This window comes from Amblyraja radiata, chromosome 13, assembly GCF_010909765.2.
Source record: "Amblyraja radiata isolate CabotCenter1 chromosome 13, sAmbRad1.1.pri, whole genome shotgun sequence".
NCBI classification, from domain to species: Eukaryota; Metazoa; Chordata; class Chondrichthyes; order Rajiformes; family Rajidae; genus Amblyraja; species Amblyraja radiata.
In genome coordinates, this window is record NC_045968.1 from 58,351,621 (window position 1) to 58,475,009 (window position 123,389).

The 123,389-nt window shown below is 41.9% G+C and overlaps 2 protein-coding genes across 3 annotated transcripts; one reads left to right on the forward strand and one right to left on the reverse strand.

Moving 5' to 3' along the window:
• Window positions 1-4,918: 4,918 nt before the first annotated feature.
• dcun1d1 (defective in cullin neddylation 1 domain containing 1) lies at window positions 4,919-69,047 on the reverse strand. Of its 2 annotated transcripts, none has more exons than XM_033032165.1 (7): window positions 68,669-69,039; window positions 57,574-57,790; window positions 27,414-27,582; window positions 17,289-17,419; window positions 13,529-13,611; window positions 10,578-10,674; window positions 4,919-9,751 (listed from the first exon to the last, which is right to left on the reverse strand). In XM_033032165.1, exons 1-7 carry the CDS (start codon window positions 68,669-68,671, stop codon window positions 9,672-9,674), a joined length of 780 nt encoding a protein of 259 aa, XP_032888056.1. In that variant the 5' UTR covers window positions 68,672-69,039; the 3' UTR covers window positions 4,919-9,671. The 2 variants fall into 2 exon arrangements, 1 of the variants encoding a protein (XP_032888056.1); XR_004413854.1 differs by lacking the exon at window positions 4,919-9,751 and adding an exon at window positions 15,973-16,112 and having other exon boundaries at window positions 10,622-10,674; window positions 68,669-69,047.
• A 7,104-nt stretch (window positions 69,048-76,151) lies between these two features.
• On the forward strand, window positions 76,152-110,885 carry LOC116980073. The gene is made up of 8 exons (XM_033032166.1): window positions 76,152-76,444; window positions 77,385-77,543; window positions 84,982-85,107; window positions 89,020-89,160; window positions 92,329-92,456; window positions 105,349-105,481; window positions 106,265-106,418; window positions 107,806-110,885. The coding sequence occupies exons 1-8, from the start codon at window positions 76,231-76,233 to the stop codon at window positions 110,216-110,218; spliced, it is 3,468 nt and encodes a 1,155-aa protein (XP_032888057.1). The 5' UTR covers window positions 76,152-76,230; the 3' UTR covers window positions 110,219-110,885.
• The last annotated feature ends 12,504 nt before the right edge of the window (window positions 110,886-123,389 follow it).

The window sequence follows — 123,389 nt, forward strand, 5'->3', positions numbered from 1 at the left end:
CGGCTGGTGGGCTGGTAGTTGATTCACGGCTAATCCTTGAAATTCTATTTCAAGCAGAGTATAAGGCCATCAAATTCAAGTGCAGTTTCATACCACTTCTAGCAGGGTATAAGGCCACCAAATTCAAGTGCAGTTTCATACCATTTGAAGCAGGGTGCAAAGCCACTAAAGACAGCGAGTCGTGACCTCTCCCTCCTCCATCTTGCAGAGACTGAGCCACACCCACATTTCCGGGTTTTATAACCCCTACCCCCCCCCCCCCCCCCCCCCCCCCCCCCACCGGAAAAGGTGTGGCTTTCATGGAGAGATTGACAGGAGAGAGATTCTCAACCTTTTTTTAAAAACTAATAACACTTTTATTTTTCACTGATGGGAAGAATTCTCTGCACCTGCTCAGCGGAGGGGGACTGAGTAAGATGGCCAAAAATCACAGCCGTAAGTGGTAGCGTTTTATCTAAAATCAATATACAATGCAAACAGGAAGTAAGTGCATTTGCAGTAGTGCCTTTCAACTTCAAGCCAAAGCACCCAAGCCACCATTTGCAGTAAGTGGTGCCTTTCAACTTCATGCCACCATTTGCAGTAAGTGGTGCCTTTCAACTTCAAGCCAATGCACCCAAGCCACCATTTGCAGTAAGTAATGCCTTTTAACTTCAAGCCATTGCATCCAAGCCACCATTTGCAGTAAGTAATGCCTTTTAACTTCAAGCCAATGCATCCAAACCACCATTTGCAGTAGGTAATGCCTTTTAACTTCAAACCACACCCAAGCCACCATTAGCAGTAAGAGGTGCCTTTTAACTTCAAACCACACCCAAGCCACCATTAGCAGTAAGAGGTGCCTTTCAACTTCAAGTCAAAGCTCCCAAGCCACCATTTGCAGTAAGTAGTGCCTTTCAACTTCATGCCACCATTTGCAGTGCCTTTCAACTTGATGCCAAAGCACCCAAGCTACAATTTGCAGTAAGTAGTGCCTTTCAACTTAATGCCAAAGCACCGAAGCCACCATTTGCAGTAAATAGTGCCTTTCAACTTCAAGCCACAATTTGCAGTAGTAGTGCCTTTCAACTTCAAGCCAAAGCAACCAAGCCACCATTTGCAGGAATAATGCCTTTCAACTTCATGCCACCATTTGCAGTAAGTGGTGTCTTTCAACTCCAAGCCACACCCAAGCCATCATTTGCAGTAAGTGGTGTATTTCAACTTCAAGCCACACCCAAGCCACCATTTGCAGTAAGTAGTGCCTTTCAACTTCAAACCAAAGCTCCCAAGCCACCATTTGCAGTAAGTAGTGTCTTTCAACTTCATGCCACCATTTGCAGTAAGTAATGCCTTTCAACTTCAAGCCAATGCACCCACGCCCCCCATTTGCAGTAAGTAGTGCCTTTCAACTTCAAGCCAAACCCAAGCCATCATTTGCAGGAAGTAGTGTCTTTCAACTTCAAGTCAAAGCTCCCAAGCCACCATTTGCAGTAAGTAGTGCCTTTCAACTTCAAGCCAAAGCAACCAAGCCACCATTTGCAGTAATAGTGCCTTTCAACTTCAAGCCAAAGCTCCCAAGCCACCATTTGCAGTAAGTAGTGCCTTTCAACTTCAAGCCAAAGCAACCAATCCACCATTTGCAGTAAGTAGTGCATTTCAACTTCATGCCACCATTTGCAGTAAGTAGTGCCTTTCAACTTCAAGCCAAAGCAACCAAGCCACCATTTGCAGTAATAGTGCCTTTCAACTTCAAGCCAATGCACCCACGCCCCCCATTTGCAGTAAGTAGTGCCTTTCAACTTCAAGCCACACCCAAGCCATCATTTGCAGGAAGTAGTGCCTTTCAACTTCAAGCCACAATTTGCAGTAAGTAGTGCCTTTCAACTTCAAGTCAAAGCTCCCAAACCACCATTTGCAGTAATAGTGCCTTTCAACTTCAAGCCAAAGCAACCAATCCACCATTTGCAGTAAGTAGTGCCTTTCAACTGCAAGCCAAAGCAACCAAGCCACCATTTGCAGTAATAGTGCCTTTCAACTTCAAGCCAAAGCTCCCAAGCCACCATTTGCAGTAAGTAGTGCCTTTCAACTTCATGCCACCATTTGCAGTAAGTAGTGCCTTTCAATTTTAAGACACACCCAAGCCAGGCCAACCGGGGGGGGGGGCGCTTTCTGGAGCGCCTGTATGAACCATTTTAGAACCAATATACATTGTTTTTGCAAGCTTTAGAACCAATAGAGACACTTTTTGCAAACTTTAGAACCAATAGACTTCCTCTTAGCAGGCAAAGCAGACCACTTCCAAAAGACGTGGTCTACGTTTTTGGAACTATTACAAGCATAAGGTGCAATAGTAATTTAAAAAACAAATAAATAAATAAATAAATAAAAGGTGCCAGGATCTGGCAACGGGGGGAAAAAAACAAAAAAAACAACAAAAACAGACTTGGTTGGTAGTCCCCTTTCTGCGGAGTTTAATGTTATAATAGAGCGATTGTTTCTCCTTTCTTTTTCCTTCTTTTCTAGGGTCTACTTTCTTTCTTTACTTCCTTCTCTAACTTCTTTTCTAAGGGGCTTTCTTTTCTCAACACTCTCCTGCACCTTCACGACTTGCGCACTTTCTTTACTTCTATCTTTTTCTTAAAGCTCAAAAAATGAAGCAGTACAAAAAATGTATTAAGACATATGTGTTGTGTAGTATTGTAACTTACCGTACTTCTAATAAAAAATAAATAAAAAATAAAATAAAAACAAAAATTAAAAAAAGAACCAATAGATATTTTTTGCAAGCTTTAGAACCAATAGACATATATTTGCAAGCTATAGAACCAATAGACATTTTTTGCAAGCTTTAGAACCAATAGACACTTTTTGCAAGCTTTAGAACCAATAGACATTTTTTTGCAAGCCTTAGAACCAATAGACATTTTTTTGCAAGCTTTAGAACCAATAGACACTTTTTTGCACGTTTAGAACCAATAGACACATTCTGCAAGCATTTTAGAACCACTAAGGGCACTTACATTTGAGTAGACATGTGTTCAGTGTTATTCACAGCTCAGAGAAACGTGACCCTCTGCCTTCCTCCATCTTGAAGAGACTGTGTGGCACACCACTTCCTGGTTTTATAGTCCCTCCCCCCTGCCGCCAGCGGGGGCAGCAGAGAGAATGGGGAATTTTGTAAAAACATTAATATCTCTGTCATTTTTAATCGACGGGAAATTTCCTCGGCACACATGCGGCGGAGGGGGGCTCTGAGCAAGGTGGCCAAAAATGACGGCCGTAGGTGGCGGCGTTCTCTCGGAAATCGCAGCACAGATGGCCAAAACCGGTCAAGAACAGACTTTTAGTAATATAGATATCATTGTCTTAAAAGGATAAAGGCAAATGAATGCCCAACATCAGAAATAAGATCTTTGGTGAAATGGAAACATTTAGCATGCGGTCTTTAGTTTAAAAAAACTGAGGCGATTCAAGGCGTTTCAAATTACAGAGGAATTAATAAAACTGCTTCAGGGTACTAATTAATGAAGATGTTTTCAAAAATCAAAAAGGTACATGGAGCAAAGCCGATCAACTGAACTACTCCATTTAAAGCACGATAGAGCAATCTGGAAAAAGCTACCATAGCAATTCACTGAAGCATCCGAAGAACAAGTTTATTGGAGATGGTTTTTAATTTTTGGTAAGTACAAGGGTGGCATTGATTTAAAATAAAACAAAGTAGCCAGCTTTTGAAATAAGACTAATGGAGAAACCGTGGAACATGAAGTCGGGATGTGAAAGCAAACGAGAAAAACTCAGTCTGAAGAAGGGTCTCGACCTGAAACATCAGTCATTCCTTCAATCCTGAGATGCTGATTCTCCTGCTGAGGTACTCCAGCATTTTGTGCCCATCTTCGGAGAAAAACTATCCATGTAGATGGGATGGTTAGGAAGTTTGCAGACGACACTGAAATTGGCGGAGTTGTAGACTGGGAGGAAAGCTATCAAAGATACAGAGAGATTTAGGTCCATTAAGGAATGGTCAGACAAATGGCAGAGAGAGATTGATTTGAGAAAGTGTGCTGCATTGCGCTTTGGGGGGGGTTGAATGTTAGGGGAAATTATGTAGTCAATGGTAAGACCCTTAACAGCATTGATGTAAAGAGGAATCTTAGAGTCCAAGTCCATAACTCTTGAAAGTAGCAACACCAGTAGTGTATGGTGTGCTTGCCATCATCAGTCTTGAGAACGAGTCATGTTGCAGCTTTATTAATCTTTGGTTAGAACACATTTGGGGTATTGTGTGTAGTTATGGTTGCCCAATTACAGGAAGTATGTGGAGGCTTTGGAAAGGGTCAGAAGTTTATCATAATGCTGTCTCAATTACAAGATATTAGCTATAAAGAGAGGTTGGGCAAATGTGGATTATTTTCTCTAGAATGTTGGAGGTAGAGGGGAAACGTGATGTAGAAGCATGTAATATTATGAGGGGCATAGACAGGCAAGAATCAGGGTACAATTGTCAAAGACTAGAGGCATAGGTCTAAGATCGGAGGGAAAAAGTTTAAAGGAAATTTGCAGGGATTTTTTTTTCCCCACAAACAATGGTGCGTGCCTGGAATGTGTTGCCAGGGCCCATGTTGGTGATAGATATGATAGTGGTGTTTAAGAGTCTTTTAGATAGGCAGATGGATATGCAGGGAATGGAGGGATGCGAGGAGATTAATTTAACTTGGCATCATGTTCAACACAGACATTTTGCCAAAGGGCCTGTTTCTGTGCTGTACTGTTTCATGTCCCATGTAGGCAATCTTCGGGTAAGGTAATTAGCCACACGTGCTTATTGGGGTCCTTGAGGTCAACAATTTCCATCTTCTGATCAACATTTATGATACAATACTTCAGAATGTTTCTAGATTCATAGTAAACAGGCAACTGGATACTTATAAATTGATTTTTGTTTAAAACCCTTTTATTGGCATTTCTCAGTGGACCCTGTAGATTTTCATCTTGTGTTTAATTTACAATACATTTGCCCATAATGAGATAATTTTACATAATTTACATGACATCCATGACAAGCTCTTCCTAAACACGCCTCTCAATATGCTAAAATATGCTACCTACAAGTGTACAGAATTGCAATACGTACAAAGCACTAGTTATTAGGCCTGAATTACAATACTGTTTCCCTGTCCCATAACCAAGGTTGGAGACTTCACAGTTAACAATTGTTCAACTTGAACAAGTGTTTCATTCTCTATATTCCTTAAAATACTACAAAAGGAACAGATGAGCCATTATCAGGCCTTAACATATTCAAGGATGTGGCCAAACAGGACAAAAATACACCAAACCATGTTGGTTCGTTCAATGCCAAGCAACGAAAGACAAATGGTTTTGGCACACAACATAAACACTGCAGATGATTCTTTAATGGGTCAACAGGTACATGTTTTTCTTTAAATAAGATTGCCACTTATATTATTTGTGCACCTGTAGAGAGATAGTTTAATCATCCATTGAGAGAATTAATGCAAAGTTGTTTTGATTTTTTTTATATATGTCCTGTCATCGGATCTCTTCATCTTGAAACAATACATTAAACGAATAAGCAAATCAGTAGGAACATTAATTCCGTCATCCAATCAGAATCAGTTCTACGGTAGTTTAAAGTCGCCTTTAATACTACAATGTGCATATCAGTAACTTAAATGAAGCGCTATTTCAATTTACAGAAGGGAAGGCGTGATGTTTTTGGAAGATAAATCCAAAATTTGTAGTACAAATGTTCTGCCAGTTAACAATTTTGGTGCAATCTTAAATCACTACAAATAGCTCAGTGCAATAGTTACTTACACCATGTCTGTTTATGAATGCAGAAATAGTACTAATGTACATGTTTAAACTGCCAGCTTAATGGGCATCTGGGGGAACACAGCATATTAGAATGGAGTGGTGCAAAATATGCTCCCACAGATTCTAACATAGCTCATATTGTGCATAGTTGCTAAAGAATTTGTAGATGAGGAAGAATAAAACGGTTAAGCTATGTTAACCTGTTAATGGGAAGTATAACAACCTGAAGATCTAGGAGATCCACTGCCTACTCTCTGCTGGGTATTGATGTTGCTTGGGAGAATGAAATAAAAGGTCAACCAAATAGAAAATAAAAAAACCTATTAGAAATATGACTTCCTAAGACTATTAACTAATTTAAAAAAAAAGTAGTTATGCCACAGTAATTTAAAAAGGTTCCATTCTATCGTTTCAAGGATCAAATTCAAATATGTTTATGTTTTTCTTAGAACACACCAAAAAGGCATAAGTGCATTTTCTCCATCAATCAAGGCCTGGCATGCAAGAATGCGATTATGTATGTACAAGTACTTTCTTCATTTATTTGAAAGATATTCCCAAAGATCTTGCACACAATATTCCCACATGGCAAGCGAGAACCTTTAAACTACAAAAATGTTTCCACATTGAATTTGTAGCTGGAGAATCAATTAAAAAGGCATAACAAAGAAACATTCAGCCATGCATATGATTAGCACTTTTTAGGGCAACCAGCTCATCCTGAAAGCAGAACTAAATCCTGTTTAAAATTGCACAATTAGTTACTCACCGACAATTCACCAAGCTACTTGCTCACCTCCATGCACTTTGCTTTGCTTTGAACTTTGGACCAAAATTAAAAGAAAAATTGATATTGCTTCCTCATCAGTTTGGTATTTCTGAAGGATGCAACTTAACTCACCATACGTCCCGGGTAATTCATATGTAAAAAATGCTCACAATCTATAAAAGGGAATTATTTGCATGTACTGCAAAATTAAATCCTCAACATAATCTTGGCTGTTAACTGCCATTGTGATGAAGATTGCAATTGTGATTTTATGAAGTCTCACAACCAAAACACTAATAATAATAATAATGTGGCCATTAATTATGATACTAGGACAATTTCCAGTTTTCTGCATATGCAAAACATTTGAGCGTTATTTGAATACTTATTTTATGTAAATCAATTATATCAGTAAACTGAATTTCTCTAAAACCGGTGCATGCTAAAAGCAGGCAAGTAGACTCCAATGGTGAGTAAGGAATCAAATCTACTACTTTAAATAGTGATTTATTTTTAATATCTTGATTTAAAAGACTATATTGGCATTAGAAGTACCTAAATTCGAGCCATAACCAAAAAAAAAAATCAATGCTTAACATTCAAAATGTACTTAGTTTACATTGTTTTTACAACCTCCTTTTAACTGCTTAGCCATTTTATGAATCATCTGATATCATGTGCAAATGACAGTGGAGTTCTAACTCACTCCATAGTTTATACAGTACTCAAGTACATCATGTTTGCACAATATAAACAGCAAATTAGAGAAACCTGCACAACAAATCTGTGTTTTCTATATTTCATGTACATATTTTGATACGGGTTGGTTCCATCGGTGTACTTAGTGTCACTACAATAAAAACAGTAGAACTGCACTTTAAAATGTACCATGCAACTTCAAAAGAAAATTATTGAAATTATAATTTCCAAATTAAAATGAAATGGAGTTTCTAAAGTGACCAGCTTTCAATAATCATTTACATGCCATTGCATTATGGTTCAGTGAAAGAAAAGTAAATGAGTTTTTGAAAATACGATTCTCTGGTCAATCAGTACCGAGGTAAAGTAATGTTAAAGAAACAGTTGTTTCAAAACACATCCCCAGAGATCTACTAAATGGACCAAAGTTTAACATACTGCTCAAATAAAAACTGCATGTAGGCATTCTAGGATTTGAATCAAAATGGACAACAACAAAATCCCACCATTTAAGCCCATTTAGTCATCAAAACCGATAGATAAATCTAACTTGGGTTAATAAAATGTTGACGTCAAACACTTAATTGGGAAGGCAACAAATTTGCATTGATTGTAATGTCATAAATGAAAGAAAGCCATGTAATATGAGGTATGTGAAAACTGAATTTAAATCAACTGCATCAGATGGCAGTTTAACATCAGAAAACCTATAAATTAAAGTTAATTAAATAATTTTATAACTCTATTGAATTTGGCATAGGACATGTTTCTTTTCCTTTAAAGGCCCTATAATGAAATTCTGATTTAAATATTGTGATAACATCTGCAGCTTGAAGCTTTTACCCGAATAATGTAACCAGAGCCATTTACGAAAACCAAATTTTGATAACTACACAAATGGTCAATCTATATTTCAACCACATGTGAAAAAAATAATAAAAAGGCTCATCTTAGACCTGCATTGAATGTAGAAATTAGTTTTCCTTCATGATCCTCTATTTTACGGCTTAGTCACGTGCAAGGAGGAAACAATTGTCCTGGTAACCTGTGAACTTAAGGAAACTACCAGTAAAACAAGCTTAGCATGCAAGCATCAAAACCCATCTCACACAACTGATTTTAAATTCGCCTCTCTCCTTCTCTGAATAGTTGTCAAGTTAAATTGAACATGTTAAAAAATAATTTTGCATTTATATGAAATGAGCTGGGATGCGGGTTCAAAACAGGTGTAAAATAATTGCCTTTAATACATTCTTTAAAGTATAGATCATTTTCAACTTGACTTTAAAAAAGTAAATGGCTCCAAACACCAACGAAAAGACGGAGGTATTTCTAGTCGCTTTTCCATTAATTTTATTGAATATAAAAAATAAGGTCAACCAGTCTTTTCCTTTAGACATTGTAATGGCCTGCCCGAGCTGGAAAAAGCAGAGCAATTTTAGTTTTTCTCAGTCAACAGCTTAGTCTTTTAATCATAACCTAATTCAGCATTCTTAGTTTGAGCATTTTGCAGCAGGAAAGGAAACTGGAAATACCTTTCAGGGCACTGTACAGGGCAAACATCTGAAGGCAAGATTCAAGATTGAAAATCCAGTATCAGAATGGTAACAAGATGTTTCTTGGATTAAAGGTTTTGCAATGTGTCAAATGGAAGCGGAAGGGATGCAGTGAAAGGGGGATGGAAGAGTAACTTTTTGATAAAAATAAAGAAAAACAAACAGCAATTACCACAGATCTCAGTTGTACAAGTGCACCATTCTAAAGCCATGTTCTTTATGGAGCAGGACCCAATTTGGTGCATAGGCATAGTAATGATCCAGTCTTCATAGAAAAATAAGACTTTATGACACGTATTCTGTCATAGAACACAAAATGGCTAAAAGATTAGCTAAAGCAAGTTTCTGTGATGGTCTAACTGCCTGTTTACATAATTTAAAAAGTACTAAGATCGAATCGATTCCATTTGAAATACAGATTTCCTGTGTCCAAGAATGCTGTTCAGCTCCAAGTGAAGGCAGCAATGTGCTTGATGTCAAATAGCACAATTAAATGATCCTTTCAGAAAAGTCCTCCAAACGGATAAAAGATGAACGGTACAGGATCCCAAAGAGTATACAGACGGAACTCACACTCAGTGTTGATGAATTTACATAGAGGTCCTGACTAAGACAGAAGCCCAAACCACCATTAAATGAATACGATATGATTGAAGAAAAGTCCTTTTTGGTGTTAACAACCCTCCAGCTAGGATGAAAGGATTGATCTTCACTTCAATCCGTTGATCTGCATTTTATTAACTAATTGTGAAATGACTGTGCATTATTTGCTGTATTTTTCATTCTGTACACATCATGTACATTCTGCAACAAGGTTCCCAATGCTACACAGTTGTACTTCTGGTCCCAGTGATTTGTGGTCGTGCAAATTCCACAAAGTCATCAATAAGCACTGGCCATGCTCCTGAAACACATCAAATAAATTGTATGTAATTATTTTGTATCCTTTGAAAATAACCTTTTTTTAAACTTAATTTAATATCGCTACTTAACAGAAACATCTACCGAAACACATATTCTAAGTATAATGATTTGTGCATTGATCAGGAGATAGGAGAATGCATCGAGAAAGTGGTTGTTTAACCAGTCTTTAAAAAAAGCACTCTCAATCAGATTCTGCACAAGTTAAATTCAGGGTACAACTCAACGCATTGCGCCCCAGTTAAGTAGCCCTCCATCACTGCATAAAACAACAGTCATGTTTTCCAAAATTACTTCCCATCTCAAGATAAATGCTGGTCACTTTCAGGTGGCTCTGTTCAAAATTTGGTCGGAAAATATTCAGATAAACCAGATTGGTTTCTGTTAAATGGAAGAGCAACGATGCCATTGAATCCAGTATGGCCTTGAAGGATTAAACTCATACAGAAAATGGATACATCCAACGTAATGTAAAATAATTCATTCATATGATGCAATTCTAAAATTTGGCAACTTTATTAATAACATAAATGAAATTCAGCTTAAATTTGTGTCGTACAATTTGCTTGAACATCTATCCATGATATTTAAATTCTGAGAATTAGTCTTAATATGGGAAATGTTCTCTCAAGCAATTCAGTGCAGAAATCACAAGCCATGAAAATAATTATTACTGGTTTTTGTACCACCTAACCCCTAAACAGAGCCCCCCCCCCCCCCCCCCCCACATGAGTCGTAAGCACAAAGTTCAAATCTCTAAGAAATACCACGTGTGTTCTTTCCCCCCCCATATTGGCATATTGGCATACCTTCTTCATCATAATTGGACATGTCATCAGCAATCATACAGCTAAAGTCTAACAGAAGGTTCCAAGTGTCTTTAGGTATTGACCTTTTATGATGTTCCTGCAGGCAAATAAAACATGTTTTAAGATATAAGAAAATCACAGTGACAATGGAATGACAAACACAATCAGCTTAAAAGTACAAAAATAAAAATGTCTGCAATTTATCAAACCAATGCAATCCAAATATCTGAAAATAAATAATAAAAATATGGAGGTCTTATAAATCCACCCAAAGTAGATGGGTGCTTGGTGGTCAATGGGATACAATAAGAAAGAGGGCTTTCATTGTAGAATTTTATGTGAGAGAGCTATCACCCATTATTCAATCTAAAATCCAAAGATCCACAATCACACATCTTAATTAAAATGTAAAATTCATAGTGACATTTAAATCAGGCTATATTTGATGTGAAGTTATCTGCAATGTATGATTCTATCCAAAAAGTGTATTTGAAAAGGTTAATTTAATGAAAATAAATCAGGCAGCAATCACTAACTGGAATAAACAGTCCCCAGAGATATCTAGATATCTCCATGGTGGGAAGCCACCTTTTCCAACACCTGCTGCTGTCAGACGACTTCAAGAGATCCCTGAACTCAGTCAAGAAATCAGGAGGCTATTTGTAATTGAAGTCTGGAATATCATATAACAGTAGCTGAAGTAAACGATGATTAAAGATCAGTTTAAATCCATTTTAAAATAAGTACAAAAATTTAACTATTAGCACCAGATTGCTTCAGTGGTTAATGCACCATTAACAGTCACTTAAATTTCCTTTAAGCGCATGGTTTCCCTGACATTAGTGTATTTAAACTGTGAATTTGCATCAATGAATTTAGTTTGATTGTGCCGAGGAAACTCCACACAAGACAATCTGTAAAGATGTACTAAATCAATGACAGAATCTCAGAACTTTGTAGCTGTGAAACGTTGCCGGAGGAAATCCCAAGACTGGTAGAATAATGCATCAGGGACATGGAGAAAATGCAGTGAACAGTGTTTTTCTGTTCCAAAATGCAGACCACCATTTCTGCGACTGCAAATATGATAGATACGTGTAAAGTTTCTCCATTAGCTCAGTGATGTACATTTCTCAAAATGTTTGCTTAAAAACAGAATCATAATCGCATTGCAGGACCCAACCTCCACCAGGAAATCAGAACTTAAACAGAATTTAATTTATGGTCCGGTCATTAACAAGTCAAACTGCTTATACTAGAAGCTAGACACAAAATGCTGGAGTAACTCTGCAGGACAGGCAGCATCTCTGGAGAGAAGGAACGGGTGACATTCTATAATAAGCTTTGAATCGATAAAATGAGGCATAAATAACTGGACAGCTCTTGAAAGGGAAACTAGTGCCGTGCACAAAGACAGTGTAATTCAACTTAATGTCAAGCAATTTTCTATTTAATTGATGTGAAGATATGGTAGTTGCATCAGAGGACAGAATAATTGTAAAAATCTATACCCCCGAGAACAAACGGGTAAAAAATAAATGGAATAAAACTGGCCTTACATGATGACATGCAATTTTCATTAAATGCAAGATATAAAGGAACTGCAACAGGATGGATATAGATGTGTCTAAGAATGCTAGCATTAATATAAAAATTGATTGTGATGAATTTATAAATATTTGAGGAAGTTAAAAGTATTTTAATTCGAATAAGGCGAAAAATTCCACATGTAGTTCCTTCCTGCACATCCAAAAAACAAAAACGTACCATCAGGTCCAGTGCGTACAAAGCAACTGCAGATGCTGGTTTACTCTGAAGATGGACACAAAATGCTGGAGTAACTCAGCAGGACAGGCAGCATCTCTGGAGAGAAGGAGTGGGTGACGTTTCAGGTAGAGACCCTTCATCAGACTAAGCAACAAAATGTGTAGGAAAGGACTGCAGATGCTGGCTTACACTGAAGATAGACACAAAATTCTGGAGTAACTCAGCAGGTTAGGAAGCATCTCTGGAGAAAAGAAATAGGTGACGTTTTGGGTCGAGACCCTTCTTCAGTGTCTACTGGACGATGGGTAGGCAGGGCTTAAGAAATCGGGCTAAGAAATCATAAACAGTGATATCACTTTGGAAAAAGAACAATTGTAAGGAGAAAAGCACAGCAATTTCAAAGCACCACTATCCAAAGGAAATTCATGAGCAAAGGGTGAGGATAGGCAATATTCGATTTGCACAGGGCAAATTTAGGACATTGTGGCACCATCTTGTGGCCGAGCCACTTTGGCCTCGAATCTTCGTTCGTCAAGCTTGAGCTCTCGCGCGAACTGGCGTGATCTGGGCCGACCAATCAACGTCGATCTGGGTGGTCAGGTGACGGGGTGCAGCAGATGACGGAGCTAGGCTTCACTTGGCAGTCAACGCTTCTGTACTAATATTAAACTGAGTATTTAAATATTAAATGAGTGTTTATACTTCCGAAGTTATCCACATAGAATATAGAACAAAGAACTGCAGATGCTGGTTTACACAAAATGACAGAGTGCTGGAATAACTCAAGTAAAATCTCCAGAGAATGTGGATACGTGATGTTTCAGGTCGGGGGTTCCTTCATCCGCCCGATCCGTTCAGTTACTCCAGCACTTTATATCCTTTTAGGACATAGAATAGCCTATTGGTGAAAACAGAATCTATAAATGCTTTCGAAGGGAAGTGAATGAATATTTAAAAAAGGAAGAATTTTACCACATAGCACAAGGCAATTGTCACGGGTAGAAAGCTCTTCGACAGGCAGGAAAAGCATTAATGAGCCAAATGGCCTCTGGTATCTTGATTGTAGACTGGTGGTTGGTTGCATTCACTACATTTAACTTCTTTAGTGTTTGCCCATAATAAACAGTAACTTTCAAAAACAAACAAATCAGAACCAGGTTGGAAGCATCAATTCTTATACTTACCAATAAAAATTTATTCCATAGATCTAAGAATTTGAATCGTCCAGCAAGTACTAAATTCCAGTAAGCAATTGCCATTTCTAAATCTGGAAAATAAAATATTAAGTATATCTTCAGTAGTTACCGGAAAATGTAAATACTCAGTGAAAATTGAATGTAATACAATCTTGTAGCATTTGTTTTTAGGTTTTCCTCCACTTTAGTATGTTTGTTGTACTTATCGTTTAACCAGAGATGATTAAAACAATCTGCAACAGTCTAGTCTCAACATCTGATCAGCTGAAGAATCCCTGCAGAAACATTAGTAAGTTTAAAACTAATTAAGGTGGTGAACTCCCAACAGGTGTTTTTTAACATTATAGTTGATTAAACCCATATATCTGGAGAAAAACTGAACGCAACTTAATGCTCCATTGATCTCAAATAAGGGGAGATGTTTTACTTAATGTTTTGCTTCAGTTAAAACTAAAACAATTCTGTATAGTTAACACTTTAATGGCTACACCACCCAAACCAAGCAGGCATAGTTGAGTGAATATATACGAGCCAAGTTTCAAACTACGTCAAATGTAAATGTAAAAAAATAATACATATTAACAATTAAACTGTACATTAGCAGGAAGAGGGAAAATAATAGTAAATGCAGAGACTTTCGATGCAATGTGTACTTGAAAATTCAATTTGTACAATCTCACTATTATGTGTTGCTTCATTAACAATTAAGAGAACCAATTTTGTTTTCCAAGTCATAACTGTACACCCGTATATGCATAATTTTTTGAGATGGAGGGACCTCAGTACAAGTGCGTTTTCAATCTTTTTCACTAATTGGTGGCTTCAAGCATTGACAGATCATTTAAATGCAGGCACTTACAATTTATAAATTCTGCTAACATATCTACAACATATCTAAATCTTAAACTTAATAGGACATTTCAGGTAATCATTTTTATTATTTGTGTCCTCAGCACCAAATTGCAAATTGTTTTGCACTGAACCATTATGTACCCAGTCTAACTTAATTCTTCAATCATTTAAAAAAATTAGATTACCTTCACACTTTTCTGAAATATTGCAAGTTACCATGAATCAATTTGTTAACTAAAACTTTAACCATGTCATCATACTTTGGTAACAATAGGAAATACACCTTAATATTAATTTAGATCTTGGGCTTCATGTAATGTACAGAATATTCAGTCCTTCATAAAATGCCAGCCACATTAAGTAAAATGTTTTGGTATCTCCAAGGATAGATTTATTTTTCCGTTTAAAATCATTGGAACCCCATCCAAATTTGGACAATGAATTTCCACAATTTACAAAAATTGAGGAAAGGATAACCTAATAATTTACTTTAGCCACCTAGGAGGAGATTATGAAAGCACCATGAAAACATCTGCAGCTACTGTCCTACCCTTTTACTCAAAGGACACCTTCTCCCATGCCGTTTTAGCCCAGTTGGATATAATAAAAAAAATGATTGCATTCTATCAGTCTGGATGCATCAGAATATTAACATAGTACATTAGAGGTGGGTTTACAAAATTATGTTACATAACCACTAGTATCATTGCTAATGTTAACTGATGCTGGTTATAGAAGCATGTGATTTTTCTGTGAAAATGATGGAGCATTTCAATTATGGAAACACCAGCCTCGAGATTCTACGGTGAAATTAAATTTCTTAAGTTCTACTGCTGGTCAACTTTTCATCGAGGTAAACAAAGACATACGCTACATTCAACACCCCAACAGAACAAAATTTGGGCTTTGGTATATCAATCATCTAACTATACAATCAAAATATGACTATTTTGTGCTTCCGAAGTTATGTTCAGAATTTGAAATTAAAAGCAAGTTCAAGCCAACAAAATACTTAACACAGAGCATGGTAAATTGTGGTGTCAAAGCACATTGTTTCGGCAACCATCGAATGATGTTGTCTGGTCCTATATAAACCAATCAATTCCTAATGTCATGTATCAAGGACCTTTCACAAATTCAGACTACAACATTTCAACTTTCCAATTGGTGTCTCAAAAGAAATTTTTGATTTTATAAATCCAGAAATGATTTAAAAAATGGACCCTTAAAGAAATCTTTGATGAATGATATGCAGACATTTAATAATACATTGGCATATGGCAATTTCCAATGCTAATTGTGCAGCTGATGGAAGAATCAATGCATAAATCAAATCTAAAGACCTTTGCAATGCACCTATACTCATCTGAACAATTCTGGCACAAACAATCTCAACAAATTTCTAACCGGCCTTTTCTCCTTATCCAACATTTTCTCTTCCCTCTCAATTTTGTATGCAAAGATGATAAGGATTAGAATAAAAATCTGCAATTAATTTAATGTCACATGGCAATTCTGTAGAGCCATGAATTATAATCACTATTTTCAAACATTTGCTAAAGTTAAGCTATGATTTATACCTTTGAAAAATTAGTTCTGCCCCTCTTGAATTCTGCTGCATGTGAAGGTCCTGCAGGTCTGCCTCCACACTCTTCCCTATTCCTCGTTATCTGGCAGCCTAGGTCTTGTTCCCAAGCTTCCTTTAGATTTTCTGTGTTGTCTGCAGACATGGAGATAAATAGGGCGCAGATATATTTGGGGAGGCTTTGCAGAGTGCGGGCAATTAGTTCAGATGGGTCGATTTGCACTGCCGTTGAGTATCACATGACAACAGAAGTCGTGAAATAGCTGAATAAGATATTGGAATATCACATTTGTGCTGTCTATTTCCAAACGTGCCTTATGACAGTTTCTGCATTGACTCCGTTACTACTTCTGTGTGCTTACCATTATGTCAGCATGGATAAAGGATAAAATGGTACTTCATTAAAAATGCCGTTGAAGTCACTCAAGGTATTTACAGTTTTTTGACAGCCTTCTTTTAGAAACCAGAAGTGAGTTCACCAGGGATTTCTATCCTAATCAATTTAAAAGAAAGGTCATCTTCTAATTGTGTGTCCAAGACTAAGATCTGTATATTACTTGCGGCCTGCCAAACTGCTGTAATACTCAGTTAAGCAGTACCTGGTATTTCAATGTTAATGCATATTTTTCAAGAACTATTTCAAAGAACAAAGTCCTGTATAAAGATGTTTGGGGGGGTGGGGGGGGGGGGGCAGAAATGGGTTGTCGCAATGATCTGTAAATATATTAATCCATGCTGCTTTAAACTTAGATCTTTACTCCTTAAAATGTACTGTAATCTTTGTAAAATTACATTAAAAATCACATCTAAAGTGGCAACTAAACTGTTGTCAGTGTTTTGGAGAAATTTAAGCTTACATACAAGCATACTTTACTTGTTCTACCATAGAACAAAATACCACAAAATTTGATTTTTTGAATAACCGCTTAACCAAATTGTAAATCGTGCCCCAGCCATTGGAAGAAACACAAACGAAACAGTAACTTGTCTCAATTTACTTTCTGATACTGCTATATGTACGGTAATCATAATTACCAAAACACTGGAACTAATTTATGTGATTGCCACATATAATCACGAGTGGTTAGATCCCAGTACATGTCATGTTAGTATCATGTTCCTGGTCATGGTTATCAAGCAGGCTATGCTTAAATACAATATGTGAATGAATTTTGCGATTCGAACATTGCATCAGGAATTCTGTATTCTTTTACACCGCACTACATTTTTTCTTTGCATTCTATCCCCAAAAAGGCTGCATTATTGAGAGTATTTTTTGGAAGGTCAGCAGTTCTTTTAGATTGCACTTACCTAAGCCCTTCTGGCCTGGGTTCTTTGCAAAGTTGAACGTGAACTGGTAAAAATCCTTGAACTTTGCTTGATCTTTTAATTCTAATTCCAATTTAGGCAGCAGAATCTTCAGTTTTTCTATGCTGTCACACCTTAATCAATAAGAGAAACTTCTCTTCAACATAATATATCATAACATTCAATGTCCTCCTTTCTCACTATCATATTAAAATTCTTCCATTCACCCTTCAACACAGAAAATTAATATCTTCAATAGGCTACGATAAAGACCTAATTGAAAATATACTTTTAATTCGTTAATGTAACATGAAAAAAAAACTCAAGAACTGTCTAAACATTTAGGCTTTTCATGTGTTAAAAGAATAAACAGCACCACTTATCCAAAATGTCACCATATTTGGGTGAAAGACGCAAACAATTCAAATTTAAATTCAAATTCTAGAATAATGCAAGATCCCAGGAACCCTTGTTCAGTCCACCTTAAAATTCCAATTGAATTATAGATTTCCCTTAGATACACACAAAAAGCTGGAGTAACTCAGCAGGACAGGCAGCATCACTGGAGGAAAGGAATGGGTGACGTTTCGGGTCGAGACCCTTCTTTTGATTTTGTTTCTTGAAGTGACCACGAGGTTTAAATTTAAGCAATTTAAATTCCTTTCACCGTTAAAGACAAAAAAGAGGCAGAGAGAGAAAAGACAACAGATAAAAGGGAAAGCAAAGTGCTACTCTGTTCTTTATCCTTAATTTGAAATGGTGCCCGATGTATCTGTTATATATGCAGGCTTTAATAAACAAATCTAGCATTTATCTTGAATATAGTCAGATATCTACAAATATTAGTTAATGATCTATCACCTGGATCAAAATCCATATTTTTGATCATTCAATCAAAATTGTCTGCAAAACAATCTGAAGATCACATTTGGACCATACTTGCTTTTCCTGGCAGGTAATTCACTTGATAAATTCTACAATACAGAAGTGAAGAACATAAACTGGTAAAATAGAAGATTTTGTAACATCTCAAACCTGCTCAACAATTCAATACAATCATGCCAGCATCTCAGTCCTAAATGGCCATGCTTTTATTCTGAGACTAGGTCTTTTTGTTTTAGATTTTCCAGGAAGAGGAGAGAGCCATTCACCCTCTACTCTGCCATACATCTCAAGAATTTTGCACATCTTAATGGGATCACTTCTCGTACAAGCAGATTACAGAACTGGGATTTTTGAGGGTCTAATGGCAATCTGCACCTCCAAGGAATGCAACTTGAACGATGTTCCATTTAGTGTTAAAAGCGTTTACTTTATTGACGCTAAAGTCAATACGTGAGAATATAACATTCATACACTTTAAGGAACCACAAATGCTGTTTTCAATGTCCATTTTCAAATTGTGTAGGAAGGAACTGCAGATGCTGGTTTAAACTGAAGATAGACACAAAAAAACTAGAGTAACTCAGCATCTCTGGAGAGAAGGAATGGGTGATGTTTTGGGTCGAGACCCTTCTTCAGACTGGTTATGGATAAGGGAAACAAAAGATGTAGACATTTTCACCCAATAACTGCCTGAACCTACCTGATCTCCCGGTTGCTAAACATTTTAATTCTCCTTTCATTCCCACACAGATCTTTGAGTCCTAGGTCTCCTCCATTGTCAGAGTGAGGCCAAACGCAAATTGGAGGAACAGCACCTCATATTTTGCTTGGGCATTTTACAGCCCAGTGGTATGAATATTGATTTCTCTAACTTCACATAACCCCGGCATTCCCTCTCTCTCCATCACTCCCCCACCCAAGTCTCACCAGCTTCTTGTTTTCACCTAACGAACAGCTAACAATGGCCTGTTTCCTTTATCATCGTTACTTTTTTGCAAACCTTCCATTCGTTGTTCTTCATCTCTCTGCATCTTCTATATCTCTTGTTTCTCTTATCCATAACCAGTCTGAAAAAGACCTGAAACATCACCAATTCCTTCTCTCCAGAGATGCTGTCTGTCCCGCTTTGTTACTCCAGCTTTTCGTGTCTATCTTCCATTTTCAAATTGTCAAGCATCACTCCATGAATCTTCCTTTCCCAAAGTTTCTACAAATCTTTACATGCACGCAACAACAATAATCAGTTATAAGTATCCATAATTTATATTTTGTTAATGCAATAAACGCCCCCAGTGCAAAGTGTTAGCTGGCGATCATTGCTGAATCATTAAAACAAGACCAGCCATGGGCATTTAAATTTTATTGGTGTTATTTCCATGGCCATATCAGTTAAAATGAGGAAATGAAACCAGTCTCCAGTGTTATTCAGCCTTTCCATTAAATAACGGATGATTTGCACTTCATGCCCATTTAACCACCTTCATTTCATTTCCCATCTTTAAATAACACGAATCTCGGTCTTGAAAGTTCTACTTTTCCCTCCATCAAGAGCTTTTAGAAAAGGTTTAATGTTCTATTATCCTTAGTGCCTCCTTATTTTGCTTTTGAATGGCCTAGCTCTACTTTTAAGATATAACCCATAGCTCTAAATTCCAAACCAGAGAAATTAGGCTTTTAAACACTTTGATGAGATCATCTCTCACTCCTTTATATTGATGGGAATATGGACTGTAGGAGCCATTAAGCATGTCAGTATATTATAGCCATGTTTAACATTTTTATTTTAGCCATCTGCCTGTACTTTTGTAGATGGGATTGGATACGTAGTAGGGGCGTGTTCTTTTGTTTGAGTCTCGCGCAGACTCGCAGATTAGAAGTTTTAGTTTTGTGTCGGAGTATGAGGGGAAATAGTTTTCTACCATGATCACGACACATATTATGAGACGACATACTTTTATAAGAAGAAGCTTATGTGATTTATATGACGTGAATGGAACAGCGATTAAGAACGGAAAGTTATGAGTAATTTCTTTGTTTTGTATTATTTCAATAAACAACTAATTAATCAAGAAACGACGTCTGGAAGATTCATCTTTGCTGTCTTATGTGTGTCATGAGTGCGTTAGGCTATACCTTCAAATCATCTCCGATTATTAATGGCTATCGAAATTGGATTTTGAGAACGTTGTAAAAACCTCCATTATATGGACAAATTTAAGGAACTTTTCCTTACACTTTTACACTCTTGGCTCCGATAACCATTCAGTAAATTTGCACAGCCGCCATGACAATACTAATATATCCTGCGAGGCAGAGTGCCCAAAACCGAGTGAAGTACTCAGATCGCATCTGATAAAAGTTATTTGCAAATGAAAATGTCATACCTCTTGTATACCATTGTTTCAAATAAATAGCAATATTTGTTTTTGTTTTTTTTAAATACATTTAATATTTGTCTATTGATTCAAAATTGTCATTAAAACTGTCCAAATAGATTTGCTCCCCTGCAAAGCCCTGTTTCCTAGTAACTTAAGGAATAATCTTCATTTATCTTGGTAGTATCCAAAATGAGATCAGTTGCTCCAGTTAAATTCTACTTAGTCAGTGCCATACAGCTATACAGCATGCAATCAGTTCCTTTGTCCCACCTTGTCCATGCCAACCAAATTTGCATACTGGGCTGGTCCCATTTGTCTGCATTTGGACTAAGGCCCTCTAAACCCTTCCTTTTTATCTATCGGTCCAAATGTCTTGGAAAAGTCATAATTGCATCCTCTTCTACAGCTTCCTCTGGCAGCTCACTCTAGATACAGACGACTCTCAGAGGGAAATAGCTGTCCCCAAGGTCCCTTTTAAAACTCTCCTCTGTCACTTTAAGCCTGTGCCCTCTTGTTTTTGAGTAATTTCTACCGTGAAAAAGACATGTTCATGTCCTTGTACACCTCACCTAGGTCATCCCTCACCTCCGACTGTCCAAAGAACTCCATCCTATCTAAACTCTCTATATAATTCTAGCCTGCAAGCTCAGGTCACATCCTGGTGAATTGCTTTTGCGCCCTATCCAAATTAATGGCATCCTTCACATAGCTGTGGATCTAGATCGGCATGCAACACCCCAAGTGTGGTCTTATCAATGACATACAGCTGCATCATAATGTTTGAACTTTTGTAAATACCCATCCCAATGAAGGCAAGTGTGCCAAGCATATTCTTGCTATACTGTCCACCTGACTTTTAGGGAATCACGTAGCTGCACTCCCAGATATCTCTGTTCTGTTACCCTCCCCAGAGCTCGACTATTTATTGTTTAAGTCCTGGCCTGGTTTGACAATCAAAATGTAACACCCCATAATTGTTAGAGTTAAATTCCATTGTCCATTCCTTGGCTCATCTTCCCAATTGATCTAGATCGCACCTCCCCCCACCCCATCCTTTGACTCCTTCCTCTAAGTCAATTTTGAATCGAGTTAGCGAGTTCACTTTGGATTCCATTTGATCTAATCTTTCAAACCAGCCTACCATGCAGGAAAATCAGTGCTGGAGTAATGCCCCTGTCCCACTTAGGAAACCTGAACGGAAACCTCTGGAGACTTTGCGCCCCACCGCGCAGTTCCCGGAGGTTTTTGTCAGTCTCCCTACCTGCTTCCACTACCTGCAACCTCCGGCAACCACCTGCAACCTCTGGGAACCACACGGAAACCTTGGGTGAGGCGCAAAGTCTCCAGAGGTTTCCGTTCAGGTTTCCTAAGTGGGACAGGGGCATAACTCAGCAGGTCAGGCAGCATTTGTGCACTGAATGAGTAGGTGGCATTTCAGGTCTGGACTCTTTTTCAATCTTGACCTGAATCTGGCTCCACAAATGCTGCCTGACCCTCTGAGTTATTTCAGCACCATGCTTTGGTCAAGATACCAGCATCTGCAGTTCCCTGTGTCTACCTAGTGGGCCCTTGTCAAAGGCCATGCTGAAGTCAATACAGACGATGCTCACAGGCCTGCCCTCGTCAATCCCCCTGGTGATCTCTTTAACAAAGATCGGATTTGTGAGACACTATTTCTCACACATAAAGCCATGCTGACTATCCTTATCTCTCCGTGCCTGTCTAAATGCTGGTATATCCTGTCCCTCCAGCAACTTTCCCACCTCTGACGTCACACGCTCACCAGCCTGTAGTTACCTAGATGGTTTTTGCTGCCCCTCCTAAATAATGGGGCAATGTTAGCCACCCTCTAGTCTTCTGGAAATAATTATTTACCATCATTTTGACCAAACTATTAATTTGAGTTTCCTTCTTTGCAGTCTCCTCTTCATTCAAGACACCAGAACAATAATACACAGTAGCCTTTATGTTTCACTTCATCACACAACAGAATGCTACCTCTTGTTCATTATGGAGGACAATGTTTTATCAAAAATGACAGCAGGAACTTGATCAGTTTGGGCAAGTGGGCTGAGGAATGGAGTATAAATGTCGATAAGTGCAAGGTGTTACATTTTTGGTAGTCAATCCTAGGCAGTGAATACAAGGCACTGGGGAGTGTTGTAGAGTTGTAGGAGTGCAAGTACATAGTTCCTTGAAAGAGGCGTCACAGATAAATAGGCTGGCCGGGAAAGCTCATCAGTCAGAATATTCAGTATAGAAGCCGAGATGTTATGTTACAGTTGTACAAGATGCTGGTGAGGCTGAATTTGGGGTATTGGTGTTCAGTTTTGGTCACCCTGCTATAGCAAGGATGTTGTTAAGATGGAAAAATTGCACAGAAGATTTACGAGGATGTTGCCAGGGTTTAAGGGCCTGAGCTATAAGGGTCAGAGAGGCTGGGCTGGTTTGGCCATTATTTCTTGGAACACAGAAGGCTGAGGAGTAATCTTATAGAAGTGTATAAGCTCATGAGGGAAATAGAAGAGGTGAATGCACAGAGTCTTTTACGCAAAGTGGGAGAATCAAGAAGCAGAGAACATAGATCAGAGGGGAAAGATTTAATAGGAACCTGAAGGGCAACGTTTTTACACAGAGGTTGTTGGGTTTATGGAACGAGCTGCTAGAGGAGGTAGTTGAGGCAGGTACGATTACAACATTTAAAAGACATTTGGACAGGTACATGTATAGGAAAGGGTTAGAGGGATGTGGGCCAAATGCAGGCAGGTGGGACTGGTGTCATATATGGCATCTTGACAGTCAGAGCAAGTTGGGCTGAAGAGCCTGTTTCCGTGCAGTACGGCTGTATATCAACTACAGTATCCAGTAATCAAATGCCCAACTTCACAAACTACATATTATTGAAAGGAAAGGAAAACTCTTTTCGCCCATACGTGCCAACAAGTTGCACTTTCTCAGATCGGAGAAATGTTACATTAAAAAAAAACCCTTGAACACACATTGAACTGAAAACCTACAACCTCTGTTCTCACCAGATTGATTTAAATTACACAGAACTACACAGAATTGTAAGCAAATGATCTTATTACGAGATGCACAATGATCTGAACTTTCCTTAAAACTATGGAAAGAAATTGCATCAATTTCAATTGAATGTTAAAGAAAATTGAGCAAAGTATATAAAACTGCTAGCTGATTCAATTTCACTATTTTTGTAAAAGAAAATAGTTGTCAATATTTCTGGGAATAAGGGAATTATTAAACGTATGACATCTTGATCAAAATCTCTATCAAAATCCATTCCTCTGCAATTTGAACACTGCAGGCATCAATAACTTGTTTGTTGGTCTAAACCCACAATATCCTGCAAACTTTTCCATCACCACATTCTATAGCGGGAGGATCAGACCAGGGTAGGTGATATAACAAGGGAGGATATGGAGATTAATTACAACATGAATTTTGAAGATACTGGAGCTGAGAAACAGAAGGATAGAAAATCTCTGGTTCCATCAGTATTAGAGTTAAATCAAATTGGCTCATTTCACTGTGCCATCTGGCACATGTGACAATTAAATGTATCTTGTATCTTGTAAATTAGGTTGCCTCACCAAGGCAAATACTGGTGGAGAACTATGGAGGATTATTCTGTGGTCTTGTTTTGGAGATAAGAGGAAGGTAAGAACGAACTACAGTTAAGAAATCACCATGTGATCTTAACTGAGGATGTTAGAGTAAAACTGAAGGAAGTAAAATGCTAGTATTAGATAATATTCCCGGAGCCTTTCTCAATCTGCCTTTTAAAATAACACAATACAGTAAACCCTCATTTTAACTGGCCCTTTCACAATGGGTTTCGGCTATACCAGACGGACCTAACCTACCGATATCTGCCGACACCACCCTGGCTTGCAAAGTGATTCAGCGAACCATTCTTCACCAGTTGCTGTTGTTGCGGCTCATGTTGTAGACCCTGGCCGGTTGCAATTCTTCTGGCCACCGCCACTGACACAACACCCTCGGTCATCATGGGGCTCCCTCCCCTCTCACCAGCTGCTGCTTCTTCCTCTTAACCAACTCTCTGTCCGCTTGGCCTCCCCCAAACCCCCCCCCCCCCCTTCCTCCTCTTCTGACCCAGAGTAGCCAATATACTCCACCTAGGAAGATGACGGCAACTGCGGAGGAGAATTCAGAGGAGGCAACGGTGGAGGAGGAAGCAGCAGAGTGGTCCCAGCGATGGGAGGAGGTAGCAGCGGTGAAGGGGGAGGGGGGGGGGGGAAAGAGAAAGGGGCCGAGTGGACAAGGGACAGGGAGGAGGCAGCGGCGGAGAGCAGACAACGCGACAGGAAGAAGCAGCAGCTGGTAAAAGGGAAGGCAGCCCAGTGACCAAACACATCCTGTCGGTGGCAGCAACCTGAAGAAAGTGCTGCCCCAGGGGCTACAACGTGAGCCGCAACTGGCTACAATGTGGCGCTGTAAGTGGCAGCCTCGCCAACAGCCTGTCCCGTCCCTTCCTTCCTTTGTTGTTTTTATTCTGTTTTAATTGCATGTTTTAATGTATCTTTGTATTATATGCGGGGTGGGGGAGGGGGTTGGGGGAAAACTCTTTTTATCTCTTCCCTCGACGGAGATGCGACTTTTTCTGTATCATATCTCAGTCCCTTTGTTAGGGATTGACTTCGAGAGCTCCAACCACAGGAGTTTCAACTGCCCCGATCGCGGGAGCCTCGATCGCCCCGACCACGGATATTTCGATCGCCCCGACCGCGGGAGAAAAGGAGGAAGAAGGTAAAAGTTATTTGCCTTCCATCACAGTGGGGAATGTGAGGTCGCCGAAAAACAAGATGGACGTGCTGCCTGCACTGGTGAGGACTCAGAGGGAGTGCCGTGAATGCAGCGATCTCGGTGTTTGTGGGGACACCGTTAGGACATCCCAGAGTCTAGTGCGAGAGTGGACGGCTTTTGGACTGTTCGGACAGACAGGGACTGCAGAGAGAGTGACAGCGGTCGGTACAACTCTGGTCACATCACAGTGAAGGAGCGTGTGTGTGTGGCCCGGACATTGATCTGATGGCTGTGGGTCTCTGCTTATGCTGGGTGCCCAAGGGATTCTCACACGCCGCTGTGATGGTTGTTTATGTTTAATCTTCATGTAGTTTTGTATCTTGTTGCTTTTTTGGTATGACTGTATGGTAAATCAAATTTCATGGTACCTCAGTACACGTGACAATAAATGACCACTGAACACTGGACCGTGCAGAAGCTGGTGTAGAAGGGTTCGCTGCTGGTGGAGAAGGGTTCGCTGCTGGTGGAGAAGGGTTCGCTGCTGGCGTAGAAGGGTTCGCTGCTGGCGTAGAAGGGTTCGCTGCTGCAGACCTGCAGCATCAGCTCCTAGTTTTAAGGTGAAATGACACAAAGTGCTGGAGTAACTCAACAAACTGAATCAGTCTGAAGAAGGGTCCTGACCTGAAACGTCACATATGTTCTCCAGAGATGCTGCCCAACTCGTTGGAGTTACTCCAGCACTTTGTGCCCTTTTCTGAATTAACTGGCATCTGCAGTTCTTTGCTTCTATCACATACAATGTTAATACCTTGCTTGACAATCGGCAATAATGGACACCTTTCCCTCACCATGGTCTGCTATAATGAGGGTTTATTGTATTCACAAAATAGTTCTTGGGGCAAAATCAGAGATACTGAATGAACGCAAAGTTTTAAATGCACCCACTCAGAAGATTAATATCACAGTAACAGCTTTCGGTGTTGTTAAAAATGTTTGTTTGCATAGAAACAATTTTCCCATAGTTGGCCAAAGCATTCATTAGAAGCAAAACAATTAAATTGTTGGCTACAAGCTCATTTGATAATAACTGAGGAAATGATTGATAATAAATGATTGAGGAACAGTTCTTTATCCCGTTTGCCATACACAAGTAAACAAATGTAAATGTGAATACATTTATTACTGAAGATCTTTGCCAAATGGTTTGAACCATGGGTTCATTTTACACCAACACCATTTTTAATTTTTGTTGTACGGAAATGAAACCAATCTAACCTGAACTTATAAATCAAAGATTACAGAAGCCCGAGGAATAAAACAAAATGTTTCAGAACACACTAATATTAATGAATAACTGTTCTATTAAGTAGTAGATCCTGCTACCAGTTTAATTATAAAAAATATATACACTATATAAGGGAATGATATCTGACTTAAAAGATATAGCAGCTTTCCATTGAAGGAGGATACGAACTAGGGTCCTATCGAGATCATGAATCAAAAGACCAAACATAGCTCGTTTTAGCAAACACTGCGCTCAGTCAGCTAGGGCCTGCTGGATCTCCCGGTTTAACTCTCCTTCCCATTCTGACCTTTTTGGCCTAAGCCTCCTCGTATTGCGCTTAGGTAACTTACAACCCAACAAAATGAACAATGAATTATCCAATTCTAGGTAAGTAACCTATAAACAACCTCCCCATCCACCCATCAGTAGCTTGCTTTGTCCCACCCCCACCTCCCTTCTAGCTTTCTCCCCCCACTACAATCAGTCTGCAGATGGGTCCCAAACCAAAACATTGCCTATCTGTTCTCCAGAGATGCTGCTTGTTCAGCTGAGTTACTCCAGCACTTTGTTTCTTTTGTAAACCAGCAACTGCAGTTCCTTGTCGCCTTGATGTTTCTGCGTTGCTAAATACGAACTGTAAAATTGATTTGAGAATTGGAAATCCAAAATCTTTTTTAAATTGCACTATAAAATCATTATTAAACCCTATTTAAGTTCTGAATAAATCAATAGATAAATGAACTAAATTACCAATTATCAATGCTTATATATATACATATGTGTTATTTTACTTACCCCAAATCTGTCATACCATCTACGAATTCTTGTTTTGAGAATTCACACTGTGTGGCTGCCCGAAATTTCCATGCAATGACCAGTACACTGATGCTGGCTGGATCCAATCCTAAATCATCGCAGAACTGTTGAATACCATCTATTCCTATTTTATTTTCATCTTGCGGATCTGAAGGTAAATGAAAATACAATCTCAGATTGTGTTTATTTTTCCAGAAAGGATATTTAACTAACTTAACCCAGCCGATTGAGGACCCTGGTTTTAGTTGAGCACAATCTAGATTCTCATTTCAGCGTACAAAAGTGGTGCTTCAGTTTACATCTCACTTTAGTTTAGATAAAGTTAAATCTACCTGTCAAAAAATACAAACGCATTACAACTAGACAGCCCCCTGATACCTAGGATTCCAGTCTTTCTAAACTAATGCCTTTACCAAACCTTTGAATAACAATTTGAATAACTGTTCTATTAAGTAGTAGATCCTGCTACCAGTTTAATTATAAAAAAATATATACACTATATAAGGGAATTATATCTGACTTTTATATCTGATCTGACTTTGATATCTGACTGGTAAAAAAAAACCTTTGGTAGAAAAGACTTCAACGATATTCTGTCAGGATACAGAAAGAATTCCAGAGGCTCAGATCTGTTTAGCAGAACACAAACCACCAATGGAAAAGCAATTAAAATCGGGAATGTGCATGGAACTAAAAATGGACAAGGACAGGAATCTGAGGTCTTATTAATGAAGAAGGTTACTGCAATAAATAGCTAATCATCTTACTGCCACGCAAAACAATTACAGCATTTGCAGCATATTAGTGAATGCATTTCAAAAAATATATTCCTTGTAACTTTAAAATGTTAGGAATACAATATTAGAGCAAGTTCTTTATTTCTAGTTGAGTTTTTTCACACCTCCATGTACTTTGGTAAAATGATCAATATATTAAAAAGAGAAGTGCACATAGGAGATTATTCTAATTTTCACATTACTATATACAATACTATATACAATATACAATTATTTTCAGTAGACAATCGTCTTAATATATAGGAAGGCATATTTCACATTAAATTAAAGTGCCTGTTCTAAACTACTTTGAGAAACTACCTACCACAGCAATTAAATATAACAGACTTAATTTATTAGTGATATTGTACATAAAATTAATCTTGTACATAAATTGTACATAAAATTAACTAGAAGGGCCGAGATGGCCTGTTTCCGTGCTGTAATTGTTATATGGTTATAGTATTCAAGTGCAGTGTAGTAAAACTCATGGAAAAAAATAATATGTTGCGAGATTGAAAACGCTGTATTGATGCTCCAAAAAGTAAAGGAAGATCTTGATAAAATTTCTTATTTCAAATATTGTAGACGCATGTGTAGACACATCGTGTGACTATGATGGAGCCAAAACTGCAAAGATACTAGTCTCCATTTCCAGCACGTCAAGTAATAATGTATACATTTGTCAGTTTGAACACATTGAAGTTCCTGTGCAGCTATATACATCTGGTTCCCTGTAGTACGTTTAACTATAACTCGGAATATATTCTCCCTCTTTCTTGCCATGTCTCCTGTGATAATCCATTTATTTCTATTGTTCAGTGACACTTGCAATGCATGCATCTTTGCAATAAATCTTCAACTTATTTTTATTTATTTATTTTTCTTTTTGTATGGCTTTGTAAATATTTGATTAGTGTATAAATGTAAATAATTTGGTGTACGTATAGTGGCTGGTGTACATATGGTGTACATGTAGCTGCTAAATTTGTATAAGATAATTACAAGCAGTTGAATAAGGGTGGGAATTAATAAGCTTTGGCTTCTTCCTGCTCCTTTTCGGACACATACGATTTCATTTATTTATAGATATTGTTTATGACACTTTATAAATATTCTTGTTTTGTTTTTTGTATGCTGTTTCACACTTGCTTTTTATTCTTTTATTCTGTTCGAAATAAATAATAATAAAAATAATAAATAAATAATAAAAATGTTTGAATATAATGCTCATCAGTTTTTCACACCCTATGCAATTCTATATGAACACTAGAATAATAATAATTTTGTAAAAAGTAAAAATATTAATAGTCGTTTCAACATTGATCCCATTTGCACAATGCATACTTTCAACCACCATTTGAATCAACACATGACAAGTTTCAATCTTAGACTACAGATCAAACTCTAAATGGTCCATAGTTCTTTATTATCACGTATGTACTGCACAGTGACATTCATTTTGCATAGATTACACATGCACAAGTTGCCATATTTTGGCGACATTTACAAAAGAAAAACTCCACATGTTAGTTGCACTGGAGCTCCCCCAGATCCAGGCAAACCCCAAGCTGCTGCAGGGGTTCTTCCATCGCCCTCAACCGGCTCGGCATATTACAGAGGGGAGGGGAGGAGGGGCGTTTGCACATAATTAAAAATCTCCAAAACTCAGTAACATAAACTCTTATATAAACGACTAGCAACAGGGATAATCAGAAATAATTCAGTTTGATGCAAAACCAAACCATTTATCTAGGCCATCAAGCCAACTTGTCTGATAAGAACTTAAGAAATATTTTGTTGCGCATATTGCTGAAAGTGTATCCTCACAACAGAGATCTAAAAAAATAGATGAATGTAAAGGCCAAATGGCTATGAAACATAGAAAATAGGTGTAGGCCATTCGGCCCTTTGAGCCAGCAATGCCATTCAATGACCATGGCTGATCATCCAAAACCAGTTCCCCGTTCCTGCTTTTCCCCCCATATCCTTTTATTCCTTTAGCGCTAAGAGCTAAATCTAAATCTCTCTTGAAAACATCCAGTGTATTGTGCTCCACTGCCTTCTGTGGCAGAGAATTCCACAGATGCTTCTGCCCACTCACACAACCTATCCAAGTCACTCTGCAGCCTCATAGCATCCTCCTCGTAACTCACACTGCCATCCGGCTTTGTGTCATCCGAAAACTTGGAGATGTTACATTTAATTTCCTCATCTAAATCGGTAATATATATTGTGAATAACTGGGGTCCCAGCATTGATCCTTGCGGTAGGTACCCCATTAGTCACTACTTTTACTGCGATGTGAAACAAAGCAACAGGGATTACAGAAAAGGAATTTAGATACAGAAAAAGAAAAAAAAATGCAAGATTAGTTTGAGAAAAAAGGAAAAGCAAATAACAATTCCAATGTTAAAAAAACTCCAGATTGCACTTCCAGAATCTCCGTTTGACCCGTTCAGACAGGTTGAGACATCGCAAATGTCATCGCAAAAAGTATAATGATGTTATTAAATATCAACCGACTTGGTAACAAGTTTCATTTGTTCAAGTATCAGATGTCAGTTTTTCAAGGCGGAAATTATAAATATTTCACCAATAATGTTAAACCATTTGTGCCATTTTACCTCCCTCCTACTGCTCACTTATCAAAGGAAAATTGGGGCTTCCAGGAAACCTTCCAAATTCACACAGAGATACAGCACATCTTCTAATGCACATGGCAAAGGTTAATCCCAACATATAGAAACAAGTGAAAATAAAGCATTGGTATCTGACAAACCGGTTTGTATCAATGACCATATCTTGAAGATACCTGGTCATTATTACAGTTATTAATAAGCTATATCATATACAGGTTCACCACCGATTTGCCCGCAACTGATGATCCAGCGCCTCCTTTAATCCAGAGAGCACATTTGAAATCCCCAATCCCCTTCCTGGAAGTACTCCTGGAAATCTGACGCCAAGGCCGGGTGAGGCGGCTGATCCCAGGACTTACGCGGCCGGTCTTCCAATCAGCGGGTTGAATTCGGCCCCTGGGGCTGAGCTCTGGATCTCCGGCCCGGCTGGAGCTGGCGGATCCGTTCCCATAGCCGACTTCTGCAGCCGATCGGGTTTATTACACATGCCGGTGCCGCCATGATTTGGCGCCATTATTCAAAGTTCAAAGTCCGGTCGGCCCGCCCGCACGATGTACTGGAGTAATTCCCACGAACCAACATCCCTCTCCACACCTCGTCCGGCCATCTTTGTGTCCCGGGGACACCTCCTGCAGCCTACTATTAAGGCGCTGTTGGCATTACCCCAGTTCACCCACCTACCGGCCCACTCTCCTCATATCCAACATCTCCAGCTCCCTGTGCCGTCCAACGTACCTTCGAGCGGGTTACCTGCCCTGCTACCAAATTCCACTTGCTGCCTATCAGTCCAGGCCTGGACTGATAAAGCAGCAAGTAACATGATCCTGAAAATTACAGTATCCAACAAGGGAAATTCCAGTTATCACCATCTGACATTCAATGACATTACCATCAGCTGTACAGGTGCAGCCATTGCAAGAGTAAGCCAGAAGCTAAGAATTATCTACAACTCCATCTACAACCATTTACTCAGTCCAGCACCAACCCACAGTAATAGTTTGTACAATCTACAGGATGCACTGCAACAACCCACCATGACCTCTTAAACACCAGTTCCAAAATCCACAACCTTTAGTTGTTAGAAGATGACCTCCAAGCAGAAAGGTCAGTGTGGGAATGGGAAGGGAAAGGGGAATTAAAGTGTTTGGCAACTGGGAGATCAGGTAGGTCCAAGTAGACTGAACATTTTCACACTGACCTTTCCGTCCTAGGCATCCTCCATTGTCAAAGTGAAGCTAATCGCAAACTGGAGGAACATATTTCGCTTGGACAGCTTACAACCCAGTGGTATAATGATTGATTTCTAACTTCAAGTAAACCCTGCATCCTCTCCTTCTCCATCCAACCTCCACCCAAATCCAGCCTTGTTTTCTTTTATCATCATTACTTTTTGCATATCTTTCATTCATTTGTTCTATATCTCTCTACATCACTATCTATATCTCCCGTTTCCCTTTCCAGATCAGTCTCCAGATTAGAAGGTTCTCAAACTGAAACGGCACCCATTCTTACTCTCGAGATGCTGCCTGTCCCACTGTTACTCCAGCATTGTGTCTGTCTTTGATTTAAACCAGCATCTGCAGTTCATTCTGACACATTTCGTCTGTAGTTCTGTTTCTACATTCTCTGTTTTCCAAATTAGCTGGTATTTGCAAACTAGCCTTTTATAATTCATGTACTTGGATATCCCGATCCATGTACATATCAGGATTCTGAAATCGCTCACATATACATACATAGACATATACATATATATACGCATTTAATTTTCCTGCCAGAATTTCATACTTTGCTTGTAAAGGGCCTGTCCCAATTAGACGATTTTTTAGGCGACTGTCATAGTCGTAGCAGGTCGCCGAAAAACCAGCCACTGGACCCCCCTACGGCAATGTCTACAACAACCTACGACGTCAAGCTACCGACAACCGGCGACCAATTAGGACGTCCACCTACGACAACATAGGCGACAACCAAAGTCAACCTACCTTCCCCCGTCGACAAGCTATGATCTTGTCAGCGACAACTGAAGACAATTCAGTCGCCGGTACAAGTAGCTGGTTGACGTAGGTAGTCGCCAATGGAATTCACTGAAGTCAGCACCGGCGACAACCTACATCACTTGGCGACAACCTACGACAGCACCTACGTCAGGAGAAGTCAAGATTGGTGTCAACCCACTGTCGCAGAAATTTTTTGAACATGTAGAAAATGCAGCGGCGACCAGAAAGACGATACGACTCTTTGGGCAACAGGCGACACCCTGGCGACCGTGTGGCGACAGCGTAGTCGCCTAAAAAAAAAATCGCCTAAGTGGGACAGACCCATTTCACTCAAATTGCTAGTACATTGTTCAATCGCTTATAAATAAGATTCAAGAACAAATAAAGTAACTTCAATGAGTTGAGACTTTGGCAAATAAGATTGTGTAAGCACAGTGAGCGAAGCTCCCATCCCTCTTCAGCAGTAGTTTCATTACACTGCATACATTTTGAGCAGAATTTGTTATGTGGTAGGTACTCATCTTTTCAGATTTGCTGTTTATGTTCTCTACAGGGGCACAATCTTGTACAATATAATGCCAACATATAAGCAGATCAGAACAAGGACGTCCCAGGAAATGGCTGAAATAAAGCCATGTCCCAGATTTAACCATATGTCATGCCAAATGCTTCCGAATTACTCTGACATTTGGAAAACATGGTTAAACTAAAAAACTTTATGAATCTTAAAAATTAAAATGCCAGAATTAAAATAATCCAATCACAATACATTAAAGTTCAATTAATTTTCTTGCAGCAATGTATGCTAATAAAAATGAATGCATTTGCAGTTGCAGGGCTTTATCTAAACAAGCACAGGCTCGGCTAGTATATCAAACGCAGGCAGGTGGGAGTAATGTAGATGGGGACATGTTGGCCGCAGCGAGGAAAATACTACCAGAGCTCATCCAACCATTCAAGGCTGCCATAATAATTTAATAATTATATCTAATTTTATAATTAGATGACATATGAGAACAGATCATAGCAAATATGAATAACAATTTAAATAGTAAAACACACAGTTTTGCATGTAAAAGCATGTAAAAAGTTCCAGTCAGTCAGTTGTTAGCTGCTTATGAATTGTCCTCACTACAAAATTGTTATTTCTTTCAATTCTTACAGTAGATGTCAGTGTCATTCTTTAGTACAGACGTCAGATAAAATGGTGCAAGTTGGCAGTGATTAAAAATAAACTTGCATTTATATACCATTCATGTCCTCTGAAGAGCCCAAAACACTTTAAGGCCAAATTAAAACAATTAAATTATATTCAGATACAAGGTATGAACCAAGACGGCCAATCTACATACTGGAAACAAACCTGCCAAATAGCCGGGTAAATTGGCTTTTAGTGACATTAGTTCAGGGGTGAACATTTTGCAGGACAGTCAACAATTCCTTCAAAATTATGCCATGACCTTTCATGTCCATCCGAGACACTGATAGGTCGAGGTTTAACATCTCATTTAGTACCATAACAGCATCAACCTATTTTGAGCTCAGGTTCTAGAGCATTACCCCGAATCCTGATGCTCCTGACTTGAGGAGAGTCCTATCCTTTTAGTTTGAAAATTAAGGGTTGGGAATTAGTAAATTAGTGTAACAGAAATTTGAATGGAAACCACCGAAACTTTTAATGACTTCACAGCTACAGATTATTTAGACTGGTGACTAATCAATTTAGGAAATGGCTAATTGGTCTAATTTATCAATGTCTTCTACTAGAAGAAGAGCATCATCACAAGAGCAGTCATAAGCCTTTAAACATAAGGAACAGCAAAGGGATAAGCAAACAAGTAAATTTATATCATGCTGATAGTGAAGCAGCATAAAAGCCAAGTGTTGTTACAGCAAGCAGAGGGGAGAAGCTGGGCACAAGAGAAACTGTTCGTAGAATATGATTCCAAATTACAACAAAAAACCCCCAACTATGGGCGAGACGGAGGGACAGGGCATAAGTTGGGACAATGGAAATCATAACAGATTGTGTATCCCATACATTCAGTTGCTCCAACTGAAAAATCAGAACTTAGAAGTATACTTAGAACAGATCGAAAAGACAGGTACAGAGTGGCTGCATTTTAGAGAAAACAGTGGCAATAGGTAAAAGTGATGCAGATATTAGTGCGACAGAAATAGAATGTACATGCATTGACTTGAAAAAAAACTAAATTATAATCACAGGAATAGACTTGGGTTGCATAATGGGGGAAGAGAACTGGAAGACAAATTGTACAAAGAATGGGGGTGGAGGGGGAGAATGCGTATAAAACACAGATGTAATGATGTCTCGGTCCGGGCCTGGCAGGGTTGAGCTGAGGTTGCCGCCTCTTCTCCGCGCTGGCTGTGACCGACGACACCAGCGGTCCCAGGTCTACAGTCAGCGCGGAGAAGAAGCGCCAACTCCAGCCCAACCCTGCTCACCGACGGGCCGGGGACCGCCAGCGCCGATGAAAGCCGAGCACCAGCCATACACACAAAGCTCTGCAGCAACTCAGCCTTTTCCCCGCGCCGGCTGCAAGCCCGACCCGGCCCAACACCTCCGGCCGCCCCCGGACAGGGACGAGTCAACCGGGAGAGGACGGGGATGGGGACGGCCCAGCAGCAACTCAACAGACCCGGGCCCGACACCGACAAGCATGATCTCACTCACTCACCAAAGCATATAATAAAAACAACAACATAATCTTAGCTAACAAAAGGAACAATAAATACAACTGTTCCATGGTTTGAAAGCAGTATTTTCTTACCTAGATGAATCAAAGCTGGAAAAACCGGAAGAAATGAAGGTTCACTGCTTTCCAGGCTGTTTATGCATAGTGGCCTTTGACCTGGGCATGCGCAGTCGGAAGCAGTCGGAATGCCGAACTATCTTCATCCCAATTTTAAAATATTTAAATACATGAACTATGACCTTCAATATTTTGGATCAAATAATGGAAGGTGAATATAGATGGGGTAGCTCTTTTTCCGACCGTCCTTAATACAATGCATTTCAGTATTCTACGTTAGAGTTTAAAGGAATCAGAGGAACAGATATATCAGAAAACTAAATTAGAGATATAACCATGTTAAAATATAATAAATTAGATAAACTAATCAAACTTAGGATGAATAGTCCAGTCCAAATGAAATCAAAATAATGGTAGACCACACAGGCCCAAGATTTCTCTATCACTTAACATGATCATGACTGGTCCAGTGCCTCTAGTCCACTGACACCCAATCAACAAAATCTTCCATTTCCATTAATTCGATTAATTTTCAAAAATTTAATTGATTTCAGCCTCGAATATACTCATTGAATTCCACTAATTTACTTCATTAATAATTTCTCATCTCCTAAATGGCTAACTCTTCATCACTATTTAAAAACCTTCAGACTGAGAGTCAGGGTAGAGGGAAACTAGAGATATGGAAGGGTATCAAGTGAATTTAAGGTGTATCAAAAGTATATTTGCCCGAGGAGTGATGTATACCTGTCATAATATAAGTAGTTCTGCCATATTGCGCTAAATGTATTTCTAACACCTTCCGATTCCAACTCTGCAATCAGAGGAAATAGGCCCTCAGTATCTATCTAGCACTTAATCTTAGAAATGTATATACAGGGCTCGAAATTAGCGGTTGCCCGGTTGCCAATGGCAACCCACAGTCCCACCGGGCAACCTAAAAGCCATTCCATTTTGCCCGGCTTGGCAAGCACCCGGGACACCTATCGTTTAATTCTGAGCGGGCCCCGTCTCTCTCTTTCTCTCTCTCACTCTCTGTCACTCTCCGTCTCCGCCCGCTATCCGTATCCATGCCTCGGGTCTCCACCTGCTTCTCATCAGCCGGCACGGCCGGCCGCCTTACACATGCGCACAACCAAGGCCAGCACCAAAGATCCTATAGCGAGGAACTTTGGCCAGCACATCATCGGCCGTGGTTGTGCGCATGTGCCGCCCTGCACATGCGCACTGCCGCTGCAACTGGTCGGCGTCGGCCACTTTCTCCCTCCCTTTGCATGGTGCCATTGCTGTCCACTCGCCGCGACCGCTGAAAACCAACGCAGAATCACTCGCTCGAACTGGAGTAACTCCCTGGAGTAACTCTTGCTTCTTGGCTTCCTGGTCCTCCAAAAATATTCCAAATGGAATTTAAACAGAATTTAAAGACCACCACCAAACCTATAATAGGGTGAAGACGATTCCATGCTTTAATTGTGTGGCGGAACTCCATGGAGCAGCCAACATCAACATTCAATCGATTCAATTCAATTCAATTCAAATTGGGTGACGTTTCGGGTAGAGACCCTTCATTAGATTTCCTCTGGTTTTCGTGTTTTTGTTTAATTTAAAGATACAGCTTGGAAACAGGCCCTTCAGCCCACGCCGATCACCGATCACCCCTACACTAATTCTATCCCACACATTAGCGACGTAAATCAAGGGTCAAGAGTGTTATATTCTCTCATGTCCCAATGCAATCCTTACTTGCAGCAGCACAACAGAAAATGTAAACATAGTACTCTGTAAACAATGTTACAAACGAGAAAACAAAACGGTGTATATTTATATATCACACCCCCCCCCGGGATTAATGAAGTCCCATCGTATAGTATTGAGTGCGTAGGAAAGATGCTGGTTTAAACTGAAGATAGACACAAAAAGCTGGAGTAACTGAACAGGTCAGACAGAATCTCTGGACAAAAAGAAATATAACGTTTTGGGTTGGGTCTGAAAAAGGATTTCTGCAGGCCTTTGGAATGTGGAAGGAAACAAGAGTACCCGGAGAAAACCCATGCAATCAAAGGGAAAAGGAGCAAACTCCATACAGACAGCACCCATATTCAGGATCAATTCCGGGTCTCTGGCAATTTTAGGCAGCAACTTTATGGCCAAAGTACTGCCCCATAGTCTTGAAATGATTTAAAACATACACTAGATAAGTGGCCTAATAGTGGAGCTGGCGGCCTCGGAGCTGCGGCAGTGGCGACCCGACCTCGGAGCGGGCAGCGGCAGTGGCGACCCGACCCCGGAGCGGGCAGCGGCAGTGACGACCCGACCCCGGAGCGGGCAGCGGCAGTGGCGACCCGAACTCGGCGCAGGCAGCGGCTGCGGCGACCCGACCCCGGAGCGGGCAGCGGTAGTGGCGACCCGACCCCGGAGCGGGCAGCGGCAGCGGCAGTGGCGACCCGACCCCGGAGCGGGCAGCGGCAGCGGCAGTGGCGACCCGACCCCGGAGCGGGCTGTGGCAGTGGCGACCCGAGCCCGGAGCGGGCAGCGACTGCGGCAGCAGCCACCAGACCTCGGAGCGGGCAGCGGCAGCGGCAGCAGCGATCCGACCTCGGAGGACCGGCCGCGAGCCCGGTGGACGACATCGTCGGGAGCTCACAGGTTGGTGACCTGTTCTGCGGAGCTCCCGCGACAACAGCTGTGTCCTCTGGACTGGAGGGCCGCAGCTTCGGCGGCTTCGACCACCACGGGCCGCGGAGCTGAACCGGCCCGTTCGCGGAGCTTGGATTCAGCCGCGGGACTGACATTACTTACCATCACCCGGCGGGGTCACAACATCGGAAGCCTGGATCGCCTCGGCGCAGAGGGAGAATAAGAAGGAAAGAGACAAAAACTTAAGACTTTTGCCTTCCATCACAGTGAGGAGTATTCAACTCACTGTGGTGGATGTTAATTTGTGTTTTTTGTGTGTGTTTTTGCCATTTTTTACTATATGTAGGACTGCAAGGCAACAAAATTTCGTTCAGACCGCAAGGTCTGAATGACAATAAAGGCTACTTTACTTTACTTTAAATTTATAGCTGTAAAGGGGGACATAGCATCACTTAAGAGATTTAAGACTGAAAATAGATCGTTTCTTTTTTTTTAGTAACCAAAGTTATCAACGTATAATTTTTTGTGTGTAAGGAAAATAAAATATAGTGGCACAGCTGGTGGACTTGCTGCCTCACACGCTAGGAATCTGTGTTCGATCCTGTCCTCGGGCAATGGCTGTGTTGAATTTGCACATTCTCCCTGCAAGCATGTAGGTTTCCTCCCACATCCCAAAGATGCATTGGCTTTGTAGGTTAACTTGTATCTGTAAAATTGCCCCTAATGTGTAGGGAGTGGGTGAGGAACGTGGGATAACCAAAATTGTGTGAATGGGGAGACAAAAATGCTGGAGAAACTCAGCGGGTGAGGCAGTAAGAAATAGGCGACGTTTTGGGTCGAGACCCTTCTTCAAACTATTGTGAGGGTGCAGGGAGTGGGAAGAAGAAAGGAAGAAGCGGGCACAGTGGTTTGAGGGAGAGCTGGGAAGTGGAGGAGAAAGCAGGGACTACCTGAAATTGGAGGTCAATTTTCATACCGCTGGGGTGTAAACTGCCCAAGTAAAATATAGCAGGTGCTGCTCCTCCAATTTACAGTGGGCCTCACTCTGGCCATGGATGAGGCCCAGGACAGAAAAGTCGGATTCGGAATGGGAAGGGGAGTTGAAGTGCTGAGCCACCGGGAGATCAGGTTGGTTATTGCGAACTGAGTGTAGGTGTTGTGCGAAGCGATCGCCAAGCCTGCACTTGGTCTCACTGAGGTTGATCATACGCTGAATAATCAAACCAGAATTTTGTTTGGAAGTGGAAAGAAATAATAGAAATTGCATTCATTGCAACGTGTAAAAGGAGATGAGATACTGTACTGTAATTTTGCTGCATGTCATTGTGGTATATATCATGTCTTGATTGGTGAATATGTTTAGTTTGTGACTTTATTTGAAGCAGAAATAATACGTGAATGCTTCATTGACCATAATTATGACTGGTAACTACGCACTTCGTCCGAGCACATTATCGCACGTGTCATGCAAGCCGTCTTAAATGACCACCTAAACTGTCATTTGGCAACCTAAAAAGCTACCTAGGTTGCTCGGCTGGCAACAGGGAAAAAAAGTTAAGCGAGAGCCCTGATATAGCTATGTGAGATCACACCTCATTCTACTAAACTCTAGCAAGGAAAGACCCACCATAGCCATTCCCCAATCACAGGCATCACATTTCATGCAGGGTGCAAGGCCACCACATTCAAATGCAGTTTCATACCATTTCATGCAGGGTGCCAGGCCACCACATTCAAATGCAGTTTCATACCATTTCAGGCAGGGTGAAACCTCCATAAAACCACTATAAAACCACACAAAACACCACAAAAAAACCACATAAAAACCACACGCACAGTTCAGTAGACATTCAGTGTGTTCAGTTGATTCACAGCTCACAGTCGTGACCTCTCCCTCCCCCATCTTGCAGAGACTGAGCAACACCCACACTTCCGGGTTTTATAATCCCTCCCCCTTCAACTGAAAGGGGCGTGGCCTTCATGGCGTGATTGACAGGAGAGATTCTCAACATTTTTTTAAACACTAATAACATTTATATTGTTCATTGATGGGAAGAATCCTCTGCACCTCATGAGTAAGATGGCCAAAAATCACAGCCGTAAGTGGTAGCGTTTTATCTAAAATCAACATACAGTGCAAACAGGAAGTTGTCAAGTTTCCACCAACAACCATTTTTGCAGTGCAGCATTTCAAAGCAGTTACCACCACCAACAGCCATTTTTGCAGTGCAGCATTTCAAAGCAGTTACCACCACCAACACCAGCCATTTTTGCAGTGCAGCCTTTCAAAGCAGTTACCACCACCAACAACAGCCATTTTTGCAGTGCAGCCTTTCAAAGCAGTTACCACCACCAACAACAGCCATTTTTGCAGTGCAGCATTTCAAAGCAACCACATTAAAGGCACTCACAGTTGAGTAGACATGTGTTCAGTGTTATTCACAGCTCAGAGAGATGTGACCCTCTCGCTTTCTCCATCTTGCAGAGACTTAGTGAGGCACAACATTTCCAGGTTTTATAGTCCCTCCCCCCTCCCACCAGCAGGGTCAGCAGAGAGAATGTCAACATTTTTTAAACATCAATAACTATTTTTCATCGATGGGAAAAATCTTCTTGTCCTGTGCAGCGGAGGAGGGCTCTGAATAAGATGGCCAAAAATCACAGCCATAAGTGGCAGTGTTTTTTCAAAAATCATGAAACAGAAAACTGGAAGTGGTCAAGATCTTACTTTTAGTAATATAGATTAGGAAAGGGTGTTTGCCTGATGAGTGGTGGAAACGAGTCATAATACAGGTAGTTCTGCTGTGCGATAAATGTATTTCTACTAAAGCCTGCATAATTTAAAAAAAATGCCGTATAAAAATAAATGGGTCAATAGACAATAGGTGTGAGAGTAGGCCATACGGCCCTTCCAGCCAGTACCGCCATTAACTGTGACCATGGCTGAACATCCACAGTCAGTAACCTATTCCTGCCTTCTCTTTTCCATGACTCCGCTATCTTCAAGAGCCTTATCTAGCTCTCTCTTGAAAGTTATCAGAGAACCGGCCTCCACCACCCTCTGAGGCAGAGAATTCCACAGACTCACAGCTCTGTGTGTGAAAAAGTGTTTCCTCTTCTCCGTTCTAAATGGCTTACCCCTTATTCTTAAACTGTGGACCCTGGTTCTGGACTCCCCCAACATCGGGAACATGTTTCCTGCCTCTAGTGTGTCCAAACCCTTAATAATTTTATATGTTTCAATAAGATCTCCTCTCATCTTTCTAAATTCCAGAGTGTACAAGTCCAGCCGCTCCATTCTCTCAACATGTGACAGTCCCACCATCCCGGGAATTAATCAATGGGGCACAGGACTGGGATTGGGGACTGGAGAGTTTCACACTTACAATTACTAAACTGACCTCCACCAAACAGAAATGTTAAACAACAAACTCCCTTTTAATAGCTACTAGACCAAGTGCAGACCCATTGCGTCTGTTCCCGCAACGCGCGGTTGCGAGGGGACGGCCTGACGCGTCACACACACACACAAAACACCCCTCACACACACTAACCACCCCTCTCACACACACTAACCACCCCCATTGATATTATATTAAGAAGGGAGGGAGGAGAGATGTAGAGCCGCCCAGCAGCCGTCGGCCTCAGAGTGAACCTCAGCTCCATGGCCTCGCATCCTCGGCACTTCAGACCCCGAGTACGGGGAGGGGGGGGGGTGGAGTGGGCGCGCAGGCGTGATCCCGAGTGAGCCTGCGGGCCGCCAGCGAGGACGGCGAAAAGCAGCGGGGGAGACTACCCGATCCGTGGCTTCCGCCAGCGTGACAGAGCCGGGCCCGGGAGGGGGGGCGGGGGGGAGTGGAGGCGAGCCGGGCGGCAGCAGCCGTTATCGTCGCGCGGGGCACACGATGAGAAGGTGGCCAGCGGGAGGCAAAAAAAATGACTGAGTGGGGGGGAGGGGTGAAGGATTTTATTTAAAATGTGTACAGAAAAATGACTATATTTAATGAGTGGATTTGCGAATGTAAAAGTAAAATCGCTAGCCAAATGGTAACAATCTCGGTGTTTTTGCGTCTGGTTTTCGCGGAGTAACGAATCAAAGGTAAAATGTCAAAGGCAAAATGACATACACCCACACACAGAGTTTTAAAACTATATAGATGTTTTTTTTATTACAATACCAAAGGCTGTAGGTTACATTATGTACCAGCTTTATCATGCACAAGTGTCAATAAAGTCAATTTCAAAGACCATCCAGGATGAAACGAAACACTGCATGCTTCAGAGACAATGGTGTCTGATTACTGCAAGGGGAGTTATGTGCAAACAGTTTTATTCCTTAAACTATCCCCCCTCCCAAGACTGCTTTTTTTTTTTAAACCTGCTTGGCATTTTTGAAATGGTTCTCATCTTCCTGATCCAAATGGCATTATAAGCAATTTACCCCACCTAATAAAAATTCTGTTTCCTAATTCATCCTGTGCATTATATCCAATGGGATATAACGGGAACACGCACTGCAGCAGAACTACCTCTACCTCTACTTAAGCGAGATAGAATAGTCAGGAATTACAGTCCGCTTACATCTATAGCACGAAATATAATGAATTAATTGCTGAACAGACCATCTCGAACCAATATTAATGAATCGACAGCATAGCCTTCAAAAACAATAGCATTTCCTGATCAACAACTCTGAATTCTTTAAAGATTGTAAATAGAAAAAGTAGACAGCAGGATTGCTATAGACATAATTGAGATTTCCAAAGAGCTTTCCATGGGTTGCTACATAATAGATTAACAACTGCCAGAACATATGAAGAGAAAAAAGATAGCTCAAAGCCTTCCAGACAGACAGCTGACAGTGGTGGTAATTTTAGCAAGTGGAAAGCGAGGTTGCACAGGTTGCAAGGTTGTCCTGAAATCACAGTTGCTCGCAGTATTAAAAATGTACATTCTAGAATCAAAATCACTTTGAAAATGTTTGGATGACATAATGGAGCAGATGCCAATAATAAGTAATGCAAAATGTAAACAGATTGTATCTGTAATTAGTAAAATAGTTTCATCACCCAGATCTTATGTACTGAAGTGCACATCGTAATCAGCAATGAAGACACGCACACACACAGACACGCCCGCATGATCAAATGAGCTACATCACTTGAAAAATAATGGGTAAAATGGGTAACAGAATTAGGCAGATCTGAGTGTATAATTTAACAAATCTATGTCTCACATACAGTTTTTGTAATCACAGTATAACAGGGAGGTATAGATTTTGGAGGGAATGAAATACACACAAGGAATGAAAAGGCTTGTGCTTTTTTAAAAGACTGAGGAGCATGTTAGATATCCTTGAAAACATGCAAGTTTGTAATCTTGTAGATGCAGACATTTCCACTTCTGAGGGAAGAGTAGAGCTCTTAAAGGCCAGCAAGAAGGCATTCATAAAAGGGCACCAAAAGACATGGTATTTGATAGCAAAGGGAGTGGTTGCAACAAATAGTTTAGAACTACTCACAGACAAGCTAGATAAGCCTGAAGGGGAGAGAGTAAGCTGATAAGAGTTAAATATCATATGATGGGGGAAAGGCTTCAGTGGAGCATGAAAAGCTGGCATGAACTGATGTGGCCAAATGTCCCCAAAACATCCAGTAGATTTTGTTTGTCATACTCGTATGGCATGGACACCAGCCCTTTGGCCCAACTCATTCGTGCCGACCAAGATGTCTTTTTGAGGTAGTCCCATTTGCCTGTATTTGGCCCATTCACTCCAAAACTTGCCTATCCACGTACCTGTCCTAATGTATTTTAAAGATAATAGTGCTGGCTCAATAGCTTGCTTCATACACCCACAACCCTCAATACGAAAGATTTTCTCATCAGATCCTCTACATCTTTCCTCTTCTGGAAGCCTGCACTTTACAAGGTGTGCGACTCACAGAATTGTTGTTTCTGATAAGACAGGGGACTGCAAAAGCTCTGTCTCTGTTAAGTTTAGTACAAAGACATTTCGACAATTAGCTGGCTGCACATCAATTTAACCCTGTGCAACTCATCCTGGATATCTGTATTCAAACGGCATCAATTACTCTATGGGGTGGGAGATTGCAACCTTCACGTGGTCCACCCTGTTTCGATGAATGCAATCAACCTGGCGTGCACAAAAACAAGATCAAACAGAACAAGTTGTCTTACAACTTTAGGCTGTGCACACCATACGCAAGAAGAAGAAATACCCTCTGTAGATAAGGAAGCCTGTTTATCAGCAGTGCATTCTGCGCTGTTTTGTAAAAGTGTTAGTCCAGTGTCTTTTGTCTCTCATCATGTTCGGTCTTCAGTCATTTAGTTACAGTTCCTTAGTTTCTTTGTTTTGTTAGTTATGATGTGTTCAGTTTTTAAGTTAAAGTCTGCAGATATTTTAGTGCTTTGATCTGATGTCGTATAGCCGTTGTGCTTGAATAAAAGTTTCAAAACGCTGTTACTGGACTCGCCAAATCATTGAGAATTCAGTGATCCTACCCCTCCCTGCCTTAAACCTAGGCTCTCTAGTTTTAGACTACACAACCCTGAGAAAAAGAGTGCAACCATCCATCTTATCTATGCCCCTCATGAATATACAGTGCCCTCCATAATGTTTGGGACAAAGACCCATCATTTATTTATTTGTCTCTGTACTCCACAATTTGAGATTTGTAATAGAAAAAAAAAATCACATGTGGTTAAAGTGCACATTGTCAGATTTTATTAAAGGGTATTTTTATACATTTTGGTTTCACCATGTAGAAATTACAGCAGTGTTTATACATAGACCTCCATTTCAGGGCCCCATAATGTTTGGCACACAGCAATGTCATGTAAATGAAAGTCTGTGATTCATGGACAGTTGCTGGGTGTCTTCTCTGGTGATGCTCTACCAGGCCTGTATTGCAGCCATCTTTAGCTTATGCTTGTTTTGGGGGCTAGTCCCCTTCACTTTTCTCGTCAGCATATAAAAGGCATGCTCAATTGGGTTCAGATCGGGTGATTGACTTGGCCATTCAAGAATTGACCATTTTTAGCTTTGAAAAACTCCTTTGTTGCTTAAGCAGTATGTTTGGGATCATTGTCTTACTGCAGAATGAACTGCCAGCCAATGAGTTTTGAGGTATTTGAGCAGATAGGATGTGTCTATACACTTCAGAATTAATTATGCTACTACCATCAGCAGTTGTATCATCAATGAAGATAAGTGAGCCAGTACATGCCCTATACATGCTATACATGCCCAGGTCATAACACCCCCACCACCGTGTTTCACAGATGAGGTGGTCTGGTTTGGATCTTGGGCAGTTCCTTCTCTCCTCTATACTTTGCTCTTGCCATCACTCTGATGTAAGTTAATCTTCGTCTCATCTGTCCACAAGACCTTTTTCCAGAACTGTGGTTGCTCTTTTAAGTACTCATTGGCAAACCGTAACCTGGTCATCCTATTTTTGCGGCTAACCAGTGGTTTGCATCTTGCAGTGTAGGCTCTGTATTTCTGTTCATGAAGTCTTCTGCAGACAGTGATCATTGACAAACCCAATTTTTATATGTATGACTGACTTGGCAAATAAAATTCCTCGTATGTTGCAAAACATACTTGATTAATAAAGTACTATTGTATTGAAGAAGGGTCTCAACCCAAAACGTCTCCCATTTGTTCTTGCACATCCTCTTGAATTTCATGCATTGAAGGCATAAAAACCACGTATAATTTGAGCATACATCACATTAAACTCATGCACACTTCTCATCATTCTTATGTGTAGAATTAAAATGGAATGTCCATACCTTTCATTAACTAGAAACATTTGGAAAATAAATTAAAACATTGAAATTTAAGGGATAAAACTACTTCAAATTCTTCAATAAATCACAACAAAAAAGGCCTAACATTCATCCCTCATTCATCATTCATGTACTTTGCAGCAAACGTTAAGGATAAGAATAAGGAATAAGCCATTTAGAACGGAGACGAGGAAACGCTTTTTCTCACAGAGAGTGGTGAGTGTGGAATTCTCTGCCTCAGAGGGCGGTGAAGGCTGGTTCTCTGGATGCTTTCAAGAGAGAACTAGATAGGGCTCTTAAAAATAGCGGACTCAGGTGATATGGGGAGAAGGCAGGAACGGGTACTGCTTGGGGATGATCAGCCATGATCACATTGAACGGCGGTGCTGGCTCGAAGGGCCGAATGCCCTACTCCTGCACCTATTGTCTATTGTTATACTGGTCTTTTTGGGACATCAATAATGACGTGTACAAATTAATGTCCACAATTACATTTTTGACTGTATTTTAACAGCATTTTAGAACTCCAAGAATACAGTCAAATACTAGAGGGATTGGGTTGGCATCCCATCTGAGAAAAACATTTCCTCGTGTTTAGGCAAGTTTTGGAGTTATAGTTGTTTATTTTTCTCCACAATGGATTTCACTTGATTACTTGTTGGAAGAAAGTTTGCATTAGCAATGACCTGGTAATTAATGTAAGAGTTTCCACATTTCTATTCCTGCCACACTCTACAGAACACAAAAAAGGTTCTGCTCAAGAGAAGCAAAACATTGCTGTGATTCTCACACCGTTTGATGAAACAATATACAAACCTGACCACTTAAATGCAGAAAACTTTGATCTAACAAACTGAATGTTTCACATCAGGGAGGTTTATATTCGGAAAGCTATGGTCTAAAAACAATGAAGGTGGAAATTTGTATTTTTCATATGTCCTTGTCATGAAAGAAGTAATCTTTTAGTAAAGTGCAAGTTGCAGTAGGATAGCCCACTCTCTATAGCATGTCTGGGAAGATTATGCATGAGTGTCAACTAACAATTTCAAATTAATTATTGTTTTAAATAGTCTTGCCAAGTTTCAAATCAACAAGTGCGTTTGTATTTTTTCAACGTAACAGTGAATTACATGGATGCTCAAAAAATATTAAAAGCTGTCAATGTCCTTTGTCTATATACCAAATGTGCTCAGCTATACTTTGCTATATGTTGAATTTATTTAAATGCTTAAATCCATTCATTGACTCATGAATCTCCGTCACTAATGCCCTCTGTCCTAAACTTACCCCCCAAAAAAACTTTCCATTTCTCTTACTAGAAAACTGAAGAGTAAGCGAAGCCTTTGGAAGCATTATCAAGGAGTACAAACCCAATATTTCCAAGAGTTCTATCCTATTAATTGCCGAATCAGTTTGCAATGCAGCATTCCAGGAAATAAAAATGTTCCTTCCACATTATATTATGCCATAATTTAATACGGTTCTATCCCCCTCGTGAAAATACCCGCGCAGTTTATTACTACATTGACTCCATATTAAAACCAATCACAGAATTCATTTTCCTGAATTTGTTGACATTGGGCTCAATCCATCTTCTAGATTGTTGCATCTCTGCAGAGAAGGAATGAGTGATGTTTCGGGTTGAAACCCTTCCTCTCGACCCAAAACGTCACCCATTCCTTCTCTCCAGAGATGCTACCTGTCTCGCTGAGTTACTCCAGCATCTTGTGTCTATCTTTGGTGTAAACCAGCATCTGCAGATGGGAAATGAGCATACCGAAGTGGGGAAAGGAAATGGATGACTAGGATGGTGGGAGAAATATGTGCTTACCGGGATGAGAGGAGGGGGCAAACGGGAAGTGCGAAGTGTTACATTTTGGGAAGGCAAGCCAGGGCAAGATTTACACAGTGAATGGCAAGGCTCTGGGAGTATTGTAGAGTAGAGGGAGGGAAGAGTGCAGGTACATAGTACATTGAAAGTGGTGTGACAAGTAGATAGGGTGGTTGAGAAGGCTTTTGGCACATTGACCTTCATCAGTCAATGTATTGAGTATAGAAATTAGGAGGTCATATTACAGTTGTACAAGACATTGGCGAGGCCACATTTAGAACTTTGTGTTTAGTTTTGGTCACCCTGTTATAGGAAAGAGATTGTTAAGCTGGAAAGGCTGCAAAAAAAGGTTTACTAGAATGTTGCCAGGGCTCAAGGGCCTAAGCTATAGGGAGAGGTTGAGCAGACCAGGACTATTCCTTGAACTGCAGGAGGATGAGGGGCGATCTTATAGAGGTGTACAAGATCATGAGAGGAATAGATAAGGTAAATGCAGTCTTTCACCCAGAGTTGGGGAATTGAGAACCAGAGTTGGGGAATTGAGAACACCAAGGTGAAGGGGGAAGATTTAATAGGAACCCGAGGGACAACATTTTTATTTTTTTTTACACAAAGGGTGGTAGGTGTGTGGAACTAGCTGCCAAAGGAGGTAGTTGAGGTACACAATGTTTAAGAAACATTTAGACAGGTACATGGATAGGATAGATGAGATGGGAGATAGATACAAAATGCTGGCGTAGCTCAGCGGGACAGGCAAGGAGAGAAGAAATGGGTGATGTTTAGGGTCGAGACCCTTCTTTTAACCAGCCTCAGCAGTTCACTATAGATTACACTATAGATCTACACAATAGATTTAGATGGCTATGGGCCAATGCAGGCAGATGGGACTAATGTGGATAGGGCAAGTTGGTCAGCATGGGCAAGTTGGGCTGAAGAGCCTTTTTCCACACTGTATGACGATGAAAATATACAATTCCAACTCAATGTGCTGGTTTATGACAGCCATGCCTTTATAACTAGTTTCCTTGCAAGTGATTCCTCGATATGCATGGACTGCTACAAGTCCCCATGGAGTGTTGTGTTTTGAGGTCCCACCAATATTACACTGGGAAATCAGACATAATAATCCTACAGCAGTCAGAGGATGTGTTTGAATTGGGCTTTCAGGCTAGGATATTTGGGTGAAAATGTTCTCATTTAATTGATTCAACTGTTTTAGTTATTCCGTATTGTTGTAAATAATCATGTGTGTTTAAAAGTAATATTTTAAATCAATTTAAAATTGACAGCAGTACAGATGCTCAGATGGTAGAGCCACTGCCTCACAGCGCCAGAGACCCGGGTTCAATCCTGACCTCGAGGTGCTTTGGTTGCCTCACACATCCCAAAGACATGCAGATTTGTAGGTTAATTGACCTCTGCAAATTGCCCTGAGTGCGTAGATGTTGGATGTGAAAATGACAAAACATAGAGCTAGTGTGAATGGATGATCGATAGTCAGTGTAGACTCAGTAGGCTGAAGGGTCTGTTTCCATGTTGTATCTGGGTGTTTCCGTAAATACAGCACTCAGTAGTGAAACTGAAGGTCTCCAGACTTCCAGGTTATTTTCCTATTTTTTATGTAATATTCCCATTGTTTCATATCCTATATTTTAAGTAGTATAGACCATGGTGTACAGCCAAAATAATGAGATGAAGCAAAAATAAATAAATCCGTTTTTACAACAAAAATTAGATATGTCCATGTGTATTTTTGCCTTTTTTTTTGGACATTTTTCAAGCAGGGTTTCATCAAATCCCAATGTTAATTTTACCAGAAAGATTACTTTAATTTTGCAATTAAATAACTTATACAAGCCAAATTCTGATTATGCTTACGATTTTTATCATTAATCACCTGATTTTCTGATGTCCCAAGTTTTTGCAGCAGAACGCGAGTACGTGTGATCACGTGCGAACCGTTTATATATAAACTATATATATATAGATTCTTTTTTTATTGTTTATATTTTGTGTTTAAGCTTTCCATTGAAATACTTAATAATGAATAGAACTTAAAATCAAAGGTACACAAAATTGCTGGGGAAACTCAGCGGGTGCAGCAGCATCTATGGAGCGAAGGAAATAGGCGACGTTTCGGGCCGAAACCCTTCTTCAGACTGATGGGGGTGGGAGAAAGAAGGAAAAGGGGAGGAGGGGGAGGAGCCCGAGGGCGGGCGGATGGAAGGGTGGGAGGAGACAGCTAGAGGGTTAAGGAAGGGGAGGAGACAGCAAGGGCTAGCAAAATTGGGAGAATTCAATGTTAATGCCATACGGACGCAAGGTCCCCAGACGGAATATGAGGTGCTGTTCCTCCAATTTCCGCTGTTGCTCACTCTGGCAATGGAGGAGACCCAGGACAGAGAGGTCGGATTGGGAATGGGAGGGGGAGTTGAAGTGCTGAGCCACCGGGAGTTCAGGGTGAGAACTTAAAATCATCTAGTTTGCTCACCTATTTTAGCAATGTCTCATTCTGTAGTCCTTCCCGTTGTCAACGCTATTTATCGCACTATAACGGGGATTTTTTGCACTCGTCACGATTTTTTAAAATTCAAACAACACGATTATAATGACCCTGGCGTGAACTACAGGCCACAAAGGTTAGGTGCCAACATTTTGTACGGGAGCTTCGAAATCAGTAAGTGTCCCATATGTCATATATGTTCTATAAATATTTTTTTTTTCAAATTTTGAAAGATTGATTAGTAGGACTAGATGTTACAATCCCTAAGATTTCACTACAATTGACATTCCCGGTTATGACCACTAGGTGAATTTGCTAACAATCAGACACATCTTCAGTTGTGTACCTCAATGTCACTGGGTGTTTCGGCCTTTTATCACAAGACACCCTCAGTCGAGGCAGGCCCACCGCAGGTTGATCAGACCTGGGTGTGTGTCTTATTGTTAGCCTCTACAGGGCTCGAAATTAACGGTTGCCCAGGTGCCACTGACCACTCAAAGTGCTGCCGGGCAACCTAAATGGCGAGCCATTTTGCTCGGCTTGGCAACTTGGTTTATACTGAAGATAGACACAAAAAACCGGAGTAACTCCGCAGGTTCGGCAGCATCTCTGGAGACAAGGAACGTGACGTTTTGTGTCGGCGACGGTTGTGGGAAAGTGTGGCGTGACAGAGGGTCGGAGCGAATGACGGGCCCCGCACAGCAGCGACGGCGACGGCTCCATCTCCTCCCCCCCCCCCCACCACCATCTATACATCCTGCACTGATTCATACCCCCCCCACCCTCCCCCCCCCCCCCTCTCCCGACCCTATTGTGCTGGAAATGTCTTCAGAGCTAACATTGACTATGTTTGATAACGGAATGCGATTAAATATGTTTTAATTCCCAATATTTTTATTTGTTTTAATCCATAAAGATGGATTAATTAAATTGTGAACACGTGAAACATTAAAACCACAGTGTTCGATTGTCACTGACACGTTATTACAGAATTCATTTTAATGGCAAATCAATGCTCTTAATATGGAGTATCAGTACTGTAGTTATTTAATGAGCAACATTCACAACTATACGTTGGATTTATCCAGGTTTTACTTCAACAGTCAGTCATGTACATCACAAATTTGGTCAGGAGATATTTCAGTTGAAATTTTAACGTTAATTCTGAAGTGGGACTGATGGAAAAAGCGTTTATCAACAATTTTTTTTTTAAATGGTGCTTACAAACTGGGTATCTTCATTGCCACATACATCTAATCTGAATGTCCGGTAATGTGGCGTCTTGACACCTTTAAATATATTACCAAACATTTGCTGCATTTATGTCCTTTGGCCATCTCTTGTTAGTTAGTGTAATGTTTAACCTGTCAGATGGGTATAGTCAGTTTTAACAGCTATTATCATAAAATGCCTTTAGAAAATTCCTTGCAACCTGTATATTTTGTTGTGGATAAATTATGTGGGAAGCGAGAGTGTTTCTGTACCAATAGCAATAACGACCCATGCTATGGCCATGTCATGATAATTTTCAGTCCTTCACAGAAAACATGCTTGCATCAATCTGTAGTGTGCATGGTTAAGCATATATGTTATCAAGGTCCAGGATTTATTGACACAGGTTGATCATACGCTGAATAATCCAACCACATGTTTGTTTGGAAGTGGAAAGAAATAATAAAAATTGCATTAATTGCAATGTGTAAAAAGAGTTGAGATAACATATTATAATTTTGCTGCATGTCATTGTGGTATATATCATGTCTTGATTGGTGAATATGTTAGTTTGTGACTTTATTTGAGGCAGAAATAATATGTGAATGCTTCAGTGAGCATAATTCCGACTGGTAACTTCGCACTTCGTCCGAGCACGCGTCATGCAAGCCATCTTAAATGACCACCTAAACTGTCATTTGGCAACCTAAAAAGCTGCCAAGGTTGCCCGGCTGGCAACAGGGAAAAAAAGTTAAGCGAGAGCCTTGCTCTAGATGGTCACATGGCAGCCAAGACAGCATCTTTCCTCTTCAGCCACAGCCAGTGACTTCTCCGTTCGGCGGCATTGGCCAGTTCTTTTATTGCCCTCCTTTGTGCCTGCTCTTTGACTCCTACGTCCCTCAGGAGCCTTGCGGTGGAACTGGCTACAAAGCCCCTGCACCCCACCTCCACTGGACACACCCTTACACTCCAACCTCTCTCCTCTGCTGCAAGGTTTGAATATCAAAGCTTTTTCCTTTCATAAGCCTCGTCCACAGCCTCCTCCCATGGGACCGTCAGCTCAATGATGAAAACACGCCAACAGGAGTTGGACCAGAGAACAAGGTCTGGTCGCAGGTTGGTAACTGCGATTTCAACTGGGAACGAAAGCCTCTGGCCTAGGTCAACACGCATTTCCCAGTCCCTGGCTGCGTTCAGTGGGCATGAGTTGAGAGACGAGGGGTTAGTCCTCCGTTTCTCTCCTTCCCGGATGAAGGATGGTATTTGTGGGAATGTTATCTGGGCATTGATAGGCATGGCGTTGGTGGTAACTCTCTGGCACTCGGGTTCAGCTGCCAAACACCTCAGCACCTGGTTGTGTCGCCAGGTGTATCTGCCTTGTGTTAGGCTGGTCTTACAACCGACCAGGACGTGCTTGAGGTTTGCTGGAACTGCACACAGGGGGCAGGCTGTGTCCTCTCCCAGAAAAAGATTTAGGTTTGTGGGAGAGGGAAGGACGTCATATATGGCTCAGATAATGAAGCTCAACAGTATTAGATTTTGGTCCAATTTGGTCGATTTTGATCTCAAATTAGCTCAAAAGGATCATAGGTAGGCCCATTTTTAATCCTGCGTTATTTAATCATGATTTAATAACTTTCAAATTTGGCCACCCATGCCACAGTACTCTTGGTACCCTTATTTACAGAAACACCCATCTCTAAAACTAACTACCCAAAAGTTAAATGTCTCTGAATATAGGATTTATTGCGACAGCTATGCTGCCCAAATATTGATAGTCAATGCATTTCAGGGACGAGTCCTCAACAACATTTAGCATTCATCATTGATACCTCATTTCTCATTCCACTGGGCAGTTCAATTGAGTCCAGGATTTGACCCTTGGAAAAATATAAATTAAAAATAAGAACAGGAAAAGCTAGAAATACTCAGCATAATAGTGTAGGGAGAATCAGCGTTAATCCTCCAGGTTAGCACCCATTCTGGTGAAAAGTCATTGACTTGAAAAATTAATTACATTTTTCTTTACACTTTCTCTCAGCCGGTAAATAGTTCTCGCATTTTGTGTTTTATTTCAGATATCAGTATGTGCAATATTTCCTGTATTGCTTCTAGATAAATAGTCAGGATTGTGGCTAATAACTCCCATGGAGAAGTTACCTTTGATATAAATATGCAATTCAGGTAAAAGCAGGAATCTATCCTGCCATGATCATTTTCACAAATGAATTGCTTGCCATGATTTATAATGCAGAAAATTCATTTGAATTAGGCACATCATCACATCCTAATCAAGAAAATCAGTCAGGGAAAACCAGGGAATCAGGATGGCCAAACGGAGCCGTGAAATGTCCTTGGCAAGCTGCATTGAGAGGGTAGAACCATACAAGAATAAAGAGGGGACATTATGCATGGAGTTAGAGGTTGAATACAAGGTACAAAACTAGTACTTTGTATTGGTATTCACCAAGGAGAAAAATATGAAGGACAGCAGATCATTGTGGGGTATGCTGGGGCACTCTGAGAACACGAGGCTGTTATTCATCGATTACAGCTCGGCATTTAACACAATCATCCCCTCCAAGCTGGTTACCAAACTCGCAGAACTGGGTCTCTGCGCATCCCTCTGCAATTGGATCCTCGACTTCCTCATTCACAGACCACAGTCTGTTCGTATTGGTGGAAATGTGTCAGCCTCGATAACAATCAGCACGGGAGCACCTCAAGGCTGCGTGCTCAGCCCCCTGCTGTACTCACTCTATACTCATGACTGCGTAGCCAGTCACAGTGCAAACTCCATCATCAAGTTCGCTGACGACACCACTGTTGTGGGGCGTATCACTGATGGGGATGAGTCCGAGTATAGAAGAGAGATCGAGCAACAGTCCATATGGTGCCAGCGCAATAACCTGGCCCTCAACACCAGCAAAACCAAGGAACTGATTGTAGACTTTGGAAGGAGTAAGAGGGGGACCCACAGCCCCATTTATATCAATTGGGATGGTTGAAAGGGTCCAGAGCTTCAAATTCCTGGGCGTGACCATCTCTGAAGATCTTTCCTGGTCCGAGAACACTAATGCAATTATCAAGAAAGCTCATCAGTGCCTCTACTTCCTGAGAAGTTTACGGAAAGTCGGTTTGTCAAAGAAGACTCTCTCTAACTTCTACAGGTGCACAGTCGAGAGCATACTGACCGGTTGCATCGTGGCTTGGTTCGGCAATTTGAGCGCCCTGGAGAGGAAAAGACTACAAAAAGTAGTAAACACTGCCCAGTCCATCATCGGCTCTGACCTTCCTTCCATCGAGGGGATTTATCGCAGTCGCTGCCTCATAAATGCTGGCAGTATCATCAAAGACCCACACCATCCTGACCTCACTCATCTCCCTGCTACCTTCAGTTAGAAGGTACAGGAGCCTGAAGACTGCAACAACCAGGTTCAGGAATAGCTACTTCCCCACAGCCATCAGGCTATTAAACCTGGCTCGGACAAAACTCTGATTATTAACAACCCATTTTCTGTTATTTGCACTTTATCAGTTTATTTATTCATGTGTGTATATATTTATATCATGGTATATGGACACACTTGTATGTTTTGTAGTAAATGCCTACTATGTTCTGGGTGCTGAAGCAAAGCAAGAATTTCATTGTCCTATACAGGGACACATGACAATAAACTCACTTGAATTTGAATTTGAACTTGAAGGTGGCAGCATGGGTCCCTTGAAGGTGGATAAGTCCATAGGATCTGATGGGAACTGTTCCAGGGAGAGGCAAGGGAGGAAATTGCTGGGGACTTGATAAAGATCTTTGAATCCTCTCTAGTCACAGACAAGGTCCCAGAGAACGACAGCCAATATTGTTCCTTTGTTTCAGAGAAATGGGGATAATGCAGGGAATCTATAATCTAAAATTCTACAGAGGCTGGATGGAGCCTGATAAAAGTTTATAATAATTATAGGAGGCATAGGTAGGAGACAGTCAAAATATTTTTCCCAGGTTGGAAATGACAAATACTAGAGGGCATAGTTAAAGGTGAGGGGGGGGGGGGGGGGTGAGTTTAACTGAGGTGTGCAGGGCAGGTTTTATTGGAAGCCAGGGCTTTAACGGATGGGGAGACGGTGCTAGCCAGAGGTGGGTCGGCGGATCCGTCCTCTATAACTGAAATCCGTAATAAAGGAGCCCTTTAAAACAAGGGTACACAAAATTGCTGGAGGAACTCAGCGGGTGCAGCAGCATCTATGGAGCGAAGGAAATAGGCGACGTTTCGGGCCGAAACCCTTCTTCAGAGAGACAGTATTTGAACCCTTTAAAACAAGGGTTTACTGTACTCCACATTCACATATGTCAGTTACAATAAAATTGTTAGAGCATTTAGATGCATTCGATGCATGGTAGGATACAGAATAATGTAGATCCTATGGAGGGAGTGCACGTAAGGTCATCAGGTCAAAGGGCGTGACGCACGCAGTACCTCAATCCTTCTGAAGTAGAAGGCAGCTTCCGGCATACACTAGTAACACACGAAACACGTATGTTCTAACCTGTTAAAAATTGCCAAAATGGTCCATTTTTGTGCTGTAAAGAATTGTGGAAATAGGTGTAACCGTGAGTGAAAACCGCCGAAATCACTGCTGCTCTGCCACTGACTTGCAAAAGAGCAGCGTGCCGGTGGATTGAGGGCAAGTCCCGGCCCACGACCACCCGGGGCTGGAGGGTGACTGGCGCTCTGAACCCGAGCACCAAGGTGCAAGCAGCCGAAGGAGCACATCCCTCGGGACAGCCACCACTCTCCCCGGGGTCAGCGCTGTCCGGCCACGGCCGTCCTCCGCCCCGTCTCCCCCTATGCAGCCGCACTGTCACGGGCTGTGGGTCAGCAGCGCCCACACACACGGGGCCAGGTGGAGCTGGGCCGCGACTCCGGGCAGCGGACAAACAGGACCATAACCCCGGCAACGTCCTCGCCAGCTGCAGCAGAGTTGGGGACAGTCTGGTCCCTCCGCCCACCCAGAGTCACTGACCATGCTGCACCGGCACCGGACCCCGACACCGGGGTGATTCACCCCCTCGGACCCCGACCCACACAGGGGGTGATTCACCCGACCCCCACCACCACCCGGGTGATTCACCCCCCCGACCCCGACTCACATACGGGGTGATTCATCCCCCCGACCCTGACACGGGGCGATTCACCCCCCCCCACCCCCACGCAGGGTGATTCACCCACCACCCCCACATGGGGTGATTCACACCCCCGACCCCGACCCACATGTGGGGTGATTCACCCCACCCCACACCAGGTGATTCACCCCCCCCCCCCCACCTTGGGGATAGATGGCCCAGGGTCCGCAGTGCGGTACCGGTCAGAGTAGAGTCCGGATGCTGTGACAGAAGACGGGCCCGCTGCACTGGCAGCCATATAAGTGCTTACCTGACGTTCACCGCTGTACTCCAGAAGGCGTTGCCTGGCAACAGTACGGGTCACGGGTCGTGACCTCGACTGCCATGCAACCTCCCTATAGGCAAAATGAATGTCTAAATGCTATCGTGGCTCTATTATCACTGCTCTGAAGTCATCTATTTTGTAATCTATCATCCATACTGCTGTGAAATCAACCCATGGAATTCATAGACAGCTGTTAAGGTATCTCAGTTGTGCAAATTATAGTCATAGATGAGAAAACTTAAAACGTACATTTACTTTCTTTAACCAAGTGTATATGGTTTAAGTCATTATCAAACGGGTGTCCATACAGCCAGGTCTTCTTTTGGCAAAACAATATCAATATTAGTGTTATAAAGAGGAGCATAAGATTTATTTTTAATAGATCCATAAAGATCTTAAAGAATAAGCATAATACAAAGATGTTGTGAGGCTTTGAAATCAGTTAAGCTATGCATTTTCATAAATTAAATTAATATAATATTAATATAAACAAAAGTTTACTTACCTCTGTATCTATGGTATAGCTGTTCTAATCTTTTTCTATCCAATGAGCCTTTCAGACTTTCACGAACATAAAGTTCTGGATTTTGAAAAAAATTGTCTGTAGCAACATCTAATTTCCAATCGTTCTGTGACAAACAACATACTGCAGTTTTTTCACTGGACTGTGTGAAGACCATAAACTGCCGCACTTTATCCTTCTGTGAGGACTTCAGCTTGTTCTGCAAAAAAAGAAACACTTTGTAATGCCCATTTTACAAATGAATACTTTTTCCAACCTTCACAATTTATTTACATAGACAATCAAGTCTCGTAGCACAACACAGCCAAATAAACTGTTCCACCCGAGCGTTTTATTCTTTGCAAAATCTCAATTATTTTCCTTCAAATTATCCATTCATTGAATGCAGATATCGCTGATGGGTCAGCATTTATTAGCTATCCCCTAAATGTCCTGGAGATTCACCTTCATGAAAATTGACAGCAATTATTTGTGGTGGTCAAAAATGCAAGGATATTTCAAAAAGCTGCTAAATTACAAAGTTATGGTTCTGTTCAAACCTCCTTGTCTAAAGGGCATTAGTGAATCAGATGGGTTACAAAACTTCAGGAATTTCATTACCATCATTACTCATACAAGTCTTTCATACCAGATTTATTGACCAATGCATTTAAATTCCCAAGCGGTAGACTTAACTCGTGTCTCCGTATTATTCGGCCAAGTGGCTGAATTGCAAATTCAGCAACATAACCGCTATATCTTCATAAAAGTGCCACTACAAGTACCCCACGGAATTAATCCACTAAGGTTTAACTTTATTAGTTTCGTTCTTCATTAAATTTAGCATCTAGTGTAACACATTTACATCACATCTGTAAGCTGTAAAGGGCTTGTCCCACTTACACGACTTTTTCGGCGACTGCCGGTACCCGTCATAGTCGCAGCAGGTCACCGAAAATTTTCAACATTTAAAAAATCCAGCAGTGACCAGAAAAAGATACGACTCTTTGGGCGATTACTCACGACCACACAGGCAACAAGTCGCGGGGTGACGCATATGTGGTCATGAGTAGTCAACCAAAGAGTCGTACCTTTTTATGGTCGTCGCTGGATTTTCAACAAGTGGGACAGGCCCTTAAGTATTCAGAACTGCAATCATTAAAATGATACAAACAGTGCCTGGAAATATGCTGGAATCTGGACAAAAAAGAAAACCTGCTGCAATAACTCAGTAAGCAACAAGCAGTTTCTATGGAGGCAAAGGGATAGTTAGTGTACAGTTCAGGTCGAAATCCCACAACAGGATAATGCAGGGTCTCGACCTGAAATAGAGCATCTTTCCGCTTGACCTGTCACTTTTTTTTCGCTAGGAAAAAACATTTCATTTCGTCCTACCTATGCAGAAACAATCAATGTGTTTCCATCACCTCATTTCACGGATGTCAACCAGAAAAGCAAAAGTTGACATGAAACCTTCAACGCCAGATGTAGTAAATGCATTGCTGGAGAAATTGTAATAGTAGTAAGTGAATAACAAAAGGCAACTGTTAAAAACTCAATTCATCTGCTACAAAATATCAGGAGTAGATATCAATTCATCAAGATTAAGTGCCAAAGACACATGCAAACATGCTAAAGAGTGCGGCACAGTGGCAGAGTTGCTGCCTCACAGCGCCGGGGGCCTGGGTTCGATCATGACCTCGGGTGCTGTCTGTACGGAGTTTGTGCGTTCTCCTTGTGACCTGCGTGGGTTTTCTCCGGGTGCTCCGGTTTCCTCCCACACTCCAAAGACATATAGGTTTGTAGGTTAATTGGTTTTAAATTGTCCCGTGTGTGTGTGTAGGATAGTATTAATGTGCGGGGATCGTTGGTCAGCGAGGACTCGGTGGGACGAAGGGCCTGTTTCCACGGTGTATCTCTAAACTAAATTAAATCCATTAGATGAATATAAATGTCAAATGAATTACTGAAATAGGCATGTTAAGATAATGAAAAAAATCTAAACACACCTTTCACCAGTACATCAACTACATTATCTTTACAGATCAAATGTGTAGGAAAGAACTGCAGATGCTGGTTTAAATCGTCAACACACACAAAATGCTGGAGTAACTCAGCAGGACAGGCAGCATCTCTGGAGAGAAGGAATGGGTGACGTTTCAGGTCGAGACCTTTCTTCTGACTGATCTTTAGTCTGAAGAATGCAAGTTCAGATGAACGTTACTCCAGCATTTTGTGTATCTTCACAGATCAGTTTAACTCTGACATCCATGTATCTGCACTGCAACAAACAAGTCAGAAATTAGTTGAAGCCGACACATCTGACTACCTGCTTCACCACTGAACTCAGCACTCAGAATTATACAAACAACATTTGCTTTATAACAAAGATAGTTGACATTAGTCACTGGCCCCATTCATTTGTAAACAACACCTCATCTATTGTATCCAGTGTTCCCAATGTGGCCTCCCGTACATTGGCAAGACCAAGCATAGACTCAGCGACCATTTCACCAAACACTTACTCTTGGTCCACCAAGGCCTGCAGGATCTCCTGGCTCCTAACCATTTTAACTCTTCTTCCCATAATGACCTTTTTGTGAGGCCACACACAAACTGGAGGAATAGCACCTCATATTCCGTTTGTGTAGCTTTCAACCCTATGGTATGAACATTGGATTCATCAATTTTAGGTAACTATTATAAACCTCCCCTTCTCCCTGTTTCCCCTTTATAATCCATTTCCCCCTTTTCCTTTCCCTCTCCTGTGCCCCATCTGGACTTGCATTTATTTCTCCTCTCCACCTCCCCCTCCACCTACATTCCTTCCTCTAGCTTCACAATTCACAACTCTTCAATTATTATACTCATATTTTCTGCCGTACTCCAAAGATGCTGCCTGACCCGCTGTGCATCTGCAGTTCCTCATATCCATAATTCATTTGTTTAATTTAATTTTAACAAAGTTCTGGCGCTTTGTGTTCAGTAATTTTTTTAATTTTTTTTAATTATCTTATTTTGAACTGATTTCAAGCTCTCAGATTAAGAGTTCAAATGCCTTTTGACAGCTGGTCCTCCAGCTTAATTAGTCCCATTATACCACAAAAGGCAGGTCTGGCCACAGGGCAGCAATTTCAATGCAGCAAAATATTCCAATATACTTCTCAGGAGAATTACAAAACTAAATTGATTTTAATCCATGTTAGGAAACATTAGAACTGGCGACAAAAATGTAGTCAAAGACACAAATTGTAAGAACATCTAAGAGGAAAAGGCAAATTCAAGAATTTAAATTTTTAGCAGCCACAAATGGTACAAATAATAATCTTGGTAATACTCAAGAAACCAGAAATAAAAAGCGGGTTTCCTAGAATTAAAGGTTTATGGATTACAACTTTGCATTTGAAAACAAAGATGAAAGAAGAAAATTCTTCAATTTCTTCTCACATCCCAAAGATGTGCAGATTGGCAAGTACATCGGCTAATGTAAATTGTCCGTAGTGTGGAGACGAATCTAAGGGAACTATAGACACAAGTAACTGCAAAAAAAAAAGACACAAAATGCTGGAGTAACCCAGTGGGCCAGGCAGCATCTGTGGAGACAGGCGATGTTTCAGACCAGGACCCTTCTTCAGACTAATAGAGGTGGAGGGTGGGTATGGGAGGGGAAAGCTGGAAGAATGGACAAAGTCTTGCAAGAGATAAATGGGTACAGTGGTGGTTTTTGGGGGGTAAAAAGATGGTTGGATAAAGACCAGTGATGAAAAGACTAAAGGTGTGAGATAATGATGCGAGGTAAAAAATGTGAAAGCAGAGGAAGGGGAGGAAAAGGATGTCGAAGGGGAGGAAAAGAATGAGTGCGAATCTAGGTGTGCAACAGGAAAGAGAGGAGGTAAAAAGGGAAAGGGGGGGGGCGGGGGGGGTTGATAGGTTACCTAAAATTGGAGAATTAAATGTTCTACGCTACCCAAACAGAATACGAGGTGCTGTTGCTCTAGTTTGCGGGTGGCCTTACCCAGGCAGTGGGGGTGGTTCAGGAGAGTGTGGGAATGGGAAGAGCAGTTAGCAAATTGGAGATCCTGCATGTCTTGGCTAACCAAGCACCAATATTCAGTTAAACGGTCTATGCTTGGTCTCGCCGATATAAAGGAGACATCATGAACACCGGGTTTAAAGGAGGCGCATGTGAATGCCCGTCTCTCCTGGAAGGACTGCTGAGGTCCCTGGATGGATGAAGGGGAGGAGGTATAAGGACAGGTGTTACATCTCCTGCAGTTGCAGGGGACAGTGATGTGGAGGTGTGCTTTGAGTAGGAAGGGATGAATGAACCAAGGATCTCTGCAGAAGACGGAAAGGGGTGGGAAGATGTGACTAGTAGTGGGATCACATTGGAGGTGGAGGATAATGTTTTGATGCGGAGGCTGGTGGAGTGAAAGGCCAGGACCAAGGGAACTGTGATGAATGCTGAGCGATCAAGAAAGGGAGAAGAGTCAGAGATAGTCCGTGAATTTAGTGGAAGTTAGTGTTAAAGTTAATGACATCAACGAGTTCTGCACGGGTGCAGGATGCAGCCCCAGTATAGTCGCCGACATAGTAAAGAAAGAGTTGGCCAATGGTGCCAGCGTATATTGGGAACAAGGACTGGTCAACGTAACCAACAAAAGGTCAGGCATAGTTGGGGCCCGTGCGAATACCCATGGCTACACCTTGAACACGCAGAAAGAGAAGGGAGTCTAAAGAGAAGTTGTTGAGGACAAGTTCCGTCAGATGGAGAGGAGTATTAGTAGAGGGAAATTGATTGGGTTTCTCAGTGCCTGATTTAGATGAAGAGAGGCCCTAGGCTATTCCACTTGCGAGGCCCCTCCCAATCCCTCCCATACAAAACGAGTCTGCTTTTTACTATCGTTAACAAAGATGCTACAAATAAGCTTAGTTTCATTAATAACCTGACAGTGGCATCCACAGCACTACACAGTGGGTTTCTAGCAACCATTATCAGCTCTACCCCTAGCATTGCTCCTTGCCAACTTCCTAATTCAAATATCTTTGCACTTTCCTACTTACCCCTGAGTTTTGACTTTAGAAGCCTGCAAGTATCCAAAGATGTTCCCTGCACCCGCCATCGCTGTTTACTGGAGCACGTGTGAAAGTTTGCCGGACCCCAGTGCCACCAGACTGACGCCGATGTGCAGCCGAGCCTGGCCAATGAGATAAGGGGCTGGAAAGCTGCGCTTTTTTAATATTTATTTATTACCAGTGCTAGTGTCGAGTTATCGGCTTAAAACAGTATTTTTCTGAAATGGTGGGCAAGGGAAATTACTGAAGGGCTGTTTAGAGACTACAGCGTGTTGTGACAGCATATCTAGGAAAGGTCTATGACAGTCAAAAATATTATACACCTTGGCCGGAGGCTCCCTAGATTTTGAGGCCCTGGGCTTCAGCCTGCCGTGCCTGTACGTAAATCCGGCACTGGGGATTCTGATCAAGGAAGAACGGGAAGGCTTTTAGACCTTCGTAGTGGAGGATGGTGGTGTAAAGGGACTGGACATCCCTGGTAAGGTAAAGAAATGTTGGATATTTAGTTTACAGCATAGAAACAACCCCATTGGCCATTGGCGCACCCTGTCCACGCCGACCATCAATCGCCTCTCCACGCTAATTCTCTTGTTATCCCCTTTTCTCAGCCACTTCTTACACATTAGGACCAATTTTACACAGACGAATTAACCCAAAGGAAATTTTAGGGAAGTGGAAGGAATCCAGAGCACAATGTGGGATCAACATCGGATTAGTATGGATGGGTGTTTTGACAGTTGGCATGGACTGGGTGGACCCAAGTGCCTGGTCCTGTGCTGCATCTCTCCATGCGAGAATGTTAACATCAAGTCCATTAAGTAATGTGACAACAGTAAAGCAAAAGACTCGAGGAAATAGAGGGCACATAAAATTGTGCAGTTGCTTAAGAAATCCGTTACCTCTGGTCCAACAAGAAGTGATGACTAACAACCTAACAAATAAAAGAGAAACAGCAATTACAGAAACAAACAAACGTGAAATAATTCAGGATCATGGAAGCAACATCCCAATTCAAATAACAAGCCGGACAGATTCAAAGTAAGGGGTCTCAGAAGAGAAAATGCAAAGATTGTAAAATCAAAACAGGTGGACAAATAAAGATAATTTAGCAAAGGACATTATAGCAACAGAGTTTCAAGTCAAAGTGCCGCACACAAGTGAACAGATATAGCATTAATGTTTAAGAAGGAACTGCAGATGCTGGAAAATCAAAGTTGGACAAAATGCTGGAGAAACTCAGCGGGTGAGGCAGCATCTATGGAGCAAAGGAAATAGGCAACGTTTCGGGTCGAAACCCGAAAAGATACAGCATTAAGTTTGGATGAATATCGCTGCCACACTGGACAAGACAAGCCTGAAAAGCCATGGCTTTATTAAGTAGCACGCATACTAGGATGAGGCCAACATCCAGTTCGTAGAACATTCCTTTCTAAACATTAAAATATTATGCTAAATTTAAAGTTTGTTAGTTATCTTTGCCAAGCTTAACATGTTACTTCAGTGAAGGCAAACAAAATATTTTAAAACTTATGATCCACGTCAACTAATACATAATACATGAACAAATCAAATCAGCACCATGCTAACATCTTGCAACAGGCATTCTTCATTAGTTTGTGTCGTCTCCATGAGAAGCTAAAAATAGTATCCTGATGCCAAAAACAGAATTGATCCTGCACATCCCAATGACTACTATATTTATTTCTGTACTGAAACCCAAGATGCAATATATCTAGCATATGCATTTAGATCATTTAAAAGGTCTGGAATTCACGTTTTCTATAATGCAAAATCTTTAACTAAATATTGTAATTTATCACGTATTACATATTCAGATGGCAAGAAACTATAAAAGTGACTTCAGGGGTCAAACAATCAATGACTTAAAACTTGATTACTGAACTGAACTAGCTAGTCAAGTAATATTATGTTTGAATTAGAATTTCTCTACACTGCTCAAGTCAGTGTTAACATTTTTGGCCCGATATTTACCATTCAGCGAATCAACCTTGGAAGACATTTGATTACTAATCTTCAGATATAAATAGAAGTTGCCCTCAGCATTTAAAAAAAATTCAGCCCCAATCATAACTCCTTTAGTCAAATTATTTCCCCCTTGACAATTGAATTCCCTGATGGACTAATTGCTGCTGCTGCTGGATGTCACATATGTAGTGGTCACCAATATCATTTCTAGATAACCATATGAATCACCTGATAACATCTGTCAGCATTCTGTGCAATCACTCGGTACACTATAATTGATTCTAATCTGGGTATGCTTTACCCAATGACCACACGTATGGACTTCCAACTTAAGGGCCTGTCCCATCTGCTATTTTTTAGGCGACTACATGCGACTAGGCTGGTCACCACATGGTTGCCGGGGTGTCGCCTGTATGATCGTGAGTAGTCTGGTCACCACATGGTTGCCGGGGTGTCGCCTGTATGATCGTGAGTAGTCTCCTCAGTCACCCAAAGAGTCGTAGCGTCATTCTGGTCGTCGCTGGATTTTCAATATGTTGAAAATTTTTCAGAGACAGTCGGCGACAGTGAGTTTGACGCCAATGAGCGTAGCTTGACTTCTCCTGACGTAGGTGCTGTCACAGTTGTCGCCAGGTTAACGTAGGTTGTCGCTGGTGCTGACTTCAGTTTTTTTGTTGTTGTTAAAGTAATGATTCTATTTCAAATTTTATGTCGAAGGGGGGGCCAGTCACCGGTTTTACGGCTATCTGCTACTACTCTGACAGTCGACTAAAAATAGCCCAAGTGGGACAGACCCTAAAGGTAGCTGAGCAGCATCTTGGGTTTCAGTACCCAGACACCTTTGCCCTCTCTAACCCCAAAGCTCAAACCAACTGAAGGACCCCAAACTGCAACCTGGCTGAGATCAGCTAACTCAGACCAGGATAAAAACTAGGCCCATCCTAGGAAAGAGACGAACACTAAAAACCAGAGTTAAAGATCAATACTTTCCACAAATATAACACGATCTGGATTTGAATCATTTACCAAGCAGGGAATAACTGCTTCATAAACAAACCACAAACATTTCCTTTATAGGAAAGATATTGTCAAGCTTGAAAGGGTTCAGAAAATATTTACGAGGATGTTGCCAGGACTAGAGGCTGTGAGTTATAGCGAGAGGTTGAGTAGGCTGGGTCTGCATTCCTTGGAGTGCAGGATGAGGGGTGATCTTATAGAAGTGTACAAAATCATGAGGGGAATAGATTGGGTAGATGCACAGAGTCCCTTGCCCAGAGTAGAGGAATTGAGGACCAGAGGACATAGGTTCAAGGTCAAGGGGAAAAGATTGACCAAGAATCCGAGGAGTAACTTTTTCCACACAAAGTGTGGTGGGTGTATGGAACAAGCTGCCAGATGAGGTAGTTGAGGTTGGGACTACCCCATCATTTCAGAAACAGTTAGACAGATACGATAGGGGTTTGGAGGGATATGGACCAAGCGCAGGCAAGTGGGACTAGTGTAGCTGGGACATTGTTGGCCATGTGGGCAAGTTGGGCCGAAGGGCGTTTCCACACTGTATCACTCTATGAATCTCTACGGCATTTGACATATGTTAAAGTTCCAAGATCAGAGGTCAAAATTTGAGGAACAAATTACAAATGTTCCAATTTGTTACTAAATATTAGATCATTTCTAAAAGCCAAAAGCAGGAAACTTAATAGATCAACGTCAAACTGGTAGTTTCGAGGCAACAATAAATCCCTATAACAAAACAACCCAGAGCAACAATGCAATCAGGAAATGTGTTGAAAATCATGTGTGTGTTTTTCAACAAGAAAATCTAAATGGCTTAATATCATATATGTAGGCAAATCTCACTTTTGGGAAGTTTTAACACCGCAATATTACTTTTTAAACTTTTAATGGTCATCATTACCTTAAGTAGTAGCAGGCTGCTGCTGCACTCTTAGTAGTAGAGGCATTCTGAATATAACTAAGGACTTCCATAATTTTCACCCCATGCAGGAGTTAGGAATATCCACCTAAATCAAATTAGCAGGCAAGTGAGAGGCAGTTGGAGGTTACAGTACTCCCACCCACTGTCTCTCTCATTTTGGATGATGGAACATTACAGGCTTGAGACATCTTGTTTGAGAAGTGAGATTACTGGTTTTATGGGCAAAAGTTTGGCATGAGCATAGCGGGCCCAAGGCCTCTTTCTATGCTATACAGCTATAATTCTATGACTTTAAGGTCTTGACAAACTGCTGCAGTGCATCTGCAGACAGGATACAATACCGGCGGGTGCATACGTGAAGATCAAACATATTAATCGCCAAAGTACGTGTCAGTCAAGTTGTCTTTTTTATTCGTAAGAACGTCCCAAAGGGTGTTTCACAGAAGCTCAGTAGCAATAGCTATTATCATATTCCATGTGTAGGAAGAAACAGCAGGTGTGGTTTAAACTGAAGATAGACACAAAAAGCTGGAGTAACTTGGCAGGTCAGACAGCATCCCTGGAGAGAAGGAATAGGTGTCGTATCGGGTCGAGACCCTACTTCAGTCTGAAGAAAGGTCTTGACCCAATACGTCACCTATTCCTTTTCTCCAGAGATGCTGACTGACCCGCTGAGTTATCATATTCCATGTTGTAGAATATGGTAATTCTAATATGGAATATGTCATATTCCATATTACAACATCTTTAACATAGTGATTCAGTAACTAGGTACAAACTCTGAAGTGAGAGCACCTAAATTCAAGTCTAAATTCATCAGTCTGAAGAAGCGTCTCGACCCAAAACGCCACCTATTCCTTCGCTCCATAGATGCTGCCTCACCCGCTGAGTTTCTCCAGCATTTTTGTCTACCTTAAATTCAAGGTACAGTATTTTAATATGCCAACAAGATGAACATACTTTCAAACCACATTAACATAACAATACACTGACACTCAAGAAAGTCATATGCTAAAGAACAAGCAGAAAGGTTCTCGACAAACTACAAGAAAAGTTCAAATCTTGCTCCATCTTACTATTTTTCAGGATGGGGGTTGCTGAGGTCAAGTGATTTTAATACTTTACATTTGATCCTCACGACTCCACACAATTTGAAAACTTTAAATACAAAACTGATTGATTTATGTAGTTATTTTCTTTTTAGGAGAAACAAATTGGCACATATATAAACACAAAAGCTCAAGTAAAATTAGCTACTCTTCTCTCTATGTTTCAACAAAAAAGGGTTGTCATTGTGAACATTCATTCACCATAATCAGGCTTGGCATTATACTAACAAGGTTCACATAACCCTGTCTGATAAATCACAAAAAATAAATGATGGAACAACAAGCTGTTATAACTACAATATGAAAGCGATGAATACAGTCCCTCCAACTCAAAGTAAAATCAAAAATGAGCGATTCCACACTTTTGCTGAAGCTAAAACATCAACAAGAACTATATTTCCGAGCGATGGTTGCAAACGTTGACATGAAGGACAAGATTATATCAATATATATTACAATACTAGCAGGTTATGATCAGAGTAGAGCCCAAGAAACCCTCTGCAGTGACGCAGTTGAGACGAGGAAGGCGAAAATAAAGGAACAGATCGATCAAAAAGGGTGACAAACATGGTACTTTAGCCGGGGAGGGGAACAGTTTATAGAAACAGTGCTTCAATAGGAAGAGTAGCCGGTGAAGCCCACGCTGAGCCAGGGCCACCATTGAGTTTAAAAATAAATGATGGAGACGCAGACAGAGAGTGTAGGCCTCGGATTAAGCCGCGGCCTCGAGTGCGGGCCGGCGCCGGCCGCTCTGTAGCGCACCCGAGGCAGGGGCTCCCCGGGCCTGTCACTGCGAGGGGGAGCAGAGCGGCGCGGAGCCACCACAGCCCGGGGCCCGGCGGCCGCTCCAACTGGGGGGGGGGGGGGGGGGGAGGCGGCAACTGGAGGCCGAGGCTCCGGGCCCTGGGTGGGTAAGTGAGTGAGTGAGTGAGCGGCCGCTCCTCCTGCCCTCCCTCCCACCCACCCGACCCGTCCAAGAAACACTCACCATCTTCAAGCGCTCCGGCCTCTTATAAAAAATTATATATATTAAAAATAAAAGAAGAAAAACGGACAATTAGCAGTCACGGTGGGTGAGACTCATGCGCAGTGCAGCGCACTCCCCCCCCGCACGGTCGCTCGCTCGCTCCCTCGGCACACACACACACACACACACACACAGAGTGAAAGTTGTGAGGCCGCTGCTTCCTTCCTTCCTTCCTTCCCTCCTTCTCTCTCTCGCCTTCCTTCCTTCACTCACTCGCTGCTCCCTCGCCGCCTGCCCGCCCGCCCGCCTGCCTGCAGCCCAGCCCGGGCGGTACGGCCACAGGGCGGGGGCTGAGCCTAACTTCACCTCCACACCAAACTCCTCCTCAACTCCACTCTGCACCAGCACCGTTACACCAACATGCACCAGGCAAGCAAGCAAGCAGCTGGCTGGATGCTTTAACACCAAGCGTTTATTATTACACTTTACCGTGCACTATCTTCACCTATTCTGTGCTGCTGCTACTGCTACTGCAAGTAAGAATTGCATTGTTTGATCTGGGAAATATGACAATAAAACTCTCTTGACTCTACATGCTTCTGAGTGGAAGAGTGCATTTGTCTGTTTTACTTTTTTTCTCTCCCCCCGCCGCAGGTTGCATTTGTAGGAGGGTTGGGTGAAAGTTTATTTTTACGTGCACCACAGCTTCGGACACACACAAAAAACGCGAAAGGAAGATAATAATCTCCAGCGTTCTCCATGCGTCAGAGAATCGTGGGAGGGACTTTCTACGTCGACGATTGTCACAAGCACGGGAAATTTAAAATATTCGAATAAATCTCCAATTTTAGAAAATGTTACCTTGTTTGATGAGTTTCACTTGATGGTTCCTCGTCACCGTGTTACGTCTGTAATACGTCTGCTTTCAGGTTATGAAACTACCACTAAATCTTCAATCTCCTTTATGTCACTCGCTCGAATTTTTGAATGAGAAGATGGATGAGATGCTACCTGACCCGCTGAGTTACTCGAACTGAGTTACTTTGTATGTTCGGTATATACCAGCATCTGCAGTTTCTTTCTGCGCTACTCAGTCTATGTTAAAAGTGTGGCGATTGGTAACATCGTGATACTTTGACTGTTTTTCTTGCTCTTTTCTTAATTAAGCTGTATCATGTCTCTGTAGATCATGACCTCTCTTCATTTTATCATAAACGTTATAGTTATTGTGAATCTCCAAAATTATATGTAAGAGCTACATAATTTGTGCACGTACGTTATCATTATATATTATGATGATGAGGTTTGGAAAATGTTCTTTCCCAGTCTTTGTCTGGGGATAAGATGCAATCATATTTCTCGTGTAAGTAGTTTCTTTCATGTAACTATTACAATGCAATTTAAGAATTGTGCAAAAATCAAATTTGTCTTGTTGTGGTTATTCATGAAGTTGGGTCTGCTATCAACAGAATAATTAATGAAGAGGACAACAGTTACATGTTGCAAAACGCGGTTTAGATAGAACAGATTTAGAACATACACCTGTTGTTAAGAATCAACTACTTCCAGGGCGTTATCTTCGCCCATTAGCACTGACTTGGCGAACGAACGCTTTCAAAACAACAGCTGCATTTCTCAAAGAAGCAACCCAAGACTCCATTGAAGACAGACCCGAAACGTCGCCTATCCATTCCCCACACGGATGCTGCCTTAAACCGCTGAGTTACTCCACTGGACTCGGAAATAGCATTTATGTGAGAGTCAGCTGATAGAATTTCAATGATGTCTCCGAAGTTTTGTCGAAATTTTGCGAAATATTATTAAAATTCCTAATGTCTTCCATGACCTCTACAAATGCCTTTCATGACCTCAGTTAATCTCAGGGAGTTGTGTCGTCATCTATTTAAATTAAATTTGCTCCTGTCTCACACCAATTAATATTCACATTGTTTCGTTTACAAAGAGAAAAAAGTCGTTTGGTTTTTTAAATCAAATTCATGGAACTTTCGGGAGTAATGAAACTGATTATAATCTCCCAAGGGAATTCTAATATGATTTTTATGTCGTTTCCTTGGCACTATGTCAAATGTATCGCCAGATGATTTTACAAGACGCAAAGTTGTTGAAAATATATATGTGTAGGAAGGAACTACAGATGCTGGTTTACACCGAAATTGACACAAAAGGCTAGAGTAACAGCGGGACAGGCAGTATCTCTGGAGAGAAGGAATGGGTGACGTTTCTGGCCCTCCGAAACGCTCTGAAAAGGGATCTCGACCCGCAATCTGATTTGAGGAAGGACATTCTTGCTATTGAAGGAGTGCAGCGTAGGTTTACAAGGTTAATTCCCGGGATGGCGGGACTGTCATGTGCTGAGAGAATGGAGCGGCTGGGCTTGTACACTCTGGAGTTTAGAAGGATGAGAGGGCATCTTATTGAAACATCCAAGATTGTTAAGGGTTTGGACACGCTAGAGGCAGGAAACATGTTCCCGATGTTGGGGAAGTCCAGAACCAGGAGCCACAGTTTAAGAATAAGGGGTAAGCCCTTTAGAACGGAGATGAGGAAACACTTTTTCTCACAGAAAGTTGTGAGTATGGAATTCTCTGCCTCAGAGGGCGGTGGAGGCCGGTTCTCTGGATACTTTCAAGAGAGAGCTAGATAGGGCTCTTAAGGATAGCGGAGTTAGGGGATATGGGGAGAAGGCAGGAACGGGGTACTGGTTGGGGATGATCAGCCATGATCACATTGAATGGTGGTGCTGGCTCGGAGGGCTGAATGGCCCACTCCTGCACCTATTGTCTATTGAAACGTCACCCATTTCTTCCCTCCAAAGATGTTGTAAATGGCCATTTGCAGTTCCTTGTTTCTATCCTTATTGCTGGTTTACTGGATTCCGTCCGTATTTTTAAAACAAAACACCAAAAGTTCTGTAATGTATCGGAATTCACCGGACAAGATCAGGTTTGACATTTCAGGCAATTGTAGCAAAACCATAAATGATCACAATATTTGTGGTGAATTTCCGCGGTGAAAATCCGACCCGCAAATGTTCGCCACAGGAGTATTTATCGTGGTATGTGTAATGATTATGAATAAACTGGAAGATCCTACGGATGACTTGCACACGCCGCTAACAGCAACCGGGTGGCTAAGCACTTCCCTTGGAACATTTGGGGAAACCTGGGTCTGAAAATATAGGCAAATCATAAAAAGTAATCTCACAGTTGCTATGGCATCGTGTGCCGGGAGACAATTGAGCTATAGAATGTTAATTGGCGAAAACTTTGGAACTAGTCGTTCGGTGCGAGTTGATTAAAAAGTGTTTGGAAATTTCAAACTTCAAATCAAATGTCTCTCAAACCTGCTGATTGTATCTGGTTCCACTTTTCGTAGCAAGTTCCACTTTTCGACACAAAATGCTTGAATAACTCAGGCAGGAAGCATCTCTGGAGAACATGGATAGGTGACGTTTCGGTTCCAGCTGGGAAAGAGGAGACAGGATCAAGCGTGGCAGGTGTCGGAAGGAACTGCAGATGCTGCTTTAAATCGAAGATACACAAAATGCTGGAGTAACTCAGCGAGTTACTCCAGCATTTTGATCTCTGGATGGAAGGAATGGGTTTCCCAAACTCACCCATTCCTTAAACCCATTCTTTCTCTCCAGAGATGCTGCCTGTTCCTCTGAGTTACTCCAGCATTCTGTCTATCTCAGATAATAGATGGACACGGGCGAGGGGGCAGATGGTTTGAACAAAGACCCTAGATTAAAGCATAGTCTGTAAAATAGGATTGTGAAGCATGGGGAAGGAATGTTTGGGGGGGGGGGGGGGGGGGTGAGAGGGGTGAGGGGAGGGCTGAAAGAGGTGCGAGTCTAGATGGGCCACAGTGGGGTGGGGTGGGGTGCGGGCGAGGGAAGGGTAAGACATGGGAGGAGAGAGAGGTTGTTAGAGGTTACCTTGTGGCTAGCATCCGTCCATCCATGAGAGATGATGGTGTGGCTTTAGAAACATAGAAAACAGGCGCAGGAGTAGACCATTTGGCCCTCCGAGCCAGCAGCGCTATTCACTATGATCATGGCTGATCATAACTAGGTGTTTCCTGTGTGATTTTCTTTTAAACATTGTAGTTTTAATTTTTCTTAAATTGGAACAAAAATTAACATTGTGTATTTTTCTGTACCCAAAACCAGTACCCCGTCCTGCCTTCTCCCCATCTCCCCTGATTCCGTTAGCCCTGAGAGCGAAATCTAACCTGATAGGAGTAGAATTCGGCCATTCGGCCTATCAAGTCTACGCCATTCAATCATGGCTGATCTATCTCTCCCTCATACCCCATTCTCCTGCCTTCTCCCCATAACCTGTGACACCCGCACTAATCTCTGGGTTAGGCAGCAACTCCACTATTGTGCCGCAGTGCCGTTCCAAAATTTCCTGTCTGCGTGTGTTTTAATATCCCAGCCCAGCTTTAAACCTGGGAATGGGAAGGGTGATTTTACAGAAAATAGAACAATACAGGAGGGGACCAGTAAATGGTGAATTAGGGGAGGGCACCAGTAAATGGTGAATTTGGGGAGCGCACCAGTAAATGGTGAATTTGGGGAGCGCACCAGTAAATGGGGAATTAGAGGAGCGCACCAGTAAATGAGGAATTAGGGGAGAGCACCAGTAAATGGGGAATTGGGGGAGTAAATGGGGAATTAGGGGAGCAGCAGTAAGCAGCAACAGTTAGTATTGCCTGGAAGTAGGTTCGTTCGCTCGTGTGTCAGACGACGCTGTTGGCTTCCGTCGTCGTTGTTCCCGGGGATCGCCACGAGGAGGCTTCTGTCATGATCCCCTAGATGTAGGTAAATCAGAGGGAAAGAAGATGTAAGCGCCAAGGACCCTGTTCAAGTGTTTTCCGTGAACGTCGGAGAGAAGCAGCAACCAGAAGCAGCGAGAGCTAGTATTGGCTGGAACTAGGTGTCAGAGGGAAAGAAGAGCCCCAAAGACCCAGGTTTGAGTGGTTTACTAATTAGCCCTGAAATAGCGGATTAGGTAACAGATAAAGAAGTGCTGCTGTAGAGGAACGGTCTTGTTGAGGTGGTGCCTTGTTGGAGGTAAAGTGTGAGTCTTTGGCTAAAGAATCCTCGGCGAGGAGACTGAGGCAAGGAGCTTACACTTTATCAACATTTGTGATTTTTGTCCACTGAAGAAATGGCAGGCAAGTTGGTGCAGTGTGCTTCTTGCAGGATGTGAGAAGTCAGGGAAACAGCTGGAGTTTCTGGAAATTACACCTGCAGAAATTGTGTCCAGGTGCAATAGACATAGGCTTTGACGGTGTCTTCCTTGGAGAGGGTAATGTTTCATCTGTGGTTGCATTTCTTACTGTGACTGACTAAGCCTACACCCTTGACAGCCATCAACTCCCACCCCGCGTCGCCCACAGGTGGAATTGTCTGGCTGTTGAATTGGGGAGTGCGTTGCACTGACCATTTCGTGATGTCCACGCCTGACTTCATGCCCCACCTGAAATCCTTTGGGTTGTAAATTACCCTAGCGGGATATGGAATCAATAACTCCGTGTAAAAACATTTCCCTTCAAATCCCCTTAAATGCATTTTCTCACCTTAAACCCGTGCCCTCTTGTTCGACACTCTGCCGTATCTGCGCTCCTATTAATTGAATATATAATTGCTCTCTTACATGCTTACGTCTCTGCTTATTGCTTCAAACTATATAATTGTGCAATCAATTCCTTCTTTCAAAATATTAAAATAGATACCAAACGCCACAAATTCATCGCAATGTACATATTCTGTGAAACCGCAAAGATGAATGATAGAAAACTATAGACGAATAGAAAACTATCCCGCAGTTTCTTAATTCTGTATTCAATTGAAACCAAATTCATGGTAATTCCTAAAACATGCCACCTATACCAGATTTCAAAGTTGCTGGCGAACTATTATATAGAAAAGATCCACGAAATCTAGGAATCAGCCTTAATCTCGAATTTCGCAAGAAATTATCTCATTGTTTTATCAGTAATCTGTCATATGAAATGTCCAGGAAAGAACTGCAGATGCTGGATTAAATCGAAGAACGGCACAAGATACTGGTCAACCTTATATCCTCTGATTATGTCTTCAGTCTTAACAGCACATCGTCAAATAATGGACGAGCTTCTGTTATTTGTTTTGACGTCGTCACACTCTTACTTTAATAATTGCAAAATAGATTTTAATTTAGTTATTTTGTAACAAGAAACGACGGTTCTGATTGGGGATGAACAGCCATGATAACATTGAATGGCGTTGCTGGCTCGAAGGGCCGAATGCCCTACTCCTGCACCTATTGTCTATTGTGACTTGACCAGTAGCAGTGTCGCTATTCGTCTTATTGCTAATAGACGATAGTTAATAATGCATGCTACAATAATTATTTTTGTGTCTCTTTTAAAATACGGGGAAGGGAAATATCTCTGCTTCATACCGATTATTACTTCAATACAATTCCCCGAATATGATAGTCATTGATTGTGTTATGTTATGCACGGATATTACACTGGTGTGAACTTGTATAATACGTTGTGCAGAAAAACTGGACCATGAGTTTAAGATCAAAGATTTGCGTGTAAATTCATATGACTGATAGACACAAAATGGACCCTTCTTCAGACTCTCTCCAGAGATGCTGCCTGTCCCACTGAGGTACTCCAGCTTTTTGTGTCAAACTTCGACAGATTGGGTTTGCTGATTTACGAAACACGTCGCGATCCTGAATCCACAATAAGATCCTGAATCTAGATAAGGTTGACATTTTAGAAGCATTGCACTGCAACAAAATGCTGGAGTATTTCAGCGGCTCAGGCAGCATCTCTGGAGAACAACGGATAGAGCTATCCACGTTTTCCAGAGACGAAGCCTGACCCACTGAGTTACTCCAGCACTCATAGTGTGGCTTCCCTGTTTCACGCTTGCAATACGAACTGGCGTCTTTTTATAACCCAGTCGTAAGTTTCAGAAGTCGTTTTAAGTTGCGATCGGAATCAGAGGTAACATTTAATAAAAACTTCCTGCTCTTAGTCTAAAGTTCAAATTGAACCAAATGTTTCGCCCTCACGCGTTGGGGTGTTTGACCTGAGTATTATCCGTTACAATGTCATTCTTCAACCCAATTTACAGCCTTTATTTGTGTACGACGATTCCCTGTGGGTAAGTTGAAACTTTGTTTTTGTTTATTAATCTGCAGAGTACCAAGTCGCAGATAGACAACATAAGATGGAGTAACTCAGCGGGCCGGGCCAGGCAGCAGCTCTGGAGAGAAGGAATAGGTGAATGTGTTGGGTCGAGACCCTTCTTGTTCTTCTCTCCAGAGATGCTGTCTGTCCCGCTGAGTTACTCCGGCTTTTTCTCTCTCCTCGTGGTTTTAAACCAGCATCTGCAGTTCCTTCCCACACGTTTCAAGTCGCTGCGGGTGAGAATTGTACCTCGTGTGTAAGCAAGCCGAGGCGGAGCTACACTACAGGAGAGCCCGGTGTGTGGGGACTCGACACAGTCGAGGGACGGCCGCTTCTTGCTCAGGCTTCAGGAAGCCGGTACAATGGAGAGGTACGAGGCTGCCATGGTCCTTGGAGCACTCGGGAATGCCATGGGCTATTATAACGTTACGGGTCACGGGTGCAACAAAGCTGGATTCAAGCTGACCGAGTCTGATTTATCAGCAGAGATAGACATAATGGTTTTTAAACCATTTCAGTGGAGGGCTCCATTCGATACGCTCATGCACATGGCGACCGCCGAAGCTTTGGTTTGTGGTGAGTTTTCTATTCTCGAGTCCTATTCTTTATTGTTTATGTATGACTACAGTTTGTCCCATGGTATTGTTATCCATCTTACACACTGCCCGCCCACCAACACGCTTCATTCACACGAATACATGACACATAATCCTCGCGTGATGTGAACTATGCTGGCACTAAAGCAGAAATAAACGCTTCAGGTATCACTGCTCGCCTCTTGCTTCGGGTGACTCTCTAACAACTTGCAGTTTTTAACATGCGACTTTATCCATCGCATTTTCCGTTTAGTTTCACAAGCTCTCAGGAACGCTCAACACATTCATGAAAGCGCCATTGCAAAACGAATCTTATCCCTTCCGTCCAGATTTGGATGAGAAATCTAATCTTCGGATTGCTTCATAATACCGACCTTAGTTTCAATGTTCATGGTAACATTGAAGGTACTGACTGGGGTACTTTAGAAAGTAGACCCGAGGTCCTGTCAAAGCACCCCCCCCCCCCCCCGTTACTTTTCCAAAGATGCCATCATTTAGAAACTAAACTTGTAAAGGTCGACTTGTGTACCATGTGATGAAAGTTTTGAATGTATATTGCAGTTCCGTTAGCACCAGGACGATAAATGAACCTTTGGAGATAGACATAAAATGCTGAAGTAACTAAGCGGGCCAGGCAGCACCTCTGGAGAGAAAGAATATTTGTGATATTTCCTGTCCCGCTGAGTTAATCCCGCATTCTGTGACCATTCGGTGTAAACCAGCATTTGCTGTGACTTCCTAAACCTTTGGAGTGTGGATTCATGGTTAGAACTCTAATGCAATGGATGGGACATTCAATTCGTTTTTGTTATATCCTTCTCAACGTTGAACAATTTCCACATTGAATGTGTTTGATTGAATATATTATACTTCGTCTCAAGATCATATGTTAATAGGAATGGGAATTTGTTGTCTTTCAGGATGCGATTCCATGCAAGAATTTTGCACTCAAGCTGCAAAGAGATATCTTCTGGCGTTGCATACCTATCAGAAATGTCCTTTACAACCAGTATCAGATGGAGTCCAAGTCCGAAAAAAAGCCTATTCCTCAAAAAGATACACATCGATAAATAGAAAAGGTGAAGACCATGTCATATAATTTTAAGCATGTCATTCAGTCTGTAAATTGTGCTGCTAGACTCCTGAGGAAAGATGTAGGTAATTTAGTGCTGCTACAGCATTAGTGCAATTAAATCCCGTGCAATTAATTAGTGCGATTAGTTCACAAGGTTAATTCCCGGGATGGCAGGACTGTCATATGATGAGAGAATGGAGTGGCTGGGCTTGTATACTCTGGAGTTTAGAAGGATGAGAGGGGATCTTATTGAAACATATAAGATTATTAAGGGTTTGGACATGCTAGAGGCAGGAAACATGTTCCCGATGTTGAGGGAGTCCAGAACCAGGGGCCACAGTTTAAGAATAAGGGGTAAGCCATCTAGAACGGAGATGAACAAGAGAGCTGTGAGTCTGTGGAATTCTCTGCATCAGGGGGTAGTGGAGGCAGGTTCTCTGGATACTTTCAAGAGAGAGCTAGATAGGGCTCTTAAAGATAGCGGAGTCAGGGGATATGGGGGGGAAGGCAGGAACGGGGTACTGATTGTGGATGATCAGCCATGATCACAATGAATGGCGGTGCTGGCTCGAAGGGCTGAATGGCCTACTCTTGCACCTATTGTCTAAAGAATAATTTATGACCAAGAATCAGTAAAAGACTGTAATATTCATACACGCAGACATACATCGCACAGTTTCGTCATTAATCCAACTATAAGATAGTAATTTTGAAGCTATGTTATTGTTTTTTCCATAATGTTTAAGATTTGTTTTTTTAATTCTCTGCAGTTTTCAGGATAGACAAGAATAGTCAGGGCACTTCTTATAGTTGGTGTATGACACATTTGCAATGAAGAGTGAGTGAATGACTGCAAGAGTATTAATACAAAATCAATTGGTCATCACTGAAGCACAATTATCCATCTGATAGATAAAGCTTTATTGCAATACAAAGTTGACCCTGCTCAAAATGAAAGGACAACTGTGTACTTTACAGTGGCAGGATCATATCCTCTGTAGTTAGACACAAAATGTTGGAGTAACTCAGCGAGACACCATCATCTCTGAATAGAAGGAATGGGTGACGTTTCGAGTGTAGATACTTCTTCTGAATCTTGGGTCTCGACCTGAAACGTCAACCATTCCTTCTCTCCAGAGATGCTGCCTGTCCCGCTGAGTTACTCCAGCATTTTGTGTCTATCTTTTGTGTGAACCAGCATCTGTAGTTCCTTCCTAGAGTTGCTCAAGGGTACTGTGAACCATATGAGGAGAGGCAAAGGATGGACTGTACTCAACATTATGAACAAGGACTGAGGATGTCCTTGTCTGAAGATACCAGTCTGAAGAAAGATCCTGACCCAAAACTTCACCAGAGATGTTGCCTGACCCACAGAATTAATCCAACACTTTGTGTCCTTTTCTGAGAAATACCATGGCCAAAGAAAATATCATGAATTATAGAAAATATCTCTTGCCTTTGATCAAAAGTTTAGTTAAGTTTTGTTTATTGTCATGTTTACCGAGGTACAGTGAAAAGCTTTTGTTGTGTGCTAAATAGTCAGTGGAAAGACAATACATGATTACAATCGAGCCATTTGCAGTGTACGGATACGTGATGAGGGAAAAACATTTAGTGCAAGGTAAAGCCAGTAAAGTCCAATCAAAGATAGTCTGATGGTCTCCAAATGAGGTGGATAGTAGTTCAGGACTGCTCTCTAGTTGTGGTAGGATGCTTCAATCGCCTGATAACAGCTGGGTAGGAACTGCCCCTGAATCTGGATGGGTTTTTTTCACACTTCTATACCTTTTGCCTGATGGGAGAGGGGAGAAGAGGGAGTGGCCAAGGTGCGAATCATCCTTGATTATGCTGCTGGCCTTGCCGAGGCAGCGCGAGATATAAATGGAGTCAATGGATGGGAGGTTGGCTTGTGTGATGGTCTTGGCTCAGTCCACAATTCACTGCAATTTCTTGCGGTCTTGGATGGAGCAAGTTGTTGGCAATATTTACTGCTGGGAATTTGAATTTTCCAACCATCTCTACTTCAGCGCCATCAATGCGAAATGGGGTATGTGTACCGCTTCATTCTGCTTGAATTTGGTATTGACAGTGGGGCAAAAAATCTGTTCCGAGATTAATAGAAAAGGGGAACAATGAGTTGGAAGGTGGCAATGTGCCTAAGCACCTAATGTGGAAAAGTAGATAAAGAATTTAATGCTGATTGATGAGATAAATGTGGCTTGGGATGCTTTTTGAAGAGTATTTGATGATGTCAATTTCAGATAGGTTGGTATGTTGCAGATGGAGCAACCCATTTATCATGCTGCTAGCAATGAACTTAGAAAAAAAAACTGACCCAGAGCTGATGGCAGACAACTGGAGAAGCAGAAGATGTTTTTTATCGAAATGTCGAATCGAAAGAGGGAAGTAGGAATAATGGGGTGAAAGTATAGAGATATAATGAGTTGAAAGGTAGAAGCCAGAAGACAGCCCACTACATTGTGTCAGCACCCAGGGAGGATTCCCTTTGGCCCTTTCTCACTCTTTGGCCCTTTATTCCTCTAAACATTGCCTGTCCGCATATCTGTCCAAGTGTATGTCTGAAGAAGCGTGTCGACCCGAAGCATCGCCCTTTTCTCTCTAGAGAAGCTGCCTGTCCTGCTGAGTCACTCCAGCATTTTGTGCCTATCTGTAAGTGTATTTTAAATGTTGTTATTGTACCTGCCTCAACTATTTCCTCTGGCAGCTCACTCAATATACCTCCTTAGATCCCACTGTTCTACAACACTCCTCATTACCCTACCGTTCACTATGAAGGTCCTACATTCTTTGATTTTCCAAATACAACATCTTACACTTACCTGAATTAAACTGTTTGCCATTCCTCAGCCCACCTGTCCAGCTGATCAAGACCCTGCTGTAATAAATGATAACTGTCTTCACTGTCCACAATACCATCTATTTTTGTGTAACCTCGTTCAAAATTACAAATCAGGCCAACTACAACTACAGGCCAAATCATTGATAGATGACTAACAATAATGGTCCCAGCACTGATTGCTGAGACACACCACTAATACAGTCCTGCAGTCTGAAAAATAACTTTTCACTATCATCTTCTGCTTCCTAAGGTGAACCCAAGTCTGAATCCAGTTAGCTACCTCTCCCTGGATTTCACATGATCTAATTTTCCAGAGTGGCCTTCTGAGTGGAACCTTTATCAAAGGCCCTGCTGAAGTCCATATAGACTATGTCTATGGCCCCGTATTCATCAACCTTCTTGGTTATTTTTAAAAAAACGGAGCCACATCAATGAGACTATTATCGTTATACAAAATCATGCTGACCATCCCTAAACAACCCCTCTATTTCCAAATGCATGTAAATCTTATCACTCCGAATCCTTTCCAGTAACTTTCCTACCACAGTTGTTGGGCATTCTGGTCTATAGTTCTCAATCTTCTTATCGAGTCCATACACAAGATTAGAAGTTGTTCAGGCAGAGCTGTACACACTTCTTGGCATCTGCACACAATGGTGTCTGTCTTGCGTTTCTTGTACTTCTTGTGTGCGGTGGTAGAAAGATTGGTGGAAACAGGACCGCGACGTGAACGCTCTTTCCTTGACCCCATAGTTCCCAATGACATCATGATATGGTTACAAAAAATCTAACAGTGGAAATGTCCAATAATTGCGTACGAGTCCATGATTCTTAACTGCAATGGGTGTTGTTATGTACAGAAGATGCCACATATGTGCATTAAAAATACTCCACAATGGAAAGATGAGTAATGTGGGTGAAAATAAAAATATTAAATGTTATTTAACATGTTTGGCTTTATTCCAAAGCCAAATGAGATATTTAGGAACCTACAAGTGCTAAGGACTGCATGAATGAGTCCTCGGTGTTAAATTCTATGGAGCTGATTGAGAGGATTGGACAGCACCATAGTGCCATCAGTACTCTTTAGAGGAAACCATTGTTAATGCCAATGTAAAGTGATTGCAAATTAATTATCTTAATATCTATGAAATGCAAAGACTCTCATAAAGAATTACATGACTACATGTCAAGATAAAATGTCAAAATAGGCAGCTGGAAAAAGCTTGTCAATCATGGAGAGAATTTGCAGTGAATGCACCTTAGCAAACTTTCTCACAAATGGGCATGATAGTTGTTCTCATACTCTCATGACATTGAAGGAGCATGTTGTTATTATTAGAGATTTCTGGGGTATGGAATGAGGGGGAGAACAACAACTAAGATTGAACATTTTTGGGAGAGTGGGATTTGCGGAGTTATTAGATGTGGGTACTGGTAATCGTGGCGATCCAGTTCATGGGCACACCTGACCATCGCATACATAATATAGGTACAGTAAATCTTCATTTTAACGGGCCACATTATAACTGATTTCAGTTATAGCGGATGGATCTACCAATGGCTGCCGACGCAATCCCCGGCTAGCGCCACCTCCCCAGCCCCTGGCTCATACCTATGCCACCCCAGCTCATACCTATGCCACCCCCGGCTCACACTTATGCCACCCCCGGCTCACACCTATGCCACCCCCGGCCCACACCTATGCCACCCCTGGCCCACACCTATGCCCCCCCTCCCCCACTGCCCGCGCCTCCCCCCCCCCACTGCCCGCGCCTCCCCCCCCCCACTGCCCGCGCCTTCCCCCCCCACTGCCCGTGCCCCCCCCACAATGCCCACACCCCCCATGGCCTGCCCTGCTAGCTATGCCTGCCATTGGCGCCAACAACCCTGGCAGAACTCCACACACACGCGGGCTGCAACTCCACTGATCCTCACCTCTCTCCCAGCCTCCAGCAGGCAGGGCCGTCAACTGACCTGGATTCCAGCTCCAGTTCCTGACCAATAGTCTGAAGAAGGGTCTTGACCCGAAACATCATCTATCCATGTTCTCCAGAGATGCCACCTGACCTGCTCAGTTACTCCAGCACTCTGTGTCATTTTGTGTATTAACCAGCAACTGCAGTTCTTTGTTTCTACAACTTGTACGATAACATTAACTTACTTATAGCGGACAGTTGGCAGCAACGGCCAATATTCCCCGCAGCGGTCTGTTATAACAAGGGCTGACTGTACATGATTTGGATAATAACCAAACTGGAGTGTTGGTGACGTGAACAGATGATACCAAAATAGGAAGTGTAATTAAATAGAACAAAATTAATCATAAGGGGAAATAGATAAGATCAGGGAATGGGCTAAATTCTGACCAAAATGTAAGTGCAAAATTGATGTATTTTGCCAAATAAACTTGATTTCTGAATGGAAATTGACTTAATAATGTGAAGAAGGAATCTTGAGGCACTTGGCACAGGTCGAGCTGTGAAATAACGTGAATATATTTCTCAGTTTTAACGAGAGGAATACATTGTAATTGCCACGCATCAACATAAATTGTTAAGAGGACAATTGGAAATCAGATTTCATTATTAAAGTTTATTTTATGATCTATTGGTAAATTCAAACCTATTGTTAACGAATAGTCTCTGCAACACTGGACTCCATAGGATAGAAAAGATGTAAAGGCTTTAGAGTGGTATAACATAGATTGATCAGGATGCTAACTCCTATGAAGAAATGGATATAAAAAAGTATTTTTTGTTAACAAAATGGATTACAAGGCAATATAATGGCTTTAAAATTATGGAAACATATAATAATTGAATTAAAGTACTGAAGATAAAGGACAAGTGTAGGTTCAAAAATAAATGAAAGAAAACTTAGTACGTAAGGCACAGGAAACATTTTCACTCAAGACATATTATGGGTGAATAATGAAGTTGGCTAAATGGCTTCTATCCATCATGTCATTTCCATGTATGTATTTCATGTTAGTTTAGGTTGGGGAGGGTAGTGTATTTAAATTTTAGAGTTCAATATAATAATTCCAAATTCTGATTTGATCTTCATTCTACAACCTGTAATGCAGGAAATGAGCATTTATCTTGCTTTACTAATGTGAATAGATATATTTAAAATACTTTAGTAGACACAAAATGCTGGTGTAACTCAGCGGGTGAGGCAGCATCTATGGCGAGAAGGAATAGGTGACATTTCGGGTCGAGACCCTTCTTCAGACTTTGTTGCTTTGGGAGAAGCAAAGTAAGCAATTTATCTCGTAAAATATCTCTCGTTTCCCTTAGCCCTCTCAGTCTGAAGAAGGGTTTCGACCCAAAACGTCACCTTCCTTTTCTCCAGAGATGCTGCCTGATCCGCTGTGTCTATCTTTGGTTTAAACCAGCATCTGCAGTTCCTTCCGACACAAACTATTTACTTTCGTGGTTTCCTATGGACAAAACTCAGTCCCAGAATTGTGAAAAAATGACATATCAAACATATTCAGAATTATCTGGGACAATAGTATTAGTAACAGTGAATGCTTTGGTGGATTTTGAACGATTCACTGGAAATAATCTGATGCATTCTGTAATTTTGTGGTGCTACTTGTCGCATTCCTTTTGATAGAAAGCAAAGCAAGAATTTCATTGTCCTATCTGGCACAGATGACAATAAACTCTTTTGACTTGTCTTGAATGCTGAAACTACAAATTGAAAAGTTTACAATTCCACACTTGGACATTATGCAATGGTCTTAGAACTTGAACAGCACATTTGGAAAGTAGTAGATATTCACTAACAGTAAGTTTGAATTTGGTATTTATCATAAAATCTTTATTCATTTAATGTCTAAATAGGTGAAAATATTCAAATGAAAGCTGAGTTCACAATTGTGATAGTAATTGTAAGCAAGAAAACAGAAGAAACAAGTCAATTAACATCCAAACATTTGAAAAATGTTCCCAATGTTGGGCGAGTCCAGAACCAGGATCCAGTCTAAGAATAAAGGGGAGGCCAATTAAAACTGAGATGAGAAAAAATGTTTTCACCCAGAGAGTTGTGAATCTGTGGAATTCTCTGCCTCAGAAAGCAGTAGAGGCCAATTATCTGGATGTTTTCAAGAGAGAGTTAGACAGAGCTCTTAAAGATAGCAGAGTCGGGAGATATGGCGAGAAGGCAGGAATGGGGTACTGATTGTGGATGATCAGCCATGATCACATTGAATGGCGGTGCTGGCTCGAAGGGGCGAATGGCCTCCTCCTGCACCTATTGTCTATTGAAACCCCACGCGGTCACATGGAGAACGTACAAACTCCATACTCCTGCACCTATTGTCTATTGTTTATTGTTTGTTGTCTATTTTAGTTGTGTAGGAAGGAACTGCAGATGCTAATTTAAACTGAAGATAGACACAAAAAGCTGGAGTAACTCAGCGGGTCAGACAGCATCTCTGGAGAGAAGCAATAAGTGACGTTTTGGGTCGAGACCCTACTTCGGTTGCTTGTTGCATTAGTTGCTTTGACGTGTATTGGACATGTGGAATTTGAAGTACTGTTCTTAATTTCTGTCACATGTCAATTCACAGAACCTAAATTTGGAGCGGCAGCGAGAACAATGTGCATTGGAATGTGCTATTCAAAGGCGGAGCAACTGAATGACCTTCTGCAAGCCAGCATTGAATGTGGGCAAATGACACATAGTTATCCAGCAGGTAAAGTGCATGTGTAGCAAGGTAACGTGCATGAAGTACATGTCCAAACTGTACTGTGATGGCCATCAAGTGTATTGATCCATGACAGAATTCATTATGGCATTCACAGTACAATGAATGGCAGCCACATCACAGTTCTCATGTTACTGACTAAAACATTACATTGTAGCATAGAGCCCCTATGGTTAGGCTTTCAGCAGATGTGCAATGCCATAAAACGAAGAACGTTTAAACAGCAGAACATTATTTATGTAAATCATCTGCATTCTTAAGTAAGACAATTAGGAATGATAAAGTAAACAAAATATTAACACTTTTGAACAATGTATCACTGAGTCAGTCCCACGTTTAGTGTTTCTGGTCTACACTTTTATATATGTTAAGTAGAATTAACCTACAGCATTAACATTCTGTTAATACATACAGTATTAACATTCTGTTTTCTTATTGAGTCCACACACAAGATTAGAAGTTGTTCAGCACGAGATGAACACACATCCCGGCATCTTCATACAATGGTGTCTGCCTTGTGCTTTGTGTGCGTGGTGGTGGAAAGATTGGTGGAAACAGGGACGAGACGTGAACGCTCTTTCCTTGACCCCAGCATGCTGTTAATAATACTGTACAGGAAAGAAACAGGGGCAGCACAATGTGCAGTGGTAGAGTTGTTGTCTTACAATGTCAGAGTCTCGGTTTCATGAATACGGGTGCTGTCTGTATGGAGTTTGTACGTTCTCCATGTGACCGCGTGGGGTTTCAATAGACAATAGGTGCAGGAGTCGGCCATTCGGCCCTTTGAGCCAGCACCGCCATTCAATGTGAATCTCCCCATATCCCCTGACTCCGCTATTTTTAAGAGCCCTATCTAGCTCTCTCTTGAAAGCATCCAGAGAACCTGCCTCCACCTCCCACATCGCAAAGACTTGCAGGTTTGCAGGTTAATTGGCTTCTGTAAATTGCCCCCAGTGTGTAGGATGCAAAAGTGTAGGATAGAACTGGTGTAGATCGATGGGCCGAAGGACCTGTTTCCATGCTGTACCTCTAAACTAAACTAAGTCATTTGCTCCGATTTCTCATCACAGTGCTAATGCTTTACTTAAACATTTAACCTGTTTCTACCTTAACTCAGTCAAGGTAACACGATAATCGCCTCTCCCCTTCATACGTACAGTATCTTGCCATTTTTTTCTCCCTCTTATTTTTAGACAAATAATCTATAAATCTTTCCTCAAACACTTTTATGCAGTAGACAATGATCCTTCAAAAACTCCTGGTTGAATGTTTATGTGGTCATGGCCACCAGTTATGCTCTTTTGTTGAAATGGAAACAATCCTCATATCTATTAGTTCGAGCTTTCATTATTTCCTGAATCCCTTATCCCTCACACTCCTTGTACTTGTCAAGAGAAAATACCTAGCCTGTTTATTCTTCCTTGATAAATATAAATGCACTTTGCCAATATCATTCTGATCGATTTTTTCATTGTAACTTCTCCTATGTTTTTGTGTATCTTTATTATAGTACGAATATCAGAGCTATTTATAGTTTAATATACCTTGTTTAATTTTTATCTTTTCTATTTAATGATACTACACATTGTATATCTAGAATGTGTTTCCACAATCTGGCATAAGAAATGTATGTAGATCTTGCTTCCTAACCCTGCACCCATTTAAGTTTCAAGGACCAATTGTTATGAAATCAACTATCAGAAACTAAGGTTCTTGGTGCAAAGCACAAAGGGTTGAAGGAACTCAATGGATCAGGCAACATCTGTGGAGGAAATGGATAAACTAGGTTTTGGTTCAGGTCTGTTGAAGGATCCTAATGTTCCATGTTTGTTCTGTTCCCTTTCATTCCCTCACCCCCCCCCCCCCCCCCCCCACCTCCCCACATTCCCACATTCCCTCCACAAGTGATGCCTGATCTGTTGAAGTCCTCCAGCACTTCATGGTTTTCTCAAGATTGCAGCAACTGCAGTTTCTTGTGTGCGCAAGATCTTAGGTTGTGTCTCCTTGTTAAGTGCATATATTGGTGGATAATTCAAATAAGACAGTTGGAAGTGACATGAAAGTGAAAATGACTGTGGAACAGCATCCCTCTCTTCATCAGAACTGCCCCTCCATCGACTCCTTTAAATCAAGGCTTAAAACCTATTTCTACTCCCTAGCGTTTTTGAGGCCCTCTGAGGGGGCGCTGTAAACAGTTTATGTATGTATTGTTAGGTTTGTGTACCATTGTATGTAGCACATTAGTATCTGCACTGATGTACAGCACTTCGGTCAATGTGAGTTGTTTTTAAATGTGCTATACAAATAAAATGGACTGACTGACTTGAAAGAGGCAAAATAATATTGTCAACTAAATGAAGTATCTAATGAAATATGGGTTCAGTACTGACATCTATATTAACAATTTCGATGATAATGTACAGGGCATGTTTAGAAGTGTGCGGAGGACGCCAAAATAGGTGGTATTGTAGACAGTGAGGATGATTATCAAGAATTACAGCATGATCTTGATCAGCTGAAAAACTGGGCCAAGGAGTGTTTGTAGGCATTAGGAGTACAAGTACATAGCTCCCTGAAAGTGGCATTGCAAATAAATAGGGTGGTGGAGAAGGCTTTTGGCATGTTGGCCTTCATCAGTCAGGTAACTACAAAGAAATTGTTATGTTGCAGTTCTTCAAGACATTAGTAAGTGCATTTCGGGAGTATTGTGTTCTGTTTTGGTCACTCTCCCATTTAAAACATTCCATTAAGGATGTTGCCATGAAATGAAGACTATAGCTAGCGGCTGGGCAGGCTAAGATATCTATAATAAAATAAGATACCTATAAGGTGGATGCATAGAGGCTTTTACCCAGAGTAGTTCAATAGTGTTTTATAATAGGATGCAACTGCAGAGTGAAATTCTTTTTGCATATATTACCCATGCGGTGCTACCATTTGTGGCGCCATTATTCAAAGTCCAAAGTTCGGTCAGCCCGTGCGCTCGATGTACTGGAGCAGTTCCCGCGAACCAACGTCCCTCTCCTCTCCTCGCCCGGCCATCTTTGTGTCCCAATGACATCTCCTGCAACCGACCTTGAAGGCGCTGTTGGCATTACCCCGGTTCAGCCTCCTACCGGCCCTTGCTCCTCATATGCAACGTCTCCAGATCCCTCACGGTTACGCCGGCAATGAGCCTTCGGGCGGGTGACCAGACCCATAATCAAGAACCAGAGGACATGGGTATAAGGTGAGACAGGAAAGATTTCACAGGGACCTGAGGGACAACATTTTTCACAGTGTGGTGGGTATATGGATCAAGCTTCCCAAGGAAGCTGCTGAAGAAAATAACAATATATGAAAGACATTTGGACAGATATATGCATTGGAAACGTTTAGAAGGATGTGCGCCAGGCCTTGGCAAATGGGACTAGTTTGGATGGGGCATTTTGGTCAGCATGTTCGAGTTGGGCTGAAGGGCCTGTATGACTTTTAGACTCTTAGTGTTTCAAGTATTTTTCTTGTTTTCACTGTGGAAAAAATAATAGTAAACAAAAAAATGAGGGTACATACATCATGTGGCCGAAGAGACAGTTGACATTTGCGTGCGATAGGATTTTATGTATGGTTGTGTTTGTTTCTGCCCTGGACACCATTTGCTACATTTTCGTATTTGTTATTTTGTACATTTACTTAACTGGTATGATCCATGCATCAAGGAAAGCCGGGTGGATATCTGAACTTGGTGGCACCCATTTTGATATACTGTAATGAAACAGAATTGTACGATTCACTCTGCGGTTGAACATACCTTGGTGTTGAAACAACTTCATTGAATAATCCGTTTCTAATTTCAAATACTGAAGGAATTCAGTCTACTGTACTGTCCAAAGCATTAACATTAAATATATTCAATTGTAGGGTTTCTCGGTACCTTCTCTACAGCAGTTTTTACATCATTCGCTATTCAAGGGAAGCCTATTGCTGAGTGGGGAAGGAGGATGATGGAATTGATGCCAACTGCAGAAAAATACTGTGAAAGGAAGATGAAGCACTTCTCAGGTAAAATGAATTAAATTCTATATATAGAATTTCTACTATTTATTTTAGTTTCTGACTGAAATAAAACACAATCTTTACATAAAATATAAATTGTAAAAACATTTTGCTACATTTGTGTTCGAGAATATTGTGTTAACTAAAGGCTCTCGCTATCTTAAAATCTCAACATTTATCATTTACTTCTGTTATAGTGAATAAACAAATTGATACGTCTAGAATATGACAAAATTAAACAATCTGTGCATAAAATATAAATTGTGAAAATGTTTTGCTACATATTTGTGCTAGAAAATATTGTGTAACTAATGGCTCCGTCTTCATCTCAACAGTTATTTATTTCTGTTTTATTGAATAAAGAAATAGATATGTATTTAACACTTATTATTGGCATGAATAGTGTGTAACAATTATTTTTATATAGTGTGTGTGTGTGTGTTTATATGTGTTGTTTGTATATATATGTATGTGCATATGTATATATGTGCGCGTGTATATATGTGCACGTGCGCATATTTTTATTTATTTATTTTATTATTATTATTTATTTCGAACAGAATAAAAGAATAAAAATCAAGTATGAAACAGCATACAAAAAAACAAAACAAAAATATTTATAAAGTGTCATAAACAATATCTATAAATAAATGAAATCATATGTGTCCGAAAAGGAGCAGGAAGAAGCCAAAGCTTATTAATTCCCACCCCTTATTCAACTGCTTGTAATTATCTTATCCAAATTTAGCAGCTATATGTACACCATATGTACACCAGCCACTATATGTACACCAAATTATTTACATTTATACACTAATATTATACACTAATCAAATAATACATATATATATACACACGCACATATATATTTGAGTTACACGCTATTCATGCCAATAAGTGATCTCTGTATCATACTAAGGTCAGGTCGGGGGGAGTTCTCCCCCCCCCCCCCCCACCTCGGGTACCATATAATCCCGTGCTACCTGCTCCATGGGCGGATAGTCTCCCCCACCTGGTTTTCCAGGTGAGGAGGGGGCTGTGGACCCCCAACAGGACCAAAAACAAGACCTGCCAAAGGGCGGAGGAGCTTCGAGTGAGCCAACAGCCATCCACACTTCAGTAGAAGTTGCGATCACTGTCGTACATCGCATTGTATGGAATGATGGTAAAGCACACACATAAACCACAACATCCTATACTTCCAGCGGCGGAAGTCCGCAGGAACTGGTGGACAGAGATGTGTGGTGCGTCCGTCACCGTTTCCGTTGGAAACCAGCACCACTGTGTCGCGAATGTTTTCAACGATGATGATTGAATGAATGTATCACATGGCAAGAGTGTTCATACTCTGAGTAATATTGAAATGTTTCCCCCCCCCCCCCCCCCCATCAATTCCCCTGGGAATTAATTTCTCTTATGTGCCTCTCAATTGCCCACAAATCCAATGCCACCCATCTACACGGCTGGCAATTTACAAATGCCAATTAACCTACCTGAACACTTTTCGGACGTGGGAGGAAATAGGAGCATCTGGAAGAAACCCACACGGTAACAGGGATACGTGCAAATCTTCACAGATAACCCCTTGAATGTGTGTGAATGTGTGTGAGTGATTGGTGGTGGTCGGAGGGGCCGTAGGCGCAGATTGGCAGCCACGCTTCCGTCAGTCTGCCCCAGGGCAGCTGTGGCTACAGAAGTAGCTTACCACCACCGAGTGTGACTGAGGAGTGAATGAATAATGCGATGTAAAGCGCCTTGAGTATTAGAAAGGCGCTATATAAATCCCATCCATTATTATTGTTATTAGAATGGAGATGAGTACCTAGAGGAGGCATTTCTTTTGTACTGTAAATGATAGTAATCACAAAGAAGGCAGGCTAGCATCTCAACCTTCCAGGAAGTTTAAAGAGAATTAGCTTGCCAAGCACTAGAGCATTTTGGAGCGGTACTGTGGAATGTATCCTGACCGGTGGCATCATGGCATGATATGGCAATTCCAATGCACAGGCAAGCAAGTGGGTGAAAACAGTGGCAGACTCAGCCCGGTCGGTCCATCACAGGTACAGCCATCCCCTCCATCAAAAGCATCAATATAAGGGGCTGCCTCAACGAGGCGGTATCCATCTTCAAAGATACCCACCTTCTCACTGCCCCTTTGGGCAGGTGGTACACTACCTGGTACAGGAATAGCTACAGTACTTTCCTTCAAGAAGCAACCTGCATAACCATAATCTTACCTCGACTACTGAACACCACTGATCACCTCTTACACGACCATGGACTTTTCTAATTGTATATTGCACTCTATGCACAGGCTTCTTTTCAAAGTTTTGTGTGTAATTTATGCATCATTTATGCTTTTGTGTGGCGGTCGGAATGTATGTGGCCGTGAAATGTTCATTGTACCTGTACCTCATTGTACTTGTGCATGTAACAATAAACTCAACTTGACTTGAATCTGGAGAACATTGCCAAGGATAGTGGAGGCAGATTCAATTGTAGTGTAGTGTAGTGAAGGTCTAGGAGAAATAGATTTGTAGAGCTTTGGTCAGAGGGTGGTGGAGCAGTACTGCTCTTGCTTAGAATGGGGCAAACATGTTGGGCTGGATGGGCTGAATGGCCACCATCCATCGTGTGAACATTCCGCGATTCATTATTTCATTGTAGTTTCACATTTCATTATATGATCCAATTTTCTAAAGCCATTGCGATTCCAATGTTTTTGTAACTTAGTGGTAATAATGCTACTACAGTGCTAAGGAACCTGCTGTTTTGAATGATAATCTATGACATGAGAAAACTAATGCCTGTAGATTGAAGAACTGGCAACCTGAGGTAGCGTGTCAGGAAGCATCGCTGAAGAACATGGATAGGCGACGTTTCCGGTTGGAACCCTTCTTCAGTCTTATTCATGTTCTCCAAGGATGCTGTCTGCTCCGGAGTTACTCCAGGATTTTGTGTTTGTCTTTGGTATAAACCAACATCTGTAGTTCCTAGTTATCACATTCTGGCTGTGCTAATGATGATGTGGCAGGGTGCGATAAGTGGCGGGGACAGGAAGAATGTAGACGTGGAGTATCATCCATATATCTCTATTCAGGTCATAATTGAACATGATGAGATTCTAAATGTATTTGCTGTAATTTGCATCATTAAATTTGTTCATGTCCACAGATTTCCGTGAGAACTTTTTTTCTTTTGAAACCAATTGGCAATTTTACCTCCAACAGCGAGGGATTGAGAAGGATGGAAGTGATAAGGCAATTTTTCCCAAAACCTACAATATAGAAGAACAAAACAAGGTAATATCTGGGTGAAAAGGTGGCTAGTAATAAGAAAGTATCCATCCTTAATATCAAAATTAATTTAATGCACCTGCATACCTACATGAGAATATAATTTGATAATTACAAACTACCTTTTACATCACTCTATTTCACATTATCTTAGCTCAAAGTATCCTCCCTAATCATTGTAATATTAATTTCTGTACCTAGTTTTATTATACTTTGAATTCTTACAGTGCTACTATCGTATTAAAACATCAAATCTAGTATATTATCAGAATTATGTGAAGCATCCAAAGGTATCTCGAATGGATATAAAATACACAATGATATTTTTTGTTTTCTATCTTATGTTACCTCTGCGTGACATTATTGAATTTTACTAGGGATAGGTTAAAACAAGTATTCATTTTGTAACTCTTGTAAAATGAAGATGTTTACCAAGCAGGAGGCTTGTAAAAGGGTTTATAGAGTTTTGAGGGCAGCACGGGGCTGTTGCGGTAGAGTCTTGCAGTGGCTGAGACCTGGGTTTGATCCTGACTACGGCTGTACGAAGTTAGTATGTTCCAGTTTCCTCCTACATTCCAAAGACATACAGGTTTGTAGGCCAATTGGCTTCGGTAAGAATTGTAAATTGTCCCTAGTGTGTAGGATAGTGCTAGTGTACGGAGATCGATGGTCGGCACCGGTTTCTGCGATGTATCTCTAAATGAAACAATATAAAACAAACAAAAAATCTTTTGTAAATGATAAATCCTCTTATTGTGTATTGTAAGTTGGCTGAAAGGATATAGCAAGGATATAGGCATACAGAACTACATAAAGTTATTATATACCAGTGTAGGCATAAGATGAAGATACATTTTAAAAATCTGTAGGAACAAGGTTGGAAATATTGTATATAACATACACAACGATTCATTTGTGGGAAAGTAGTAGCAATATTAATAATCATTACAGTTCTATTTTATATTTCAATAAGTAGATACATGGCTTTGTCTGAACTTTATATTAATCGGCTCCATGTAGAAAAAGTGAACAGTGTAAATATAAGCCCCAATTAAACCTATTTAATATAGAAGCAAAGAAACCTAAAAAGCCCAAAGTATATAATTATACAATTAATTTGTAATATAACTTAGGTTTACAAACTAATTTGTGATAATTATCTCTGAATAGAGCTTAAGTGAATATTTGACATATCAAATATCTAAACTCTCATTTGATACTTACACAGGAATCTTAATCCTCTGATTTATTATTTTCATCAATCTTTCCTTTTCTCTTAAGTGAAGCACTCTTTGGACTTTCAATTCAGGAAACTAAATCTATTTGTTTCACCTGAGGCAATTCTCAGGTAGCTAGTTAAGTCACAGTGTAATATTATGTTTATTGTTTTCCACAACGCTAGAACTAGAAAATGTCTTAAAATGTCACAAGAACATGAAAACTTATAAGGTAACAAGTTGTTGGATAAATAAGATGATGGATAAATTATTTGACATAATTATGCCTGGTCATTTGCATTGTGTCTGAGGTCTCTTTACAGAACATGTTATGGTTTGTATCCATAGTACTTGTAGCTGGCATTGTCATAGATATAATTGTCAGCATTTACAAACACAACAGTAGTTTCCTTTCATAAAACTTTGTTCCTGGTCGTGATTTACTCTATTTAATGGAATGTAAAACTAAAATACAACACCTTTAAACAAAAGATCTAAAAATACATTTTCAATAAAAAAATGCAGAATCTTTTAACATAGTAAACATCACAAGGCATTAATATTAGATTGGAGGAAAACATAAAGGCTGCTGAAGGAGTATATAGAGAGGAAGTTTTTGGTCAATTCATCAAAGGGAGTCAAAGTGAAATGAGAAGGTATTGTGGCTATTAGTGAACCACACATGAGTGCCTTGTACTATATCAGCAAACCTAGACCACCGGGAGGGATGCATACACAGGAACAACATTGAGAGAGTAGCATGCAACCAAACTGCACCACAGTCACTTATTCAAGCTATTCTGGCAGCATCTCATCAACCTGCAACCTTAGCTTAATTTATTATTGTCGCATGTACCAGGGTTCAGGGAAAAGCTTTTGTGCTGTGAGCTATCCAATCAACGAACATCTATCTATCTATCTATCTATCTATCTATCTATCTATCTATCTATCTATCTATCGTTAATATATAAAACTCTCGTGCCATCCGTCCGGCTGCCGTCCGGCTGCCTTTCTGCCTTTTGATTCGTTTCCATCGTGTGATGTCATAATGCCCAATGCTCGCAGATGTCCAATCGCAATGCACAATGCTCGCAGATGTCCAATCGGAATGGATCCATTTACATGTACGGCTTCCGACTGCATTCCTTCCTTTGATTCACTGCAACTCCGAAATCAGACGCAGAATCGCCGAAATCTTTTCCATTTCGGTAGAGATTTCACTTTTCTTTCTAAGTATCTGCTCCTCATTACATTTCGTCGTGTTTAAGTACACGTTTTTAATCAAATCCTCCCCCCCACACACCCCCCAATATTTCAAAAATAAACTGGCTTCTCACCCATAGAAGCAGCACCAGCCCCAGCCCCTGTGGATGTTCCAACGTGTGATGTCACAATGCCCGATGTTCACATATGTCCAATCGGAGTGGATCCATTTACATATGCCTTTGCAGGAGCCCCAGCCCCTGGTGAACGTTCCATCGTGTGATGTCACAATGCCCAATGCTCAAATACATTGTTGCCATAGAGGGAGTACAGAGAAGGTTCACCAGACTGATTCCTGGAATGTCAGGACTTTCTTATGAAGAAAGACTGGATAGACTTGCCTTGTACTCGCTAGATTTTAGAAGATTGAGGGGGTATCTTATAGAAACGTATAAAATTCTTAAGGGGTTGGACAGGCTAGATGCAGGAAGATTGTTCCGGATGTTGGGGAAGACCAGAACAAGGGGTCACAGTTTAAGGATAAGGGGGAAATCCTTTAGGACAGAGATGAGAAAAACATTTTTCGCACAGAGAGTGGTGAATCTCTGGAATTCTCTGCCACAGAAGGTAGTTGAGGTCAGTTCATTGGCTATATTTAAGAGGGAGTTAGATGTGGCCCTTGTGGCTAAAGGGATCAGGGGGTATGGAGAGAAGGCAGGTACAGGATACTGAGTTGGATGATCAGCCATGATCATATTGAATGGAGGTGCAGGCTAGAAGGGCCGAATGGCCTACTCCTGCACTTAATTTCTGTTTCCCTCTCCTCCCCCTCTCCTCACCCCTCTCCCATCCCTCTCTCCCCCACCCCCCTTCCCTCTCTACCCCACCCCCTTCCCGCTTTCCCCCCACCCCCTTCCCCCTATCCCTCTGTCCCTCTTCCATCACTCCCGCTACCCCTCTCCTCCTCCCTCCCACTCTTCCACTTCTCTCCCCCTTCCCCTCCACTCTCCCTCCCCACTCTTTCCCTTCTCTCCCCCACCCCTCTCCCCCTCCCTCCCTCCTCCCCATCTTCCCCATCCCCCCTCCCCCACATCTCTCTCCCCATCTCTCACCCCCTACCCCGCTCTCCTTTCCCTCCAAAATCTGTCCCGTTTCCTCCTCCTCCTCTCCCCTCCCTCCCCTCTTCTCACCCCCCCCCCCCCCCCCCGCAAACGCCGTTGGGGAAACAGACCCAACGGGTCTGCACTTGGTCTAGTTAATATATAAAAATATGTGCCTGTCGCCGTCCGTCCGTCCGGCTGCCGGCTGCCTTTCTTCCTTTTGATTCGTTCCATCGTGTGATGTCACAATGCCCAATGTTCACATATGTCCAATCGGAATGGATCCATTTACATATGCCTTTGCAGGAGCCCCAGCCCATGGTGAACGTTCCATTGTGTGATGTCACAATGCCCAATGCTCAAAGACATTCTTGCCATAGAGGGAGTACAGAGAAGGTTCACCAGACTGATTCCTGAGATGTCAGGACTTTCATATGAAGAAAGACTGGATAGACTCGGCTTGTACTCGCTAGATTTTAGAAGATTGAGGGGGGATCTTATAGAAACCGATGTTGGGGAAGTCCAGAACAAGGGGTCACAGTTTAAGGATAAGGGGGAAATCTTCTAGGACCGAGATGAGAAAAACATTTTTCACACAGAGAGTGGTGAATCTCTGGAATTCACTGCCACAGAAGGTAGTTGAGGCCTGTTCATTGGCTATATTTAAGAGGGAGTTAGATGTGGCCCTTGTGGCTAAAGGGATCAGGGTGTGTGGAGAGAAGGCAGGTACAGGATACTGAGTTGGATGATCAGCCATGATCATATTGACTGGAGGTGCAGGCTCGAAGGGCCGAATGGCCTACTCCTGCACCTAATTTCTGTTTCTAAGTTTCCCTCTTCTCACCCCTCTCCCTCTGCCACCCATCCCTCTCTCCCCCACCCCCCCTTCACTCTCTACCTATCCCCTTCCCTCGCTCCCCCCGCCCCCTTCCCCCTACCCCTCTGTCCCTCTTCCACCACTCCCCCTACCCCTCCCTCCCCACTCTTCCACTTCTCTCCCTCACCCCACCCCTTTCCCTCCTCCACCCCTCTCTCCCCCTCCCTTCCCCCTCCTTCCCCTCTCTCCCCCCACCCCTTCCCCCTACCCCTCTGACCCTCCCCACTCTTCCACCTCTCCCCCCTCCCACTATCCCTCCCCACTCTTTCCCCCCTCTCCCCCCACCTCTCTCCCCCTCCCTCCACACTCTTCCCCCTCCCTCCACACTCTTACCCCTCCCTCCTCCTCTCCGTCCCCATCCCTCCCCCCCACATCTCTCTCCCCTCCCCATCCCTCTCTCCTCCCTCTCTTCCACTTCACTTCTCTCCCCCCTTCCCCCTCCACTCTCCCTCCCCACTCTTTCCCCTCTCTCCACCAACCCCTCTCCCCTTCCCTCCCTCCTCCCCTCCCTCCACACCCCCCCCCCTCACCCACATCTCTCTCCCCATCCCCCTCTCTCACCCCCTACCCCGCTCTCCTTTCCCTCCCAAATCTGTCCCGTTCCCTCCTCCTCCTCTCCCCTCCCTCCCCTCTTCTCACCCCCCCTCCCCCCACCTGTGTGTCTGGGGGGTGGTTAATGTGAGTTTGATGCCGCAGCCCCCCCCCTCCCCCCCCCCCCCCCGCAAACGCCGTTGGGGAAACAGACCCAACGGGTCTGCACTTGGTCTAGTTATTATATAAAAGTCTGTGGCTGCCGCCTGCCGTCCGTCCGGCTGCCTTTCTGTCTTTTGATTCGTTCCATCGTGTGATGTCACAATGCCCAATGCTCGCAGATGTCCAATCGGAATGGATCCATTTACATGGACTGCTGCCGGCCGCCTTTCTTCCTTTGATTCATTGCTACTCCGAAACCAGACGAAGAATCGCAGAGATCTTTTCCATTTCGGTAGAGATTTCACTTTTCTTTCTAAGTATCCACTCCTGATTAGATTTCGTCGTGTTTAAGTACACGTTTTAAATCAAATCCTTCTTCCCCCACCCCCCCCCCCCCACCCCCACTGCCAATATTTCAAAAATAAATTGGCTTCTCACCCATAGAACCAGCCCCAGCCCCTGGTGAACGTTCCATTGTGTGATGTCACAATGCCCGATGCTCACAGATGTCCAATCGGAGTGGATCCATTTACATATGCCTTTGCAGGAGCACCAGCACCTGGTGAACGTTCCATCGTGTGATGTCACAATGCCCAATGCTCAAAGACATTGTTGCCATAGAGGGAGTACAGAGAAGGTTCACCAGACTGATTCCTGGGATGTCAGGACTTTCATATGAAGAAAGACTGGATAGACTCGGCTTGTACTCGCCAGATTTTAGAAGGTTGAGGGGGTATCTTATAGAAACTTACAAAATTCTTAAGGGGTTGGACAGGCTTGATGCAGGAAGATTGTTCCTGATGTTGGGGAAGTCCAGAACAAGGGGTCACAGTTTAAGGATAAGGGGTAAATCTTTTAGGACCGAGATGAGAATTTTATTTTTCACACAGAGAGTGGTGAATCTCTGGAATTCTCTGCCACAGTAGGTAGATGAGGCCAGTTCATTGGCTATATTTAAGAGGGAGTTAGATGTGGCCCTTGTGGCTAAAGGAATCGGGGGGTATGGAGAGAAGGCAGGTACAAGATACTGAGTTGGATGATCAGCAATTATCATATTGAATGGTGGTGCAGGCTCAAAGGGCCGAATGGCCTACTCCTACACTTAATTTCTATGTTTCTATGTTTCCCTCTGTTCACCCCTCTCCCTCTCCCACCCATCCCTCTCTCCCCCACCCTCCTTCCCTCTCTACCCCACCCCTTTCCCTCTCTCCCCCCGCCCCCTTCCCCTACCCCTCTGTCCCTCTTCCACCACTCCCCCGTCCCTCTTCCATCACTCCCCTACCCCTCTCCTCCTCCCTCCCCACTCTTCCACCTCTCCCCCTTCCCCCTCCACTCTCCCTCCCCACTCTTTCCCCTCTCTCCCCCCACCCCTCTCCCCCTCCCTCCCTCCTCCCCTCCCTCCCCATCCCCCCCTCCCCCACATCTCTCTCCCCATCCCCCTCTCTCACCCCTTACCCCGCTCTCCTTTCCCTCCCAAATCTGTCCCGTTTCCTCCTCCTCCTCTCCCCTCCCTCCCCTCTTCTCACCCCCCCTCCCCCACCTGTGTGTTTGGGGGGTGGTTAATGTGAGTGTGATGCCGCCGCCCCCCCCCCCCCCCAAACGCCGTTGGGGAAACAGACCCAACGGGTCTGCACTTGGTCTAGTACCATATATAATTGCAATTATTGCAAATTAAAATTTGAGAATTAAGGGACAGAAGTTTAAGGGTAACATGAGGGAGAACTTCTTTACTCAAAGAGTGGTAGCTGTGTGGAATGAGCTTCCAGTGGAAGTGGTGGAGGCATGTTCGATTTTATCATTTAAAAATTAATAGGATAGGTATATGGATGGGAAAGGAATGGAGGGTTATGGTCTGAGTGCAGGTAGATGGGACTAGGTGAGAGGAAGTGTTCGGCACGGGCTAGAAGGGCCAAGATGGCCTGTTTCTGTGCTGTAATTGTTATATGGTTAATCAAGTTGTCCATAGTGCAGAGATACGGGATAATGTTAGTGCAGATAAAGTCCAGTAAAATACAATAAAAGCTAGTCCGAGGGTCTCCAATGAGGTAGATGGTAGTTCAGGACTGTTCTCCAGTTGTAGTAGGATGGTTCAGTTGCCTCACAACAGCTGGGAAGAAACTGTCCCTGAATCTGGAGGTGTGTATTTTCACACGTCCATACTTCTTGCCTGATGAGAGAGGGGAGAAGAGGGAGTGACTGGGGTGAGAGTCATCCTGGATTATGCTGCTGGCCTTGCCTCAATCATGGAAACATTTTATGAGGTCTTTGGTCATCGTTGAAACTCTCGCCCCATTAATACTTTGAGAAGACTTTCTTTCACCGGGACTGCTGTAGTTCAGGAAGGCTGCCCAGCACTACTTTTTCCAAGAGTAATAAATGCCAGCTTTGCCAGTGACCCAAAGATCCCAAAAAGGAATTTAACTAAAAAGTGGGTCTCATGGCTGCAAATTCTGTGATATTTAAAAATGTTTGAACAAGGGACAATTTAAAAATTATGATGCAGCATGGATTCTATTGACTGTAGCATGGATTATTGTACTTTATTTTAAATCTTTAGTTTGAAAAATGATTACAGTTGATCATTGATAAAGTGGACAAAGATAATACTGACTACTTTGTTTCCAAACACCCAAATATACTAGACAGGAGACCCGTTAAAATGACAAGCTTTTCTTGACAAATTCTAATTTTCATGAAAAAGGAAACAAAAAAATCAGCATTAACTTAGTGATTTTATCTCCGACTTGTGTTTTCTGAATATTTTTGTTTACATAAATCGAGCAGCCTAGAGCAATTACTGAGCTTGGAAGTGGCAGGAAGAAAATAATGAGATAAATGATCATGAGGGTGAACAGTTAATCATGTATTTGCTCTGCACATAAATGACACAGTGCACAGATGGGCACATAAGGGACGGCAGAGATGCTGCCTTACAGCGCCAGAAACCCGGGTTTGAACCTGACTACGGGTGCTGTCTGTACAGAGTCTATACGTTATCCCCATGACCGCGTGGGTTTCTCCAGATGCTCTGGTTTCCTCCCACACTCCAAAGACGTACATGTTTGCAGGTTTACTGGCTTCTGGAAATTGTAAATTGTCACAAGTGTGTGTAGGATGGTGTTAGTATATGGGGTGATTACTGGTCGGCGCGGATGCGGTGGGCTAAAATTCCATTGTCTCCATAGATTTTCCTCATATATTGTGATTAATAAAGCCATTGACTACCCCTTATTTAATTTAAATAATTCCATAAGATTAAGCCAACATTGCTGGTGGTTATTTTTCCCCAAAGGGAAACACTCTAAGATTTTAATTTCAAAATAAAGCCGTGTTAAGGGCCAGTGGCAATATCACCGGCCAAACCCCAGGCTGCTTCTGAAAGGGCAAAATTAGAGCATTACTGTTAATTTTTGTATTGCTGCCATATTGATACAGGATTTTAGTTACCTGGTAGAAAGCAGATGTGGTCCCACCTGGCAGAGATAATACTGGGCTCAGCTGCTTTGCTAAGCAACTTGTTAGTGTTAAGAATAGTCAGTCCCACTAGTCAATGCCCTAGAATATGTATCCATCGTACACTTTACTGCTATCAGGAATAAAAAAAACACTAAATCACTAAGTCCTAGATAGGGTTTGCATGAGTATTTGATATTCCTGCAGTTTCATTCAGAACAGATAAGATACATTTGAGCCATCCTACAGCCTTTACATTTTTGGATTTATCTTTGTCCCATTAAAAATAACTATGTTTTGGACTCCTCTCATATTTCTGATACCAAATCCTAAATGTAGAAATGCCGTAGACTTAACAAACCCCCCAAAATGATTGCTCACCTCAGGTATAGCAATTTTACCGTAAAATCAGTGTAAAATCAAGCTTCAATGTATCAGTAAATTAAAAACTTTGCTGCACTTTACAGAAGTCAACCTCCAGGAGATAAGATGTTAAACCAAGGTCCTAACAGACTTTATTACTGGCACGAGGTACGATTCAGTCGCAGTGACTTTGCCTCCAATCTTCACTAACGTTTCTCCCTTCAACAAAACACGAATTTCCAACTGGCCTAGATCTTGCAGTCATCAGTGACATGTTAGCTCTTCCCACTGAGCTCAAAGATAGCTGCTCTAAAGATAGTGATCACCAAGGCTGGGATTTTTTGATGTACATTTCATTCTGGTGTAATGTAGTGGTTGTCTGGTATCCAGCACTGTGATGTGGTGAGGTAGACTGGGCCACTGGAAGAATTCTCGTGCAACATGTTATTACTGACATCAACTTCTGTATTTCTGCATTTATCTACTCAATTGCAGTCTTCAGTGCCACTGTGTATGAATATGAACAGTAATAGTTCCATCATCGTTGTAATGACAAAATCAGTAATATTGTGTATACTTGTGTATCAGAAATAATCTGATAATGAATATAATAGAATGATAATAATATTTGTAAGATTGAAATCCAACTAATGGCTTGGATTTTCCTCAAATGTCAGTCATAATATGTGGAATAACTATCCTTTCATCCCCACTCCTGTCATAAGTTTCATGAGTTCAGGATTTCACTTCTGCACACACAAACAAGAACATCTCATACATCCTGAAAATTGGACCTCGATGTCACTGCTCAGAGTTTAGTTTAGTTTAGACGTACAGCGCGGAAACAGGTCCTTTGGCTGCACAGACCAGCGATCCCCGCACATTAACACTATCCTACACACACTCGGGACAATTGTTCTTACATTTTATACCAAGCCAATTAACCTACAAATGTTTTTGGAGTGAGGGAGGAAACCGAAGATCTCAGAAGACCCACGTGGTTACGGGGAGAATGTAGAAACTCCGTACAAACTCAGCACGCCTAGTCGGGATGGAACCCGGGTCTCTGGAGCTGTAAACGGTGTAAGGCAGCAACTCTACCGCTGCGCCACCGTGCTGCCCCTGTCGGCTTCTTTGGAATCCAGTAAACAAGTGCAAAATTCCTGCATTGCCTCAGCATTTATGCTGGGATTCTCTCACATAGCACCTTCATGGATTTTATGAAGAGAATTAACTTCAAAAGGGAGCCAAGTATGAGTCATTTATGATTTATTTAGCCATTAAATTTAAATGTCAGTCAAATGTTTAATTATTTTTTTAATGTTTGATATCTTTTGATACTGCAAGATTTTTGACTGTTTCTGAACATCAACTGTGAAAATATTTCCCATTATTTTTCTGAACAGAGGTAGGATTTTACACATGCAGCTCTGGACTTCCTTGTCAGTAGGAAACACAGCCACTGGCAGGAAAATCTGGGCCGATTACTTTACAAGAAATAACGTTCTAGGACCATCTAGGGGGGGGGGGGGGGGGGGTAGGAAGGGTGATTAGGCCATCGGAAGGGTGTTGTTGCTGTAGAAGTAAAACAGATTTAAACAGATTTAAGAGAAACAAGGAAATGGCACAATAGTTAAACGAGTAGACAAAACTGCTGGAGAAACTCAGCGGGTGAGGCAGCATCTGTGGAGCAAAGGAAATAGGCAACGTTTCGGGTACTTTGGTTCCGTCTTCCTTAGTGAAGACAGAACCAATCTCCCAGAAATACTAGGGGATCGAGGATCTAGTGGGAGGAACTGAAGGGAATCCACATTAGTCAGGAAATGGTGTTAGGTAAACTGTTGGGACTGAAGACAGATAAATCCCCAGGGCCTGATGGTCTACATCCCAGAGTACTCAAGGAGATGGCCCTAGAAATCGTGGATGCATTGGTGATCATTTTCCAATGTTCTTGCGACTTTGGATCAGTTCCTGTGGACTGGAGGGTAACTCCACTTTTTAAGAAAGGAGGGAGCGAGAAAACGGGGAATTATAGACCAGTTAGCCTCACATCGGTAGTGGGGAAGATGCTAGAGTCAATTATTAAAGAAGTAATAACAGCGCATTTGGAAAGCAGTGACTGGATTGGTCAAAGTCAGCATGGATATATGAAGGGGAAATCATGCTTGATTAATCTTCTGGGATTTTTTTGAGGATGTAACAAGTAGAATGGATAAGGTGGATGTGGTGTATCTGGACTTTCAAAAAGCCTTTGATAATGTTCCACACAAGAGATTAGTGTTGAAAATTAAAGCACATGATATTGGGGGTAGGGTATTGACATGTATAGAGAACTGGTTGGCAGACAGGAAGCAATGCGTAGGAATTAACGGGTCCTTTTCAGAATGGCAGGCAGTGGCTAGTGGGGTGATGCAAGGCTTGGTGCTGGGACCCCAGTTATTTACAATATTTATTAAGGATTTAGACGAGGGAATTAAATGTCAGTGACATCTCCAAGTTTGTGGATGACACAAAGCTAGGCGGCAGTGTGAGCTGCGAGAAGGATGCTATGAGGCTGCAGGGTGACTTGGATAGGTTGGGTGAGTGGGCAGATGCAGTATGCGGATAAATGTGAGGTTATCCACTTTGGTGGCAAGAACAGGAAGGCAGATTATTATCTGAATGGTACAATGCTGGAGTAACTCAGCGGGACAGGCAGCATCTCTGGAGAGAAGGAATGGGTAACGTTTTGTGTCAAGACCCTTCTTCAGAATGATTATCTGAATGGTGTCAGATTGGGAAAAGGAGAGGTGCAACGAGATTTTGGTGTGCTTGTACATCAGCCACTGAAAGTAAGCACGCAGGTACAGCAGGCATGTTGGCCTTCATTGCGAGAGGGTTTGAGTTTAGGAGCAAGGAGGTCCTACTGCAGTTGTACAGGATCCTGTTGAGACCACACCTGGAGTATTGTGTGCAGTTTTGGTCTCCTAACTTGAGGAAGGACATTATTACTATTGAGGGGGTGCAGAGTAGGTTCACCAGGTTAATTCCCAGGATAGCAGGACTGACATATGATGAAAGAATGGGTCAACTGGGCTTGTATTCATTGAAATTTAGAAGGATGAGAGATCTTACAGAAATATATATAATTCTTAAGGGATTGGATAGGCTAGATGAAGGAAAAATGTTCCCGATGTTGGGGGAGTCCAGAACCAGGGGTCAGTTTAAGAATAAGGGGTAGACCATTTAGGACAGATAAGGAAAAACATTTTCACCCAGAGAGTTGTGAATTAGTGGAATTCTCTGCCACAGAAGGCAGTGGAGCTCAATTCACTGGATGTTTTCAAGAGAGGTAGATTTAGCTCTTTGTACTAAAGAAATCAAGAGATATGGGGGAAAAAGCTGGAACGGGGTACAGATTTTAGATGATCAGCCATGATCATATTGAATGACAGTGCTGGCTCAAAGGGCCAAACGGTCTTCCCCTGCACCTATTTTTCTATGTTTCTATGTAAAGTCACCATTAAGGTAGCATCTTAATGGCCATAAGTTTGACACTTAAGTGCAAGCAGTGAACATGTTACAGTCTGTGAATGTTCATTTTCACAAAGGGTTTAATAACATTTGCATTTAGAAAGGGCCTACAGAAATAGCGGGGGGAAAAATATCAAAATGGATATAGCAGGTGACAAATTTCTGGTGCAGAGTTTCTGAGCTTTTGCCACCCACCACATTGGGTTTGTGCTTGTTTGCTTCAACTTTCCAATACAAAGCCATGTGATCCAATTTCTAGGCCTACATTGTTAAACTGCGTAATCATTTATAAACCTCTTGCATCTGTAACAGATTTGATACCAGTAGATGTACTTTATCTCCTTCTAAAAACAGAACATAAGAGAAGTATTGAATACAGGAAATATTGCATCATGCTGGGTTACTATGAATAGGTGACAATTTTGAAATGAGCTCCTGATTGAAAATGACAGCTGGATTTTTTTTATAACTGTGACAGCTGTTCAGACACTGGTGTTCGGAATCAACTGGGAAGGATAAGGGCCTGGAGACAACATTGATTGCTTATGATGCACTCCTGTTTGCTGGTAGTGACTGGAAGAAGATGTGCTATTCAGCAATGTTTCACCGTGGTAAGAATTGATTAGAAGTTTGAATTTGTCATAATTGGGTGAATATTTGCCGAAATCGTCAACGATTTGGCTCGAGTCAAGCAGATAGATAAATCCCAAGTAGGTATAAATAAGGAGGGTCTGACAAATAATATACACCTGACTCTAGAATGAATATGTCGGAAGGAACTGCAGATGCTGGGTTAAACCGAAGATAGACACAAAGCAGCGGGACAGGCAGCATCTCTGGAGAGAAGGAATGGGTGATGTTTCGGGTCGAGACCCTTCTACAAACCAGTGACATTTTGGGTCAAGACCCCTCTTCAGACATTTCCATGATCATCGTCTACTTTGATCTGCCCTTTTCACATGTTACATTCTCTTAGTACGCTTCCATATCTCTAGTTTCCCTTTCCCCTGGCTCTCAGTCTGAAGAAGGGTCTCTACCCGAAACGTCACCCATTCCTTCTCTCCAGAGATGCTGCCTGTCCCGCTGAGTTACTCCAGCTTTTTGTGTCTATCTAGAATTGATGTTACGGGTGTCTTGGAGAATTTACTTTGGTCATTCACCGTATAATAATGAATTTCGCCAAGTAAAGAATATCCAAATTTTACATCAATTAAAAAATTTGGTGAACCCTTTCTAAACGATCAGCATTTTAATATAAATATAACCACAAAAAATGCTTGTGCTGGAATAGATAGATTCCTCACTCAGACATCAGACACTGTATACAATTCATAATTTTTTGCGCACAACTGCGTTAATAATTTCTTGTGCTTTATGCTGTGTCACTATTATAGGAGAGAGTGATGCAACAGGTGCCATTGCAGGATGTCTCTATGGAATTCTCTACGGAGTTGACAATGTTCCAACGAGTCTTTACAAGAACCTAGAGTTCAAAGGACACCTTGAACTGCTGGGGAGACAACTATACCACATTGCTATTGCAGACCGGTAAGTTCAACTGGCATGGAACTCATTCAAAGTTTGAAGCAAAAACCAAATAATACATTTTTTTGTGGCATATATATTTGACAGCTGGCACAGTTATTTGCAGCACTTTTAATGTAACAATCCTGGTATGTCTTGATGGATAATTACTTTCATCTGTTCACGTACAGTTAAGTACGTTCCAACCAGGACTCTGTGCACATATTTACATGCTCCTAGGGATGGTCAATATTTATTCTAAAATAGTATTAACAATCAGAAGGAAATTAGTATGACTGCTTGTCTGTACGGAGTTTGTACGTTCTCCCCATGACCTGGGTGGGTTTTCTCCGAGATCTTCGGTTTCCTTCCACACTCCAAAGACGTACAGGCTTGTGGGTTAATTGGCTTGGTATAAAAATGTAAAATTGTCCGTGTGTGTGTAGGGTAGTGTTAGTGTGCGGGGATCGCTGGTTGGTGCTGACTCGGTGAGCCGAAGGGCCCATTTCCACGCTGTATCTCTAAAACTAAAAGGTATTTGCATAAATCTCCATGAAATGCTTATAATGGGAATTCACAATAGTAAACCAGTATGAGGAAATATCTAACAGTCCTGCAAAACCTTCAAGATTCTCTTGCTGATGTCGTTAACATGGCACGCGCTTTCATGAATAATCTTTATTTACCATTCTACAGTCTTGCCTGAGATCTAAATCACTCCTCATCCCCACCATTCACAACTAATAATAATAATAATAATAATGGATGGGATTTATATAGCGCCTTTCTAATACTCAAGGCGCTTTACATCGCATTATTCATTCACTCCTCAGTCACACTTGGTGGTGGTAAGCTACTTCTGTAGCCACAGCTGCCCTGGGGCAGACTGACGGAAGCGTGGCTGCCAATCTGCGCCTACGGCCCCTCCGACCACTACCAATCACTCACACACATTCACACACAGGCAAAGGTGGGTGAAGTGTCTTGCCCAAGGACACAACGACAGTATGCACTCCAAGCGGGATTCGAACCGGCCACCTTCCGGTCTCCAGCCGAACACTTAGCCCATTGTGCCATCTGTCGTCCCCCTTCCAGCAAACCTTTTATTTGCAGAAAAATCCAGTTTTTTAAATTCTACTTCTTGTGTTCATCTTTCCATATTTTCCTAAAGTATTGATCAAGACAAGGCTTTGCCTTCCATCACAGTGAGGAGGAGATTCACTGCGATGGATGTTTGTGTGAATTGAGTTGGTTGCGTATCTTGTAAAATTGTTTCTTCTTGTTTTATGGCTGCAGAAACCAAAGTTCGTTTGAACCTCATTTGAGGTCCAAATGACAATAAACAATTGTACTGTATTTGATCCTTATTGGTATTTTCAGATCTAGTCAGTCAGTTATTATTTTGTTGCAGATCCTTGTGTCTCAGTGCAGATCACAATCCAAGAAATGAGTCTACAGATGTACATCAAATTGCCAGGATGTTTGTGAACAAACGTACGGCAGATGAGATTAATAATTTGATCAATTACATAGCTCATCTGGAAAAGGTGAAGGAAACAAGCACTGAAAAGTCTGTCAGGTTAACAAACATATTTGTTACAACACCACCCAACACTAAAGCAAAAACTGGTGTAAAGCCTCGGCCAACCAAATTTCAGCTCCTCCAGTCAAGGTTTACAAAGATCGGTTTTCAAGATAAACTGGAGAAACTAGCACTTCCCGAGTCCAAGACAAATAGAATTTCAAAACTATCTACCACCACTGCAGATTGTCAGAATGGTGCAGTCAATTTCACCACAGTGGGTAAAGGAGATGCATGTTTCACCAAAATGCAAAACCTTATGGACTTGCTGACTGAACAAAAATGTGAAAGTGCAAAAATTCCAAAGGTAGATGGTAGTCTCGGAAAACCAATGAGTAAAAATGATGTTACAGCTGGATGTCACACTGCTCCACAGCCTCACACTAACAGTCCTGAACTTTCAACAGGAGATAATGAATGCATCAACTTGACCAAAATGCACAAAACTATTGATTTAGTAATTCAACGAAAATGTGAACCCATTAAAAATGAAGATGCTACTCTGAAACAATCGTTTATCGAAAACGGCACCACAGATCTTTATTATTCAAACACTGTGCAATCTACTGGGAAACATCCAATTTATACAAAGGAATCCAATGACGCATATTCAGAGCCTGTCGGAGAAAGAGATAAGCATGTGCAACTGGATTCTCCAAACGACCACAAACACATGACTTCACCTGAACCATCTGGGCAAACAGTTGCTGAAGTATTATATCCAAATACGGGTATCCAAGTTGATCACCAGACTAAATGTAAGCTGACAGAATCAATCACTAGTGGTGTGGATGAACACAGTGGACAAAATGTACATTTTGTTCCAAGTAGAAATCAAAAGCTTCCTTCACAAGAAATAATGACAAACTCTTCATTGAGTGTTTCAGAAAAAAATCCATCTATTATTGTAACCAATATCCAAGAAAATGGATATAATGAAAGAACAAGGACACCTCCAAGAAGAGGAAGCAATAAACCTATAGTTATTGACTTTCCTAATATCGTAACTAATGATGGCCAGCACTGTTTATTGCAAGTCACTGAAGATATTTTATCTATTAAAAGCAACACAGAGGAAAATCCACAACAAAGAGTGACAGAAAGTAAAGAGGAAACAACAAAATCATTAACATCTAGCCCACAATTAGTTTCTGACACATCTAAGACACAAACACTAAAAGATACTTTGCAAAAACCAAAATCCACATTCACTAATGGACCTCTAACATTGCCGAATGATAAACAGCATGAAATCAAACAAGATGACCAATGGTGTAAATACATGCTCAATGAGTTGGTTAATGGAGTTAAATATCACGATGTCATGACAAAGGAACATTCTCCACAAACAGATACAAAACTGGTGAAAAATACAATCTCACAAATGAAACACTTCAACCCATTTGTCAACTTGAGTGAAAATCAATCAGTGGATGAAACCACACAGAATTCAGAGCCTGCTCCTAGAATTCCCTTTCCTCACAATGAATTACTAGGAATAGATGATGATGATACACAAAAGAAATGCACTGGAGCCATACACCGCACACATGTACTGCAAGGACAATGTCTGCAAGTTCAAAAGGTGAACTCGGAGGAAACTGGCAAACCACAAATCAGAAGTCTGCAGCTATTCACTGACCCACATGAAGAGCAAAAGCTGAAGAGAATTGAACCAAACTCAGAGTCAGGATCCTCAAACAAAATCCAAACACTGCCAGAGACACAGTCAACAGAAAAGAAAAAGGATAATCAGTGCAGAAATATTCCCTGTCAGTCCAGTGACTCGGGCCACACAGTTGTGCCGCTCAGAGTTGGCCAGGAGCATCAACCTTCAGAAACACTATCAGAAATCGCACCGGCAACAATCTTACAAACTGCGAATCCCGAGTCACTCTCTGACTTGTACAAAAAGCAAAAGCTGATCGAGAATCCACAAAAACGGCAGCTATTTGTTGTCACAGCCAAAGCAGAAAGTGATCATCAACATGCAGACCTCTGCAGCCAGCCGAAGGAATTAGTGAATCTAACCAACCGCTGTGGGGATTTGCAAGAATCTTTTCATGCTGTTGATCCCAATATCAAACGTGCTGCTGCAGAATGGAACGGATGTACAAGTCCTGCAAAGTCATGGAAGTACAAGGCATATAGTTACGCTGACCCTTCAGTGATTTCAAAATCTAACCAGAGATTACTACTGAGAGCTACTGATGTCATACAACTCTCCACCTCAAAGATCTGATTTTCCCTGACAATGGACTGAATACAAAACCATTGTTATCTCTGGAATGTGTGATCATAACATCATATTTTAGTGTTTTGTATCATATCAGACAAATGGATATTAGGGATTCAAGATTTATAATTTGCTGAAATTCCACATGTGTAAAAAACTTTTAAACAGATTTTTTAATGTGTCAAAGCTGATCCTCGATTATATATTCATTCCGGTTATGTATTTAAACCAGTCATATTTACAAATGAATATGTTCACAAATAGACTTGCCAAAGACCGATGTGATGCAAAGCCAAATAGATGAGTCAATCCAATGTGGATCACGTTACGATGAAAGCAATGTCGAATCTATCACTCTGCACTCCCTTTACCATCAGATTTGCCAAGTTAGTTTTCATGCTGAAGTATCGTTCAGACAATCTTGTCAATGCCATTACTCATAATCGTTTACTTCGAAGTTTAATTTAAATATTTAGTGTAATCCTCGCGTTCCTCTTCTTAGACGTACGACTGATAAAGCGGTGAACATCAAGGTCAGTCATTCCAGTTTCTAATTGTGCTGTCAGCATCTACAGCTTAGATTGGAAGAGGAGTAACAGAGGTAACATAACAGCTTCATTAACGTATTTATTCCACGTTGCAAATGAATGAGCACCACATGAAAAAATAAAAGTGAAAATAGGTTTAAAAATAATACCATACCTTCTTACTATTGCTCTTATAAGGTAAATAATCATTACACAAGTGGGGCACAAATTAGGAAAAGCATTTTTTTTTTTACCGAACATGTACAAATCATGTCATTTATTGCAGACACATGGAACTGCAGGTGCTGGTTTACAATAAAAATATACAAAGTGCTGGAGTAGCTCAGTGGGTCAGGCAGCACCTCTGCTGCCCTTTCAGGCCAGGACAGTCACTTATCCATGTTCTCCAGAGATCATAATCATACTTTATTAGCCAAGTATGTTTTGCAACATACGAGGAATTTCATTTGCCATACAGCGAAGCAAGCACCAGAACACACAAAATACATTTTAACATAAACATCCACCACAGTGACTCCGCCACATTCCTCACTGTGATGGAAGGCCAACAAAAAGTTCACTCTTCCCCTCTTTGTCCTCCCGTGGTCGGGGACTTCGAGCCTTCCGTTGACGGGACGTTCTTGACTCCCGTAGCCGGTGGCGTTCGGGCCCTCCCCGTCGGGGCTGGTCCAACCTTCTGCATGGTTGGAGCTCCCGACATCTATGGTCTCTACCCGAGACTGCGAGCTCCTGATGGTGAAATCTGCAGTCCGATGCAGGTTAGAGCGTCGATCCCAGGCAAGGGATCGGCTCCGATGGTAAGTCCACGCCCCACGGTAGGACTCAAAGTCAGTCCCGAGCTAGGCCACCAGATCCACGATGTTAGGCCGCACAGCGACCGGAGATATGATCCGGAAAACAATCGCATCTTCGGCAGGTAAGAGATTGAAAAAAAGTTTCCCCCGATCCCCTCCCACCACATAAAATAAACCAGAGAACATTATAACAAACTTTTAAAACCCACTAAAAATAACAAAAAAAAGATGAAAAGACAGACAGATTACTGGCGAGGCTGCCATCGCCAGCGTTCCCTGGATGCTGCCTGATCCGCTGAGTTATTCAAGCACTTTGTGTCTTTTTTCATTTATTTGCATTTTGTTTCATTCACACATTTTATTCCATAATTTAAAATATTCTCTCCCCCAACTACTGACAGATTCTGGTTCTTCATAAAATGGTCAATGTCCCTATTCCATATTATATCATAACTTAGTTAAAATCATCTTACATTTGAAAAAAAAAAGCAGCACCAAAGCTCGTGCTGACATTGGAGCTAACCACATGTAAAGAGAAGATTCAAAGTATAACAGTGTAACCTGCATCGTACGGCAGAGCTCAGTTGAATATAGCTGGTACACAACTATTTTAACCATCATATATCTGACTTAGTTCCCCTGCAGCATTAACCCTGGAAAATGAAGCAAGCAGATCCTCATCCTGGGATTGTGTAGGGAGGAACTGCAGAGGCTGGTTTACACCAAAGACAGACCCCAAAAAACTGGAGTTACTCAGCAGGCCAGGTACCATCTCTGGAGAGGAATGGGTGACGTTTTGGGTCGAGACCCTTCTTCAGACTGAGAGTCAAGGGAGAAGGAAATGAGAGATGTGAAAAGGAAGATGGAATAATGAATGAAAGGTATGCAAAAGGACAAATCAAAGAATCCTGGTATTTCTGTTTAAGAAGGAACTGCAGATGCTGGAAAATCGAAGGTAGACAAAAATGTTGGAGAAACTCAGCGGGTGAGGCAGCATCTATGGAGCGAAGGAAATAGCCAACGTTTCGGGTCGAAACCCTTCTTCAGTCTGAAGAAAGGTTTTACCCCGAAACGTTGCCTATTTCCTTCGCTCCATAGATGCTGCCTCACCCGCTGAGTTTCTCCAGCATTTTTGTCTATCTTGGTATTTCTGCCTTGGTATGAACTACCTTAAATTGCTCTGTTTTAACAGCCTAAAACTTCACCGTTACAACTGAAAAAAAACTTGTTAAGCTACTTCTGCTACATTCCATGTAGGAACTGCAGATGCTGGTTTACACCAAAGGCAGACACCAAATGCTGGATTAACTCAGTGGGTCAGGCAGCATCTCTGGAGAGATGGAACAGGTGACATTTCAGGTTGAAACCCTTCTTCAGACTGAGAACCAGGAAGCAGGAAAATTAGAGGTATGAAAAGGATCCGTACAAATCAGAGCCGGCACCGCTGACCAAGGAAAGGTGGAGCCCACAATGGTTCATGGTAATTTGTGGAAGAGGTGAAAAGAAAGGGATGTATGGATGCAAACAGTGGAACTGGCAGTACGTCTAGGGTGGTGGGGATGGGCGGAGAAGGAATGCAGGGGTTACTTGTAATTAGATAAATTAAAATTCATATCGCTGGGTTGTAAACTGCCAAAGTGAAATATGAGGTGCTGTTACTGCAATTTGCGTGAGGCTTCACCCAGGACAGAAAGGTCAGTGTGGGAATGGGAGTTAAAATGTTTAGCATCCAGGAGATCACAGGCCAAGGCAGACTGAGTGGAGGTGTTCACTCAGCCTGCGCTTGGTCTCACATACCAAAGTGCCACGAGAACACCGGATACAATGGATGAGGTTGGAAGAGGTGCACGTGAACCTCTACCTCACCTGAAAAGGACTGCCAGGGTCCCTGGATGGAGTCGATGAAGGAGGTATAGGGACAGGTGTTGCATCTCCTGTGGTTGCTGGGGAAAGTAGCTGGGAAGTGGGTGGTTTGGGTGGGATGGGGCGAGTTGTGGAGGGAACAATCTCTGCGGAAAGGGATGGAGATGGGAAGATGTGACTTTGTCTCTGTTGCGACTGGGGGAGGGGGGAGCAAGAGCGGAGCTCTGGGATATCGAGGAGACCCTAGTGAGGGCCTCATCCCTAAAGAATGAGGACCTCAGATGTCCCCGTATGGAACACCTCATCTTTGACGCAGATGTGGCGGAGAGGGAGGAATTGGGAGTAGGGGATAGAGTCTTTGCTGGAGTCAGGGTGGGAAGCAACTTGCCCTCCCCTTTCTTGATCTCACCGTCTATCACAGGAGATATGGACTATCGGCTGATGTCTATTACAAACCTACCTACTCCCACTTCCTGCCAGTTCCAGGGTTTCACATCCATATAATCCCTTTGTTGTCACCTCTTCCACAGTTACCACTGGACCATTGTGGGCTCCACCTTTCCTTGGTCATCAGGCCGGCTCTGATTTGTTCTGAACCTCCCCCCTGACTGTCTGAAGGGTTTCGACCTGAAACGCCACCTATTCCCTTTGTCCAGAGATGCTGCCTGACCAGTTACTCCAGCATTTTGTGTGTATCTGCTACATCCCCCCCCCCCCTCACTACCTGAGCTAAACCCCTCCCTCAGAGCACCTCCACATTATCTCTGACCTTGCATCATTCTCAACTACACTTATTATCTTCAAGGCCATGTCCCTTTCTCAATTCTATTGTCATTACATGACTGGCGACATAATTATTTTTTTAAACTATTTGCCCAGCCCCCACTCCCACCCTCATCATGTTAGCTGACATTATATGAACATTTATCCCTTCTTTGGTTCCCATCTACTGTCACCAATGCAGATGTCTGTCTCAGTGATGTTATGAGTCATTTGATCATTAATGTTGATCATGAATTCTTTGGTGTAATCAGTAAAATTGATGCGCCAGGATTCCTCAGATGTGTTCACAACCTGAACAGTTCACAAGTTGCAAATTCAGCCACAAATCGAAGCATCGCCTCGTTGTTAAATTGCACTTTACAAAATGAAAATACCTAATCGAAGAGAATGTCATGAGTATTGATGGCAAAAAAAGTTGGTCAATTGGTTCTTACATCTTTACACAAGAACAGTTTAGCCAAACAACTGAAATATAATCTCGTTTTGATGCTTGCTGGAGGATTCTGTTTTTCTGGTAGTCTCAATTTGATGGAAAGCATGGTGCAATCAATGATACTAATGCCCCTGTCCCACTTAGGAAACCTGAACGGAAACCTCTGGAGACTTTGCGCCCCACCCAAGGTTTCCGTGCGGTTCCCGGAGGTTGCAGGTGGTTGCAGGTAGTGGAAGCAGGCAGGGAGACTGACAAAAACCTCCAGGAACCGCACGGAAACCTTGTGTGGGGCGCAAAGTCTCCGGAGGTTTCCGTTCTGGTTTCCTAAGTGGGACAGGGGCATTAGGGAGCAGAATTCTATGACTATTTGACTTGTTATGAGAATGCGTAACGCTGTTACTGCCTTCCATAAAATGAAACATGGGACTAGCATCCTCACAAGACATGCATTAACAAAAATGACCCTACAAAACTCTGCATGGCCCCATGCTATTTAAATAGCATTGACTCAACAGCATATTATGTCGTGATTAGATAGTCACAAAGCTCTAAGTGAACGATTACTGAATTCCAAAGCAATGCCAAGGTCTATGACCCAACGAGCAAATTAAAAAATGCTCAGTAACCTGCCTGTCACTGGATTATAAAAAAAACACTTATTTAAGTATTTGACAGATTGACAAATAAGGAAAATAAAAGGTTCCTTCAAATGCTGTGTATAATACTCGCCTGGTTTAGTTTGCTATAGCATTTCTGATGAATGTATAGCCGTGAGTGATTAAACACTTAATTTTACTTTAAACATCCACCGTCAATTTGGATAGAAATTGCTAGTAGTGTTCGCATCATTTGTTTCCTGGAACTTGTGCCCTGCACTATACAAAGACAGTATGGAGTTGATGCAGGTGAATTTTAGGGTAGGCAGTCAAAACCTTTTCCCCCAGTGTTGAAATGTCAAGGGCACTGCTTTAAGGTGAGAGGCAACATTTACACCAGATGTGCAGAGCACAGTGGTGAGTGTCTGGAAAGCGTTGCCAGCGGTGATAGTGGGGGCAGATACGATATTGCTATTTAAGAGCCTTTTAGATCGGCACATGAATATGCAGGGAATGGAGGGACATGGATCACGTGCAGGCAGAGTAGATTAGTTTAACATGGTATCATGTTCGGCACAGACATTGTGAGCCGGGCGGCCTGTCCTGTGTTGTGCTGTTCTATATGGCCTCTCACTCCACTCCTGCGTTCAGTATTCTGTCACAATACTATTGGAGTGATTTTAGAAGGGAGGGTCTTGGTTTCCGTCACCTACATTGTTTAAAAAGGGGTCTAAGAGTAAACCTAGCAATTATAGACCTGTTCGTTTGACGTCAGTAGTGGGCAAATTAATGGAAAGGATACTTAGAGATAATATATATAATCATCTGGGTAAACGGTCTGATTAGGAACAGTCAACATGGATTTGTGCCTGGAATGTCATGTTTGACTAATCTTCTTGAATTTTTTGAAGAGGTTACTAGGGAAATTGATGAGGGTAAAGCAGTGGATGTTGTCTATATAGACTTCAGTAAGGCCTTTGACAAGGTTCCACATGGAAGGTTGGTTAAGAAGGTTCAATTGTTGGGTATTAATAGTGGAGTAGCAAGATGGATTCAACAGTGGCTGAATGGGAGATACCAGAGGGTAATGGTGGATAACTGTTTGTTAGGTTGGAGGCCGGTGACTAGTGGGGTGCCTCAGGGATCTGTGTTGGGTCCACTGTTGTTTGTCATATACATCAATGATCTGGATGATGGTTTGGTAAATTGGATTAGTAAGTATGCAGATGATACTAAGATAGGTGGTGTTGTGGATAATGAAGTAGATTTTCAAAGTCTACAGAGAGATTTAGGCCATTTGGAAGAGTGGGCTGAAAGATGGCAGATGGAGTTTAATGCTGATAAGTGTGAGGTGCTACATCTTGGCAGGACAAATCAAAATAGGACGTACATGGTAAATGGTAGCGAATTGAGGAATGCAGTTGAACAGAGGGATCTAGGAATAACTGTTCATAGTTCCCTGAAGGTGGAATCTCATGTAGATAGGATGGTAAAGAAAGCTTTTGGTGTGCTGGCCTTTATAAATCAGAGCATTGAGTATAGAAGTTGGGATGTAATGTTAAAATTGTACAAGGCATTGGTGAGGCCAATTCTGAAGTATGGTGTACAATTTTGGTCGCCAAATTATAGGAAAGATGTCAACAAAATAGAGAGAGTATAGAGGAGATTTACTAGAAGGTTGCCTGGGTTTCAGCACCTAAGTTATAGAGAAAGGTTGAACAAGTTAGGTCTTTATTCTTTGGAGCGCAGAAGGTTAAGGGGAGACTTGATAGAGGTCTTTAAAATTATGAGAGGGATAGACAGAGTTGACGTGGATAAGCATTTTCCATTGAGAGTAGGGAAGATTCAAACAAGCGGACATGATTTGAGAATTAAGGGACAAAAGTTTAGGGGCAACATGAGGGGGAACTTCTTTACTCAAAGAGTGGTAGCTGTGTGGAATGAGCTTCCAGTAGAAGTGGTGAAGGCAGGTTTGTTTTTATCATTTAGAAATAAATTGGATAGGTATATGGACGGGAAAGGAATGGAGGGTTATGGTCTGAGTGCAGGTAGATGGGACTAGGTGAGAGTAAGTGTTCGGCATGGACTAGAAGGGCCGAGATGGCCTGTTTCCGTGCTGTAATTGTTATATGGTTACAGCTGAGTCCTAGAGTGATACAGCGTGGAAACAGGCCCTTCGGCTCAATCTGCCCACAGCTGCCAACATGTCCCAGCTACATTGGTCCCACTTGCCAACGTTTGGTCCAAATCCCTCCAAAAGTGTCCCATCCATGTACCTGTCTAACTGTTTCTTAAATGTTGGGATAGTCCCTGCTTCAACTACCTCCTCTGGCAGCTACCACCCACCACCCTTTGTGCAAAAACGTTACCCCTCAGATTCCTATTAAATCTTTTTCTCTTCACCTTAAAGCTGTGTCCTCTGATCCTCGATTCATCAACTCTGGGCAAGAGTCTCTGTGCATCTACCTGTTCTATTCCTCTCATGATTTTATACTCTTTTATAAGACCATCCCTCATCCTCCTGCACTCCAAGGAATAGAGACCCAGCCTCCTCAACCTCTCCCTCTATTCCTGGCAACAACTTTGTAAATCTTCTCTGAACCCTTTCCAGCTTGATATCTTTCCTATAACATGGTGCCCAGAACTGAACACAATACTCTAAATGCAGCCTCACCAATGTCTTAAACAACTGCAACATGACCTCCCAATGTTTACCCTGCACGGGAGACCCGACCTTTTCTTTGTCGGGTCTCCGTTGTCGTTGGGGCTGCAACGAGGAGCGGCCTCCAACAGGAAGACCGGGGGCTGTGGTGCCGACTACTCACCTCACCGTCGCGGAGCTGGCCGAGTCCAGAGCGGGTGGAGCTGTGGTGGACGCTGCTGCGGCCCGACCCCCGGAGATTCGGAGGCTGCAACTGCGGGTTTGGCGGGCGGCACCGGGAGCCCGCGGGTCCCTGGGGGGAGACCGCTTTTCGGGACTTCCGCAACGGCGACTTCTCCCGCCCGAGTTGCGGGGTTGAAGAGCTCCTGGAGCGGGGCCTTACAGCACCGCCCCGCGCGGCTTGGAATGGCCGCGGGACTCTGCGAGCGCGCGCCGGGGGCTCTAACACCAAGACCCGGTGTGCGACCTTGCATCACCCGGCGTGGCTTTAATGGCCGCGGGACAATTCGCCATCGCCCGCCGGGGGCTTTGACTTTGACTCTGACATCGGGGGGGAGAGTGCAGTGGAGAGATAAGTTTTTTTGGCCTTCCATCACAGCAATGTGATGGATGTTTATGTAAATTATGTTGTGTCTTGGGTCTATTTGTTTGTAATGTATGGCTGCAGAAACGACATTTTGTTTGGACCTCAAGGGGTCCAAATGACAATAAATTGAATTGTATTGTATTGTATTGTATTTATACTCAATACTCTGACTGATGAAGGCCTATGTGCCATATGTTGCTGCTTGCTGTCTGCTCCACCTCATGCAACAAGTGAGGTAGATGTCTGTACTGGCAGGACTAAAGGGCAGATGCAGCCACACAACACAAGGGCATCCACAAGGTGTGAGCATCCACAATGTGTCCTTTATTCATTGAGATATAAAACACTCAAGAGCGGCTAGAGGCGATGACTTCTCATTTCTGTGCACTTGCCCTGCATGTTTCCACTGGTTCACACACAAGGACTGCAAGTCACAAATAGTGAATGGAGGTAGCACACTGGATTAGTTGTCACCTGCAACTGAGACCCATAGAACAAAATAAATACCAAACTGAAGAAACCTCTAATAGGCACATCATATTAACCAATCATTAAAATGCTGTCATTAATATAAAGGAGTATCGTTTAGAGATACAGTGCGGAAACAGGTCCTTCGGCCACCGAGTCCGCACCGACCAGCGATCCCCGTACACTAATATTATCGGACACACACTAGGGACAATTTATATTTATACCAAGCCAATTAACCTACAAACCTGGAAGTTTTTGGAGTGTGGAAGTAAACCGAAGATCTCGGAGAAATCAGACGCAGGCCACGGGGAGAAGGTACAAACTCCGTACAGACAAGCACCCGTGGTCAGGATTGAACCCGGCTGGCGCTGTAAGGCAGTAGCTCTACCTTATTCCACCTTACCGCCCTTATATGGCATAATTTAGAAATACTGCAGAGTAACTGTGCTTTTATTTTCCTGATGCTTCATAAAACACAAATCTAAACGGAAATTATAATGTCCCGCCCTCACCTCTCATCCAGCTTCCTCCCCCCACTACAATCAGTGTGAAGAAGGGTCCTGATCCAAAACATTGCTCCCCAGAGCTGCTTGTCCCATTGAGTTGCTGCTGCATTTTGTGTCTTTTTTTTGTAAACCAGTATCTGCAGTTTCTTGTGACTAAAATGTACCCTGGTCATGTTCGGGCAATTGACTGATGTCCTTTCCTACTTTTGCAAATTTTTCTGAGTATTGAGTTTCCTTACAGATCCAGAATTAGAACACAAAAGGGTCTGATGGAGGGCTGGAATGAAGACATTTTTATGGCTTGCGTTTATTGGTCAGGGCTCAGAGTACAGGCATTGGGAACGCCATATTGCAGCTTGAGCAATTGACGGCACTGGGCCTGTACTCGCTGGACTTTACAAGGATCAGGGGGGACCTCATTGAAACTTACCGAATAGTGAAAGGCCTGGATAGAGTGGATGTGGAGAAGATGTTTCCACAAATGAGAGAGTCCAGGACCAGAGTTCAAAGCCTCAGAATTAACGGGCGTTCCTTTAGGAAGATGAGGGGGAATTGCTTTAGTCAGAGGGTGGTGAATCTGTGGAACTCATTGCCACGGAAGGCTGTGAAGGCTAAGTCAATGGATATTTTTAAGGCGGAGGTAGATTGTTGATTAGTACAGGTGTCAGGGGTTATGGGGAGAAGGCAGGAGAATGGGGCTGAGGGAGATGGATCAGCCATGATTGAATGGCAGAGTAGACTTGATGGGCCAAATGGCTAAATTCTGCTCCTAGCTTGAAAGAGTGCAGAAAAGATTTGCAAAGATGAGGGCAGGCTGGGAGTTTTTTTCCCTGGAGCATAGGATGCTGTGGGGTGAAACTAGTGAGGTCTAAAAAATCATGAGCGGGATAGATAAGGTAAATGATCACAGTGTTTTTCCTTGGGTAGAGAGCATAGTGGTAGGGGAGGGGTCATAGGTTTAAGACGAAGAGGTGAAAGATCCAAGGAGAACCCAAGGAGCAACTTTTTCCACATAGAATGGCGTAGATATGTGGAGTTAGCCAGGAAATGTAGAGACAGGTAGCTGATGTTTCAAAGGTGTTTAGACAGGTCCATGAATAGGAGGAGTACAGGGATATGGATCCATTGCATACAAATGGGAACAGATGAGGTACACGACTTAATCAGTATGGATGAATTGAGTTCAGGACCAGTTTCCATGCTGAATAACTTTACACTCACCTATAGTTCTTTGATTTTCAATAGAAAAAATGCTAGTTGAGCTAGACTCAAATCAATCATTTTCTTCAGATGCTGGTTAATTATGATGTTGATTCTACAATTGCCACGTTAATCACAGCAAGTTTTGCTTCAACAATGAACTTTAATTCTCGTTTGCATTGAATGAATACATCTTGTAATCAAGTTAAATATTTCATAAAAACGTACCTGAACATAATCCATTCACTGAGTACACAAATCAGCAAAAGTTTATTTCTTAATTTAAAACAAACATTTCCATTTTCAATTTTGCCAATAATGAAGCATTTTTATCCTGCGAATAGTAGACATACCATAAAGGCTATGCTGTGTCATTTGATCCCATTCATAGATCAAAAGGGGAAAGAAGAGACGTATTTCAGTTGCGGGAAGAGGGAGGGGAAATAGGGACCATAAAAGTTATTTTCTCTCAAACTCGTTGATCTGAAATATTTGCTGGAAGTATATTTATGGCGGCTGCAATAGAACGGGGTCAGTCACAACCATGGTACTGTAGATAAGATGAAAGATGCCTGGCGACAATTTCATCAAGACTCTCAGATTGGGCAGGCTCCAGAGAATGGACTAGCAGAAAATCACCAACAGAGGAAGGAAAAATAATTCATGGCAAAAACCAGGGTATTCAGAAAAAAACTCACAAAAATAACAATGAGATCACTGAATACTCCATCCAACACAATCCTAGAAGAATAATTCATTTTTCAAATGCTTCTATTTTGTATGATAGCATACTTTGTATGCAGCACTTTAAATAACATTTATTTGTATATCTTGTTTTTTAATTAACTAATCTATTCATTGAAGAGAAATTTTGCATATGCAATTAAAACAGCAGCTTTCCTTTTTTCTCACAGGAATTTCAGAATTACGAAGATAGACACAAAATGCTGGAGTAACTCAGCGGGACAGGCAACATCTCTGGAGGGAAGGAATGGGTGACATTTCGGGTCGAGACCCTTCTTGAGTCTGAAGAAGGATCTTGACCCGAAACGTCCCATTCCTTCTCTCCAGAGATGCTGCCTGTTACTCCAGCTTTTTGTGTCTATCTTCAGATTAAACCAGCATTTGCAGTTCCTTCTTACACATTCTGAATTGCGAACCTGGAATGCGAAACTCTGATGATAAGCTGGGTCTAAGTGCACAGTTGCTTCTATTTGTGGTTCACTTGGGCCAGCAGACATTTCCATGTCACAATGCTTGGCATGTGGTAAGCTCTCAATAGCTACCATAGTATACTTTTTTCCCCATTCCATATGAAATAATTTTTCTTCCCATTCACTGCAGAAGCTGCTTGCTCAAAAATTGGCATATAGACTATATAGGCACAATGTCCGATTTTATATTTTAATTGCTTTATATTTATACACATAATACAATTCAAAATTACCCCAAAGATAATAAGAGGCTACAGTAGATGACCATAACCATAAATAGCTTCATATCATATTCATTGTGCCATTACGTTTCCGGATAAAGAAAAATATTTGCAAAAGAGATGTATCAAGTTTCTAGAAATCTTGACTTTCTGCTGGTTCTACTTTCAGATTTTGTATTTACCTGTTATTCCTTCAAGCAAAGCCCGTATGCATAATATCTACGAGCACAAGAATAAAGTTGCATATTAAATAACTCATCTCTCATCTGCCTCTATTTCTAACGTCCAAAAAAGTAGCTTCATTATTTAGGGGGTTGCGATCAATGATGAAAAAATAAAAATACTGAGTTTCTTTTCCATATTATATGTCAACAAACAGAATTGCAAAACCTGATTTTTAATTTATTCTGTACCATAGGGCTGCCACATAAAATTAGAATAAAAGCCACTGTTCCAGGTAGCTACATAAAGCACTAAATTTAAATGAATAAATTTTCCCTGTAACTAATTAGCTTTAGCTTTGCTTAAAAATATTCTCCAGCCCAGTTATTCCTACCACCTTGACTTTCCAGGCTGATGGTTGTACCTCTTTAATTCTTGGGTGCATTGGGTGCCATTAAGCTGTCCTTTGACTCATACAAGGCCTGGATAGAGTGGATGTGGAGAGGATGTTTGCACCAGGAGATAGTCTAGGACCAGAGGTCATAGCGTCAGGATAAAAGGACATTCCTTTACGAAGGAGATAAGGAGGAGTTTCTTTAGTCAGAGGGAATTCATTGCCAGAGAAGGCTGTGGAGGCCGTCAATTGATATATTTAAGGCAGAGATAGATAGATTCTTGATCAGTACAGGTATCAGGGGTTATGGGGAGAAGACAGGAAAATGGGGCTAAGAGGGAAAGATAGATCAGCCATGATTGAATGGGGGAGTAGATGATGGGCCGAATGGCCTAATTCTGCTTCTATCACTTATGAAAACACGGTTTGGCCTATCAAGAAGCTAAACAAATGTGCTTCCCTCCACTCCTCAATGTCCTCTCTAAATCATGGGTTTCAATAACCCAGAGGAAATCAACAGCATTCAGCTTACAACCAATTTCCAATGTAGGATATGCTAATGGTTTATCGAATTCAACTATCCCAACGTTTAAGAAACAGTTAAGACAGGTACATGGATACAACAGGCGAAGGAAATAGGCAATGTTTTGGGCCGAAACCCTTCTTCAGACTGGGGTTTCGGCCCAAAACGTTGCCTATTTCCTTCGCTCCATAGATGCTGCCGCACCTGCTGAGTTTCTCCAG

Bases quoted from the DNA above. Each gene is read 5' to 3' on its own strand.
- dcun1d1 (XM_033032165.1), bottom strand. The intron at 27,583-57,573 runs GTAAGTAAACTT...ATTTACCTTCAG, and splicing joins GCTATACCATAGATACAGAG to ATCCGCAAGATGAAAATAAA. The intron at 9,752-10,577 runs GTATGCCAATAT...GATGTGTTTCAG, and splicing joins GTCCAATTATGATGAAGAAG to GAGCATGGCCAGTGCTTATT.
- LOC116980073 (XM_033032166.1), top strand. From the start codon at position 76,231: ATGGAGAGGTACGAGGCTGCCATGGTCCTTGGAGCACTCGGGAATGCC. The intron at 77,544-84,981 runs GTGAAGACCATG...GTCAATTCACAG, and splicing joins CACATCGATAAATAGAAAAG to AACCTAAATTTGGAGCGGCA. The intron at 85,108-89,019 runs GTAAAGTGCATG...ATTCAATTGTAG, and splicing joins GACACATAGTTATCCAGCAG to GGTTTCTCGGTACCTTCTCT.